At 36.3% G+C, this 144,179-nt stretch overlaps 4 protein-coding genes and 1 long non-coding RNA gene across 6 annotated transcripts; 2 read left to right on the plus strand and 3 right to left on the minus strand.

The window, feature by feature from the left end:
* Positions 1-34,141: 34,141 nt before the first annotated feature.
* On the minus strand, positions 34,142-34,465 carry LOC122587745. Its single transcript, XM_043759907.1, has one exon. It carries the CDS (start codon positions 34,463-34,465, stop codon positions 34,142-34,144), a length of 324 nt encoding a protein of 107 aa, XP_043615842.1.
* A 12,062-nt stretch (positions 34,466-46,527) lies between these two features.
* On the minus strand, positions 46,528-47,325 carry LOC122587746. The gene is made up of 2 exons (XM_043759908.1): positions 46,873-47,325; positions 46,528-46,758 (listed from the first exon to the last, which is right to left on the minus strand). The coding sequence occupies exons 1-2, from the start codon at positions 47,323-47,325 to the stop codon at positions 46,528-46,530; spliced, it is 684 nt and encodes a 227-aa protein (XP_043615843.1).
* Positions 47,326-55,825: 8,500 nt separating this feature from the next.
* LOC122589610 (outer envelope pore protein 37, chloroplastic) lies at positions 55,826-70,976 on the plus strand. The gene is made up of 6 exons (XM_043761921.1): positions 55,826-56,242; positions 56,578-56,667; positions 56,752-56,949; positions 57,034-57,128; positions 57,741-57,861; positions 70,667-70,976. The coding sequence occupies exons 1-6, from the start codon at positions 55,907-55,909 to the stop codon at positions 70,796-70,798; spliced, it is 972 nt and encodes a 323-aa protein (XP_043617856.1). The 5' UTR covers positions 55,826-55,906; the 3' UTR covers positions 70,799-70,976.
* A 376-nt stretch (positions 70,977-71,352) lies between these two features.
* Positions 71,353-87,641, minus strand: LOC122589611. Of its 2 annotated transcripts, none has more exons than XM_043761922.1 (3): positions 87,391-87,641; positions 86,875-87,135; positions 71,353-71,619 (listed from the first exon to the last, which is right to left on the minus strand). In XM_043761922.1, the coding sequence occupies exons 1-3, from the start codon at positions 87,409-87,411 to the stop codon at positions 71,572-71,574; spliced, it is 330 nt and encodes a 109-aa protein (XP_043617857.1). In that variant the 5' UTR covers positions 87,412-87,641; the 3' UTR covers positions 71,353-71,571. The 2 variants fall into 2 exon arrangements, with proteins under 2 accessions (XP_043617857.1, XP_043617858.1); XM_043761923.1 differs by lacking the exon at positions 71,353-71,619 and adding an exon at positions 84,325-84,522.
* LOC122589612 lies at positions 83,838-85,067 on the plus strand. The gene is made up of 2 exons (XR_006322291.1): positions 83,838-84,319; positions 84,819-85,067. It is a non-coding gene; the product is annotated as an uncharacterized LOC122589612 (long non-coding RNA).
* Positions 87,642-144,179: the final 56,538 nt, after the last annotated feature.

The raw sequence follows: 144,179 nt of genomic DNA on the forward strand, positions 1-144,179 counted from the left end.
AATCATTAACCTATTTTCTTAGATTAGGTCTTGTATTTATATTAGTTAAGTATTGGGTTGTGTGGGCTTCGGCCTTAATCGCGTAATTAGGCCGAATTAACAATAAGTCAATTCACCTCGTGCTGACGTCAGCACGAGGATAATCCTTCATGCTGATGACGTCAGCACGAGGGACGTGCCTTTGACTCTTTCTTTGACTTCGTTTGGCTCGTACATAACATCCAATCATCGTTTAAGTGTTCTACGACACTTATAAACCTTGATTCTATGTTCTTGTACCTGCAAAACAATATATAACACACAAACACAATACAAAACATAAACAGATATAATATTGAAGTTCAAACGTAATCATTAAATATCAACACAAGTTCTTATTTAAATGATTACAAACAAGTTTCTAAAAGATAAACGATAATCAAATCTATGTTGCGATTGTCACAACGAATCTGCATCTACAACTATTCACGCGAAGAACAAGTCGAAATTTGGGCATTATAACGGCTGAAATTCGATGATTTTTGAAGTTAAAACATCAATAATTTATCCCAGATCAAGTATATACCAACAAATCTAGAAAACTAACACAAAAAGATGATGAAATCGATCGAAAAAGAAATGGGATGAATAGTTCACGCGATGTGGCTGCTTCGTGTGGTTAACTTTAGGGTTTAATTTCGGATAAAAGTAATTAAGTAACAGTAAAACCCATATATATTCGAATTCTTGTGGGCCGAGCCGAATAAGCTTCCTCGTGGGCTTCACGTTTACGTCAGCAGGAGGCATACTGACGTCAGCACGGACGAGTCGAATATTAACACACTAACGAGCTACACACTTCAAATTTTGTCAATTTTTCCTAAAAATTATAGTAGAAAAATTACAAAAATTTCACAACACATAAACTTGTAGATACTCGTTACCTGAAACTTGTATCTGCTCGTAAATGTAATCTTACCATAAATCATTCGTACTAACATGTCATCAAAATAATGTATAAAAACAATCTTACATTATAATCTTGACATAGAAACGATCATTTTTTCATTGATGCTCAACTTAACAAATGATATGCAAACTTACATCGAAACACATCAAATTATCATATCAACAACCTATCACAAGAAGTCTTAGGTTGTGATCTTGATAATACAAATATAACCTATTACACTAAGTCTTAGGTTAAAATTTTACAAATCATGCATCCTTAAATGTAAACTGATTTGGTGTAATATACATATGACAATGATACACACTGATCAACAAATGATCTTCTCTGTAAAATGAAATTTGATACCTGTAATCTGCGCACTTAATAAACTTCATCAATGCATCAAAATCAACAAAACTAACACAAGCATGCTAAAACAATCAAAATCTTAACCTAGCAACTTAAAATCTAAGTCAAGTCCAATCTCTGTCAAGCATATCAATCAACCAAAAACAATTGAAATTTCAAATATATATTGAAACTTATTCAAACATATTTTAACTTTTCAAATTTTCAAATCCATATCATTTTCTAACCTTAAACAACTTATGTCTATATTAGAAAATCCATCTTTTAAACACATATACCATAAGCAATAAGACTCATACAATCCACTAAGAATCATAATTTTCTATGGAATCATCAGATGCTTTTCAAATCTTTTATGCAATAAGAACTAGTTTGACACACAAACTAAGACTTCTGACAAAAATAAAATAAAAATAAAACAAAATAAAAAAAAACTAAACTACTTTATTAATTTACAAGAAATCTTAAGTTTCTGCAGATTAGATCAGATTAGCAATTACAAAAGCCTGCGAGTGAAAAATAATTCTCTTATTATTAGTTATGAACAGTGAACCAACCACGATTACCGGTATATTAGTACTCTTAAACACTCGGTACTTCCAGTTTCTTTTGGATTCTGACACTTTCAACATACCCTGGCCAAGTTTAGTCACCATGTAACCCGAGTAGCCTAATATGTCACTGCATAGTTTGCGAACTTATGTGACCCACATTCAGATATACTTCCGTAATCGATACAAGCACTAAGATAACAAATATTCAATATATATTGAAAAACATCCTTAAACAAACCATGAGACACTTTTTAGATTACAACATTTAATATTTTGTGATTCAACATTATTTGCTTTTGCATTTCATTATTTATAAGGAACCCGTGATTTTCTGTGAGACCCATGTAACGAACTTTCTAACAACCTATCCCAAGTTGGAAGCTTTAGGTAGGCTAGGTATACAAAGACACCCCGAGTACATACTTGTCCGAATCTCAAAGACCACATTAGCCCCTTAATTTACATTAATTTCATTTGCATAACAATATCACATTTAACTTTCATGCTCATGATTTGTAGAGGTTTTTGCCTATACGTTGAACAAATCCTATAGTAATGCTAGATCTTTCACAGAATTTAAGGACTAGATCAATTCACTTATGAAAAGAAAGCATTCTTAGCCATATATCTGAATATGTTTCCCACAAGAACATTGTTAAAATTAAGTTCAGATTAACAAAACCTTGCTACTTTGTGCCTACCAATATATCCCAAATTTTAATCACTGAACTAAGCAGTTATATTACGATTAAGCAGGCTTAAAAGCTAAAGTATCCTCACATCTAATCATCTGACAACATCAACTTAAATCTCTATCATATTTCTTTTGATTTTCTGATTTTTCACATTTTTATGATTTTATATGACACTAAGAACTCTTTTTCTAGTTTTATGACTCTAGCAATTTACAGATACAAACTTACAAAATCAGTTCTTTGAGAGATTTAATATGAATCATCATTGTTCATCCCATTGAGAAGAATTAACTTCTCAAAACGAGTCTTATCAAACGCTTTAGTATACAGATCAGTTAAATTATCATTAGTTATAACCTTTTCCAAATAAATTAACTTCTTTTGGGCACAATCACACAAGAAATGATGTCTAATATCAATATGCTTGGTGACCTTATGCATAACGGGGTTATTAGTAATATCTATAGCTGACTTATTGTCTATTCTGATAGGAGTATCAAGAAAATCCATTCCGTAGTCACGACGTTGTTGCTGAATCCACAATACTTGGGAACAACAACTACTCGCAGCCATATACTCTGCCTCACATGAAGACTGAGCAATACATGTCTGCTTTTTGCATTGCCACGATACTAATCTTCCTCCTAAAATATGACAACCTCCAGTTGTAGATTTCCTATCCTTATTACAACCGCCAAAGTCCGAATCAATATATGCAACAAAGTCAAACGTTCCTCCCATAAGATACAAAAGACCAAGCCCTTGGTTTCCCTTCAAATAACGCAGGATACGTCTTGCTGCAGTCAAATGTGACTCTTTCGGACTAGCTTGAAATCTAGCACAGAGACAAACAACGAACATAATATCTAGACGCGAAGCAGTCAGATACATCATTGAGCCAATGATAGCACGATAATAAGTTGCATCCACAAGTTCATCTTTCGGATTGAGAACTCCTAAGCCATGATTCTGCTGAATAGGGGTACCATATGTCTTGGATTCTAACATTTGAAACCTCTTCAAGATGTCATCGACATACTTAGACTGGTGTATGAAAAACCCATCTTTCCTTTGATCAACTTCCAGTCCGAGGAAAAATTGAAGTTCCCCCATAACACTCATTTCAAATTCCTTTTCCATGCTAATTTCGAACTCTTTGCACATCTTTGTGTTAGATGAACCAAAAATGATATCATCCACATAAACTTGTACAATTAAATAATCTCGCTTCCTCCATTTGATAAACAATGTGTTGTCTATCAAACCTCTTGTAAAACCATTTGTCAATAAATGTATTGACAACTTTTCATACCACACTCTGGGTGCTTGATGCACTTCATAAAGAGCCTTAGCAAGTCGATATGCTCTTCTTGGATAGTTAGGATCTTCAAACCCCGGTGGTTGGTGAACATAAACTTTTTCTTTAACTTCACCATACAAGAAGGCGCTCTTAACGTCTAACTGATACACCTTTATACCCTTGAAACTAGCATAGTCTAAAAATAACCTTAGAGCTCCAATTCTAGCAACTGGTGCAAAAGTTTCGCTATAGTCATATCCTTCTCGTTGTGCAAACCCCAGAACAGCTAAACGTGCCTTATTCCTAGTAACTATCCCTTTGTCATCTCGTTTGCATTTAATACCCAATGAGTTCCAATCGGTTCTACCTTTCTAGGCACATCTACTAACTCCCACACTCCAAGTTTTTCAAATTGAGCTAATTCTTCTTGCATAGCTTCAACCCAATGAAGTGCTGCTTTTATATTCTTAAGTTCTTCTTATGAAATGAAACCAGAATATAAGCACTTAGTTATCAATCTAGTGTTCTTTACTTCACAAACAAACTAGTCAGTTCCTTATTCAGCTGATTTCTCGTTCGAACAGGTTCTAAAGCATCACCAAGAATATTTGTAACTGGATGATCCTTATTAACTCGATATTGAGGAACCGAATCAACATTCAGACTTTCTCCTAAATTCGTTTGAATCTGAAACTCATGAGAGATAAAATCATCTTCCGATTCTTTAGAAATAGGATCATCATCAGGCAGTGAAACCTTTGAAGGAGTAAGTGGTGTAGTATTCTCGGGTTTACAATAATCTAAAACTGTTGGCTTATTCTTGTCCTTACTACCTTCACCAACAACAGTAGGAGACTGAACTTTGGTTGGAGTAGTATCAACATTCTGAGCAGGAGTGGATGTAGGAATAGGAGTATAATCAACATGATCTCTTAAAATGATCACATCATCCACTGTTTCAGGATCTGAATAAGAAGCAGGACCGTGTAATGAACGAAACACACTGTCATAATCAAAATTCTTGCCAGTTCCAGAATGTACAACGGGTTTATGACTGGCAATCTTGACATTAGTACCCAAGTCAACTTTGCCTGTCAATTTGTTGTAAACCCGTCGAATTGGAGTACCCAGTTTATAACCCATGAAAAATCCCTCTTCAACCTTTGAATCAAACTTTGACTGAGGTAGATATTTCAAGAAAGTACATGGTACACCAAATGGTTCAACATTCTGTAAATTTGGTTTCCCTTTATGTATTAGTTCATAACATGTCTTATTATGACGTTTAACTACAGAAACCATATTCAAAATATAACAAGCTGTATTCACTTCCTCCCCCCAAAACATAGTAGGGAGCCCTAAATCAGCAAGTATAGTTCTGGCTGTCTCAATTAGAGTCCTATTCTTTCTTTCAGCAACCCCATTCTGTTGTGGTTCATATGGTGCACTGAATTGATGTTGAATTTCATTAAACAAACAAAAGACTTCCAACATTTTATTCTTGAATTCAGTTCCGTTATCACTCCTGATTCTCTAAACACGAACTCCATAAACATTTTCAGTTTCGATAAAGAAATTTATCAAATTCTACGGAGTTTCATCTTTCGATTGAAGAAAGAATACCCATGAAAATCGCGAGTAGTCATCGGTAACTGCTAAAAAGTAATACACCCCACCTATACTTCTTACATTCACTGGACCAAACAATTCCATGTGAAGTAGCTCAAATGGGTTGGCAATAGAATTTTTTTGCTTTGGTTTATGTGAAGACCTTTGCTGCTTCCCTTTCAGGCAAGGTACACATTTGTATTCCATTTCAAATCGTTTCATGGGAACACCTTCAACCAAACAATGTTTTACAATTTCATTCATCTTTCAGAAATGAATATGTCACATGCTTTTATGCCATAGCAACGATTCAGATTCGTTTGCTATAGTCAATAAGCAAATTGACTCCTTTGGATTATCAACACCTAACACAAGGCCATAGATGTCTCTCTTCCTAGGAGCTTTTAGCAGGATCCAGTCTTCAGGAATAACATATCCCGGTTTCAAAATAAGTGCTTCTTTTTAAGTAAAATGGTCATGATTACCCTTGTCACAAATCTAAGAAACACTCATAAGATTATTAGATAACTGTTCCACATAATTGACCTTTTTCAGCGTGATCTTCCCATTGACAACATCACCTTGGCCTGAGATATTGCCGCCCTTGGGACCTGCGAAACTAACATAAGAACCAAAAACATCTTCATAGTTGGACAACAATTTCTTGTCCCTTGTCATGTGCCGAGAGCATCCACTGCCAACATACCAAAGACTACTAATAGGCTTCCTTGGTTCTCCCTGCACATATGACAATAAAATGGTTAGTTTCTGAATGGAACCCAAACCTTCTGAGGTTTAGGTTTGCCGAATTCATTTCTAATAATCAATTCGGTCTAATATCCATCGCTCTCTGATGGAGCCTTGGATGAAGATGGTGCCTTAGACTATTTCTTAGGTGAAGTGAAACGAGCCTTAGGAGAACTCCTTGGTGAATGAGTACCATATCTAGGCTGACTCCCTAATCGATCATAGAATTTAGACGAACTTTCAATTCTAGGAGGGGATGAACGATTCTATTGAGTATTTTTATTCCTAGGTGAATTACTCTTTTGAGGTGTACGAACACGACTTGGACTTCCACTACTAGTAGTAGTATTCTGTGATGGTTCTTGTCGTTTGAAGGTTTTAGATCTATTGGGTTTATCCACTTGATCTAACACATTAGACTCACCATATGATAATGATTTAAGTAGTTTGCATTATCTGGATGCCTCTTTGCACAATCCTCATAATACTTTCTTCTATATGCACTCATAAACTGTGATGAAGTTACTTGTTCAACTAGTTTACCCTTCCCTTTAGTATTAAGAATATCATCAACATCCTTTGACATGACTTGACTGTCATTCTTAGGATTCTTGACCTTCCGATTTTGACATTCATTAGCTATATGACCTCTCTCAAGACAAGTATAACACTTCTTTGCTTGTTGTTTTCTAGAGTGACCATATTCTATTTTAGGGATTGGTATACTGTACTCCTTCATTTCATCTATGGTATCAAGCGTTTGTATTGCTTCTTCCATAGTCCTGGCAGGCTTAAAAGGAGCATAATGTTTATTCTTATATGGAAATTGTTCTGCTAACCAATCTTCTTTATTTTTAACACACCAAACTTTATCAATTCTAGATTTAGGTTGAATCCTAGTTATAGATACTTCTCTATCATAGAAAACTGTATCACAGACTTTAAGAGTGTAGTATACTACTTCATTAGGGTCAAACTCTAATTCAGTTTGTAAAAGTAAATCAGAATCTTTAGTCAATTTAATTTTGCTTCTTAAGAATAGCATTTTCAGTATTTAAACTAGATACATTTTCATTAAGCTTTAACACCTCAAATTTCAAATCAGACACCATTTTACAAACATCGATAATCGAATGTAAGGAACAAGATACCTTTTGATCTGCAGCTTTGCAATCTGCCATGTATGCAACAAAATCTTTAGTTGTCATACCTTCAGGTATCACAAATTCCTTCATCTGATCTTCTATGCTTTTCTTAGAAACGTCATCAACTGGTTTAGATGACTCCATCTTTTCTTCAGATGTTCTAACAGCAGTCGTAGACTCACTCTCAGATCTCACAGTCTCAGCAACCTTTCGAACATTTTTCTTCACAATCTAAGATGCATTCTCTTCACTTGAGTACACAACATAATCAATAGTCTCAGCTACTTCATCATAAACCTCAACCATGTAAGCATGATTTGAAGTATCTTCAGACTGTGTATCCCATTGATAAGTACCATCTGGATTTTGTACAACAATTGCCTTGGACTCCATGAATGGTGAAGAACTTGACGGTTGTGGAGTAGCAGGTAATGTAATCATTGCTTGAGTTTTATGATTATTTGGAGGGGTGATACCGCCTTGATTGTAGTTCTATCTACCCATTACGGTATTATCAGTCCTCTTAGGTCGTTGACACTCTCTTGCAAAATGACCAAATCCATCGCAATTATAACATTTCACCTTGGATTTGTCAAATCCTTTAGTGCCATTACCTATGGATCTTCTAGTTCTCTGAGTGAATCTTCTAAGCTTAATTGTTAACATAACAAGCTGCCATTGTAGATCCATTTCTTCTAGGTCATTAGGATCTATCAGATTGTAATCCTCATTGATCAATGCGGGATCAGTAATCTTTCCTCCAATATAAGCTTCATGAGCTGCACAAAAGGCTGAGTATAGATTCATTCTACCTTCTTCAGATCTCATACTCATTAGCATTGAATGAAAAGACTGTGCATTGCTCTTGAGATTTGTATTTGTATTGTCATAAGCAACATATCCTTCAAGTCCATCTGCATCTACTATTGGTGTAGCTTCAACACTACTTAAAAATGCATTATTTCCTGAGCTAGTACTTGCTAAATGAACAGAATGAGCATGATACAATGATGGATCTTGAGTAAAATCCGAGTGAGTATCCTTGATTCTTCTCTTCATATCTCTGTTCTTAAGTTTTGAGACTACCATTTCAAAATCCCATGAACTATAGTCCTTATCATCTTGTAAATGATGAACATATTCAGTACATATTTTTGGTAGTGAATCTAAAAACTTATCAACCAACTCAGTTTGAGGATATACAACTTCAAAATACGATAACTCAATAGTCAAGTGACAGAATTGAGTAATAATCTCATCAAGAGATTCTGCTTTCAGTCTATTAAAGGCTTCATACTATCGTTTTAGAAGTTTAATACGATTTCTCTTCAAAGTAGCATCACTCTCACAGTATTTTTCAAGGGCATCCCATAACTCCTTTGAAGAAGGATACTTCTTATACAAATGTACGCTTTCTTGAGGTAAGGCCATAGTAAGAGTTGAAAGAGCCTTTCCTTTCACAACATACCTCTTCTTTTCAGTTGCTGGCGTATCAGTTTTAGTGTAATTTCCGATTACACCATTTTTATCAAAAGTTGGCCAGTCAAAGCCTTGAGTTATCATAACCCACATATCAATATCAGTTAGACGAATGTAATCTTCAAATCGTTCTTTCCACATCCAATAGTTCTCCATATGGAAAAGCTTTGGAGGTGTGTTTCCACGACCAACTTTATGATCGTGCATGATCATCTGACTGATAAGTAGGGCATTTGGTGAATTTGCAGCAGCTGGTACGGTAGTCATTTCGAATCTTTTTAAATTTAAATCAAACGAAATAACAAAGTAGTTCATGTGACACGAATTCACACGAGGTCACACGAAGTTCACGTGACACGAGGTAAGTCACGAAGTCACACTAGTATCACGTGACACGAAGACAGACATGAAGTCAAGATGACGTAAGCACTAAGTGTAAACTACCTCGTGCTAACGTAAGCACGAAGTCACGCGAAGAAGAGCACGAACTTGAAGAAAAACACGAATTTCGAATCAAATTTGCAATCAATAGCGAATCAAACGATCTTAAACCTTCTGGTAATCAACCTTAGTGCTCTGATACCACTTGTAAGGTCCTATGGTTGCGTGGATCATTATAAGACGTGATTCGTTATGTCAAGAGTGCGGAATCCTCTCGAGATAACTAGATTGCTATTGCTTTTTGTCAATTAACAAGTAGTTAATCAACCTAAGGAGATACACAAAGTAGTGATTCGTGTATGAGTACTCACGAGCAACAAATCAATATGATGCGTAAATTCAAGATTGAGGCTCTCTAATTTTCATAAATTAGCTATGTATTTATACTAGTAGGGTTTTAGTTCGTGTGGGCTTAAGCCTTAGTTGAAGTCCATAAGCCTAGTTAACATAAAACCAATCGGCCCTTTGGTTCTTGTTTGACTTTGTTTGACCTGTACATAACATCTAACCATCGTTTAAGTATTCTACGACACTTATAAACCATGGTTCAATGTTCTTGTACTTGCAAAACAATATATAACAGACAAACACAATATAAAACATAAACAGATATAATATTGAAGTTTATACATAATCATTAAATACCAACATAAGTTCTTATTTAGATGGTTACAAACATAATTCCTAAAACATAAACGATAATCAAATCTATGTTGCTATTGTCACACAGACCTGCATCTATAACTGCCCTACCAAATCCTTACCCTTGTCAAATCGATCAATGTCAACATATTTTGTAAAGGGTTTGGTCAAAGGTGCATCAGACTCAACTACCATCATCAACTCTGAGATAACCAGTTCTTGAGTCTGTGGAGCTTCAGAAACTGCCTTGCCAGCAACACCAGCCTGACTACACTCACTTTGAGTCTCTGTTTTCAAAATAGAACCTTTCTCTAGCTCCTGAGTAGCTCTAGCAACATCTGGATCTTCATTCTGATCATCATCATGCCCTGTTTTAGCTAGCTCATTACCTTTACAGCCTAAGCTATTTCTCTCCGCTCTAACCTTGAGATAGTTATCGATGAGCTCATGTAGTTTTTCTTTGGAAATTTTGACTCCCTTCTTCAATTCATCTACCATCCTGATAACCTTCTCATCTCGAGCCAAAAACTTCTTGTACATACTAGACACCATAACCTCTGCCTTGTTCAGCCTATCAGTATCCTCTACATTCTTGGCAGCTTCATTCTTGAAGTTCTCAGACAAATCATGGATCAAGCCTCTCATCTCAGACATATCCCTAAATCAAACGTTGTCTATCACCACAAACTATAACCTTCCAGTACGAGCCCATGAGAATCTGATACCACTTGGAAGTCCCCTTGAATAGGATCGTTAATGGTTTACACCAGTTATTCATAGGTGCAGAATCCCTCTCTATAACTTGGTGATTCACAACGAAAGCCCCTACATCATCTGCTACCTCGCAGATCTTCTTCGGGCTAGCGGAACAACCTTTGACCTATTAACCTGCACAAATATGCTTGAAAATTCGACAAATGTTCAACCCTAATCTCTGTTAGGGTTCGGTATTTATAGGAAACACGATCTGGGCTTTCAGCGAGTCGATCTTGCATTTTCTGCCCTGCTCCACACCTTTACAAGGTCGTAATTGTGTCCCACCTCGTATTTGGCCCTGCAAATACAAGGTCTTATCCCTATGTCTTGCCTCGTAATTGACCCTGCAATTACGAGGTCCTATTTCGCATAGCAGAATATTATTACACATTCAATACTTAAACTTAATCTAGTATTCTATGCATAATACAAAGTTCATTAATGACAATCACATTTTACAATATAAGCCCAAACAATCTAGACTGCTATTGACATAGACGTGCACTTACAGACTCCCCCTTGGCAATAGCTTCTAGATGTTAAAATAAATGTCTTCGTCTTGTCTTTGTCCTCAATCTACTTCTTCTGCTTCTTCTTCTTGCTCTTACTTTGCTCCCCCTCAGTCTTAGTCTCATTCTCAAAATCGGAATCTGACTCTGACTCTAAAGGAGTATGAGTTAACCCTAACCTATCCGTCATTTGATCCCTCAGAGATCCTGGATCATAATAACCATCGTAATCCATAATTTCTGCTCTATCTCTCATATGAGCCTATGGATCATAACCCAATCTCTTCTTTAATCTATGCACAATCAACGGATGCAAATTTGACTCTGTAGAAGTATTGGTAGCACAATCGGTCTTGGTCGACTCACTATCCTGAGCACTAGCAATTTTTCTATTAAGATCAACAACTTTAGATTTCCCTACCAAACCCTTATCCAATCTATCAGCGTCAACATCTTCTGTAAGCAGTTTGGTTTGAGGGGCCTTAGACTCAACTAACATATTCCACTCTGTGACAACCAGTTCTTGGGTCTGTGGAGCTTCTGAGGTAGCCTTGCCAGTAACACCAGCCTGGCTAGACTATCCTTGAGTAGCTCTGGCAGCATCATGATCTTCATTCTCATCATCATCATGCCTTGCCTTAGCCAGCTCATCACCTCTGCAACCTAAGCTATCTCTCTCAGCTCTAACCTTGAGATAGTTGTCGATGAGCTCATGTAATTTTTCTTTGGAGATCTTGACTCCCTTCATTATTGCATCTACCATCCTGACAACCTTCTCATCTAAAGCCAAATACTTCTTATAGATATTGGACACCACCACCTCAGCCTTGCCCAACTTAATTTCAAGAATCGTGTTCTTATCACTAACAACCTTCAAATCACCAGCCAAATGAGTGATCAAACTTCTCATCTCATTCATCTGTCTCTGCAAATCACCAGAAGTAGTTTCTTCACTTGCTTGTGGTTGTGGTTGTGTAGTCTCGGGAACAATAACCCTTCGTACACTTAGCGAGACACAAGCAGCAATAGCAGAAGTCTCTTATTCCCTGACAAGTCTTGTTTTTTTTTGGTACAGGCTGCTCTGGCACCCAATCTTCATCATCAGTCTCTCTTCTTGTTCTTCCTTGAGTTGCCTTGGTAGGTCTAGGAACCATTCAAGGTCCAACTCTGATGAATGCATGAGATCTGTAAGGATCGTCATCACCATCACTGCTAGAATCATCATCAGAATGGACAGAAGGCTCATTATCTGCTTGAATATCAGCAATAGCCTTTCCTCTACCTACAACATCATCTCCTGATCCAGCCTGACCAATACCTGACCCACTAGCTTTAGCAGCACCTGACCCAGTAGCTCTAGCTGCTTCTGAACCAACAGCAGTTCCAGCAACATAATCATCTATGTCTTGGTCCAGGTTTACTTTCACTAGATCATCATCATTGGGATTGTACCTCTGTACTTGAGCAATATCACCCTCTGAATTAGCCATTTGCTCCAAAATATCATCTACTATCTCAAGATTGGCTCCAACTTGGTCAATCATCTCATTTGCAACCTGTACAACAACTTTAGGCTCTTCTGGCACATCACCTTATACTTTTACATCATGTAGCGGCTCTGGAAGCTCAACATTCCCTACAGCTTCACCATCCTCTGGTTGAGGCCCTTCACAAGCTGATTTAACCCCATCAGCTGGTGCAATGTAGTTTGCATTGATGATCGCACCAAACAATGCAACATCCTGTGCATTTGGATCATTTGGACAGCGAGACAAAAACCCATCATAACCACGGCGAATGATCAAACTCACTTGCTTCACTTCCCTTCCAGCAGGTAGATTCGGAAGTCGAGCATTGATAATCATCATCACAAGTCGAGGAAACAACAAAAACCTCCTCTTGCTCGCAGCTGTGATCTGTTTTCTCATCTCGTTGAAGAAGAACTTCGAGAAACTATATGGCCTGTTAAACACCAAGCCAACTATTTGTGCCTGGGCTTCCTGGTTCAAAGTATCGAAACCAGACTTCTTATTGCTCAGCCCAACATTAATCACATGAGCGAGATACCTTCACCTGCCATGGAAACCTTTCTTAAACAATGTTCTACTGGCCAGGTCACCTGCAAACCCCATCCTCTAGAAAGCACCTTGAATTAACTCATGACGGAATCTAGTGAGACCTGTAGCACTACCTTCCTGCTCATTTGTGCCTAATAGAAGTATGGCAATGAGATTAGCAGTGGTGAATTGTATCTGCTGCCGGGCAAAATAGTATGAAATATATGTTCGTCTCCAGCACGAACAACGTTAGCATTTGCCCAAAAATCTCTTAAATAGTCAAGATATCTAACGGGCGAATGTTTCAAAGCATGATGAACTCTTGATCTTCGGAAGAAAGGAAATATCTCGTGACAGTACTCTGTGCCTTCCGAATTATCATCGAAGTTCATCACGTAATTATGCGCACCTATGAAATTTCTTGCCATTTCTGTAATCAATAACACATAATTAATTACCTAAATCGACATAAAAATTCACACGCATAATTTAAACAACTAGCATTATCTCGGTAATCTAGTCAAACATATAAATTATCCCTGTAATTTATAACAAACACAATTAACATTAATTATCTCTGTAATTTAGTTAATGTCATTAACTTTAATTATCTCTGTAATTAAGTTAAACACACATAAATAACATAAATTATCCCAATAATTTAGTAATATAAACATAAACTTTTGAAAATCTGTTAACATTAACTTAAATTATCCCTGTATATAAGTTAAAATGATAATTAACCAATTTTCAAATATTTATAAAAATAAAACGGTCAAAATACTGTCAAAATACGGTCGTAACCTTGTACGAGGTCGTATTTCAAGGTCAAAATACGGTCAACCAAACTCTAAAATACGAGGTCGTATTTTCTAATTTGGGATCGTATTGGTCCAGGTCGTAAATTAAACTCATATTCTGGAAGTCAACATAAGTCAAAATTAATTGACAAATGCGAGGTCGTATTTCCGGGCTAGCAAACCCCTAAATACGAGGTCGTCGCACTGTTCATCTTCCTCAACATGAATTCGTGATTTACCTAACAAAAACTTGTAAAAATCGTTTCTATACATTCGTATTCAAACGATAAACATACCCCAACCCTTAGTTTTACCCAGAAAACATCAAAATCGAAGAAAATCTGGAATCCTAATTCAAAAATTTTGAAATCTTTTTATTGATTTTCTTGTTGCATGGTTAACTATTGGACGATTAAATAGTACGTGACAACTGTCATCTGAGCATACCGTCCGATTGTACTTATCCGTCTGTCATTTCTATGGCTAGTCACGTATGTGTCAGTATAGTTCGTCATTGGCCAATTTAGGGCATGTACATGTGCTTTTGTAAGCCATTAAGTATAAATGAAGCGAGTTTATGTTCATCTGGGTTCTAGTGCACTAATACTTAGAGATTTGGTGCGAGTGTTTGTGTTCGAAAGAATACTAGTTGTCTTGTAAAAATGCCAAATAATTGGAAAATACTTAAAAATGAACTAATGAAATTATAATAATTAATTATAGTCATATTTATAACCATTGGAAAGCTAGTCGAAAAATATGTTCATTTATGTCATTTAAAATATTAAATGGAACATCGGGTCATTTTAAGTTTACGGGTCAAATGTTTAAAAAGATAGTCAAAGTTAGTCATGCGATCTTCATTTGTCACTAGCTCTCCCCACCTCTCATTTCTCCTTATCATTTTAACTCATCCTCTCTCTCACTAAAAACTTTGCTACCCCATTCTTACTACCCCATTTTATCTCTCTAGAAATCTACTTACTTTGTTTATCAAAATCCAAGATCTAAGATTGTTCATCAAACTTGTTCATAGATCGGTTATAGCTACCCGATTCCATAACCAAATCGTGAGTTTTATGGCTTAAATCCCGTTTTTAGTGTAGATCAAAAAGTTCTTTTTTAATTATAAACTTTAATCTTAAAAGTCAAGAAAAAGAATGGATTTAGGTAAAGAAAGTGAATCAAACCTTTACTTTTATGTTTATATTTAAGATCTATGCATTTTATAACCTAAAAACTAGCTAAATCGTGATCTATAGTCAAAAATATGTGATTTTGCGCGAACAGCACGTCGGGGTCGTAAAACCTCTTCCAGATCTGAAATTTGCTAGCCCAGATGTAATTTGCGAGGTCGTAAATCGTTCAGGTCATTACGGAGTCGTATTTAAGTTTGCGAGGTCCTATTTGACCTTGGGGTCGTAATTGGTTCTTGTGAGGTCGTATTTAACTATGGGGTCGCATTTTTCAAATATGGGGTCGTATTCAAATATGGGGTCGTAATTGGATGTCCGGGTCGTAAATTGGCATTCTAATATCTTGTTTCCTGGAATCTGATTGGTTGGGGTCCCTGCTTGTCACGTGTAGTGTCTAAACAAAAGTAAAACGAAAAACAGTAACATCACACCGAAGCATGTTAAGATAACAATTTCAATTTGTATTTAAACGCATAAGACAAATGAACTTTTCTTAAGACACTAGTATAGGGCATAGACCTGTACATTGGAGTTCTAGTACTTACTGTGTGATTTGTGGCAGTGTGAGACATTTGGATTGTTCAAGTGCTTACTATAGACTGACATTGACTGTTCGTGTTCAAGATCATTGTGCTAGGTTATTTGTACTTGTTCATCTTGTCAGGTGAGTTTGGTAGCCCCACTTTTATGTGCTTTGGGGTGAAAAGTATACAAATGTTTTCTAACAGTTTGTCGATTACTGTTTTTAATATGTACAATGTATATTGTCTATTGAGCCATTCATTTAGAGTTATCTGTTCATGTTTATTACTTAGTACCAAGTCGGCCCGTGTTCATGGGATTCCTTCGTTAGTGCCATTGGGATGCGTTCCTGGTACTAGTCCCGGCCGTATGTGCATTAGGTCATTATTTGTCATTGTGTGCTTACTTGTGTGTTTCAAGACATTTGGTATGTAACTCTAAGCTCTTACATATATTGTACAAAATATTCATGTTCAAAAAGAATCGACAAGTTTTCACGTTCATCCCTAGTTCTTTCGTACAAAAACCTACGAACTCACCAACCTCATGTTGACATATTTTAGTATACTTTTCAGGTGATCAGGCTAGACATGGATGAAGTAGCTAGGAGCAGGAGCTTTGGATCGAGGAACTCGCGCATCTTTTGTTAGATTTTATTCAGGGATATGCGCTCTAGATAGCGTTCCTTGATTGACTTTTGAATTACAGGCTTAATGCCTTGTATGCACCCCATTTGAGGGTTGAATGTTGTAATGACATACTAGTACATTGATCATTTATGTATGTTGTGTTGACGTTCATGTGCGAATTGTTGTGCTTGTACCAATGCAAGTACTTGTTCATTTAGATTTTTCTATGTAATGCCATGTCATGCTGTGCTTTCGTGACAGAATGGTATCAGAGAATTAGGTGGATTGGTATTAGAGATATACATATAGTATACCACCTAATTACCCTATTTCCTTTATGGGGAATGGTATCAGAGGCATGGTTATAGAGAATTAGGTGGATTGGCCTAGACTATAACCTAAGTACCTCATGTAGCATATATAATAGGAATTTATATGTGCATCCTTCATGTGCTAATGTCACCTTTGTTATGTTCTTGTACATATGTGTTGGTAGTATATGTTCAAGTTCAAGTGCATACGTGAAGTGTCGGTCATGGGCATTTGTTGGTGTTCATGTTCATGAATTGGTGTTAATGGTCATTATTCATGTGCTTACGTGTTCAAGTGCATGTGTATTCTGATGTGGCTGGACTGATTGCTTATGTTATTATTAGAGCAAGATGAAATGATGGCACTAACTAGTATTATAGATAAGGTAGCAAGGAAACGCCTGATCAACGTTCTGTGATTATCTTCCTGTTTTGCGACAGTTTTTAACCTCATGGATTGCACTTGTAGTTAGAGTATGGTAGCAACTCTGGGCTGTTTAATGGGTGTTGGTGGGGTGGAGGGTTAGCCGCTGGTACACCCTGTATACATACTCTGGCAATACCTAGAGAACATACTAGTACCGTATACAAACATTAGATGTAGGTGTTAGATTCGGACCATATTTTAACTGCTGGTACTAGGGGAGTGGAGGGTTAGCTGCTGGTACACCCTGTATACAAACACCGCTAGTGCATCGGATGTAGGTGTTAGATTCGGACCATATTTTAACTGCGATGGTTTAGGGTTAAAATATTTATAGTGTATTTATATTAGTAGGATGTTGATATGAATGGCATCGCTCATAATAGGGTGCTTAGAGATAAGATTCAAGCGTGTCAATTGGGTGCAACGTGTGACATCAACATCATCAAATGTTTCTTCCTGACTAACTTTTTATCGTGGCTCACTTATATGTGTAGGACAATGGTGAGGACGAGAGGCAACACTACTGTTGCGAACAGAGGTGGCCATGGTGGTGGCCGTGGTGGTGGTCGAAGAGGTGGACGTGTTGGAGGTCGTGGAGGTGGTTGGGGTAATGCTGCTGAAGAGCTCGTAAATGATCAACCCCAGAATCAACCCAACCAAGAGATGATTAATATGATCACTCAAGTGGTCAACACATTTCTAGCACACTGAACCGCGAAAGCTGACGTTGTACTTGTAGTTGCTAATGGTGATCAAGCTAATGTTGAAGATGGACAAGGTGGTGGTGGGTATTATGAGAATGTTGAGGAGGGTATACAGGTTGGAAAGGTACCAAGGAGACCCAGAGATGGCGTAAAGAAGGGATGTACTTATAAGAACTTCAAAGACTGTGGTGTTCAAGATTATGACGGTAGGGGTGGAGCTGTCAAGTTTGTTCAGTGGTTGGAATAGATGAAAGCAGTGATTGGAATCAGTGGTGTACACCTGAATAGAGGGTCAGATACGTGGCAAACTCTTTTACTGTCGATGCCTTGTCATGGTGGAATACCCAACTCCGAATCAGAGGTAAAGAAACAGTTGAGGGAATTTCTTGGTATAATTTCAAGGAAATGATGCGAACGAAGTTTTGCTCAGAGATTGAGTTACAAAGATTTGAACGAGAATTTCTTGATCTCAAGATGGTAGGTGCTGACCATGATGGTTACACTACCCGTTTCACTGAATTGTCAAGATTGGTTCCACATTTGGTTTCACCAGAGTAAAAAAGTGTGGAGAAGTACCTTCGCAGATTGGTTCATCAAGTTAAAGCAACCATGGCTGCAGTTCGCCCACTTACTCTCAAAGAAGCTATGCTGAGGTCTGAAGCCATGACTGACGAGTTGGTGCAGTGTGGCGCCCTTACAATAGCTAGTAACAAGAGAAAGGATACTAGAGAGTCAAGTAGCGGAAAGAAGGTGTGGAGGCAGGATGGAAAGAAGCAGAACAGAAGTAGAGTGTTTGTGGTTGCTGATGCTGGTAGGAGGGATTATGTGGGTTCTCATTCGAAGTGTGAAAAGTATAATCTCCACCATGCAACAAACCAACAATGTATGACAAGCTACAACTGTAGAAGGGCGGGACATAAGTCCAATGATTGCAGGGAAGCAAGAGCTCCAGTTGCGCTGTTGAATGTGGTACAGTTGAATCAGAGAAGGACACAGGGAAATCATGGGGCATGTTATCAGTGTGGGGCCACAGATCATTATAGGAATACTTATCCTCAGTGGGTTGGGCAGCAGGTATAAGTGGCAATTCATCCTAACCAGTTGCAGATTGCTGGGCCAAATCAAATCAGAGGCAACCAGGCTCAAGCTGCTAGAGGTCGTGCATTTGTGGTTAATGCTGCTAAAGCTCGGAATGATCCTAATGTCGTTGCAGGTACTTTTCTTTTGAATGGTCATTATGCAACTGTACAATTTGATTCGGGAGCTGATTACAGTTTTGTTTCTACTAGCTTTGTTCCTTTATTGAGTGCTAAGCCGAGTCCCATGTACATGTACTTTGATGTCGAGATGGTTAATGGTGAGTTAGTCAGACTAGATCAGATCATTCGTTCGTGCACATTAGTTCTAAATGATCGTCCATTCCTTATTGATTTGGTACCTTTTGAAATGGGGAGTTTTGATGTCATTGTTGGGATGGATTGGATGTCTTTAGTCAATGCTTCGATATTGTGTAGTGTTAAAATAGTTAGGATCCTGTTGCCTAGCAGGGAAGTCCTAGAAGTTCATGGCGAAAAGTCTGAGTCATATGAGAAGCATGTCATGAGTGTTGTGAGTAAAGAGATTACTTTGGGGAGTGTTCCCGTTGTTTGTGACTTTCTCGACGTCTTTTCTGATGATCTTCCTCGTTTAGATTGCTATTGCCTTTTGCTGATTAATGAGCAATTAACCAACCTAAGCAGACACACAAGATGTTGGTTCGTGTAGAAGATCACACGAGCTACACTTCTACTCAATTCGTGATTTTATGATAATTTCGTTCACTATCAATAACTAATTTCGTAGATTAGGTTTGTATTTATACTAATAGGGTTTTGGTTCGTGTGGGCTTCGGCCTTAATTAAAGTATTAAGCCTGATCAACCAATCTGTAACACCCATGAGTCGACCATGAAAGATTTAGTCAAATTAAAATTTTAAACTTGAAAATACGACCTCGTAAATTTGTATCGACATCGTATTTGTAATATGATCACGTAAATTGTGTATCGACCTCGTATTTTAAATCCGACATCGTATTATGTCTTGGCCTTGTATTTCTGGTGTAGCCTCGTATTTGAGTCAGGATCATATTCTGTTGGCATCGTATTTATGTGTTAGCAAGGAAGCACCTCTATTTTACCCTACATATAAATACTCATATTGTTTCACAAACTCTCATTCCATCAACTTAGCCCCCAAGAAAACACACACAAACCCTTACTACCTACCTTTTGCTACCCCGAAATGCTACCTCACTTTACAAACCCACTTTTACTACCTCACCATTACTACCCCATTTTACATCAAGTTTTATGAAAATCAAACCTTATTTTGTTTAGATTTAGCTTTTACAAACTCATATTTTACATATTCAAGGTATAAAATCAAAACCCACTTAATGCTCTTCTTTTTGGTATTTTTGGTTTTTCTTATAATACACGCGCCACACACGCCAAGTATCAAACATTTTACTTCCAAAACGTTTAGAATCATATATTACAACTTTTGTCAAAGTTTTGTGTGATTTCGTTAACAAAATCTTGAGATATAGGAATTTTTATGCACTTTTTATAAACTTTCTTCAAATGGGTTTTTGTGCTTAAGTCCGTTTTTCGAGTTTCCAACTTTAGGATTGTTTTCCCATCATATTAGGGAGTTTCAAAGTACAATCTAATGTTAAAAACACCTTTCAGATCGAAATAAACGATTAGGGTTTTCTAGAATGAATTCTGGGGAAGAACAACCCCGTTTACGACCCCGTCAGTTTGTGACCTCGTATTTCAAATGCGACCTCGTATTTCAGTTGTGACCTCGTATTTCAAATACGATATCGTATTTCATTTGTGACCTCGTATTTCAAATACGACCTCGTATTTCATTTGTAACCTCGTATTTTTAAAATAAGTCCCAGATTTACTAGCCTCTCAAATTTAGCCTCTTAAATCTAGCCTCTTAATTTCAGTTTTGTCTTTTAGTGAAATAAGACCCCAAATTCAATTTAAGACCTCAAGATCAATTTAAGACCTCGAGTTTCAATCAAGACCCCGGACTTCGATTACTACCCCGATTTAGTCAACTTTGGTCGGTTTAGTCAACTTTGGTCAGCTTTAGTCGATTTGGTCAACTTAGTCAAACTCGTGATCTGGTCAACCTTGGTCAAACTCGTAAAATCTGGTCAAAGTCAAACTAGTACGCTTTTGGACAACTTGATCAGCACTTGGCGAAGTGTTATGAGCACGTTTAACTATATTGAATGAATACTTATTTGTGATAACTTGCAAGAGATTGATGCGTAATGGTTACTTGCTTTCTGATATCTTTTGTAGTTTCGTCTTGTTGTAAGCAGTCAGGTGAGTTTCATAGCCCCTCTTTTATATGTTTTGGGGTGGAAAGATACTTGTGCCTTTGTGTCTATCATCATTTATGGCTATTTGACTGTACTGTATGATGTGCACTGTGATACTTAATACTTGACACTTGATACTTAATACTTATGTTGGAGTTTGAGATGCTTGATACTTGATACTTATGGTGGAGTTGGAGGCACCAGATACTAGATACTTGACACTTGATACTATGTTGGAGTTTGAGATAGCTTGATACTTGATACTTATGGTGGAGTTGGAGGCACCAGATACTTGATACTTGACACTTGATACTTGATACTATGTTGGAGTTTGAGATTGCTTAATACTTGATTCTTATGGTGGAGTTGTAGGCACCAGATACTTGATACTTGATACTTGCACCTGAGGCCTGGTATACCGTAAGTGTTGGTGGCTTAGAGATACTTGATTCTTGCTATCATAAGTAAGTTGATAGCCATATTGCTGTGTGGATCTTGATGATATTTCGACCTGGCACCATACTTGATACTTGTTTACAAAACCTATGAACTCACCAACCATTGTATTGACGCTTTTGAGTATCCTTTCAGGTGAGCATGTGAACCGCATTAGAGGTGGCTAAGGAGCATAGCATGGTGACCTGTAGCAGACCAGACTAGGGTTTTGGAGCTGCATATCTTATGTTTTGTTATGTTTGCTATATGTTTACACTATGGCATTATGCCTAAGTGTTAATCCCCTGCGTGGGAGTTTATCTATGTTTTATTTTAATCTTGACTCTATGTTGGATATTTATGTTTGAATTCTATGAAATGTGTGTTATTTAAGTATTCATGTAGCTACTCTACGTAATATCCATGACTCGTGTACTATGCGTCGCATCCCGAGTTTTCCGCCTTAGTCGGGGTGTTACAGATTGGTATCAGAGCCGTGGTTATAGAGAATTAGGTGGTTTTGCCTAGACTATAACCTAAGAATCTCACGTAGCATGCATAATAGAAATTTTGTGTGCATCTTGTTCAAGTAAACCTTATGTGATTTCTTTATGTGACGTGTGATTTGATGATTCATATATATTGAGTTGTATGATCTTGTGCATTTAGTACCATGCTACTTAGCCACTTAGGAATCAAGGAATGTTTTGCTACATCTGGGAGTTTGTAGGTGTGCTTGTGCCGGTCGAAATTTTGACTTGAACTTGAGGAGGAGACATTGGAGATTGTTGGTTATTATTATTCTTATGTCCCCAGCGAAATGAAGCGTTGTTAGCGACAAAGTATGACGATATATCATCACAGAAAAGCATGATCAACTTTTCGCGTGTGGTATATGAGCCTATGGTGTTGTTAGCAACATTGATTGCGCTCCGATGGTTAGAGTGTGGTAGCAACCCTGGGCTGCTTAATGGGTGTTGGTTGGGTGGAGGGTTAGCCGCTGGTACACCCTGTATACATATCTTGCTAATACCTAGAGAGCATACCAGTACCGTGATCTCACCTTGCATTAGATGTACTAGGGGTGTGGAGGGTTAGCCGCTGGTACACCCTGTATACATACACCACTAGTGCAATGGATGTAGGTGTTAGATTCGGACCGCACTTTAGCTGTTGAAATTTGATCGATGCATCTAATTTACCGGACATGTGGAGGGTTAGCCACTGGTACACCTTGTATACATACATGAATGGTGGGTTGGATGTAGAGGTCAGATTCGACTTGCCCGTTTGTTGTGATTAATGAATGTTTAATTGTAACATTACCTTGTACTGTATGATTGGCATTGATGATATTGTTTAACATGAAATTGTGATACTTCAATTCTTGAGCTTGCGTGAAGTTATGAATGCATAAATTTCTGGAATTGTAAAAAGCTAACACGAGTTTGTTTGAGAGTGCGTAGATGATATCACGAACGACTATTTCCTTGATCTAACGCCGATAATGTCTTTTCCTAATATAGGAAAAATGGTGAGAACTAGAGCAAATGCTAACGCCGAAACCCAAGAAGGCTAAGGTGGCCGAGGTGGCGGCCGTGGTGGTAGAGGTGGTCGTGGCGGCCGTGGTGGCCGAGGTGGTCGTGGAGAACATGTGGAGGTTCAAGAGCCGAATGGAACCCTACCTGAGCAGCTTACGTACTATTGCCGACTCTTGCAGCTAAAGTGGCAGCCGTATTGGGAGTTAACATTGGAAATGGAGGACAACGAGCCAGAAATAAAGCTGAAGTGGAAAGACAAGTAGTGATGGTTCAAGAGGCAGAGAAAGTCAAAGATGAGGTCATTGTTGTTGCTAAGCGCGAAGCGATTGTTAGGGAGAATGGCAATACGAGATACCGCCAAGGATGTACCTAAGAAGATTTCCTCAACTGCAAGGCTATTGATTTTGATGGGAAGGGTGGAGCAACTACTTATCTCCAGTGGATGGAGAAGATGGAGGCTGTAATTGCTATGAGTTACTTCACTTATGATCAGAGAGTTACTTATGTTGCTGGATGTTTTGTGTCTGATGCTTTGTCATGGTTGAACAATGAGATACGCGTTAGAGGAGGAAGAGATGCAACTTTGGCTATGCCTTGGAAAGAGTTCAAGGATTTGATGCAAGAAGAGTTTTGCCCTGTCCATGAGGTGCAGAAATTGCAGACTGAGTTTCTTCAACTTACGATGGTTGGAGCAGACCATGCTGGCTACACTAGTAGATTCTATGAGCTATCTAGATTGATTCCCCACCTGGTGGATCCTGAGCCAAAATGGATTGATAAGTATATTGCTGGGTTAGAACCACATGTTCGTGTGCAATTGATAACTGTTGGACCTACCACCATTCGAGATGTTGTGAGCAAGGCAGGAAGTCTGACTGAAGAACTAGTAAGAAGTGGTATTTAAAGTAGGGGAGGAAGCAAGAGAAGGGAGTTGGTGGAGACTAGTAAGACGATGGAATTTAGGGGAGACAAAAGAGCAAGAGTGGGAAGAGTATATGCAACAACGGAGATGGGCCAGAAGGGTTACGTTTGCCAGCACCCTCTCTGTGGCAAGTGTAATATGCACCATCTGGCGAATTCACCATGTAAAACTTGTTTCAACTGTCAAAAGTTTGGCCATCTTGCAAGAGATCGTAGAGCACCACGAGTTCAAGCAGCACCACTGAATGTTGTACCATTGAATGTCATCCCACCTAATGCCAGAAACCCTCAAGGCAACCGAGGGGGTTGTTATAAGTGTGGGAGCACTGACCACTACCGTAACCTATGTCCTCAACTTAACCGTCAGCCAGCCCCAGCAGCAGCGAACCCTAACCAACTTCAGATTGCCGGTCCACCTCCACCAAGAGCAAATCAAGGACAACAAGCCAGAGGTCAGGTCTTTGCCTTAAATGTTGTGGAAGCTGCTAATGATCCTAACATTGTTACTGGTACATTTCTTCTAAACGATCATGATGCTACTGTGTTTTTTGATTATGGAGTCGATTATAGTTTCGTGTCTACTAACTTTTTGTGTAACTTCAATTTGCCAACATGTTACATGCATAATTATTATGAGATAGAGGTAGCCAGTGGTCAACTGGCTGGACTATATCGTGTAGTGCCTAAATGTATTCTTACTCTTGAGGGCTATTCAATTTACATTGACTTGATTCCGATTGGAATGGGTAGCTTTGACGTTATTGTTGGGATGGATTAGTTGTCCCGTGTTGATGTATCTATTGTTTATCGCGCAAAAATTCTTAGAATACCTATGAGTGATGGGCATGTACTAGAGATTCAAGGTGAGCGAACCGAAACCATCGACCGACATCTTAAGAGTGCTACCGAAAAAGTAGTCAAGCTAGCTGATATTCCTATCGTGCGTGATTTCTCCGATGTTTTTCCCGATGATGTGGTGGGATTACCCCCACCTAGACAAGTCGAGTTTCGCATTGATCTTGTACCTAACGCTATGCCAGTAGCTAAGTCACCGTACCATTTGGCTCCGTCAGAAATGCAAGAACTAGCGACACAATTGCAAGAATTACAAGATAAAGGATTCATCCAACCCAGTTCTTCGTGGGCGCACCTATATTATTTGTTAAAAGGAAGGACGGGTCCTTTTTCATGTGCATTGATTATCGCGAGTTGAACAAACTAACGATCAAGAATCGATATCCAAAGACAGTTGCAAGACGCTAAGTACTTCTCGAAGATTGATCTTCGTTCGGGTTACCATCAGCTGAGAGTACGTGAAGAGGACATTCCAAAGACAGCTTTTAGAACGAGATATGGGAACTTCGAATTTTTAGTGATGCCCTTTGGATTGACGAACGCGCGTGCTGTTTTCATGGATCTCATGAACCGTGTATGTAAGCCTTATTTAGATCAGTTTATTATTGTATTCATCGATGACATCCTCGTCTACTCAAAGACCAAGAAAGAGCACGAAGTACATTTGAGGCAAGCGTCAGAGCTTCTGAGAACTGAAAAGTTGAACAGAAAGTTTTCAAAATGTGAATTTTGGTTGGAAGAGGTGAAGTTTTGGGTCATGTAGTTAATAAGGATGGAATAAAGGTTGATCCCGGCAAGATAGAAGCAGTGGAGCATTGGAGAAGGCTGGAGACACCAACAGAGATCAGACGGTTCCTTGGATTAGCTGGCTACTACCCACGATTCAACGAAAACGTCTCAAAGATCGCACAACCCCTAACGTTGTTGACACACAAGGATAGAAGTTTTGATTAGGGCGAGAAACAAGAAGAAGCTTTCAGACTACTGAAGGAGAAGTTATGTAATGCGCTGATCTTAAGTCTTCCTGACGGATCTGATGATTTATTGTTTATTGTGACGCGTCGGAACAAGGATTAGGGAGTGTTTTAATGCAGAGAGGAAAGGTTATTGCATATGCTTCTTGACAGCTGAAGATCCATGAGAAGAATTACACGACTCACGATTTGGAGTTAGGAGCTATCGTTTTCGTGCTGAAGTGTTGGAGACATTACCTATATGGGACGAAGAGTGTGATATACACCGATCATAAGAGTCTTCAACATATTTTTAATCAGAAAGATCTTAATATGCGACAGAGATGATGGTAAGAATTTTTTAGTGATTATGACTGCGAGAGTAGGGTTGTGAGGTATGGCAGAACAATTCAATCAAAGAGAAGATGGAGGATGGTATTTTTGCGACCGATTATGGATACCTGTGTATGGTGGATTAAGTGGATGAAGCGCATCAAATGAGAAATTCTATTCACCCAGGGATAGATAAGATGTATCAAGACTTGCGAGATCTATTTTGGTGGCCAGGAATGAAAAACGATGTGGCGGTTTATGTTAGCAAGTGTTTAACATGTCTGAAGGTTAAATCAGAACACAAGAAACCAGGAGGATTGCTAAGACATCCAGAGATTCCCGAATGGAAGTGGGGAAGTATTACCATGGACTTCGTCACCAAGTTACCTAGAACCAGTAGTGGTAAGGATGCAATATGGGTTGTAGTAGATCGACTGACCAAGTCAGCTCATTTTATACCTATTCGAGAAGATTATAAGATGGAAGAGTATGCACGATTGTACCTGAAAGAGATTGTAGCCAAGCACGGCGTTCCAGTATCGATCATATGTGACAGAGATAGCCGATTTACGTCAGAGTTTTGGAAGTCAATGCAAAAAGCTATGGGAACGCGCAAAATATGAGCACTCCCTATCATCCGCAGACAGACGGACAGAGTGAAAGGTCAATACAGACTTTAGAGGATATGTTGAGAGCATCTGTTATCGACTTTGGGGGGAAGTTGGGATACTCACCTCCCACTAGTAGAGTTTTCGTATAACAATAGTAACCATTCGACTATTGGGTGTCCGCCTTTTGAGACTTTGTATGGAAGGAAGCGTTGATCTCCATTTTCATGGCACGAAGTGGGAGACATGCAACTAATAGGGCCAGAAATCATTGTGGAAACTACAGAAAGGATTGCACAAATCAAGGAAAACTTAATGAGGCTAGAGATAGACAAAAGAAGTATGCTGACAACCGAAGGAAACCTCTAGAGTTTCAGGTTGGTGATCGAGTGATGCTTAAATTGTCGCCTTGGAAAGGTGTAGTAAGATTTATTAAGAGAGGGAAACTAGCTCCAAGATATATTGGACCGTTCGAGATTCCCGAGAGAATTGGTGTTGTTGCTTACCGTTTGAAACTTCCCCTTGAACTTAGTAATGTTTACGAGGTATTCCATGTATCGAACCTTAATAAGTGTTTAGTTGATGAGACAACAAATGTTCCTTTAAACGAAATACGTGTAGATAGTAACTTAAGCTTCAAGGAAGAACCTGTTGAGATTATGGAACGGGAGGTCAAAAAGCTCAAAAGACATAAGTATACTATTGTGAAAGTTCGTTGGAACTCCCGTAGAGGCCCAAAGTTTAGTTGGGAACGAGAAGATCAAATGAAGCTTAAGTATCCACACTTGTTCGCCTAACTTGATACATGAAGCTTAGTAAGTAAACTTGAAACTTAGAGTGAAACTTGATGCTTGAAACTTAATATGCGATTTATGCTTAATGCGTAACTTGATGCTTGAAACTTAATATGTGATTTCATGCATATTGTGTGATTCGATGCTTGAAACTTAATGTGTGACTTGATACTTGAAACTTAGCGTGTAGCTTGACGCTTGGAAACTTGGTGTGTGGCTAGAACTTGAAACATAATGCATAATTTGAATTTCGGGACGAAATTCCTTTAAGTAGGGGAGACTGTAACACCCGTGAGTCGACCACGAAAGATTTTAGTCAAATTAAAAATTTAAACTTGAAAATACGACCTCGTAAATTTGTATCGACATCATATTCGTAATACGACTTCGTATTTGTGTAACGACCCCGTAAATGTGTATCGACCTCATAATTTAAATTCGGCATCGTATTATGTCTTGGCCTCGTATTTCTGGTGTAGCCTCGTATTTGAGTCTGGATCATATTCTGTTGGCAAGGAAGCACCTCTATTTTACCCTACATATAAATACTCATATTCTATCACAAACTCTCATTACATAAACTTAGCCTCCAAGAAAAACACACACAAACCCTTACTACCTCCCTTTTGCTACCCCAAATTGCTACCTCACTTTACAAACCCACTTTTACTACCTCACCAATACTAACCCATTTTACATCAAGTTTTATGAAAATCAATCCTTATTTTGTTTAGATTTAGCTTTAACAACAATATTTTTATGTCCTAAACACCTTTACAAACTCATATTTTACATATTCAAGGTATAAAATCAAAACCCACTTAATGATCTTCTTTTTGGTATTTTACACGCGCCACACACGCCAAGTATCAAACTTTTTACGTCCAAAACGCTTAGAATCATATATTACAAGTTTTGTCAAAGTTTCGTGTGATTTCGTTAACAAAATCTTGAGATATAGGAATTTTTATACACTTTTTATAAACTTTGTTCAAATGGGTTTTTGTGTTTAAGTCCGTTTTTCGAGTTCCCGACTTTAGGATTGTTTTCCCATCATACTAAGGAGTTTCAAAGTACAATCTGATGTTAAAAACACCTTTTAGATCGAAATAAACGATTAGATTTTTCTAGAATGAATTTTGGGGAAGAACAGCCCCGTTTACGACCCCGTCAGTTTGTGACCTCGTATTTCAAATGCGACCTCGTATTTCATTTGTGACCTCGTATTTTATTTGTGACCTCGTATTTCATTTGTGACCTCGTATTTTCAAAATATAACCCCAGATTTACTAGTCTCTCAAATTTAGCCTCTTAAATCTAACCTCTTAATTTCAGTTTTGTCTTTAAGTGAAATAAAACCCCAAATTCAATTTAAGACCTCAAGATCAATTTAAGACCTCGAATTTCAATCAAGACCTCGGACTTCGATTACTACCCCGATTTAGTCAACTTTGGTCAACTTTGGTTGGTTTAGTCAACTTTAGTCGATTTGGTCAACTTAGTCAAACTCGTGATTTGGTCAACTTTGGTCAAACTCGTAAAATCTAGTCAAAGTCAAACTAGTACGCTTTTGGACAACTTGGTCAACACTTGGCGACACGTTATGAGCACATTTACCTATATTGAATGAATACTTATTTGTGATAACTTGCAACAGATTGACTACGTACTTGTTACTTGCTTTCTGATATCTTTTGTAGCTCGGTTTTGTTGCTAGCAGTCAGGTGAGTTTCGTAGCACCTCTTTTTATATGTTTTGGGGTGAAAGGATACTCGTGCCTTTGTATCTATCATCATTTATGGCTATTTGAATGTACTGTATGATGTGCACTTGGATACTTAACACTTTACACTTGATACTTGATACTTATGTTAGAGTTTGAGATGCTTGATACTTGATACTTATGATGGAATTGGAGGCACCAGATACTGGATACTTGACACTTGATACTTGATACTATGTTTGAGTTTGAGATTGCTTGATACTTGATACTTATAGTGGAGTTGGAGGCACCAGATACTTGATACTTGCACCTTAGGCCTGGTATACCGTAAGTGCTGGTGGCTTAGAAATACTTGATTCTAGCTATCATAAGTAAGTTGATAGCCATATTGTTGTGTGGATCTTGACGATATTTGGACCTGGCACCATACTTGATACTTGTTTACAAAACCTACGAACTCACCAACCATTGTGTTGACGCTTTTGAGTATCCTTTCAGATGAACATGTGAACCGCATTAGAGTTGGCTAAGGAGAATAACATGATGACCTGTAACAGACCAGACTAGGGTTTTGGAGTTGCATATCTTATGTTTTGTTATGTTTGCTATATGTTTAGACTATGGCATTATGCCTAAGTGTTAATCCCCTGTGTGGGAGTTTATCTATGTCTTATTTGAATCTTGACTCTATGTTGGATGTTTATGTTTAAATTCTATGAAATGTGTGTTATTTAAATATTCATGTAGCTACTCTACGTAATATCCATGACGCGTGTACTATGTGTCAAATCCCGAGTTTTCCGCCGTAGTCGGGGTGTGACTCAATCGATCTGCCTCGTGCTGACAATACCTAAACTTAATCTAGTATTCTATGACAATCACATAACAAAGACATTTTACAATATAAGCCCGAACAATCTAGATTGCTATTGACATAAACGTGCATTTACAGTTATAGATAGATTAACATAAATTACCCCTATAATTTAGTTAAAAATAGATTAACTCATTTTTCAAATATTTATAAAAATAAACTTTTGAAAATCTGTTAAAATAACTTAAGTTATCTTTGTAATTTAGTTAAAGATAAATTAACACCTTTTCAAATATTTATAGAAATAAACTTTTAAAAATCTGTTAAGTCAAATACAGGTCGTATCTCTGTACGAGGTTGTATTTCTAGGTCAAAATACAGTCAACCAAACTTTATAATATGAGGTCGTATTTTCCAATTTGGCCACGTATTTGTCCAGGTCGTAAATCCAACTCGCAATCTAGAAGTCAACAAAGTCAAAATAAATTAACCAAAGCGAGGTCGCAAATCTGGGCTAGTAAAACCCCAAATGCGAGGTCATCGCACTGTTCATCTTCTTCATCGCAATTTTACGATTACCCAACCAAAACTGGTAAAAATTGTTTCTTTATACTCGTATTCAAACGGTAAAAATACCCCGACCCTTAGTTTTACCAAAAAAATTAAAATCAAGTGAAAATAAGAAAAACTAATTCAAAAATTTCGAAGTTTATTTTCTTGTTGCATGGTTAACTATAGGACGATTAGATAGTATACCTAGATTCAGTATTTCACGAGGACCACAGATATATCACTTAAAATACTCGATCTAATTGTATATATCAAATCTCAAACGGGGTAGCAAAGTAGTTTTTCGGGGTCGTAAATCTTAATTTTAATATAATAAAATGTGAGGTTGTAATAAGGGTTATCTGGGTATATATACCTACTTGACCTGAATGGGCTTAGATCGACCCGGACCAATTACGAGGTTGTATTTGCACTAGGCCCAATCGACCAATTACGAGGTCGTATTCTGCCTTCTGGAATTACAAGGTGGTATTACCTCCTGCACACTTTAAAATCAAAATTTCGTCAAAGTTTATGAATAATTGATCAACGATTATCACGAACAACCTGGAAATACAAAAAATGAAAAGATCAACCCTGTATATTTCAAATTTTCATCTTTTCTTCGATCTTCGTCTTAACCTGAAAAGTTAATAAACTTACAAACTCCTTAACTTTTCAACGATCAATCTTTCCAAAACAATCTCGAAACGAGCTTTCATGATCTGTGTCACTTGCAACAATCCTTAATTCTAACCAGTTATAAAATTGATTCTTCATTCTTATACCTCCCCCTCAATTTTATGACTAGGAAGTATAACTATGATTAATCATCATAACAAATATCATTTTTATGTACTCCCCCTCAACTTATGATAGGGATACATAACTATGATATCAAAAACTATTGATTAATTACTTCATATTCTTATGAAAACACAATTGAGTAGGTACTCCTCCTCAATTTATAACATGTTTTCATAACTATATGATCTAAGTAATCAATACTTTGCGATAAACACCTTTCACATTCATATATGTTTCTATAACTAAGGTACAAACCTTTCATATTCAAACAATATATCTATGTCTAAGGCATAATGTCACAACCCGACTAAGGCGGAAAACTCGGGATGCGACGCATAGTACACGCGTCATGGATATTGTGTAGAATAGCTACATGAATACTTTGATAACACACATTTCATAGAATTCAAACATAAATATCCAACATAGAGTCAAGATTCAAATAAAACGTAGATAAACTCCCACGCAGGGGATTAACACTTAGGCATAATGCCATAGTCTAAACATATAACAAACATAACAAAACATAAGATATGCAACTCCAAAACCCTAGTCTGGTCTGCTACACGTCACCATGCAATGCTCCTTAGCCACCTCTAATGCAGTTCACATGTTCACCTGAAAGGATACTCAAACGCGTCAACACAATGGTTGGTGAGTTCGTAGGTTTTGTAAATAAGTATCAAGTGTGGTGCCAGGTCGAAATATAATCAAGATCCATACAGCAATATGGCTATCAACTTACTTATGATAGCAAGAATCAAGTATCTCTATGCCACCAGCACTTACGGTATACCAGGCCTAAGGTGCAAGTATCAAGTATCAAGTATCTGGTGCCTCCAACTCCACCATAAGTATCAAGTATCAAGTATCTCAAACTTTAACATAAGTATCAAGTATCAAGTGTCAAGTATCAAGTATCACAGTGCACATCATACAGTATAGTCAAAATAGCCATAAATGATGATAGACACGAGTATCCTTCCACCCCAAAACATATAAAAAGAGGGGCTACAAAACTCACATGTGATCCTGCAATATAGCAAGCTACACGAGTATCTGGTTACAAACAATGGTTATGCCTAATCTGTTCACAAAACAAGTAATAAGTACTTATACTAGTGACAAGCGTTTTACGGTGCAACATTCGTCTAGTTAGAAAAATCCTTAAGCATCTCAACTTAATTTGTCCAAAAGTATGCAAGTTTTGTCTTAATAAAAGTTTACGAGTCTTGACCATTTTGAGAGTTTTGACCGTTTTGAGAGTTTTAACCATTTGTGTGTTTCTGCTGATTTGAGTGTTTCTGATTATTTGTGTGTTTCTGGTCATTTGTGTGTTTATGGTCATGTGTGTTTCCCTAAAGAACTCTCAAAACACTTTTCGTAAGAATCGTTGTTAGTTTTGATAATCTAGTTGTACTTTTATGTTTCATATTACTATATAAAAACAATATTAAACATACGGGTTCAAAAATGGACTATAAGTATGTGACCCATTTGATAACAAAGTTAATAAAAAGCTTTACAAAATCGCTTGAAATTCATACTTTTTGTTGATGAAAACGTGTGATACTTTAGGATTAGTAATAACATATGTTTTAGGAACTTTTGGACATAAAAAGTTGTAAGCTTGATGATAAAACTTGTGCCATATTTGCTAATAAAACCGAAATATTAAAAGAAGAAAGATGGGAGTTTTTGTTTGAAATACCTTAAATTTGAAAGAGATGATGTTACTTGAATGATAGATCTATGGATTACTAAAGGAAAATATGATTCTTGGATGGAGAAATATTTGTGTGTTATTATGAGATTTGTGTTCTTGAGAGGATATTTTAAGTTTTGAGTGTTTGTGTGTTTTGGGTTTTCTACCATTTGAGAGTTCTTTTGGGTTATATAGGGGTGGGGAGTTGGAAAGGCATGGGAAATTTTGAGTGTTCTTAATGAGTGTTTCCAAAATTCTAAGAATTTCACTATTAGCACTTCTATCAACAAGCATTTTATTCATTAATCTTTTTCAAACAAAATTTTAATTTATAATAATCTTTTTCTTAGCTTCTGACACCGTAGTTTTTCTCCATGTTATCCTTCATAAACAAGTTTCCCTCAATGAATTTAATTACTAATTATCACTAAGAAGGCTAGTCACATTGAATCCAACTCTTAAAAGTTAACAAATCTAGATCGTGGGTGTTATAGTCTTCCCAACTTTAGGGAATTTCGTCCCGAAATTCAGATTACGCAATACGTTTCATTTCCAGGTCACACACCGAGTTTCCAAGTATCGAGTTACACCCTAAGTCTCAAGTAACAAGTTTCCACATTAAGCTTAAGTCAGGCAGTCACACATTAAGTTCAAATCAGGCAGTCACATATAAAGTTCATGTCAGATAGTCACACATTAAGTTCAAGTCAGGTAGTCACACATTAAGTTCAAATCAGGCAGTCACATATTAAGTTCAAGTCAGATAGTCACACATTAAGTTCAAGTCAGTTTACTTACTAAGCCTCGTGTACCGAGTTAGGCGAACAAGTGTGGATACTTAATCTTCATTTGATCCTCTCATTCCCAAGTAAACTCCGGGCCTCTACGTGAGTTCCATCAAACTTTTACAATAGTATACTTATGTCTCTTGAGCTTTTTGACCTCTCGCTCCATGATTTCAATGGGTTCTTCTTTGAAACTTAGGTTGTCGTCTACTCCTATTTCGTTCAAAGGAACGTATGTCATCTCATCAGCTAAACACTTCTTAAGGTTTGACACGTGAAATACATCGTATACAGTACTAAGCTCTTGGGGAAGTCTTAAACGGTAAGCAACAACACCAATTCTCTCAGTAATCTCGAACGGTCCAATAAATCTAGGAGCTAATTTCCCTTTCTTGATGAATCTGACTACGCCCTTCCAAGGCGACACCTTAAGCATCACTCGGTCTCCAACCTGAAACTCTAAAGGTTTCCTCGATTGTTAGCATATTTCTTTTGTCTGTCTCTAGCCTTCATGAGGTTTTCCTTGATCTGTGCAACCTTTTCTGTAGTTTCCACAATGATTTCCGGTCCTATCAACTGCATGTCTCCCACTTCATGCCACGCAAGTGGAGATCAACACTTTCTTCCATATAAAACTTCAAAAGGTGGACATCCAATACTAGAATGGTAACTATTGTTATATGAGAACTCTACCAGCGGTAGGTAAGTGTCCCAACTACCACCAAAATCGATGACACAAGCTCTCAATATGTCCTCTAGAGTCTGAATCGTTCGCTCACTCTGTCCGTCTGTATGGGGATGATAGGCTGTTCTCATATCTATTCGCGTCCCTAAAGCTCCTTGCATTGATTTCCAAAACCGTGACGTGAATCGGCTATCTCTGTCACATATTATCGATACTGGAAAGCCATGCTTAGCTACAATCTCTTTCAGGTACAGTCGTGCATACTACTCCATTGTATAATATTCTCGGATGGGTATATTAATGAGCGGACTTATTCAGTCGATCTACTACAACACATATGGAATCCTTACCACTACTGGTTCTAGGTAACTTGGTGACGAAGTCCATGGTAAAACTTTCCCACTTCCATTCGGGAATCTCTGGTTGCCTCAACAGACCTCCTTGTTTCTTGTGTTCTGCTTTAACCTTGAGATATGTTAAACACTTGCTCACATAAACCACCACATCATTTTTCATTCCTGGCCAACAAAATAGATCTCGCATGTCTTGATACATCTTATCTATCCCTGGGTGAATAGAATATCTCGTTTGATGCGCTTCGTCCATTATTAGCTTTCTTAATCCACCATACACAGGTATCCACAATCGGTCGCAAAAATACCGTCCTCCATCTTCTCTTTGATCGGTTTTTTTTGTCATGCTTCCCAACCCTTCGCTATCGATATTTTCCTTCTTGTTTGCTTCTACTTGTGCCCCAATCACTCTATCTTTCAGACTGTTGTGTACGGTAATGCTCATAGCTCTAATTCGTCTTGGTCTGACTCTTTCCTTCCTACTCAAGGCATCAGCTACCAAGTTTGCCTTCCCTGGATGATAACGGATCTCGCAGTCATAATCACTAAACAATTCTAACCATCATCTCTGTCGAATATTAAGATCTTTCTGATTAAAAATATGTTGAAGGCTCTTATGATCGGTGTATATCACACTCTTCGTCCCATATAGGTAATGTCTCCAACACTTCAGCGCGAAAACGATAGCTCCTAACTCCAAATCGTGAGTCGTGTAATTCTTTTCATGGATCTTCAGCTGTCAAGAAGCATATGCAATAACCTTTCCTCTCTGCATCAACACACACCCTAATCCTTGTCCAGACGCGTCACAATAAACAATAAAGTCATCAGATCCGTCAGGAAGACTTAAGATCGGCGCATTACATAACTTCTCCTTTAGTAGTCTGAAAGCTTCTTCTTGTTTCTCGCCCCAATCAAAACTTCTATCCTTGTGTGTCAACAACATTAGGGGTTGTGCGATCTTTGAGATGTTTTCGATGAATCGTGGGTAGTAGCCAACTAATCCAAGGAACTTTCTGATCTCTGTTGGTGTCTTCACCCTTTTCCAATGCTCCACTGCTTCTATCTTGCTGGGATCAACCTTTATTCCATCCTTATTAACTACATGACCCAAAAACCTCACCTCTTCCAACCAAAATTCACATTTTGAAAACTTTCCGTACAACTTTTCAGTTCTCAGAAGCTCTAACGCTTGCCTCAAATGTACTTCGTGCTCTTTCTTGATCTTTGAGTAGATGAGGATGTCATCGATGATTACAATAATAAACTGATCTAAATAAGGCTTACATACACGGTTCATGAGATCCATGAAAACAACAGGCACGTTCGTTAGTCCAAAGGGCATCACTGAAAACTCGAAGTGCCCATATCTCGTTCTAAAAGTTGTCTTTGGAATGTCCTCTTCACGTACTCTCAGCTGATGCTAACCCGAACGAAGATCAATCTTCGAGAAGTACTTAGCGCCTTGCAACTGATCGAATAGCTCGTCTATGCGCGGCAATGGATATTGATTTTTGATCGTTAGCTTGTTCAACTCACGATAATCAATGCACATGCGAAAGGACCCGTCCTTCTTTTTAACAAATAATATCGGTGCGCCCCAAGGCGAAGAACTTGGTCGGATGAATCCTTTATCTTGTAATTCTTGCAATTGTGTCGCTAGTTCTTGCATATCGGAAGGAGCCAAACGGTACAGTGACTTAGCTACTGGCATAGCGTTAGGTACAAGATCAATGTGAAACTCGACTTGTCTAGGTGGGGGTTATCGCACCATATCATCGGGAAAAACATCAGAGAAATCACGCACGATAGGAATATCAGCTAGCTTCATTACTTTTTCGGTAGCACTCATAAGATGTCGGTCGATGGTTTCGGTTCGCTCACCATGAATCTCTAATACATGCCCATCACTCATAGGTATTCTAAGAATTTTTGCGCGACAAACAATAGATGCATCAACACGGGACAACAAATCCATCCCAACGATAACGTCAAAGCTACTCATTCCAAACGGAATTAAGTCAATGTAAAACGAATAGCCCTCTAGAGTAAGAATACATTTAGGCACTAGACGATCTAGTCTAGCTAGTTGACCACTAGCTACCCCTATCTCATAATAAGTATGCAAGTAACATGTTGGAACTTTTAAGTTACACAGAAAGTTAGTAGACACGAAACTATAATCGTCTCCAGAATCGAATAACACAGTAGCATCATGATCATATAGAAGAAAAGTACGAGTAACAACGTTAGGATCATTAGCAGCTTCCACAGCATTTAAGGCAAAGACCCGACCTCTGGCTTGTTGTCCTTGGTTTGCTCTTGGTGGAGGTGGACCGGCAATCTGAAGCTGGTTAAGGTTCGCTGCTGCTGGGGCTAGCTGATGGTTAAGTCGAGGACATAGCTTACGGTAGTGATCAGTGTTCCCACACTCATAACAAGCCCCTCGGTTGCCTTTAGGGTTTCTGGCATTAGGTGTAATGACATTCAATGGTACAACATTCAATGGTGCTGCTTGAACTCGTGGTACTCTACAATCTCTTGCAAGATGGCCAAACTTTTGACAGTTGAAACAAGTTTTACATGGTAAAGTCGCCAGATGGTGCAGATTACACTTGCCACATAAAGGGTGTTGGCCAACTTAACCTTTCTGGCCCATCTCAGTTGCTGCATACACTCTTCCCACTCTTGCTCATTTATCTCCCCTGAATTCCCTCCTCTTACTCGTTTCAACCAACTCCCATCTCTTGCTTCCTCCCCTACTTAGAATACCACTTCTTACTAGTTCTTCAGTCAGACTTCCTGCCTTGCTCACAACATCTCGAATAGTGGTCGATCCAGCAGTCACCACTTGCACACGAACATGTGGTTTTAACCCAGCAATATACTTCTCAATCCATTTTGCCTCAGGATCCACCTAGAGGGGAATCAATCTAGATAACTCATATAATCTACTAGTGTAGCCAGCATGGTCTGCTCCAACCATCGTAAGCTGAAGGAACACAGTCTGCAATTTATGTAACTCGTGGACAAGGCAAAACTCTGCTTGCATTAGATCCTTGAACTCTTTCCAAGGCATAGCCAAGGCTGCATCTCTTCCTCCTCTAACGCGTATCTCATTGTTCCACCATGACAAGGCATCAGACACAAAACATCCAGCAACATAAGTAACTCTCTGATCATAAGTGCAGTGACTCATAGCAATTACAGCCTCCATCTTCTCCATCCACTGGAGATAAGCAGTTGCTCCACCCTTCCCATCATAATCAATATCCTTGCAGTTGAGGAAATCTTTGTAGGTACATCCTTGGCGATATCTCGTATTGCCATTATCCCTAACAATCGCTTCGCGCTCAGCCACAACAACGACTTCATCTCTGACTTGCTCTGCTTCTTGAACCAGCGCTTCTTGTCTTTCCACTTCATCTTCATTTACGGCTCGTTGCCCTCCATTTCCAATGTTAACTCCCAGTACGGCTGCCACTTGAGCTGCAAGAGTCGACAATAGTGTCGTAAGCTGCTCAGCTAGGGTTCCATTTGGCTCTTGAACCTCCACATGTTCTCCACAACCACCTCGGCCACCATGGCCGCCACGACCACCTCTACCACCACGACCACCACGGCCGGCTTCTTGAGTTTCGGCGTTAGCATTTGCTCTAGTTCGCACCATTTTCCTATATTAGGAAAAGACGTTATCGGTGTTAGATCAAGGAAATAGTCGTTCGTGGCATCATTTACGCACTCTTAAACACACTCGTGTTAGCTTTCTACAATTCTAGACATTTATGCATTCATAACTTCACGCAAGCTCAAGAATTTAAGTATCACAATTTCATGTTAAACAATATCATCAATGCCAGTCATGCAGTACAAGGTAATATCACAATTAAACATTCATAAATCACAACAAACGGGCAATTCGAATCTGACCTCTACATCCAACCCACCATTCATGTATGTATATAGGGTGTACCAGCGGCTAACCCTCCACATGTCTGGTAAATTAGATGCATCGATCAAATTTCAACAGCTAAAGTGCGGTCTGAATCTAACACCTACATCCGTTGCACTAGTGGTGTATGTATACAGGGTGTACCAGCGGCTAACCCTCCATACCCCTAGTACATCTAATGCAAGGTCAGATCACGGTACTGGTATGCTCTCTAGGTATTGGCAAGGTATGTATACAGGGTGTACCAGCGGCTAACCCTCCACCCAACCAACACCCATTAAGCAGCCCAGGGTTGCTACCACTCTCTAACCATCGGGGCGCGATCAATGTTGCTAACAATTCCATAGGCACATATACCACACGCAAAAAGTTGATCAGGCTTTTCTGTGATGATATATTGCCATACTTCATTACCAACACCACTTCATCTCGCTGGGGACAATAGATAAGTAAGAGAATAAATTAACATCATATCAACCTTAAATGCATCGCAATCGTACCTACGAATTCCACTAGATAACAATATAATTCCTAGCTGGCTGAGTAGCATGGTTCTAAGAGATCATACATCTCGATTAATATATATCAACAACTTGCATACCACATAAGGAATCATATAAGGTTCTCTTAAACAAAATGCACACATAATTTCTATCATGCATGCTACGTGAGGTTCTTAGGTTATAGTCTAGGTAAAACCACCTAATTCACTATAACCACGGCTTTGATACCAATCTGTCACACCACGACTAAGGCGGAAAACTAGGGATGCGACGCATAGTACACGCGTCATGGATATTGCGTAGAGTAGCTATATGAATACTTAGATAACACACATTCCATAGAATTCAAACATAAATATCCAACATAGAGTCAAGATTCAAATAAAACATAGATAAACTCCCACGCAGGGGATTAACACTTAGGCATAATGCCATAGTCTAAACATATAACAAACATAACCAAACATAAGATATGCAACTCCAAAACCCCAGTCTGGTCTGCTACAGGTCACCATACTATGCTCCTTAGCCACCTCTAATGCGGTTCACATGTTCACCGGAAAGGATACTCAAAAGCATCAACACAATGGTTGGTGAGTTCGTAGGTTTTGTAAACAAGTATCAAGTGTGGTGCCAGGTCGAAATATCATCAAGATCCACACAGCAATATGGCTATCAACTTACTTATGATAGCAAGAATCAAGAATCTCTATGCCACCAGCACTTACGGTATACCAGGCCTAAGGTGCAAGTATCAAGTATCAAGTATCTGGTGCCTCCAACTCCACCATAAGTATCAAGTATCTGGTGCCTCCAAATCCACCATAAGTATCAAGTATCAAGCATCTCAAACTCCAACATAAGTATCAAGTATCACAGTGCATATTATACAGTACAGTCAAATAGCTATAAATGATGATAGACACAAAGGCACGAGTATCCTTCCACCCTAGAACATATAAAAAGAGGGGCTACGAAACTCATCTGTGATCCTGCAATATAGCAAGCTACACGAGTATCTGGTTACAAGCAATGGTAACGCCTAATCTGTTCATAAAACAAGTAATAAGTACTTAAACTAGTGACAAGCGTTTTACGGTGCAACATTCGTCTAGTTAGAAAAATCCTTAAGTATCTCAACTTAGTTTGTCCAAAAGTATGCAAGTTTTGTCTTTAGAAAAGTTTATGAGTCTAGACCATTTTGAGAGTTTTGACCGTTTTGAGAGTTTTGACCATTTGTGTGTTTCAGGTGATTTGCATGTTTCTGATGATTTGTGTGTTTCTGATTATTTGTGTGTTTCTGATGATTTGTGGATTTCTGGTCGTATGCGTGTTTCTGGTCATATGTGAGTTTCTGGTCATATGCGTGTTTCTGGTCATTTGTGTGTTTCTGGTCATATGTGTGTTTCTGGTCATATGTGTTTCTCCTAAGAACTCTCAAAACACTTTTCGTAAGAATCGTTGTTAGTTTTGATAATCCAGTTGTACTTTTATGTTTCTTATTACTATAAAAAAACAATATTAAACATACGGGTTCAATAATGGACTATAAGTATGTGACCCGTTTGATAACAAAGTTAATAAAAAGCTTTACAAAATCGCTTGAAATTCATACTTTTTGTTGATGAAAACGTGTGATACTTTAGGATTAGTAATAACATATGTTTTAGGAACTTTTGGACATAAAAAGTTGTAAGCTTAATGATAAAACTTGTGCCATATTTACTAATAAAACCGAAATATTAAAGGAAGAAAGATGGAAATTTTTGTTTGAAATACCTTAAATTTGAAAGAGATGATGTTAATTGAATGATAGACCTATGGATTACTAAAGGAAAATAAGATTCTTGGATGGAGAAATATTTGAGTGTTATTATGAGATTTGTGTTCTTGAGAGGATATTTTAAGCTTTGAGTGTTGTGTGTTTTGGGTTTTCTACTATTTGAGAGTTCTTATGGGTTTATATAGGGGGGAGGGGTGGAAAGGCATGAGAAATTTTGAGTGTTCTTAATGAGTGAATATTACTATTAGCATTTCTATCAACAAGCATTTTATTCATTAATTTTTTTCAAACAATAATTTAATTTATAATAATCTTTTTCTTAGCTTCCGACACCGTAGTTTTTCTCCATGTTACTTTTCATAAACAAGTTTCCCTCAATGAATTTAATTACTAATTATCACAAAGAAGGCTAGTCACATTGAATCCAACTCTCAAAAGTTAACAAATCTAGATCGCAGGTGTTACACGTAATACTGACTTCGTAACCTTTCACATTTAAATGCTACATTTCTATGTCTAAAGCTTTCCATAGTCAATAACCTTTTATATTCACTTGACGTCTATGACTATGATTTTCTTAATCTTCTTCATTCACATTGAGTCTATATCTAAGGATTTACTTAACCTTCTACATTCACATTATGTCTATGTCTAAGATTTTAAATAATCTTCTACATTCACAAAATGTCTATGTATAAGATATTACTTATCCTATGATATTCACATACATCTATGTCTAAGATTTTACTAACTCTTCTAGATTTACATATGTCTATGTCTAAGGTTTTATACCATAGTTGATAATCTTTCGTATTAAAATAAAAATATTTCTATATCTAAGATATTCAACTGATAAAACATTGCTATCATCATCTTGTAAATACTATACAAAAAATAAAAACCTGATGATCTTAGCCGTGTTTATAATGCTCCAGCCTTTGCTTAGAAATCTTTCGTTTAGATTGACTTTTCTGCAACAGCTTCCCAAAAGATACCTTGGAGACCACAACATTATTGATATGCTCGAACTTGGTCATTCAAACTGCTCAGCAAACTTCAAACTCTTTGTATCATCATGATAATCAACTAATGCACCGAAGCTCATTGTAGTTCTCCCCTCAACGATAAATCTCTCCGTATTAAGCATATGAAATCTTCTATCTTAGAATTATTGCTCGAATCCCTGCTCGCCATGCAACCTTCCATTATGGATTTATTACTCGCGACTCTACTCGTCTTGCATAACCAGCATATAATAGAGGTGTCCAGTTTCCAACGACCAATCCTGAACTAGTTGACTTCCATGAAAACCAGAAACCTTGAAACTTGAATCACAAATTTCAGGAGCATGGACCCTGTCCCTGCAATCAATAAAATTCCTGTCTCCATATCTTTATAATTTAATGTTTCTTCTGATTACTTTCTTCATTAACCATAATAGTATTTCAGATCAAACATGTATCTCACAACTTCTTTTACTAAACCTGCACATATAAGCTTAAAATACAAAAACAAGATAAAAATGATAAATGTTATTCTTCATTATTTCATCACTATTAAATCCGATAGTAATAACTTAATCTAGAACTACATTCTTCTTTTTCTTCTCTAAATTTGTTATTCTTCACTATCATAAGTCATAAAGACATTATCTTAGTCAAGAACCACAAATCTTCAGAAATCTGAACCTTAAAATCACTGTTTTATCGTTCAAAATCAAAACCTTAAGATCTCTGTCTTATTGTTCAAAAACTATACCTTAAGATCTCTGTCTTATTGTTTAACAACATTGACCTATAAACTCCTTGTTTATTCATCAACTTGTTTTAAGCAATATAAAGATAAACAAATAAGTAAATGGTGAGACACAATGTAATTTTCAAGTGTATTTTATTTATTGATGTTAAATAAAATACAAGGTTGTTGCGGAACAAGATATTACAAAGTAAGTATCTAAACAACCTATGAAATACAAGTGATCTATTCTTTGCTAAATAAACTCTTTGATCGAAATACTTAAAGTTGTGAAGTATGACTGTTTAGATCGAGAGTATTTGAGCAAAGGCACTAAATTGCAAAAGTATGTAATTTGGACGAGAAAGTGACTTGGTATTTATAGGCAAAAAGAATAAATATAATATTCTTTTTGCCGTACAAATATGGTTACATGCATTTAAGGAAATTACCTTAATTCCTTAAAAGCATTGATTAAAGTACAAGAATAAAGTCACACGACAGTGACTTGTCTTCTAATTAACCAACCACCTTTACATGTGTGTAAGGCTTTTAACAAAAGACAAATGGATTGTGCGGTTAAAGGCATGTAAAGGCATAAAGTCAATTCCTCGTAATCAGTGTTCAGACTTGTAAGGTCTAGAACACTGACAAGGACTCCAGTCAGGATATCTGGTAAGTCTTCCAGTGAGCTCCGCTATTTGTCAGACTTCTTTCTTCAGACTTCAGTCTTCGACTTCAGTGAGAATGTTCTTCAGTGGAGAGATCTTGACTGGAGTGAAGTCCAGTGAACAAATCTGGTGGAATCCAGATTTCTATACAAGTAAGTTGTTCACTAGTCTTCACATAATTTCTGGACAAATCTTCAGAGAGCTCCAGTAGTTACGTCTGGAGCAAGTCCAGTAAATCTGGACCTAACAAACCTATATCTTGTTAATTAACCAACTTTCTTTTAGCTTTTGATCCTTTCACTATCGCTTAACTACCCTGCTCGTTTATTCGTTGTTCCATAAGAACGTAGTTGAGTCATCTTGGAAACTAGATTCTATTCTGACTCTGTCTCTCGTGCAATAAGAACTTTTATTTAAACAATACAAATATAAATAAAAATTAAACACATTTTACGAGACATAACACATACACACACACACAAACATAAAACATAAACGAATAACATAGTTACAAGAGCTAAAGTACTGTATTGATTAGATCAGCTTAGCATGTTACATAAGCCCACATGAGAAATAAAACTCTTATTATTAGTTATGAACAGTGATCCAAGACGATTACCAATATATTTGTCCTCATAAATACTCGGTACTTCCAGTTTCCTTTTGGTTTGTGACACTTTTGACATACCCTGGTCAAGGACAGTCACCATGTAACCCGAGTAGCCTAATATGCCACTTAATCAAGTTTGCGAACTTAAGTGACCCACATTCAGTCATACTCTCACAATCGACACAAGCACTATGATTAAGACATTTGGTAACTAAAGGGAGACGGTCTTTAAGAATCAAGTCAACGGTGACAGGTTGGTGATTCCTCACACGCAGAGCGACATAACTTGACTCATCGTACGGAAATATACTCAACATTACATAATGCTAAGTACTTTTATATTTGTGACATTATTTTAAAGCACTTATGGAAACCCGTGACTTTCGATGAGACCCGTGTAGCGAACTTTCTGACAACCTATCCCAAGTTGGAAGCTTTAGATAGGCTAGGTATACAAAGACACCCCAAGGACTTACTTGGCCGAATCTCAAAGGCCACATTAGCTCCATAATTTTCAAAAGATTTATTAGATATTTGCATATCTTATCACAAGTATACATCCGAAAAAGCAATACATACACATGTATGTACCCGAGACCTTCTATATAACAACCAAATATACATAATTACAATGCTAGATCTTTCGTAAGATTTAAGGACCATACTCTAAATACAGAGCAGACATTCTCAGCCATAAATCTGAATATGTTTCCCATAAGAACATTGTATACATTTAAGTTCAGATTATAAGGAAACCTTGGTACTTTGTGCCTATCGATACATCATATAATGGAGTCACTGAGCACAACAATTTTAAACTACAATTAAGTAGGCTTAAAAGCTAAAGTATCGTCACGTCTAATCGTCTTCACATAGTGACCTTACTCCTTTTATTATTTTCTTTTTCTTTTCTGATTTTTCTGATTTTTATTTTGTTTTTATGACTCTGTATGACACACAATACGACACGACACATTTTACAAAGTTCCTGTTGAGAGACACTGTCACTATAGATTTCTCATTCCAATCAATTGGACTAGCAACTCGAAACGAGTTCAGTCGAAAGCCTTAGTGAACAGATCAGCTAAATTACCCCTTGGCACCTTTTCTAGGACTATTAATTTCTTTTCAGCACAATCACGAATAAAATGAAACCTTATGTCTATGTGCTTAGTCCTACTGTGCTTAACAGGATTATTGGTAATGGATATGGTGGATTTAGTGTCCTTCTTTACAAGAGCATAAAGGAATATCTAACCTTAAGCATCTGAGCCTGTGAACAAGTATTCACTTGCTGAAAAGTATTCTCATATCTCCTCAAAGATTGACATCCACGACTGTCTCCTTCCTTAAGAACACCAATTTCTTCATCCCTGTGATTAAACTAGTGCAATTCTAGAATAGACATTTAATATATCCAATAACGAACAAAGATAACAAGATAAAATATGTACTATAGATCATCATCTATAAATGATCTTCTATAGTAGATTATCTATCACAACTTTAGAGAACATAACAAATAATAAAACTAATTAGAGCATGTTTTCTTGAAGCAATGATCATCAGTTTCACGGAGTTTTCTCTTTCGTCCATCTAACCGATCTTCAAAGTCCTTCACAGTTTGTTCATGAGATCTGCATATCTCTTCTTGTTCAAGAGTTAACCCAAGAGGTACAATTCTAGGATGAGCATGACTACGATCCTCTTTGCTAACCTCAACACTCCACACTTTGTCAATCAAAAACCGAGGAAAACAGTCTCTTGAAAATTCTCTCTCAGTAAAAACCCGATCACCACCCTTTAGTGTATAATGCGTAAGATAAACTTTTTCGTTTTCTAAGTCCTTCTCTGACATCCGTACACCTGGTAAAGAGTCTTGATCTTGTTTTTCAACAAAATTAACACGGTCAATTAAGATACTTCCTTTAATAACTCTTCCAACCCCAAAAATATTTTCGCCTTTGGAAACTACAAAACAGACATATGATCCTTTGACAGGAATAAATTCTATCATTAAACCCTTGTCTTCCTTAATGTGCCTGGAGCTTCCGCTATTGACAAACCATAAACCTGCGGTCTTCCTTAGCAGCTCATGTACATTCACAAACATATTAGTTTCTTAAGGGACCCTTAGCCTTGTTGGCTTTCGGTATTTCATTTTCTTCATCAAAAACCATATCGGCCCAGTAACCACCCGTAGGAACCTATGCTTTAGTAGATTTAGAAGTTAAACTGTTGGAGGGTCCTTGTCTGGGTGAAGTCCTTGAACTTCTTCCTTCACTGTGTCGACGACTTGGGGAACCACTAGTCCTCCTATCTGTAGGCAGCCTCTGGTTATTATCCCTCAAATCCTTTTGAAATCTAGACATTCTCTCAGGAGACGATGCCGATAACCTCCTAGGACTATGTCTCTGAAAGCGATCAACAGGATTAGACTACACATTTGAGATAATCCTATCATAATAAGCATGGTCTGACTTTATTTTGTGTAGAGATTTAGATCTGTTACTTGATTGACTCGACCCACTAGAACCTTCTCTAAAAGAAACACTTCTAGGCTTATTATCCTTAGTTTCACAGTCCTTTTCAAATTTTGTAAATCTCTTATAATTCTGCACTGCTAAACTATCAGGATTTCTCTTTATATACTCTTCATAATATTTATCCTTATAATCTTTCATTGAAATGCCCTTTGATGAACTAGAGTTTCCACTGGACTCCATACTACCTCTAGACTTCTCAGGTGATATCCTAGTCTTATTCTTTTTATAAGGACAACAACTTGACACATGACCTATCTCACGACACTTAAAGCATGACCTTTTAGAAGTTTTCTTTGATATGTCACCATGAACTATCTCAGGTACAGGAACCCCATGACCCCTTAATTCATCAATATATTCAAGAGTAGCATATGCTTCTTCCCAAGTAGTAGGAGCTTTAATAGGATCAACATATCTTTTCACAGTCTGAATCTCAAGATCACGACCAACAGATAACATTTCTTTAAGTTTTCTTTCAGCAAATTGTTCTGGTGTTTCAGATTGTACACTTTGACCTTATGCATCCATTGTGGAAGTTTGAACAAAACCCTTTTTGAAAATTTTATCTTTAAGCTCCTTACATGGTTTTGGCAAGTTATCAGATTTTATTGGTTCTTTAAGACTCCAGATTTGTTCAATGTTTTTCGGATATTTACCTTTTAAATATGACTCCTTTGCTGAAAACACTTTGCCATTACCTTTTAAAGTGTAATAGACAATAGTTTCAAATTCAACTTCCTTTTTAACACCTTATATTTTGTTATCTGTTGTCGGTTTGGCTTCACTTGGGTCTGAGTGAGCCTTAGGAACATTAGTCTTGTTCTCAGATTCCTCTGACTTAGATGTCTCAGGAATAGGAACATCACTAGATTTAGTCTCAAAAGGGGTAGTCTTGGGTACATTTTCAGTTTTAGTTTTATTCGATTCTTCTAAGGTCAAACTCTGAAAACTGTCATAATTGTGACTAAATGGTGGAGGCACAACATTATATATCTGGACAAAACTAGGTTGTTCACCTTTAGACTTAGCGTCTCTAAGGTGTCCCATCATGGTTCCTATATCTCTCATTTGATTTAATTTCCCACTTAGTTCAACAATTTGCACCCTAGAATCTGCTAGTTCCTTGTCCTTATTAGCACTTTCTTTAACTACCATTTCGAATTCAGCATCCAGCACCTGTTTTCTGCCTAGTAACTGTGCACACTCAACTCTAAGGGATTCGAACCTATCTTCTTCAGATTTTATCCGATTAAGATATTCTTTAGCATGACCTTTACAAACCATTACATCCGTTGCTAGCTTAGATCATTCACTAGTAGCATCATTCAAACGGGTCTTAGCTAATTCAATCTCCCTTTTAAGATCAGTTACTTCGCTAGATAAGCCTATACTATGCTGACAAACATAAGCAAAAGCATGTAAGGAAAAACTTACCTGTTGTTCAGGAGCTTCAAGATTTGCAACAAAGTTCATTAGCTCTTCTATGCCTAGATCATCAGGTATCTCAATCTTTACACCTTTGTCTTTATTCTACAACTGTGAACTTGATTCAGCTTCCATGGAAACCTCTATGACTTGATTCAGTAGAAGCTCCTCTAACTTCATCTCTTACTGGTTGTGATGGTTCTGATTCCTCTTCTACCTTCTGATGAAAACTATCATGTTCATCCGTGCTAGCATACAATGTATAGTCGAATGAATTATCAACAAGATTGTTCATCCTTCCATCAAAGTCTTGAATTTCTGCCATGAATGCATGATTCTGATCATCGGCAGCCCCAATTATATGTACCATCAGACTGAACCACTAATGCTCTTGAGTTGTCGATCTCTCCTGAGCTATGGTTCCCAGTATTAGCATATGGACGCCCAGAATTCTGACTAGCAATGACACCACCTTGATTGAAGTTCTGACGACCTGTAGCTGAATTGTTATCCCGTCTTGGCCTCTGACACTCACGTGCAAAATGTCCAAAGCCATCACAGTTAAAACATTTCACCTTGGTTTTATCAAACCCTAATTTGCCATCAATCACCTTCCTTCTAGTTCTATCAGTGAAACGCTGAACTCTCAATGTCAACATAGCCAATTGCCAGTTCAGGTCCATTTCTTCTAGATCGTGTGGATCAACTTGCTTGTAATCCTCCCTAACCAGTTCAGGATCAGTTAAACCCGAGCTTGGAGAACCAATTAGCTTTTCATGAGCTGACACAAAAGAAGGGAGCACAAAAGAAGCGAGCATTATGCGAGCATGCCCAGATATCCCTCCAATTAGCTTTTCATGAGCTGACACAAAAGAAGCGAGCATGCCCAGATATCCCTCTGCAGATCTTTTGCTCATCGGCATACCTGTTAAACCGGAGCTTGGAGAACCATTGTTCTGATTACCATTATGCACAACAATCGTTGATTCCGGAGAGTTTACATACAACAAGCTGTTGTTAGAATCCATCGTCCTCTTCATTTTCTCATCATCTCCACTGTAGAAGGCAGTGATCCCTCCACTTGAAGATCTTGAGGAAGGAATGCTTGTCTTGCTATGATAGAGTTCAGGACGCTGAACAAAATCACTGCTGCCTGCTTCCTTCGATTTTCTTTTCATATTTTGGCTTCTCAGCTTTCGAATAATCTGTTCCAGTGTCCATTTGCTGAAATCGGGATTTTGTTGGATATAAGTGATAAATCCTTCCCATTTGATAGGAAGTGCCTCCAACAACTTCTCGATCACGTCTTCTGGATCTGGATTGTACCCAAAGTAGGAAAGCTCAACCAGCAGATGACTGTAACGAACCAGTGTCTCATCAAGAGTTTCATCTTTGAAGCTAGTGAACACATAATACTGCTTCTTCAACAAGTCTTTCCTACTCTTCTTGAGATCGTTGTCACCTTCACAATGCTCTTTGAGTGCATCCCATAAGCCTTTTGCTGTATCATACTTTTCAAACAGATGCAGAACTTCCCCTTGGAGAGCCATTCGAAGCGAGCCCAATGCCTTGCTTTCGGCTTCATAATCTTTCTTCTTATCGACGTCCGTTTGCTCATATGAAGCAAGCCTAGCAGTGCTCGAACCTGGAGTTTAACCTGGTACTGAACCTTTATGTGAAATGGGAAAGTAGGTATTTAAGGAGAATGTAGGTATTGTAACTATGAAAGATTAATTGGTCAAAAGGTTTAGTATTATTCCATGTGGGGGGTTTATATAGGCATATAAATTGCACTTAAACCCCCTCTCATAATTACAAATAAGTACATGGTGAATTACATGATAAACCCTTCATCTAAACAAGCTAAATAACAAGGACATTACTAATCTATATTTACAAAACACGTACTAACAAATATAAAAGCTAACAATCTCCCCCTTTAGTACTATTTAGTAAATGATCATTATTGAGCTCTTTTCTTCTTTCTTTGTCGTCTTTTTCGCTTCTTTGTTGATGATTCAGGTTTGTCATGAAGAAAGGTTTGGTCTTTAAAGGCTCTCTTTTTGTACTCGCTCTTCTTTCCCTTCCAATACTTCTTTGGGACAAAATGGTACTTTGGATCTGGTGGTTCAATTATGTTGAGAATCTTTGATGTGGAAAAGACTTTGATGATTTCTCTTTATTTTCATTGTCTTCATGCAACTTTGACTGTTGGGTTCTTAAACATTTTGTGAAGGCGGAGACTTAGGCTTCTTGTGAAATAAGGAAGCTTGGTATAAAGTGCGGAAGCTTGGCTTGTTGTAAATTTGGTGTGAAAAATGATTTGTCATTTTAGCTCCCCCTCAAATTGAGCAAATTCTTCGGTCATCTTCAAAGCTTTCATTGTGCTCCCCCTTAAATGGGCAATCTATTGTGCTCCCCCTTACAAAGACAATCAATATCAATCTTTAACACATTTCTCCCCCTCATGATGAACATGTTTAATATGTTCATCATGTAATAGTGATTGATTGCCCAAAAGGTGAATGAAAAGGTACAATTATGAAGTAGCGTCTCAACTAAACATGTTCTGAACGGGTTGTACACTGAAATGTGTACAAGCCAAATCACAACCACCTACTTGAATCCAGAAGTTGGGACCCATGTGAAGGTGGGTCCAACTGGATATTTGAAGAGAGAAGTAGGAGGTTGTGCATAGTCAAGCACTTTTTGCACACGAGGGTGAATGATTCGTGGTGCAAACTTAAATAACTCAGAGAGAGAGAGTACTTGATGGGAGTGCTTTTAGGTTTTGGGTTGGGTTTACTATGAAAAAACCAGCCATATCGATCTTTATAGCGAATGATTCCAGTGGTGGAATCCTTGTATCTCTGGCAATGGCTATTTATATGCTTGAGGGGAGATCCGGTCTTGCAAGGTGTGTAATATGGGTTCATTTGTTTGAAAGTAGAATGGGGTTTAGTTGGAATGGTTTTTGTTTTGATGAGATGAGGTTCTTTTGAGTAGTTGGGAGTTATATGAGCTGGTTTGGAAGATGGCTGTGGGTGTTTAGTGTTTTGGTGAGATGTTTTGGTATTATAAGAATTTGTTTTGGTTTTGGAGGAAGGGTTTTTCTTGGTATTGTTTGATAATTTTGGGTGTGTATGGTTTGATTGGGTATTTGAAGGAGTGGATTTTATTTTAGTTGGAGATGAAGTGGTTTGGTTTAGAAGTTGTGATTCTGGAGCACAAGTTGAAGTATGATTCATTGGATATGACTTTGTTGCAAGTTGAGTTTCCAATGATAAAGAATGAGCTTCAAGTTGTTGGATTAACTTCAAACTTGTTTGCTCGTTATTCCTCGAAGAAATGGATTTGTTTTTCAATTCACGATTGAGCTTCGAAAATTGTTGTTGCAAAACAAGTTCTTTAACTTGGGTTTCGAGTTTGGTTTCAATGAGCTCTTTGTGAGAAATATCCAACTCATTGGTTAAATTGAGAATCTTTGACTGCAAATGATTATTGTCTTTTCGAAGACTTTCCATGTTTGACAAAAAGAGATCATTAGCAGATTTGAGCTCTTTGTTCTCATATTTGATTCGGTCAACTTCAGATTGAAGACTTTTCATTGCAGATAAATGGAGATTATTAACAGATTTGAGCTCTTTGTTCTCAGATTTGAGTTGGTCACGTGTAGATTTACGACTTTTATCATATGTATGAAGAAGGTTTCTCATTTTCTTGGTCATCTCTAAGAGTTGTTCTCCCTGTTGAGAGTTTACAAGATCACAAATTGAACTATCTTTTTGAAAACATGAACACCTTTGATCTTTATGTAGTGAATATGACTCCATGTTTGGTTTAAACTCGAACTCTTCTGTTGACATTTTGAAAATGAAACTTGATGACAACTTAGTAAAAGAACAACCACACAGCAATACTCAATCAGAAACCGATTTTGAGGAATAGCTTAACTAATACCGGTATTCGATAATAGGAGATCAAATACCGGTTTTCAGCAACAAAAATGGGCAGAATATCGGCTTAGAGAATGAATGATAGAAGATCAAATACCGGTTTTAGAGTAAACCAGCTATTAATACATTCAAACAACAACCACACACAAAAATTCACACCAAATACCAGTTTTGGTAAAGGATGTACTAATACCGGTTTTCATGAAGATACGTGAACAGAATAACGGCTAAGAAAATGGGCGAAATAAAGAACTAATACCGGGTTTTGGTGTAAACCAGGTATTTCAACAACCACCACACAGTGAATCACAACAGAAATCGGTTTTAGTAATAGACTAACTAATACCGGTTTTCATTTTTGGAAGAACAAATACCGGTTTTGGGGGTAAACCAAGTATTAGTACATACAAAAACAAAAGGAAACCCGGTATTACAACTGTTATTCAAAACCGATGAATCCCGGTTTTGGTACATGCAAAAAAACAAAAAGAAACCCGGTATTACAACTACTATTCAAAACCGATGAATCCCGGTTTTAGTACATGCAAAAACAAGAGGAAACCAGGTATTACAACTGTTATTCAAAACCGATGAATCCCGGTTTTAGTACATGCAAAAAAAACAAAAGGAAACCCGGTATTACAACTACTATTCAAAACCAATGAATCCTGGTTTTAGTACATGCAAAAACAAGAGGAAACCAGGTATTACAACTATTATTCAAAACCGATGAATCCCGGTTTTAGTACATGCAAAAAAAAAAACAAAAGGAAACCCGGTATTACAACTACTATTCAAAACCGATGAATCCCGGTTTTAGTACATGAAAAAAACAAAAGGAAACCCGGTATTACAACTATTATTCAAAACCGATGAATCCCGGTTTTAGTACATGCAAAAAAAACAAAAGGAAACCCGGTATTACAACTACTATTCAAAACCGATGAATCCCGGTTTTAGTACATGCAAAAACAAGAGGAAACCAGGTATTACAACTATTATTCAAAACCGATGAATCCCGGTTTTAGTACATGCAAAAAAAAACAAAAGGAAACCCAGTATTACCACTACTATTCAAAACCGATGAATCCCGGTTTTAGTACATGCAAAAAAACAAAAGGAAACCCGGTATTACAACTATTATTTAAAACCGATGAATCCCGGTTTTAGTACATGCAAAAAAAAAAAAAAACAAAGGAAACCCGGTATTACAACTACTATTCAAAACCAAGATGAATCCCGGTATTCAGGTCAGAAGGTATAAAATTCAAATTTAAGGCTTTGTGATTTGAGTTAGGATTTGAAACTTTATGGGTGATGTTTTAGGATGGAAAGGAGTGGATTAAAGTAAGAAATTCGTTTACTTTAACAAGTATAGGGGATAAAGATCAAAGCTTTCGGTTTTGGTATAAAAACACAAAATAGCACACAAGAAGAACAAAATCAATCCATGGATCATTCACAAGTTGTGATTTTGCTCTGATACCAAATGTAAACTATGCTAATATGTGTAATGAACCTTTATGTGAAATGGGAAAGTAGGTATTTAAGGAGAATGTAGGTATTGTAACTATGAAAGATTAATTGGTCAAAAGGTTTAGTATTATTCCATGTGGGGGGTTTATATAGGCATATAAATTGCACTTAAACCCCCTCTCATAATTACAAATAAGTACATGGTGAATTACATGATAAACCCTTCATCTAAACAAGCTAAATAACAAGGACATTACTAATCTATATTTACAAAACACGTACTAACAAATATAAAAGCTAACACAATCACATGACAAAGACATATTACAATATAAGCCCAAACAATTTAGACTGTTATTGACATAGACGTGCACTTACATCTCTTAATCCCTCAAGTTTATCAACTAAAAGCTAATTGTACGTGATTCGGCACTTTGGCATGTGTGTATATATAATACACACACAACTCTAGGAATGGTTTAGCTCATATACGTTTTCCATAGCAACCGACCTTACTCTGCTAATTCTAATTAGATTCTTAAATATAATTACACATTAATTAGGTTAACACATTCACTCCTCTTAGATTATGTGATTGTAAAAATAGGCACTTAACTATATCAATATATAATTATAAATTCATAAATAAAAAAGTCTCATAAATAAAGTTTAATAAAACTAAATTTTGGGCCTCACATTATTGATTTGAATAAATGTTATGGTTGACTAAATAAACGCACTTACAGGTTTGGAGTTGTTCATGCGGAAAAGATTTTCCCAGGAGTGACTATTTAGTAATTGGATTAACACTATTGAATTATTAAAATTTTATTTTTATTTTGCTCCTCGTACCCAGGTAGTCATGGTTCATTAAATAAATAATAAATAATAAATATAAATATATAAGAATATTATATATATATATATATATAAATTGAGTGCGTGGAATTCCGTGCACCCATATTTTTTGGGCAATATTAATCCCTGTCATTCAATAGCCTTCATCGGTAATAAATAATACTCGTAAAAAAAAAACTTAGAACAAACTAACGACCGTTAACTTTTGTTTGGATTTGTAACTGGAGTAACAATAATGACAACAAATCAAGTCCATTACTCTGACAGGGAGTTAGGTCAATTTCTAAAACGGGGGTTAACGATCGTTAGATGCTATTTATTGTCTAACAAGAGTTACAAAAACTGCTGCAAAACATGTCCATTTTTCTAACGGGCGTTGAAGTATGTAATATTTGTGTCAAATTAGTATTTTCTATCGATCGTCTAACTTAACAAAAAATGAGTGACTATGTTTTTTTGTTTTACATTTTTATTTTAGCCTTATAACTATAACTAAAACTTGTCGTTCTTTAAGTTGTTTTCGGCTTTTTAAAATTTATTGTACAAAGTTAATTTGGTATTCGGGTTCATTTGTCTTTTATTATTTATAAAAATTTATATGTATGGTATTATTTTTTTTTATATTTCACATATAACAGTATAATTTAAGTGTGTTTTCATTCTTTTTATTCCCGTTTTGTCACATTTTTTTAATTATTAATCATATATAGTTGATAAATAATTAACGTTCATTTTTTTTCTTCAACTATTTATAGCATTCATCATGTAAATGATTTATAACATTCATCATGTAAATGATTACCATATTTTATATTTGTACACGAATAAAAATTTTTCAAAACATATTTAAATTACAAATAAACAAATGTATCTTTTGGCGTGTATAAGGTTTGTAAGAGGTGTTTGAGGCGACACATAAGGGTGGGCGGAGCGCCCTAGGGAGAGAATAGGTACCGGATGGAACACCGTACCGACCCTCCGATACTTATAGAGCGGGGAGCGAATTGGTGATCATGGAGCCGGTTTTGCTGTCTATCTTATTTTGTTTGTTTTGTTTTTGTTTTTGTTTTTTCTTCCTTATTTATTTCTTAATTAAATAAAAAGGATGGGGAGGGAAAATGAGGGATGATAAGACATTCCAAGCATTAGGCAGCGAACGAGGAGGAGCAAAAATGGATAAGGAGGGGTGGTAAGGCCCTCCGTCCACCCTAAATAGTTCAATACGGAGTATTAATTTGGAAAACAAACAAAGAAGGCCATCAAACGATAGATAACATATTCGTTTAGATTTGGTTGCAAACAAAGCAAGCGATAGATAATTAGATATGGTGCGGCCATCAAACCCTAATTCTGAAGTAGTAGTAACTCCCCGAGAAGAAGAACCTCAGTGGCTACGGCGACCCTCAATCAGAGTGACGAGCGAGTTCGATAGCGACTCCTCGCTTTTCTTCAATAAGTTATCCTGCAAAATATTTGACAGCCTTGCCAAGCTTAAACTCTCTTTTCAAAACAATAACAAGGGACATGTTTCTGATCCCCAAATATCCTTCATCTCTAAACACCTCACCTGCCATTACGACCTTCATCAACACAATGCTCTTCTTAACACCTCTTTCGAAATTGCCCCCGGTTTGCTCGTCTCTGCTGCTCATGATGTTAAGGTTTTTTCCCCCTCTGTTTTTCTTTCTTAATTCATCGCAGGAATTGTAGTACTAGACTTTACCTAAGCTTTGTTTTTGTTATTTTTTCCTCGTAGGGTGTTTGTGACGCAATTTTGGATTTTAATGCGTTATCTTTATGTGTTTTTAGTAGTTACAAAATACACTATGCAAGTTACATCATCATCACATGTTTACAAGTTAAATTATGTATCCAAATTACGTGCCTTGTTATCCTATTCTAGTTATTAATTAACCTTTCAAGACTCCCGTCCGTAAATATTTATTTGATGATGTTTTCTCATATCATTATTATCATCTTCGTGTGAATGTTTCAGGCGCAGGTAGGACAAGTAACGATGCGTGCTGATCTTGCTCCTGGTTGTAATCTCGAGTTGACATCTCCCGTTCCTTCTGCTGCTGCTTTCGTGAGTATCTTTCCATCTTTAGTTATTGCCATTATTTGTAATGGTACCTGCCTTCTATTTATTCCTACCTTTGTTTGTTTGAAGCCTAGAACAACTTTAAGATTTCCATACGGTGAAGTGTCTTTGGAGGAGAATGAGTATCACGTAGAAGAAGAAGAAGAAAATGAGAATGTAGCTGCTCCAAAGTTGTCAGTTAGTGCAATATTTAAAGGTCAACTTCTCAATGGCATTTTCAATGCTCAGTACATGGATGATGATTTGAATCTAAGATACTCCTACAAGGTACTTATCTCTAACCCTTTCCCCTCTTATTGTCCGAATGCCCAATCATTCCTTCTATATATTTAGTAAGTTATTTTGTTGTAGGATGAACAAACCACCTTCATCCCAAGCATTTCTATGCCTTCAAATGCGTTATCTTTCTCATTCAAGCGTCGTTTTGGCCCTTCTGACAAGCTGAGGTGAGCCCGGACATAAATTGATTTTTTGATATACTTTTCCTTATCAGACAGTAATTAAGATCTACACTCATTCAACAATAATGCCGAGCATATTAGGGCGTGCTTTTATAGTAAGTATCATATATAGTTTAGTTCATTTTGTTCTATTCTATTATCAACTGATGTGCTAGTCCATTAGTTTAATGATGATGCTAGTTATGCTTGGTGTTATTTTCGTTATGAAACCTATGCGTCATACTTCATTCTGCTAGTCCATTAGTTGATGATGCTTGTTATGATTGGTGTTGAGCCACAAAGCTAATTTTTTGGTGCTAGGTGAAGAGCCCAACTATGTTAAACCTATTTTTTTGTTCTAATACCTCTTTAGGGTTTTTAAAAAGTTTCAGGTCAGAATTACAGATTATTTGGATATTGGATGGTTTGTTTATTACTTAACAGGAAGGAATTATAATTTAGATTATTCATGCGCTGCTGCTTGCTCTTTTTTTTTTTTTAAAAAAAATTCTTATCACTTGTCTCTGCTCAATCTGGACACGAGCATAATTAGTGTTTTTATGTCATCCTAGATTTCTTTCTGTTAGCATATATTAACATTGACTGTATTTGTCTCAGCTATTTGTACAACTTTGATACAAATTACTGGTGTGCTGTGTATAAACACACAGTTGGAAAGGAATACAAATTCAAAGCTGGTTATGATTCAGAAGTTCGATTAGGTTGGGCATCTATCTGGGTAAGCTTCACCAGTTCATCTAATCTAACTGCTGTTCTACATTCTTGTTATTGTTATTATATGCGTATCTACTGTTTAGGTAGTACTGTTGGGGTAAAGGCATTGAGAAACTGACGTTTTTTTCCCCGCTATCATTCTGGCATCTGGCTAATATAACCCAGTTAAATAAATGATCCGTCAAGAGTTATGTATGTTCTTAAGTTACACCGTTAAATTGGTAAGTCAAGTTACGGATTGACTAGCCTGCTTGAAATGATATGATCCAAACGCAGTGTTTTAAATATCGGCCTATCGGCCTCTCAAGGAGATGAAATAGGTGGGATCGGGTCAGATATTGGCCAACACTAGTGAACCATGAAATATGGGTCAAATATTGGAATCTCGGTCAAATATTAGGAATATGGGTCAAATATCGGTTGGGATCGGTCAAACTCGGTCAAGGTCAAGAAAAGTCATTTTTATTTTATTTTCAGAGGTCTTTAAAATAAATCTTCGAATTACATAAACCTTCTATGTTTAAGTTTAAAGGATTATGTTAATGTTTTGAGACAATTACGTTTAAATTTGAAGTTTCCTAGATATTTTTAGATTCTATTACTTATAATTTTATAAATTATAATATTTGTATATAGATTACCGACTCCCATATCTCCCTGTTATCTCCCCGAGTTTTCATAAAAACCTGTCTCCCCACCTCGCCAATTTGATCCCGATTCACGAGTTTTACAATCTTGTCCAAACGACTCTGATTCAAAAGTGTAATAAACTGATTACAAATTCTGTTGCTTTAAGGTAGGTTGACTATCCTAAAAGACTCATAGAAACACTATTCATTTATTTAGATCCAATAATCTCAAAACAATGAGACCTAAGCTACATAAATAGTCTTTCTAAACAAGAAAAATAGCAAGTCCACCTTGTTTAAGGCTTAATAACTAAGGAAAATATGTAGTCTTATCATGAGTTTTTAATTTTTCTTGTCAGGGAGGATAAGAGTCGTTTGTATACGAAGTACATAATTTGTGAATAACTTGTAGAATAAAGAATTAGTGATATTAATTTATATATCAAAAGCGTCCTTTCTCTTGAAAGGATGAAAAGAGGGAAAAGGAGTTAATCGGTGCCTTTTGAATGACATCATATTAGAAGTAATTGCTGTCTGGTTGGTGTAATATTAAAATATAAAGGACGCTATGAATATTAATGCTTATAAAGAAAAGAGGACGACATAAGACAGCAAGAAAGACCAAAAGAACTAATTCACTTGCAAGCCTAGGAAGAATACCAAACATGGTTGTAAGAACGTGGAGGATATAAAGGAGCTCAAAGAGAGTAAGTGAGATAAACAATGACGAGAAAGCATTGCTTGCAAGTGGATTAGTGATAAGATTGTTACCCAAATGGATGGCAAATCCCCCCGTGGAGCTCACAATCATCGGGAAATCCAGCTCACCCAGCATCGAAGAAAGCTTCAAGTGAGGATATTGAACAAGGAGGACTAGTTTGCCAATGAGTATTAGTGAATATATTATCAAAGACAATTTGATGCTGCAAAATGTTTATATGTAAATTGAAGCAATAATACTGGAGGTGAGAGAAGCTACAAGACATGATGGTAGGTAAGTAAGGTTTTAGGCTTGATCAAATTTTGTGGATGCTTTTGGAGATCCTTTGTGAAAATATGATAGTATGTCTCACTAGGTACAGAAATGGTACCATGGCGTTGACAAATAGATTTTTGGCTATTCTAGTCGAGGAAGGGGAGTTGGGAGTGACATAAGAATTTTTTTTTATATTCCTCAAAGAATGAGTAGATGTACTTAAATATATTATCAAAGACAATTCACATGCAAAAATGATAACTAGCTATCTCATGCGACAGTATGATATGGATTGGCTATGATATGGATCGGCTGCTGAAAAGTACAATGGAGCATTTCGTTATTCAATAGTTAATATCTTAATTTCACCAAATACTTGTGCACCAAGAATAGGGTTAGTCTTGATTAAATAAGGCCTATGACTATCAAATTAGTTAGATTATTGCAAATCTTATGAACAATTCGAGTTGCTGGAACTCAAATCCAGTTTAGGAGTTGTTGGAGCTCTAATCCAGTTATTTATATATCATACAATTATTGTTTCTTTGTATTTACTTTTGTGTTTCTTTTGTTTCCTCTTCATAATCAATTTTGTACACATCAATTGGTATGAGAGCCGTAGCTTCTGCAACTTATGGTATTAAACAGGAGGATAAGAACACAAACAGTTTCTAGAGGTGGATGCTGATTTACAACAATACGAGTCCGCCACTAATGCTTGGCTGGATGCTGATTTACAACAATATGAGGCTGCCATGCTAGGCTGAATCACTTTCACTAGACCTTGATTAGTATCCGGGGGGGACTTGCGACAGACTAATGAGGAGCTGCAGCTTGCTGCGAAACTGCCCGAGAAGTGCCATGCTGAAACCATCGTACTGTTGCTGAATTAGTTTCAATTTATGCAAGAAGAGGACAAATCTGAAAATTACAACAGCTTAGCAAAGGGCCAAGGAAAGAAAATAAGGTGGTTGCCAGACTCGTGGTGGAAGAAAAGAATGTTGAAGATAAGCCCCATGGTAAGGAAAAGAAAACAAACATCATTGGACATTTGGTACTTAGTGGCCAAGGGATCAATGCATGCAAGATGGAGGATATAACTGAGAAGGTGTTGCAATTTGTGTCACCTCCAAACAAGAAGTTTGAAGATGGGTGTCTTAGAGGAACTCATGATTATCGTAATTCACTGCTTGATTAGAAAGAGAATAATGATCTGATATTGGGCAAATGGGTTTGTGTACTCGTGCATATTAGGGACCACGTTGGTCTTAATATATTCTACAAGTGTTGGCATGTGCTTAATGCGAAGTTTGGGACTCAATTTGTCAAATTCATTAACGGAAAAGATGCTTGAAAAACAGCAGGAGATTGTATTTCACATTGCGCAAAGAATGATATGGGATTATGTAATTAAGATCGTTCCAGTCAACACCTCGAGGACAAGGTGTGTTTTCGGGAGGTGAGTAATGATATGGATCGACTGCTGAAACGAGGGAGCAAAGTGTCGTTATATTGACTTCTTAATTGTAGCAATTACTTGTACACCTAGAATAAGGTTTAGTCTTGGTTCATATGGCCTAAGGCCTTCTTATGAACAATTAGGAGTTGTTGGAACTCAAATCTTGGTTTTAAAAAGCGCGCCTTAGAGCCTTTAAATACTAAAGGTGTAAGATGTACAAATAACGAGCATTCTTTTGGATTTTTTGCTTTTTTGTAGGGGTTTAAACGAGCCAAGCCGAGCCCGATCTTGGCAGAGCTTGAGATCGTTTTAGAAGCCTAGGCTTGAGCTCGAGCTCGTTCGAATATTAGTGTTTTAACTTGAGCTCGTGAAACAAATAGACTTGAGCTTAATTAAGGTTTAATGGTGGATTCTAGGGTTTAGTGTGTGTTTGAGTGTGTCAAGGTGATGGGAGGTTGAAGATGAAGTTAGAGAGAGAAAGTAACTTAAAGAGAAGTAAGTATGGATTAATGTGTAAAGGCTTATTACAAAATGATTAAGGAAGGGGTATTTATACTTATTCTCTAATTAACACTAATACCCCTTATACAACTAGAAATATTACAATTTAACACCATTTATATTTCTAACAATCTCCCCCTTGGTGTTGAATTGTAATGTTGCATCGTCTTCGGTCTTTAAATAAACATGATGAGCCCATTTGTTGAAAGTCTTCAATGTTGAGTAGACCTTGAAGCTTTCTCATTGTCTTCAACGTCTTGTATCAACTTTGAATCTTCTCAACAAACATAAAAATTTGACGATGACTCTCTAAGCTTGATCTTCTCTTGCAACTTTGATTACTTTAGAAGCATCTTTGAAATCTGTATAGCTTTTTAACTGACCACTTGAACTTTTGAATGTTGATTTCAACTTTATGTTGCTTGGAGAAGTAACTTGAAACTTTGAGTAGCATGCGGAAGCTTGGTTTTCATTTTGAATTCTTTGAGTTATTTTGGATTATAGAAGCTTGGTTATCTTGAATTCTTTTGGCATTGTGGAAGCTTGGTTTGGTTTGAAACTTCATTTCTTGTGCTAACTTGTCTCTGAATTAAGAATCATCTTGGAGCATTTGATCCTTTGATCAATTAACACTTGCTCCCTCTCAAACAATCAACTATCTTGGAGCAACTTATCAAATAAACGGATTATCTTCAAATTTCTTGCTCCCCCTGGAACACACAATCATTTCGGAACATATTTAACAATTCATTTACTCTTGCTCCCCCTCAAATGAACAATCTCTTCAAACTATGAATCTTATCAACACTTTAAACAAACTTGGCTATCACACAAGTATCAACAAACGAACAATCTTTATTTAATCTCAAGTTTTTCTTCTCTTCTCAAACATTATTCAATCTCAAACTCTTTTAATCATCAAACAATGGTCATTATTCCAACAAATCTTTCCATAAATGACCATATACTTTCAAACATAAAAATAATCTTGAATATTCTCAATCTCAACACAAACTTTCAAATTTTCACGATAACACGATAAAAATAATCTTGGTTTGTATATGCAATTCAATCTCAAGGTCAGAAATTCTTTTTGTCAAAAATGTTTCGTTTGACTGAAGTTGCAAACACTTGTCTTCAAGACACTTGATTTGAGCACAAAAATTTGTTCTATTTCAACCTTGCTCACATCAATTCGAAGTTGATCAAAAACTTTGAGAAAGTTTCGCTCTTTGTTCACAAAAATGGTGGACTTGTTTCGCAACTCATGGTTTAACTCAGAAATCTTTTGTTGCAAAACAAGTTCTTTGATTTTACTTTTCAAAATGGTTTTGTTGAGCTCTTTGCTCGATAAATGGGGTTTTCAGAAACAAATTTCTTCGAGTTTCACGCCTAAGATGGAAAAATGATAAAAATCAAGTAGAAAAAGATTTGAAAAATTTTTGGTCGATTTGTTCTATTTGTTGAGATGTGAGCTCGGCAAATGGTTGAATTGGGATGAAATGATGATTTGAATGGTTTGCAGAGGAGTGAGGTCGGCAAATGATTGTATTGAGTGTTAGAGTTGATTTGAAGGTTGGGGCTGAATTTGTGTGAGTTGCAGAGAACTGGGCTCGGCAAACAGTATGTTTGTTTTGTAAAAATTGTTAAGTGATTTTGTATGATTTGCCTAGCAATGAGCTCTGCAAATGGGTGAATTGAGATGGAATTTGGCTAATGTCTTTGTATGGTTTGCCGAGCAATGAGCTCTGCAAATGGAAGTTATCCATCGAAAAATTTCTAAGTCTCAAGTCGGCAAATACGAGAAATTTGACGACTTGGTCGAGTTGTATGATTTGCAGAGCAACGAGCTCGGCAAATGGTTGTTTTGGCTAGAGGTGGCAAAATGTACGGGTCGGATCGGGTTGGATGACGGGTAAAAATGGGTTCGGGTCAAAATGGGTAGCTTTGAAAACGGGTCAAAACGGTTCCGGGTCAAAACGGGTCATTTATAAATGGAGCTTAATTATATGTTTTTCTTAATCATCGTTATTGTTTATTAAAAGCAATGTTAATTCATTTTAATTATATGTTTTTTTTTTCTTTTTCGAATTCAATATATAGATGCTGGTTTGTAAGTTAATTAAATAGTAAAAAAATTTACATTCATAAAACGTTGTAAAAAGATACTTGTATATAAACATGAAAATAAAAATAACTAAAAAGAATATTAAAATATAAAAAAAGATGTATATATAAACTTCAAATGAAATCAGATGTAACTGAATCTAAATTAAATCAAACACCTAGTAGGTGGAGGGTCCCACACTAACCATTTGTACAAAACGGAAGAAAGTATTGCCGCTTAACCATTTGTACAAAACGCATATATGATAGTACAATGGCTTTGGTGTTTTCGGTTGGTAAAATGGGACTACATCCAGTCATCCATAATCATTCATTCCTAAGTCCGCCCAATTTAACCCGTAATCATTTCTAAGTCTACCCAATATAACCCGCTTACTAGGAGAGGGATTGTTTTTGTGGTCCATAACAACCCGTGTGAAACTTGCATGGAGTCCAATGAGATCCATTCTTTTCTAAAAACAACCCAGATCAATCCAAATTGATGTATCTGGGTTCAATTTGCCACCTCTAGGAAACTAATCGCGATTATATCCTAGCCAATAATTAACTCTCAACAACTTCGTCGGAATTAATGTCACCTCGCGGAAAACTCAACCGTCTCAAAACTTAACCAATCGAAAAATGACAAACATCAACATGATCAGTTTTCGATGGCATATAAATCCTGATTTCCAGATCAAATTGACGCAAAACAGAATTGAATTCAAAGAGAGAAGCTCTAGATCAATATATATATATATATTTTTTAATAAATGTAATTTCAAATCGATGAAAACGATGTAGTAGTTGTAATGTAACTGACAGCCATGTGAAAGTAACTATGTACAAAACTTTTGACCTTTTTCAATCTTTTGAATATATCAAATGCCGAGCTCAAACTTAAAATCACGAAATCAATGTGAATTTTAACTAAAAGTCGAAATTAAAATCAGTATCATGAAATTGATTAGTCAACCACACTTAATCTGTGACTAAACACACAATTCAACCTCGAAACAAGCAAAAATAGAAAATTTCATAATGAAATTATGCTCAAGTCTCGATATAAACCGCAAAATGAGTTAGATAATATGAATACGGATCACTCGGGTGAACCGATTTAGAGTGATCCGATTTTGCTTTGATACCAATTGAAACAAATAGAAATGAGCTTAATTAAAGTTTAATGGTGGATTCTAGGGTTTAGTGTGTTTGAGTGTGCGAAGGTGATGGGAGGTTGAATATCAAGTTAGAGACAAAGTAACTTACAGAGAAGTATGTATCAATTAATGTGTAAAGGCTTATTACAAAATGATTAAGGAAGGGATATTTATACTTATTTTCTAATTAACACTAATACCCCTTATACAACTAGAAATATTACAATTTAACACCATTTATATTTCTAACAGCTCGGCTCGTGATGTATTAAGAAAGCTCGAGTTCGACTCGAGATCGGCTCGATTGTCAAAGAAAACTAAACGAATTCGAGTTTGGCTCAAGCTCGTGCTTGGTAAGTCATAAGTGATCAAAATTAAGCTCAATTATTTGAAATTTGTGAAGAAAGCTCGTTATGCTCGACTCAATTAGTATTCAAAAGCTCAATTAATATGTATACATATAAATAATTATATTATTATATTATATATGAAAGCTCGTTTAGGCCCGTGAGCTTAATCTAGTTGTGTATTCGAAGCTCGAGCTTGGGCTCGAAAATTAAACAGGTCAATAACTAAGCTCGAATTCGACTCGAGCTCGTTTAGGCTTGGCTCGAAAGTAACTTTTTACAAATCGAATTCGAATAGTTCTGGAGGAGGCTCCTTTACATCCTTACTTTTTGTATTAAGCGCCATACGCTAAAAAGCGTGAGCTTTTGTACACAACAAGATTTTCTTCCTTAATAAGTAATTTTTTTCCTTACCTTTTCTTTCTCAACAAGATTGATCTCTTCTTTCTTCTTGCTCAACGAGACCAACAATCTTTTGGGGGTTTCTTTTTAAACACCAAATTTGATTCATAGTTGTCAAAAACGAAGGCGACCTCAAAGCGCAAAGACCCCAAAATCCTAAATAGGGCAAAGGCGAGAGGCGCAAAAAAAGCGCACGCCCGGATAAAAAAAAGCGCACTAAGTAAATAAATAATTGCAAAGTTGGTCCCTGTTGTTTACACACATTAGCAATAGGGGACCTTTTTTAAGTATCGTTGCAATTGGGGTCCCTATTTTCCCTTTTTAACAGGACCGTTAGTGGGTGTCGTCAAGTCTTAATAGAAGGGACCATCATTACTAGTAAACTCAACAAGGACCCTCATTGCTAAAATGGAAAAACTATAGGGACCAATCTTGCAATTAACAACTTGATAATTCTTTTGATTTAATTGAAGAGATTGCAACATACAATTGTCAGTGTGTCAGATCTCTAATTATACTTTTTAACTTATTTTTATAAAAGAATGAAAATTAATTAATACTTAATAAATATAACTATTAACATACTTTAGCTTTTCATCATTATTGATAATTAAACTATTAAATACATATTTCTACAAAAATATTCTAAAATTTGTAAATGCTTCAATTGTTGATGATAATCAAAGGGTAGAGATCCAGGGAGAAAGTTCTTAAGGAGAAAGGGAGAGAACGCCTATATTTTTAGCTTTTTTTAAAAAAAATTTTCATTCTTTTTTTAATTAACTCAATCCATAAAAAAAAAGTTTTAAAATAAAAAATAAAAAAATATCTAACCCGAGTTAGTGAGCTATACATGTAAGGGTACGGTACGGGCTTCGCGCTTAAGGATATTAATAAGGAGTAGCTGGTGGGAGTGATAGGTCATAGAGGGTGATAAGTCATAGGGGTGATGGGTGATTTACCTAACGGGCTTTGCCCTTAGTCATCAAGACTCCGCTGAACGGATTTGCCTATTGTTTACGGGCTACACCCTTTGTAAAATAAAAATTGTAAAATTTTAATTTTTATATGAAATTAGTTAATTAAATAAGAAATGAAAAAACTGAAAAAAAAAAAAAGAAAAATAAAAGAAGTTCAAAAAACAAGCTAAAAAAAATAAAAAATGAATCTTCTCTCCCTTCTCTCCTTACGGACCTTTCTCATTTGATCTCTATCCGATAATCAAATCCACATAATAATTTATATTCACGTCTTAAAATAACAAACTGTATTACTCGATATATAAAAAGCATATCAAAAAGTTTGTTATGATCTATATTAAAATAAACTATATATTTATTAATTAATATTTATTAATCCACCAACTACATAAAATGTTTAACATGTTACACAGGGAACTAAAAAACCATATATGGTAATTATATTTTTTGAACAGGTTTGCTTTTTGGTAATATCAAATTTCAAAGATACAACCTCTAATTTCGTAACTATAAATAATACGAGTAATAAAAGTTTATATATAAATTATTTTTCAAAATACTAAGATTATACAAGGTACATGTCCATTATTAAAATTTTTGAGTATACATAAGTTTACTAATTAGGGATCTGACACACTGGCAATTGCATGTTGCAATCTCTTGAGTTAAATCAAAAAATATATCAAGTTGTTAATTGCAAGATCGGTCCCTATGGTTTTTCCATTTAAGCAATGGGGGTCCTTTTTGAGTTTACTAACAATGATGGTCCCTTCTCTGAAGACTTAACGACATTCGCTAACGGTTCTTTTAGAAAGGGACCAATCTTGCAAAAAATTCTCAAAACAGGGATCTCATTGCAACGATACTTAAAAAGGGACCCCCATTGCTAAAGTGTGTAAACCACAGGGATCAATTTTGCAATTAACTCTATAAATTATTTATATATAGTGAAAAATAATAGTAAAAAAAAATTATAAAATCAAATATCATTCAAAAATATAAACTTTTCAACCAAATTATTAGACTATTATATACAAATATTAAAAAAACATAATTTTTTCTCCCCCCCCCCCCCCCCCAATTTGATATTTAACTCTTGTATCTTCTTAAACGACCCTCATTTTGGCCGGAAAACATTAGATATAGCCACGTTTTGGCTGGATCTTGAATGATTTGGTCGAAACTTGACCGTCGTTGACGGTCTTTTTCATGGTCGACTTGGGCCTAGGGTTTTAGGCGCTAGAGGTGCGGTAGCGCCTCGTCTTTGACAACACTGATTTGATCAAAGCCGGATTTAGATGAGGCTCTTAATGATGGTTTTGATATATTCTGTGTTATAGATACTACATTAATAGTTCATAATTTTTTTTTCATAAGTGTGCCTCTCGCGTATGAAAAGCTTGCCGCTTTTGTGCTTTGCGCTTCGTAAATGGACCCTGTCTTTTGTGCACCTTTCGCCTCTTAAAACCAAGACTCAAATCTAGTTTAGGAGTTGCTGGAGCTCGAATCCAGTTATTTATTTATCATACATTTATAGTTTCTTTGTTTTTATTGATGTGTTTCTTCTTGATAATCAGTTTAGTACACATCAAAGTACTACTTTTTGATAGTCTGGTTTTGAGAAGAATGAAACTGTTAACTGAGTCTGGGCTTCTAGTCACCATGCTGAAGTTGAACTCCAGTGTTGAACAGTGTGTCACAGCTTAGTTCTAAGGCATTTGATCTGCGGATATGCCAATGACCTATATGTAGTAAGCACTGCCAAAGTGCCAATGACCTATAGGTAGTAAGCTTATATTTACAAGGAGGCTCGTGTAAATCATGAAACTGCCAATGACCTATATGTAGTAAGCTTACTTTACTTAGTAATCTATGGGGCATGTCCCTAGATAAAAGTTTGACTTTCTGAAAAAACTTTTAGTTATAAAAACCCTGTTTTTGACTTTTGTTAGAAAAGATAAGGTTGGGTGTATTTGGATCTACAGTATATACTAAAGGATTAGCAATCATGGAAAGTGTTAGTGCAGGAAGTGTTAGTATATCTGTATTTCAAACAAGTAGCAATCTTAGGAAGTGATAGTATATAATATATGCTTATAAATTTCTGTATGTTGTAGTAGTTGTTTTTATATAAGATCTTGATCATAGGCAGAATATTTGGATCTACATTATATGATTAGCAATCGTAGGAAGTCTTAGTGTAGGAAGTGTTAGTATCCCTGTATTCCAAACAATCAGCAATTGTAGGAAGTGATAGTATATTCTGATATATGCTTATAAATTTCTGTATGCTGTAGTAGTTGTGTTGTGTATAAGATAATGAATTAATGATCATAGGCAGAATATTTTATGGCTAATTTTTCTTTCTTTTTTCTTAATGTGTATTTCATTGGACATACATGTGTACTTGTTTAATCAAATCAGTTTCAATTGATATTACATAGATTCATCATTCACTGTATTACACTTACTATCAATTAATTTTGTAAATAACTAATTTGATTTTGTAGGAGTGGACAATTTTTTCGAGACAATCATAAATAGTATGGGGGACATTTAAAATTGGACAGAGCGAGTACCAAACCTAAATGAATAGTGAACATCTTTGGTTCTTTCCTTAGACTATAGCCCTTGAACTTCACCCCTTTTTTTTTAATATAATTACCCTTACCATCTTTTTTTTTTTTTTTTTTTTTTTCCGGGTAAAGAGGATTTTAAACCCCGGTAAGCTTTTGTATCACCCAAAAAACAGTTAATACAAGTAGTATGGCAGAGTATCACACTAATTCATACATACGACAGCCCCGTATGTATGTGAAACAAGCTACAAAATTAGCAAAACCAGAAACCTATAACACATACTAGCTAATAATTCTATCAACTATTGTGCTTTAACATCACGCCCAACAAATCTATGAGTCTGGAAGCTTCCAAAGATCAAGTATACTCAGCCCTGTAGTATTCCTCTTGAATTTCATGGTAACCAGTTTGAGCCGCACCGTTGCAACAATAACATCCTATAATTGAGCAACAGATCTTTCATTAGAGGTGAATGACATGTTGTTCCTCTCTTGCCATACAAAATAAGCTAAGCAGACACAAGAAGTTTGCCAATTACTATCCTCACGACATTTTGGTGTCCGTTAGTGAGCAGACAATCAACAATGCCGTCCCATTTGCATGAAACGTGTTGCATCATAGCTAGAGGCTTAACCAATTTCCATACCTGCAACGCATAAACACATTCAAAGAATTATGTTCATGAGAATGAGGTCCACCTTTGCAAAGTGGACAGCAAATAAAATTCAAGTTGGTCGCGCCGCTAACATCCCATTGCCTGAGCTTATCTTGAGTCTTCAATTTCCTTTCATAATTAACCAAATTAAAAAAGAATGCGTAGGAATGCAATGAGTAAACCACACCATTTCAACCCAAGGAATTTTTTGTTGATGAGTTCTAACACAATCCCATGTAACAGCCGGAGTACACCACCTCCGCCCCCTTACTATCTTTCCAAAAAATAACGTCTTGAGAATTTGGATGGATGATAGGTGGTTTAATATTAATAATTACCCTTACCATCTATACTTCTATACTCCCTTATAATTTGTCCAAGGGTTGTTACATTACTTAAAGTTTAGATATGCGAAATTCTCAGTATACCACAACTTATATCTTAATTAATACCTATCTTATTTAGTCAAATTTTCCCTTTCTGTATTATAACATAAAATTTAAGCCAGATTAAATGTGAATGTTTTTTCCCGCCATAAAGCGCTGGTAATTAAAACCTACTTTTTCAAAAAAAATAAATTATAACCTACTTTTTGTCGAAGGCTATAGTACCCCTTCCACCAAGTACTATATTAGTTTACCCATGAAGAAGGTTTTGCTCGCATTCTTATTATAAAACTGATGATCAAAGTTGTCGGCTTCCTGCTCGAACTCTTAAGGTTTTGCTACATTAAAGTTCATTATACATGTCGGGTTAATGATGGATCTTTGGTTAAATCAACAATGTAGATGCTACATTTTATTCTGGCCTAGAATTCTTTTTCTTTTCGTTTTTTTTCTTTTTTAGTTTTCGTCAAGATTTATCTGTTAAAATTTGAAAATCTTCAGATGATCGATGCGCATACTATCTTAATTAAAAGATATTGATAATGAAGAAGTTTAAAGAATGATTTAGTTCAATTTTTATTCTTTATCCCGCATTTGGTTTATAAAACTGTGGGCGTATACACTGTAGATTGGCGATGAGACCGGTAAAGCAAAAACGGCACCAATGAAAATGAAGATGCAAGTGATGCTCCAACTGCCACAAGATGATATAAGATCGTCAGCCTTGATGGTTCGTGTGAAAAAGAGATGGGACATCTGAATCGGTTGTGCTGAACAGAAAATGGATTCTAAAATTTTGTTGTGCTTTTAATTTAGTGGATAGCTTCTTTCCTGTTTTGATAGAAATTTCAGAAAATAGTGAAGGTTACCAAGGCTGAAATAAGTTTCAGGTTGTTCTAATTTTATATATTCTCTTATTATTAAATATGTCATCCGTCTGTTGTTGGGGTTCGAGGCTGTAGAGAATTTCGGTAACTACTAACCACCAGTGTACCATCCGTAGCCTGTTTGCTCAAAATCTTTTTGATTTGGTGCATATATTCTTGAACTCACATATCATCTTTGGTAATTCAACTGCATCAATCATGTAGGCTGTAGGTATAGATGACGTATGTTGGGGTTTTACAAGCATTTTGAGAGCATCGGCCTTCAAAGCATTGTTGAGCTCATTTTTCAAAGTTGTGAAATTGGAGTTATCATTGAGTTACATAGGCAATTGAGATCTATGGTTGCATTTAATGAAGTGGCTATCAGAAGGATCTAGATATTGACATTTACTATCGCTATTTGGTGCTTAAAGTTGGAGTTGTCTGATAAAAAAGTTTGAACTGCATAAAGATACGACAGACCATCCAATAGAATAAAGAACAAAAGTACGAGTGAACGATATACAAACTAACACTGCATTATCAAGTTACATTGATCGAATCTTAAAGAAATACAAGATTTACAAATGAACAAACAATATATAACGGCGAGCCATGTGCTTACAAAAGCAAATAGAAGGGTTCTTTTTGTTCTCACCAGGTAACTTCATGCTTTCACACAACAGTTGAAGTAGCTTAAGATGCTTCTCCTAACCTGCACGAATACAGTAAATTTTAACCGTCTGTACTGTAATTATAAGTGTCTTTTCCAGATCAAATGCTTCAATTATTATATTAATTACCAAAAATGATTACAAGACTATTCATCAAAACCTTTAGTCATGTGCAATTGTGCACTGCTTGCTAGTAACCTCTTTCATATGTAAGTCATAGGATCACAAGTGACTGATACCAATTGATCGTAGATCTACGTACCACGTGTTAGACTTCAACATAATTATAAAAATATACATCATACAAAAAGGGCACAATCTCTACAACTTAATTAGCCTAACTCTATATTTTCCTTTCATTAACTCTTCTAAAATTATTCCAACTTTATAGATAAAAAAAAGTTAGAATAACTTTAATCCTTATATTAAATTAATGGTCAAGATTTAATGATTAAATTTAAATCTTAACCTTTGATTTTAATTTAAAGATTAAGTGTGATTAAATATTATCTTTAAAGTTGATCCTGATGTTTAACTCTACACATATACTTTGCAAATAGTTGAATATGTTTTTTTTTTTCAAAAAGATAGTTGAATATATTTGCTACGCTATTTAGTAGATATATACTCGTAATACCTTTGGTGAAAACAATTATCATTTTATAAATAGCCCGATGGATATAAATAAGACATAATGTGAAATGTTCATTTGAAAACTAAATTTTTTGTGAAAATTAGAAAAACTGTCAAAACACACTGTGATCTGAATTTAACACAATGTATTTTAATTATGTTTTTATAAAACACAATGTATTTTTATTGTGTAATATAAAATACGTCGTGTTAAGTTTTAAATCACGGTGTGTTTTTGATAGCATTGTAAATCAGAAAATTGTTCAAACACACTGTGATATGAATTTAACACAATGTGTTTTCGAAAAATATATTAAAAACACATTGTGTTAAACTCAGAACCCAATGTGTTTTGAAAGTTTTCTAGTTTTCACGGAAAATTTATTTTTCAAATGATCAAAACCCAGACATAATAATAATTTAATATATAAACAGATTATTTTCCATGTTTTAAGTTTTATTTATAACATAATTGATTATTATAGATGAGACATGTTAAAATATGATGATATAATTAAGCACAAAATGTTTATTATGGAAAATGATAATAAAATATGTATGTTATATCTTTGTCTAATGAAAGTGTAAAGTCAATATAATACTAACTACCAAAAAAATGATGATATGATTATTGAAAAATCGTTCTTAGTATATATGCTTCTCGTGATATGTTTGCTATATCTTTGTAGTGACGATGTAAAAGTGACGTATAAAGAAAACATGTTTATGTAGTGTAAAAAACATATTATCTCCTTATTATGACATTATTATATTACAATGACCATGATCATGATCATTACATATACTGTCTCATTTATTCCAAAGTGTTCATATTTCATTCAATGACACCACTTTACCACTTATACAAACACCTTTAAAATATAATTGTATGGAAAAAAATGTTAGGGGTGTCATAGTGTTAAGAAAATGATACGAGTATTACGATAGTATAATTAATTTAGCATGTTGTTTTTAAAAGCAATCATTATTAAAATAAAGTAAAACAAAAAAAAATTAAAACGTCAAAGTCAATTTTTTTAAAAAGAAAATTTTGTCACCATGCAAAACATGAAATTTTCTAGAAAAAATGATATGTTTCAAACTCAAACTTTGAAAAATAAACATAGGGATTTAAAACAAAAAAAAATCTTAAATAGCGTCAAATTAAATAAATAACATGTTGAAAATACATTACATATATACTTCCTTATAAAGCAAATTAGCTTTAAGTCATTAAGAACCTAATAAGTCTAAAATGCCCCTTACCTTAATGCATATTTCTATAGCCACCTTTACAGTTGGACTAAACTATCTATACTCCCTTATAAAGTAAATTAGCTTTTTAAGTCATTAAGAACCTGATAAGTCTAAAATGCCTCTTACCATAATACATCTTTCTATACCCACCTCTGCAGTTGGAATAAACTACCCCCGAATCTATCTCATTCTTAAAACAAAATTCCGCCGCAATGCGCGGGTATTATGCTCGTGTCGAATAATACAAATTAAGCATTATATACATGTCATACTAAATTTTGTACTATGAGATAACGGTTACCTAAATTAAAAACTTAAAATATATGAATGAAACCACTAATCATATGCCTAACAAAGTTATTGAAAGTAGCATTTGATTTATACTTTCCTTTATTTCCTATCTTCCCATTATTATATACGAGCAATATTGTCCGCGCGTTATGGTAGTAGGATGGTGGGGTGATAGGTCAAGTCTTAGAGTATGATATCCAAATGTCTTAGTCGTACGAGTTCCATCCTCGGATTTAAAAATTCGTCGAACGTATATCGAATGACATCTCTAATAAAAGAACATGAAATTTTAAGAACACTCGTACAGTTTTTATAACTTATCGATATACGGTTTTTAAGATAAAAGATTTTGATTGAATTAGAGAAATAAAATGATTTATGAAGGAGAGAAAAAAAAAAGTAATTGAGATTTGAGGAGAGAGAAGAAAATGAGTAATTGAGATTTAAGGCATTATAGGTATATCATGTAGAGATGTTTAAATTAGTGAATAAAAAAGAATGGTATATTAGGTATATCAAATCCTTAATTGAGATTTTAAAAAAAGGACAAAATACTTTATAAGATAGTATTAGATGAATAATAATCGTATTTAGAATATTAAAAATCGTATGGTTTCATGATTTCCCAAGAAATCTTATTATTATTATTATTATTATTATTATTATTATTATTATTATTATTATTATTATTATTATATAAAAATAGTTGATGTAAAGGGTTAATGGATATATTTTAAAAAATAAAGAACTGATGTTGTAATATAATTATTAAGAGTATTTTAGACATTTTACTCCATATAACTTTCAACACATGACTATTATTTTTATAAGTAGTATAGATGTATAGATAGATCTAAAGCATGTTAATAATGTAGTAATAATTATGATTTATTAGTTTTAACGCCAAATTCAACGATATTAAATAATCATATACCATTCTTTTGGAAACCACCTAATTTACGCAAGTAAAAAAAAAAAAATTGTCTACTGTCGTATTCTACGGGTTTTTGTTCCATCGATGGTATATGGAGAGGTTAAAATGTTGACAGACCTTATCCCTGCCTTGGTAGAAACGTTGCTTTTAGGTTCTAGCTAGTTTCCGCAAGGATTATACTTTTTTTTTGAATTTACAATCGTATACATGATGTGTTGTAAACATTAGTTTCCCGTTGCACAAAACATAAGCATTACCAAACGATAAGTTAGAAATAATTTGTGCGATCATTGGGTAGACAAAAAAGGCCATTCATCCACTCAATGATTGTCATTGGATGAGAACAACAATATTCATAAAAGTTGAAAAAAAACATTCCACGCCAACCAGATATTGAGGGTGATAACTGATAACATGGTTGCACTACTTGCACATGCCTTTAGGGTGTTTGGAATTATAATTTGAATAATTTATTTAATTATTTGTCTATAAAAATGATTATTTGCATTCAGAGAAAACACACTTTTAAAAAACTAAACAACGCAATTTAAAAATGCAAAATTTAATTTTAAAACGAAATCCCAAACAACCTTAATTATTATATTCTTTGTTACCTAGGGTACAATGCAGATAGTTAACAAGGCAGGAATATCACTTCTAAGAATTCATATATATATATATATATATATATCAAAATTATACTAGGCGATGTATGCGATAGGTACTTTATGAATTATGTCGTATTTCATAAAATGAAAGGAAGCGATGAAACTCACTTCTGGGCAATGTTGGCTAAGCTTTTTGAGGTCTTAAACTTTTTGAGAGTCTTAAACGACATCAATTTTAATGGCTTAATTCATTGAGTACAAATAAATGATTATTTATGCAACAAAATCTGGATTTTCTTATAGTGATTAAAGATATAATAACATTACCTAGCAACAATTACTGGATTGCATTTATTTTGTATACAGCCTTGCCATATTTCTTAAACAAATCATCCTACATGTTATCTGTATCTTGTCATACATTTTAATTTGCAAGTTTATTGCTCACTTTTAATAACATATCTGTAACACCCCAATATTTTAAGGTAAAAGAAATGAACCTCCTTTTATAGTTTTGGCATTAAATTAACTTCCTAGTATTTTATTTTTAGATATAAGGTTAATTTAGTTGGAACTTTAGCGGATAGCGGATATAATACCCACAAAAGGTGGGATGGGTCGTGGCATCTTCTGAAATTGCCAGCCATCCATATGACTTATGAATCATATTCCACTTCTCTTCTTCTCTACATCTTCATGCAATTCCATCTCTTCTCTTCAAAATCAAAAGCTTAATTCTTCCAATTCAAAATGTACTAAACATCACCATCTTATAATCTTCATTCAAGAATCAAAAGTTAGGGTTGTGGGTTTTGGTGGTGGTGGCCGAAAATTTCAAGGAAAAGGGGAAAGGAGGATTTCCAATTTACGTCTTGAACTAACCATTATTTGTGGAAGTAATGAATTCCCCTAACCTAGTTTTCTTCTTTTTTTTAAATTTAGGGTTCATGAATGAACTAAATTGGGGATTTTGCTAGAATTTGTATTATGGTTAATTTCTCCCCAATTCCTTAGTTAACCTAGTTGTCATTGAGTTATATAATGTGTTTGATTATGAAATTTATAAGTGCATGTGATAAATTTTTAATTGTGAGAAAGAATGGATTCTTGTTAGTCATTGAAATGATGATGAAAAAGAGTAGAATGAGCTACCTAATGTTCTTATAAGAATGAAAGTAACTCAATGACAAATGGGTTGGGTTTTGGGTTTAGAAAAGGCTAGTGATTGAGCATGATTAGGTTGAGCTAGTCAAGATGTGAATGTAAGCTTATGCATTTTTATGATATGATCATAGGTTGAGCTTGTTGAGCATCATCGTTTTTTTTTTATAGCATTATTGTCCTTGTTGCGGAGGAGGTGAGTAAATTTGCATACCTTTATGTATACGTTGGGTCAATTACCATAAGATGTGAATGTTCCAAGTATGGTAATTGATTTGGCGTTAAGCCCTTGTGGGGCATAGTATATGAGGCCTAAGAACCCCGATAGTTGATCAATTGAGGCCTAAGAACCTCCGGTGGCCTAAAAACCCTGATAGATGATCATGATTATGTTGTTTAGCTTATATAGATCCATATATGTATTGATAGTGTGCAAAGTGAGCATGTAAATGTGACATGACGGTGTCATAGGTTACATGTGAAAGTCTTTGCACTTGCCTTCCTTTGTATTCGGAAATGTATGCAAGTATATTCACTAAGTCTTTGCTTATATTTTAGTTGTTTATATTTTTAAAGGTAGTACCAGAAGAAAGAACTAGTGTTGAATTAGAGCTTGAAGTGATAGAAGTGAAGTTTGCAAGCTTTAAGGTATTTAGGTCATTCGTGGAAGAATGACGATCTTTTGGTTAGAGGCTTAGAAGTCCCCCTCCCCATGGCTCGTGGTACAGTTTGTTTTGTTGGTCATGCTTATGTTAAAATTGTATAGTTGATCAAGTGTCAAATTTTGGGTAAATTGTGAAGTTGTATTTTGGGCAAAATAGCGTCAAATGGGTAAATGACCCGTTTGATGGTGTTCATGGGTTTTAAAACAAGATAATGTCGTATGTATGTCATATTGTGTTCATGAAGTTGCTTCAAATCTCTGGAAAGTATTTTAAGATGTTCGTTTTGCAAATTTGAAGGTTTTATGTTGGATCAAATGTTAAAATTGGTGTTAGGGTTGCAGATCAGGTGGCCACTGCGGTGCAGTGGGGGTGACTTTGCCCACTGCGGCGCAGTGGATTCCCACGGAAACAATTTTGGTTCCTCTCACTGCAGCGCAGTGGGAGATGTGTCAAACCCATTGCGGCGCAGGGGGGGATGTTCAAGTTCTAGCCGAGGATTTCCACTGCGACGCAGTGGGGAGTCCTCGACCCACTGCGGCGTAGTGGGGTATAAAAAAAAATTATAATATTTTCGGTTTATCGAGTCGGGTCCTTTTAATTTCATTCTACACGTTATCTATAGCTTGGCATACATTTTAATTTGCAAGTTTATTTCTCACTTTTAATAACATATGCAGCCAAGAAACCAAGTATTTACTTGTAAATAACAATTACAAAAGTAAACCCATGTGAAAATCAAATATAACCAAAACATATTACAACGTTTACTGGTTATTCAAATGAGGGATAATCAACATACCTTTAAGTAATAAATTCAAATCGCATAATTATGATAGAGCTTTAGAGATTCTTTTGTATTTCTAAGAGAGTATTGGAACATATTTTTTTAAGAAACCTAATGATGGAAGCAACTTATAAAACATGAACGTTTAAAATGTGTAATCTTAATTTGGGGGCTTTGATAGTTAGTGGGCCTTCGTCTTGTGCCTAACCCACTAATACTACTAGGCCGGATCTGCTTATGGGAATCAACCTAGTCAGCGTTTTCTCGTCTAAACATTATGTGATTAAGCTTATATATTTGTGTTTCTGATACGGAAATGACCCCGAGCCATTTCCACATAAATACTTGGTTCGCGTATTTGTTAAAACAAGTTCAGCAAGCAACAGATTGCATTTGGATATCCTTTATTGGAATTAAGCTACTCATGTATGTTGATCTTAATGCAAATTCAAGCACTGAAGTTATCCAACCAAACCAAGTGTTGCTGGTCTTAAGGTTCATTAGTGACAATACAAGTTTTGATCAGCAGCAACTCTCGCTGAAACAACTTCAACTCGCTGAAACAACTTCAACTGATCACCGTCAGTAACTGAACAACACCAGATGTGATCAGCGAGTGTCTAGATCAGCAAGTAACACTTCAGTTAGAAGAATACATCAACAAGTCTTTTCTCAGCAGGTATCCATTAGTGACACTGGCCAGAGACGGGTGCCCAGCACATTACTTAAGTCATGCTTCAGTGAGCATTCACCAATGATGAAGTTTATCAGATCCATATTAGTTACACTTCAGTGGCCCGTTTAAGCAACTAGATATCAATCCACTAGTGAAGGTAGCAACTGGACCGTTCCAGTGAATAACTCCAGTGAGTTATTTTAGTCAACATGATACTCTAGTGAACCATTTGAGTGGACGACGTCAGTGACAAAATGCTCAAGATGGAATACTCCACTGAAGGTTCTCCAGATCACTTCTCCAGTGAGGCTTCTCCAGATGCATTCTCTAGATATGATCCTCCAGATGTACTCTCCAGTGAAGTTTCTCCAAATCACTTCTCCTGGAAAAAATCCTCCAGCTCCAGGTTCCAGTGACAATCCTCCAGATCCAGGTAACGTTACTCCAGAGCCATTAACCAGTCTCCAGTCAAGATCCTCCAGTAAAGCTTACCAGTGAACGACTCCAGTCAAGATGCTCCAGTAGCAATCCATCTGTTCAGTTTGTCGTCATCTAGTTACTTTCATCCGATAAGAGGCAGACACGTCATAATGTTCTAGAAGCTTATGGATAAGAATGGACATGTGGATGTGACAGCTTTCCTAACGGTTTGCATGTGCCAATTGTGGGGACCATTTCCAAGAGAATAATTCTAGAATCCGCACATGCCCTTTTTCTATTGGTGGAATAATTAGTGGTTGTCCCCCATAATAAAATGAGTGGATGTCCTTCACCCATGACAACTTTTATTTATTTTAATTTGTATTCCGATGATTCCTAGAAAATAACATGTGGCTATAAATAGGGGTTGTATTTTTCTCATTGTAAGTTAGATTATGTTGAATTGAGTGAAATTAATAGAGCAGCCTCTATTTCTTAATAATCTTCATTTACCTTTATAGATCTTTGATCTTGGTGGTTTGGAGTGACCCCTTTATTTATAATTGTGGTGGTTCGTCCTTTATCAATTATAGTGGTGAGGTCTTTAAATCTTCGATTCCTTTATCTGTGTTTTTATGGTGGCTAGACCTTTATCAAACATAGTGGTGGGTTGGAGTGTTTCCTTTATCCTTGATTTCGGTGGCTCAGCCTTTACGAGTCTTGGTGGTGGATTCTTTTATCTATTCTTTATTTTATTGTTTTCTTTTGTTGTTGTTTTCATATAAAACCAGGAAAATACCAAAAATAGTTTTCAAGTTGTTGTTTAATTCCGCTGTGCTTAAGTTTTAGCGTGATTTACGCATCAGTTTCCTAAGTGAAGTGTTATCTAGATTTGTTGATTTGTGTGTCCACATCATGAGCCAATTCCAATATTTGTCAAGTGCTCTATCCAAACAAATTATGACAAAAACATAACTTAAGAATAGTTGCTAAGCTTTATGGTTCGATACGACAGCCAAGCATTTTCCAATGTCCCGCCTCCAGATACTTTATTATCCAAGGCATGGTTGAACGTATTTTAGCTTATATTATCTTTATTCATGACAACTACGGAAAAAGATAAATTAGCACCATTAAGACTAAATCTCAATCATTCAACTTTTCCCACCACCATCATCTCTGACCAGCACCATCACCATCACCATCTCCGACCACCACCCTAATCCTCTGGCGATGGTGACCACCACCACCACCATGATCATTGCGATCTACTGTCTCTCTCTTCTCTTCTGGACACGGGTCGGCGCCGACAAGGGCGGAACCCGTACCATATCCGATCACCACCATCTCTTGGATCGCCTCCAATCAAATCCATACGATTCTCATTTGCGTCCGGTGACAACCCTTTTAGAACGGATAAGGAAAACGCCCGTATCGTATCCACCAGAAAATGAAATTGATTCTCGCCGAAAATGTCGCTGAAGATGTTGCCGCCGCCGTATTCTGGAAAACGGGATTTGAGATTTGAGCAAAGAGAAAAAAATAAATGGTTGAGATTTGGTTCTAATGGTCTTAATTTAAGAGATATTCCTAAATTAACCAACCCATGACAGCTACACTTCTAACTTTGATATTATCAATTTAAATATAATGTTTCAGTATAATCTCTATATATCTATTAAAAGAGTAAGAATCCTAGCTTCTAAAGTCCTCTTCAAACATAAAGCTAATTTTAAACATTGCCACATAGGATTTTATCCTATGTGGCATTAGTACAATCTTTTAACAATATTTATTCATTTAATATTAAATAAAAAAGATTTATATACAAACTTGAGAAACCAAATCCAATATATTTGAAGAAAAAAATCGTATAAGTAAATAAGATAATTGCATTCATTATATCTAAATTTATTTGGCAAATACATTTAACAAAAATAATATATTATCAAAATCCTTTCATTATAGAAATTTAGATATTTCTAACTAGATAAATGATATCACAATTCAGTTCATTGAGGTTACGGGTTATGTAGGTTCATTTTTTTTACGGGTAGTAATTATTTTAATAAATAACATGGGTTATGACTGCAATTATTCCTAATCGAATACTATGTTTAGAGCAAATACGCAGCCACAAGACACCGCCAATCTCGCTTAAACTAATCTTCATTATCCATGTAGGAAAACAACACCATTAAGTTTCTAAATATGTTTAATTAAGTTTATAACTTTTTTGGTATTTAAATGTTGATCATTATATATATTATGCTATATGAGTTGATAGAGGTTTCGATATGTTTTCATTGAGTATAACTTTTATCAAATATTATTTAATGCAATTATCAATGTAATATAAAAAAGTTAATTTGGGTAAAAACCCTAGTATATATATAAAAGACTATCAGAAAGCGTTTAAGTGGCTCTCTATGTGCCCGCCATGGCGGCTTTTTATTCGAATGATACGTCAGCAGCCGCCACATCTGGCGTTAACAACACGTCAGCGGCCACATCAGCATATTATGTGCTGACGTGTAAGGTCCACGTAAGCTATAAGTGTACCTTTATACTAAAAATAAATGGGAAGTCTGATTCGAACCTTCGACCTCCCATTTGATTGCAACGCCTCTCCACCAGTTGAACCAATGAAGGTATCGTTAAGAATTGACAAACTCACTATTAATAAACCGTCGTTCAGATCGAAGCTTACTTAGAAACAGATTTCCCGTTCCCAACTTCCCATCGGAGACAACCCCTTAATTTTTTTCCTATTTTTAATTTTTCCATCCCCCTTCCAATCTTTAATCCCCCAAGTCTCTTCCTATTTTCAATCCTTAAAGATAATCTCAATTCCTTAAACTTTAGGGATTTATGGTTTTAAACCAAATGGCTAAATCTACATATATATCAAACGCAGGGTTCTTTTTTTTTTACTCCCACTGTCAGCATCACGATATCAACACATATGTCAGGTTAGATTTTTCGATCCTTTCACTATATCTTATATTAATCAATCTTTGTTTGTATGTTTGTAAATAGAAATCATGAAAATTGTTATATATACAGGGATTTCGGAATTGGTTTTGAAGATATAAATCATATATGATTAAGATAGTGTTTTGATTTTTATAACTGAAAAGTTTTTTCTTACTTTATAAGGTTTAATTATTGTTTTATGTGACTTTTATAATTGATTTGTGTTGATGTGATCAATGGTGATGATAACAATGACAACGAAAATTTTTAATTTTAACTATTTGATTTAGGGATTTTGTATCTCGGTTAGAAAGCAGCATGGTGGAATCAGTGGTAAACACCCTTACTTCTGGAGACAGAGGTCATGGGTTCGATCCTCATCCCATTCAAAGGTTGGAGGGCCTTTTCTACCATTTAGGTAGAAGCCGGAAGCAGCCTCTCTACTTATGTAAAGGTAAGGTCTGCCTACATCTTAATCTCCCCCATACACCGTCAAGGTATTGGGGCTCAAAACCCGCGGAAGGTGGCACTGAGCAGTTACTTTACTTTGTATCTTGGTTAGAAAGTTGTCTAAATGAAAATTATTTAATTATGCGACTTAAAAACAAAACAAAAGTTTTTCAATGCCTTTATTTCATGTTTGTACATTTATGTGTGTATGATATTTGCATATTTCTGATAATGGATTGTTATCCAGCTTGAAGATGAGTTGGTTAAAGTGCAAGATATAACAACTAAATTTAGAACTCATGTGGGCACTATTGAATATTTGATTAACCTTGAATCTTATTTTTGATTTGGGCTTATTTCAATCGAAAACAATATTTATGTATTTATTATGGGAGTATTATTTGTTTTTAACTATTGATATCTTTCTAGCATAGGGTTTCTTTTGTTTTTTACAAATATACATTGGTACCCAAGGTATTTTATAACTATGCAATCGAAGAAGATATTTTATAACTAATTCATGTGAATCCTTTTCCAATTGGTCTCCTGACACTTATAATTTTTGCTAATAAGGTTGTACTAAATTTATTCTTGATATATGTTGTCTTTATGTTAACGAAATTACACATAGGTGTTATGAAACAATTTCTAAACCATGTTGCGTGTGTGTGTGGTTTTTTTTTTCTTTTTATTATTATTTTTTTTTTATTTTATCTTTTGCTGTTATTTTTGTGGATTTATGTACTTCGATCCATTTATATAAAGATTGATTACAAACAGATACCTGAAAACTAATTATTTAGAGAAATTAAGTTATTGAAAACTAAAAAATGTTTAGGTTAGCTGGTTTTGGCCTGTAAAGAGGATTAGCCATTAGCCATATTATTGTTAATAACACACTACTATCAGGTTTGTAAGTACTTAGACAGGTTGTACCATTTTCCGAAAATCATGATCTGCCACTTATTTTGCACTCAATGATGTTTGAATGTAGAATGCGATAATGCATTTCTAAGCACGGATATTAAACTAGGCTCACAAAATGTTTTGTATGGTAAGTGTGATACATAAGGAGGTTGGTGGGTTAGTCCTAATTTGGGTAGAAATTAGAATTAAATTGGTATTGTTCACAAGATGTGGTCTACCTATAAAGACCCCTCAACTCAAACGTGACTTCAAACCCTATATAGACATTTTGTAGAACCTAAACATGACACATGGTCGTCATGTTTCATAACTAGATGACATGTTTAATTATATGGGCATTGCGTAATTTTTCAACCCGGTTGGCCTGAAAACGTATTTAATTATGTGTTATTGGCAAATATTTGAACAGTGATTCCCTATGTTATTATGGGAGTTAGTCTCATATATGCATCCTCTATTAGGATTCAAGTAGTTGTTTTTAAGTATAATTTTTTCATGAAAATAACAGTTGAACTTTGACTTCTTTTAGGATTCAAGTAGTTATTTTTAACATGATTTATCTATGAAATAAGTGCTGCACTTGACTTTTGCTTTACTGGAGTCAATAAAGATATTTTTTGCTAGCCATTTTGATCTTTTACTTTACTTCACTCTTTTCTCTTTCGTATTACCAATGTCATTTGCAGCCCAACCCTCCTGACCTATTTGCTCCATTTTTTAACTTTTACCCATTTTGACTCTAACATGTTACCCAACCTCCCATTTTTCTAGGCCACGGTTAATAGTTTCACTTATAATTTCTTATGATTTGCCTTGATCTAATCCTTATGTACGACTAGAATGTTCCATTTCTTACATGCTTGTGGTAAAATTGTACGAAACACCTCAAAGATCAAAAAGAAGAAGTGCTCCATGGGGATTTACTGAGGAGTTGTCCACCTTTGATGCTTACTCATGAGGTTAGTGTTGTTGAGAGATTTTTCCTTTGTTGATAATTATCTAGGGCCTCCATTTTACAAGTCATAAAAAGAGGTGTCCATATTACAACTACATTTGGACAATGCTTTGACAGAAAACACAAGAAAATTTAGTGATCACATGATGCAAATACACAACAAAACTGCAGCCAACATCATTTTCCTTTTACAACCTGATATGAATCCTACAACACAAGTGACCATCCAACATCAGCATACTTGAACCATATTTGTTGTCTTTGATATCATAACATAGTAGCTTAATTAAGTCTTTTCTGGCATGTACACAAAGTTGGGTGACCATTGATTCATTGAACAACTTTCCTGACCCTTACTTGAAAGTTGATATTAATTTTATCTTATTAAAAGAAGTATTTTTGTTAGTATGCCATTATTTTATAAGTAATATGAAATTTGGATAGTTCATTTTTTTTTTATATTGATCTGTTTTTTTTTTTTTTTATTTTATTTATTTTTGTAGAATGGCGAGGGAGAAGAAAAGAAAACAAAGTCTAAGGCCTTTGACATATTTGGTTGCTTTATCTAAAACTAAGTAAATTATAATATACTTAATGGATTGATGTTCACTCTTATTGTTTATCCTCAACTATTTACAGTGGTAATTATATTGTTTTGGAAAATGATAAATCCTCTTTAAGATTAGGGTATAAGAAAATGACATTTGGTATCCACTAATTATTTTTCTTAATGTTGCTTCTTGATTTTGGCACATGTCTTCAACTAATTGTTCGCAAGATTTTTAGGCCATTTTTTTAGAAGGATTAATCATTTCTTTATTTTTTTAACGACTCAAACTTCATTAGTTTCAGGGTAATTCTTTTAAAATGTTATTTTAAGGTAGCTACTTTATTCCATATGATATATCTACTTTTGTTTTGATCTTGAGTTTTGACAACCGAATACAAGATTTGATTAGGCGTTCCATTAAAACATTCATTTACGTTATAGGATTGATTGTGTATATATAGGATGAGTGAATAAAATTTGTTAGGATAATAAGATACTATTGGTATTTGAGAATTTTATGTATGTATAAACTTGGGCCTGTCCAAGTCTTTTAATTCCGAATGGATTGTAATTTTTCAGTTGTTAATAAAATACAGTTAAAACCCTATAAATTAATACTCGATAAATTAATACCTCGATAAAATTAATAATTTATTCAGACCCAACCTTAAGAGATTAGTGGAAATCAACACTTGATAAATTAATAGCTCGTTAAATTAATAAAATATCTCTGTCCCGACACTATTAATTTATAGAGGTTTTACAAAGGCAATTATGCCTTTTTAGAAAGAAAAAAAACATTCATTTAAGTTGTTTGGGACTTTGGGGATTCTCTATACAAGATTAGATATAGCTATATTTCGCTTTGCCTAAATATGTATTCATATTAATTTACGTCAAGTAATTTCTCTAATTTGTATTTACATTTCTCGGTCATGCTTTTGATGGGGAGTGATATTTAATTATTTATACAACAAGTTTTAGCCCTCTAAAACAAAGGTATAACATTTATTATACAATGTATAATATCATGTAAAAATTATTGTAGATGATTTAAATCTATTGTAGAAATATCATTTCACCTTTTGATATGCTATCTATTATGGGATTTTTTAAGCGAATATATAATAACCAATCATCAAGCTAGGTATTAATTTTTTTTGATTTATTTCTCTTGAGGTATCAAAAGAAAAGTTTAATTAGTTGTTCATATGAATGGTGATTGTTTCAATTATATTTTTTCTATTCACAGCAGGTCTTTAATTTTACATAATTTCTTTTTTAGTTCTATTTGTCTTTAGATATAAACGGATGAAAATGCACATTGTTAAAGTTGTTAATACGTTAAAATTGTGTTTGGATTGTCTTTAATTTTACATAATGTCTTTTTTATTACTTAAGTATATGATAAAGTTCAATTAATATTAATTGAAAAGTATATGATAAAGTTTATGTCTCTAGACTTACATGTACATCTGTTATGGTTGATGTGGAATATGTGTACTTAAGAAGTTTCGTAGATACGAACATGAATCAAACAACAAAAATTTAGGATGATTCACGTAGAAAACAAAATAGCCCGGTGCAACACACGGGTTTCATCTAGTAAAAAATAAGCATCCAAAACTCAAATCTCTATCAGTTACCTGGGTGGCTGTACCTGTAGCCCATCTATCTTGGTAGAGCTTGCGATGATGATAAGATCGAGTCAAATGGTTTTTCAAACTTTTAAGTCATAGTTGAGGGTAAAAAAAGTTCACATGATAAAGAGAATTAAGGAAACCCACTAGCAGACTTGAGGTTTGAACAAACTAGACCAAGACAGAGCTTTTATGTTAGAAACTATGGTTTAAGTTATGATTAACTTTAAGGTAACTATCGGCCTAAAATGAGTAGAAAAAATAATTCTTGAATTAGGAGTATATAAGTAGCAATTTAGGAGAGATATATGTGGGCGTGATAGAAAGAAAAAAAGAAAGGAAAAAAAAAAAGTGAAAGTGGTTGCTTACCGTTGGAGAATCGGAGTCGTCCCCATGAAAAGTATGTGGATGAGGAGGAGCACTGTTGTTGGTTGTATTGAGCTTAGCAGTACTAGTGATAGTGTTGGAGGAGATGAGTTCGTCTTCGTTACCAATGCTAGCTCGCGATAGATCTCTCTTGTTCTGTTTCCTCATCTCTCTTATCTTTGAGAAATCCAAAGAGTAATCTGGAAGTGGCCCTTTTTGATCCCAGTCACCAAATTGAGGAACTGACATCCATGGAGCATTTTTCTACACCACACCATTCAAACAATAATTATTGAGTGAGTGTTTAATTACTAAATGCTACGCATAAAATCCGACACCAACTTACAGAATGTGACACGCTCAAAATCAAACTTTGTTTTCAAAGTATGTCTCATCTACACAATGTATATTGTATAATATATAATGTTACGCATAAAACCGAAAACAATAACCCAAGTAAGTTTGTCACCTCATTACAACATATAAGAAATGAAATGGGAAAAGTAAAACACTTCATACCTCATCCTTGTGATGATCCATATCAATCAATCAGATCTATAGCTTGTTGTAACCAACCAGAACAACCTATAATCCTATATATGACGAGAACGAGAACAACTTCTTCACCCAAAAACAATATTTTAAAATTGAGGGATAGACAGATATGAAAGAGCGTAGGTGTCTTTATGTTTGAGAGAGGGTAAGGGAAAGGAGGATACAGCAAGACGACAGCTTCAGTTAACAGATAGGTATGCGTTTGTGTATGACTTTACAACACTTAAAATTCTCCTTTCCAATTTCCATATATATATATATATATATATATGGAAAAAGGGAATATAAGGCTCTCTGACACCTAAGTTTTAGATACGAAATTCCTCACATATTAATATTTTACTATTTATTGTTTAATGAATAAATGCAAGGGCCCCCATGATTTTTATGGATTAAAAAAACAATATGTGAGTGTTCCACACCTAAGCTTAGATACCCGACAGCCTTATATTACCATCCCCCTATATATATATATGAAAAGGGAGTGTGTGGTTGTCATGTACCTAAGTTAGGTATAAAACCACTCACATACTAATTTTTTAATATTTTGAATAAATGATGGGCCCCATGTATTTTATGGATTAAAAAAACAAGATGTGAGGGGTTCTATTTCCAAGCTAGGTACATACCAACCACATACTCTCAACCCTCATATATATATATATATATGGGGTTAACATATGTACTGCAGCTGTACATAAGGGTGTTCACGGTCCAAGAACTGGACCGAACCGGACGTGTACGTGGACCGAACCAAGAACCGTTTTTAGAAAAACTTGGAACCGAGGACCGGACCGATATCTTCGGTTCGGTTCATGTTCGGTTTATAGTCGGTTTTTCGGTTTGAAGGTTTGGACCGAGACCATGTCAATTCAACATGAAAATCAATATTGGAATGAGAAACACAAATATATAAACTTAAACTATATATATATTTGCAGTAAAAAGACAAATACGCGAAACAGATTTTGCATATTTCCAGCAGTATTCTTATTAATGATGATTACAGCACTTCAATATACTCATGTTAAATCATAAGAAACGAATTATATATCTTGAGCATGGAGCAATTAATGTTAAATAAACTGAGCATGCAAATTTAATAGCAACAAAATGACTATTATATGAGAATAATAATAAAAAAAGGAATCCAACATAAACTGAGATATATATTGATATCCTATTTCTCGGTTCGGTTCAAACCGAGTGTTTTCTCGGGTTAAACATGGACCGGACCGAGAACCGAATAACATGAAAATAAAGAACCGTGGACCGGACCGATAACCTCGGTTCTATTCGGTTTCGGTCCAAATCCGGTTCGGTTTCTCAGTTTTTAGGTTTGGACCGCGATATGAACAGCCCTAGCTGTACGTATATTTGGGTATTGTCAAGTAGATTTTCAGGGGGCAATATGTTTACATATTTATAATTTAAATAAATGTACAAAAGAAATATAATCCGAAGGTTATTATATTAAAATTAGTTGCCGTGTAATAACATTTGGTTTATAAAAGATACATACAAAAAAATACATTAATAAGTTAATTTCTTTACTTTCTTAAGTTCGATTATATTAAGTTTTTCACAAGAATTGTTGAAAGTGATTTACTAACAATGGGTAAGTAATCTTAATTTCAATAGGTAAAATTTAGGCAAATAAGTTGTTAATTCGTTTGAAATCGGGGTCCGTAGTTGAATAAGTTGATATGATTATATCTTTCATAGTTGTGTGCTCACTTGCTTAACGGTTGAATTATTGAATATATATATTTAAATATATATATATATATATTAAACAGCGAGTTTAGCGTTCGAATAAAAATTCTAGCTAACGGAAAATAAGTACTTGTAAATTATCGTCATCATGCCATATCACACTTTGTAAACTCTCAACTGCATTGCGCGGGCAAAATGCTCGTATGTATATATATATAAAACGGTAGATTGATAGGAATTGTTTGATCTCATGTACCGAATTGGTACCCACATAACCCTCAGCAAGGATAGTGTCAAGGTAATTCAACCACTTAAATTCAGTTCTGTCTCTGGCAAAATTCGAACCTATAAGTCCCTCTGATCTTGCACTACAATCAAACCAGAGATCGACTTAAGGATATGTCGAGGTGCGGAAATTCCTCGAGATAACCCACGGTTTATATATCTACCTTTAGATGATATATATATATCACTATATATATATATATCTTTTACGTGATGATAAACACTCCGGGAACGGCTCTTCGGACGCACCTTACCAAACACGTGGTAACTTGCAATCTACGAACTGTTTGGGGGGTCGGGTGTGTGTTTGCGGTTCGTGCACGAGACGAGTATTACTCACGAGATCAATCGTGCGTGTTCTTAGTTTTCTCTCTCTAGGATTTGCTCGTTTCTCTCTCTACACTCTTGTTGGAACATGCATACACACACCCTCTATTTATTGGCAAAGACTTAGGAACACGCAAATGGCGCCATTTGCGTGTTCTTAAACACGCAGGCCCATGCATGTTTCTGAGCCCAAGCCCATTAGGGTTTTGGCCTGTTTGCGTGTTTCTGTGGGCGTAGCATACTTTTGCTTGTTTCCACAGAAACTCTCAAACCATTTGAGAGTTCTTGAGAACAAGCATATTTTTGCTTGTTTCTTAGAAACTCTCAAATGAATATTTGAGTGTTCTTACTTTGACCAAGCAAGACTTTTTGCTTGTTCCTAAGAACCCTCAAATAACACTTAGGATATGGTGAGTAAATGTCTTTATTGCTGTCAAGATGCAGAACCGACATTGTACTCTGAGTTAATGTCTTTACTGCTGTCAAGACGCAGAACCGACATTAACTCAACTAATGCTTTAACTGCTGTGAAGATATGCAGAACTAGCATTAGCCTTTGACACATTTCAACTGCTGTGAATACGCAGAAACAGTGTCGACAATATTACCTATCGGAAGTGTATATATAAGACTAATGTTCAAACTGCTGTAAATACGCAGCAACACAAATGTCTTAACTTCCCCTGGAAGTACATTAAGTTAATATCTCAACTACTGTAAATACGCAGAATCAATATTAACTTAATGACTCTTTACATGTAATGTCTAAAACCTGCAAAGTACGAATAATATACAATCATATAAACATAAGTTGGAGCCCAATTGGCTTACACAAAATATGCCAGGGTAATATTCAGACAAACGATAATTACAAGATAATTACATGACTTGAAATTATACACAAATATACAACACATATCTAGAATGCTCATGTCACCGAGAATCATGCACTAACAGTCTCCCCCTTGACATCAGCATCTAGATATGGCCTTCAAGTCTTCGTTTGTCATCCTAAGTGTGGCCAAAAACCCTGTCATTAGGAACGTCAGTCTTGGATACATGTGCTTCAGCATCTGGCTTCATGACAACACTGGAGATCACATCTCAATCATCCTTAGTTGGAGCCCTTGTTTATGATTCTGGCTCAAAGAACATCTGAAGAAGCTTCATTTGGTTTCTCTCCACTCGGTGCCGCTATTTCTACATTCGGCTCATTAACAATTGGAGGAACCACAGTTCGTTCCATTCTAATTGGTGCCCCTGCATCTATATACGGCTCATAATCAACTGGAGGACCCCTTCTTTGTCTTCTTTCAGATGGAGCCCTAGCTCGCACCTTTATAGTTACTTCTTTAAAGAGCCTTCGACTATCAGTATGGATATACTCAGCTAGATAGAACTTCACCATCCTTTAATATACACCTTTTATCTATGTGAAGAGCTGTGAACTTCTTAGCTGATGTCTGTGTAATCTCTTCAAGTCCTTTCTTGAGAGATTAACAAACTCGTGTGGATCGTAGACTCTCATCAACTCTTTGTGCCCGGTAGCTTGTGTTGACATAACAAAGGCAGCTGCACTGTAGTCATCTACTTTCCAGTGATCCATGTCACCAAGCATGTTTTGCGGCCACTTCTTCAAAGGAACCCGACGAACATTCTTGATCTTGTTAATGAACCTAACAACGATCTCTTCACCATCTGTTCCTTGGGTGACACGCTTCTTTCTCGGAGTTGGTTTGAATTTGAGCTTTCTTGGATCCGGATTACTACTCTTTCGAATGTAGAGATCATTCTTGATCCAACTCTCAAACAACTTCGCACGCTTGTGATTACCTATGAGCCTAAGTTCTGCTAGAGCGAAGAAATCTGCTCTTGGCATCGAATTAAATACTTCAATATTAGGCTCAAGGTACTGACAACCATCCAGTCTTTTTATCAAGTAAAGCTTCTTTTCCTCGTCAAAAGTCCATCAGAGGATAAGTTCTTTTAAATTTGAAGCTCGAGGATTGTAGATGCAGATTCGTTGTGACAATCGCAACATAGATTTGATTATCGTTTATGTTTTTAGGAACTATGTTTGTAATCATTTGAATAAGAACTTGTGTTGATATTTAATGATTATGTTTGAACTTCAATATTATATCTGTTTATGTTTTGTATTGTGTTTGTGTGTTATATATTGTTTTGCAGGTACAAGAACATAGAATCAAGGTTTATAAGTGTCATAGAATACTTAAACGATGATTGGATGTTATGTACGAGCCAAACGAAGTCAAACAAAGGACCAAAGGTACGTCCCTCGTGCTGACATCATCAGCACATGGGATTACCCTCGTGCTGACGTCGGCACGAGGTAGATTGGTTGTTGTTTATTTCGGGCTTAATCCTTGATTAAGGCCGAAGCCCACACGAACCCAATCCCTTCTAGTATAAATACTAACCTAATCTACGAAATTAGAGAGATCTTTTTAGGGAATTGTTCACGAATTTACGAATTCGTTTGACTTGTTGCTCGTGTGACCTCCTACACGAACCACAAGCTTCGTGCATCTCCTTAGGTTGATTAATTACTCATTAATCAGCAAAAGGCAATAGCAATCTAGTTATCTCAAGAGGATTCCGCACTTTTGACATAACGAATCACATCTTATTACGATCCACGCAACAATAGGGTACCTTTCAAGTGGTATAAGATTGTTTGATTGGCTATTGATTGCAAATTCATTTCAAAATTCGTGTTAATTAGCATTTTTGTGCTCTTCTTCGTGTAACCTCGTGCATACGTCAGCACGAGGTGTACTTCGTGTTCGTGCTTACATCACCCAGTTGACTTCGTGTTCAATTCATGCCACGTCAGCGCGAACTGCTCTTCGTGCTACAGATCGTGACAATTGTACTTCGTATCTACTTCGTGTCACGTGTACTTCGTGCGATCCTCGTGTGGCTTCGCGCCATGCATCCTTTTTGTGTTATTTCGTTTGATTTGATTTCAAAAGATTCGAAATGACTACCATACCAGCTGCCGCAAATTCACCAAATGTCCTACTCATCAGCCAGATGATCATGCACGATCATGAGGTTGGTCGGGGTAATACACCTCTAAAGCTTTTCCGTATGGAAAAGTATTGGATGTGGAAGAGACGATTTGAATACTACATTCGTCTCACTGATATGGACATGTGGCTTGTGATAACTCAAGGTTTTGATTGGCCTTCTTATGAGAAGAATAGAGTGATCGGTAGGTATACTTATGCTGATATGTCGATTGAAGGACGAAAAAGATATGCAATTGAGGGAAAGGCCTTGTCCACTCTTACTATGGCCTTACCTCAAGATAGTGTACACTTGTTCAAGAAATACACTACTTCAAAGGATTTATGGGACGCTCTTGAAAGATATTGTGAGGGCGATGTAACCTTGAAGAAAAATCGTATCAAACTTCTGAAGCGCCAATATGAAGCTTTCAATGGACTGAAAGGAGAATCTCTTGATGAGATTATTACTCGATTCAGTCATTTGACTACTGAGTTGTCTTATTTTGAGGTTGTTTATCCTCAAACTGAGCTAGTTGATAAGTTTTTGGACTCACTACCTAAGACATGGACTGATTATGTTCACCAACTTCAAGATGATCAAGAATATAGCTCATGGGATTTTGAAAAGGTGGTCTCCAAGCTTAAGAACAGAGATATGAAGAGAAGAATTAAAGATAGACACTCGGATTTCACTCAAGATCCATCATTGTATCATGCTAAGTCTGTTCATTTAGCAAGTTCTAGCTCGGGGAACAATGCATTTCTAAGTGGTGCTGAAGCTACACCAATAGTAGATGCTGAAGGTCTTGTTGGATATGTTGCTTATGACAATGCAAATACGAATGTCATGAGCAATGTACAATCTTTTCACTCTATGCCAATGAGTATGAGTTCTGCAGAAGGTAGAATGAGTGTTTACTCAGCCTTTGGTAATGCTCATGAAGCATTTATCGAAGGAAAGATTATTGATCCTGCAGTGATTGGTGAGGATTACAATCAAATAGATCATGATGATTTGGAAGAAATGGATCTACAATGGCAGCTAGCTATGCTCACTATTAAGGTCAGAAGATTCAATCAGAGAACTGGGAGACCTATAGGAAATGGCACTAAAGGCTTTGACAAATCGAAGGTGAAATGTTTTAATTGCGATGGATTTGGTCATTTTGCATGAGAGTGTCAACGACCTAAGAGGATTGATAATACCGTTGCTGGTCGTCAAACTTACAATCAAGGCGGTATTACTCCAAGTAATCAGAAAACTCAAGCAATGATTACATTTCCTGCTACTCCACAACAGCCAGTTTCCTGCTACTCAATCCGGATGGTACTTATCAATGGGATACACAATTTGATGATACCTCGAATCATGCCTACATGGTAGAATTATATGATGAGGTAGCTGCAACAATTGATTATGTTGTATACTCAAGTGAAGAAAGTGCATCTGAGATAGTTAAGCATAATGTACATAATGTTGCTGAGACTGTGAGATCTGAGAGTGAACCCATGATAGCTGTGAAAGCACCTGAAGAAATGGAAGAGTCATCTATACTTGTTGATGACATTTCCAAGAAGAGCATTGAAGATCAAATGAAGAACTTCGTGATACCTGAAGGTATGATAACTGAGGACTTTGTTGCATACATGGCAGATAGCAAGGCTGCAGATCAGAAGTTATCTTGTTCTTTGCTTTCTGTTGTTGATGTATGTAAAATGGTGTCAGATTTGAAACTTGAGGTGTTAAGACTTAAAGAAGAATTAATTAGTTTAACTACTAAAAATGTTATCCTTAAGAAGGAAAGTAATGTGTCTAAAGATTCCGATTTACTTCTACAAGGTCACCAACAAACTGAATTAGATTTTAATCCTGATGAAGTAATATACTATACTTTGAAAGACTGTGATACAGTTTTCTATGATAGAGAAGTATCTATAACTAGGATTGACCTAAGTCAATGATAAATAAAGTTTGGTGTGTGGAAAATAAAAAAGAATGGTTAGCTGAACAAATTCCATATAAGGATAGACATTATGCTCCTTTTAAACCAACAAGAACTATGGAAGAAGCAATACAGACGCTTGATACCATAAATGAAATGAAGGAGTATGGTATACCAATCCCTGAAATAGAATATGGTCAATCTAGAAAAAAACAAGCAAAGAAGTGTTATACTTGTCGTGAGAAAGGTCATATAGCTATTGAATGTCCAAATAGGAAGGTCAAGAATCCTAAGAATGACAGTCAAGTCAAGTCAAAGGATGGTGATATTCCTAATACTAAAGGGAAGGGTAAATTAGTTGAACAAGTAGCTTCACCACAGTTTATGAGTGCATATAGAAGAGACTATTATGAGGGGTATGCTAAAAGATATCCTGATAATAAAAATGCACAAAATTATGTTAAGTTACTTAAATCGTTATCATATGGTGAGTCTGATGTGATAGATCAAGGGATTAATTTCAATAGATCTAAGACACCAAAACGACAGGGACCTTCACAGAATACTACTTCTAGTAGTGGAAGTCCGAGTCATTCTCGTACACCTCAAAGGAGTAATTCACCTAGGAAGATGGCTCAACAAAATCGATCACCTCCTTCTAGAATTAATAGTTCGTCTAAATTCTATGATCGATTAGGGAGTCAACCTAGAATTGGTACTCACTCACCAAGGAATTCTCCTCCTAATACTCGTTTCACTTCACCTAAGAAACAGTCTTTGACACCATCTTCTTCCAAGGCTCCATTACAGAGCGATGGATATTGGACCGAATTAATCATTAGAGATTAATTCGGAAAACCTAAACCTCAAAAGGTTTGGGTTCCCTTCAGAAATTAACCATCTTATTGTCTGATGTGCAGGGAGAACCAAAGAAGCCTATCAGTATTTGGTATGTTGACAGTGGATGCTCTCGGCACATGACAGGGGACAAGAATGTGTTGTCCAATTATGAAGATGTAAATGGTTCTTATGTTAGTTTCGCAGGTCCCAAGGGCGGCAACAACTCGGGCCAGAGTGATGTTGTCAATGGGAAGATTACGCTGGAAAAAGTCAATTATGTGGAACAGTTAGCACATAATCTATTGAGTGTTTCTCAAATCTGTGACAAGGGTAACAATGTCCATTTTACTGAGAAAGAAGCACTTATATTGAAACCAGGATATGTTATTCCTGAAGACTGGATCCTGCTAAAAGCTCATAGGAAGAGAGACATGTATGGCCTTGTGTTAGGTGTTGATGATCCAAAGGAGTCTGTTTGCTTGTTATCGAAAGCAAACGAATATGAATCTTTACTATGGCATAGAAGAATGGGACATATCAATTTTTGAAAGATGAATGACATTGTCAAACATGGTTTGGTTAACGGCGTTCCCATGAAACGATTTGGAATGGAAGACAAATGTGTACCTTGTCTGAAAGGTAAACAGCAAAAGTCTGCACATAAACCGGACCAAGAAAATTCTATTGCCAATCCTTTCGAGTTACTTCACATGGATTTATTTGGTCCATTGAATGTAAGAAGTATCGGTGGGATGTATTACTGTTTGGTGGTTACTGATGACTACTCGAGATTCTCATGGGTATTCTTTCTTAAATCAAAAGATGAAGCTCCACAGATTTTGATAAATTTCTTTGTCGAAACTGAAAATATTTATGGAGTTCGCGTTAAGAGAATCAGGAGTGATAACGGAACTGAATTTAAGAATAATGTGATGGATGTCTTTTGTTTGTCAAAGGGAATCCAGCATCAATACAGTTCGCCGTATTTATTTGGACAGGCAGTGAATACAGCTTGTCATATTATCAATAGGGTTACTGTAGTCAAGCATCATAACAAGACATGCTATGAGCTTCTACATAAGAAGAAACCGAATTTACAGAATGTTGAACCATTTGGTGTACCGTGTACTTTCTTGAAATATCTACCTCAGTCAAAGTTTGATCCAAAGGTTGAAGAGGGATTTTTCATGGGTTATAAACCGGGAACATCAATTCGACGGGTTTATAACAAGTGGACAGGCAAAGTTGACTTGGGTACAAATGTCAAGAATGTCAGTCATAAGCCCCTATTCATTCTGGAACTGGCAAAAATTTCGATTACGATAGTGCGTTTAGTTCACTACACGGTCCTGCTTCTTATTCATATCTTGAGATAGTTGATGATGTGATTATTTTAAGAGATCACATGGATAATACTTCTACATCTCCGCCTACTCGATATGTCAATACTACTCCAACCAAAGTTCAGTCTACTACTGTTGTTGATGAAAGTGATAAGGACAAGAATAAGCCAACAGATTCAGATGATAGTGAACCCGAGAACACTACACCACTTACTCCGTCAAAGGTTTCACTGCCTGATGATGATCCTATTTCTGAAGAATCGGAAGATGATTTTAGCTCTCCTGAGTTTCAGATTAGAACAAGTTTAGGAGAAAGTCTGAATGTTGATTCGGTTCCTCAATATCGAGTTAATAAGGATCATCCAGTTGAAAATATTCTTGGTAATGCTACAGAACCTGTTCGAACTAGAAATCAGTTGAATAAGGAACTGACTAGTTTGTTTTGTGAAGTGAAAGACACTGGATTGATAACTGAGTGTTTATATTCTGGTTTCATTTCACAAGTAGAACCTAAGAATGTTAAGGCAGCACTTCAAGATCCATGTTGGGTTGAAGCTATGCAAGAAGAATTAGCTCAATTTGAAAAAGTTGGAGTAAGGGAGTTAGTAGATGTGCCTAGAAGTAAAGAACCGATTGGAACTCGTTGGGTATATAAATGCAAACGAGATGACAAAGGGGTTGTTACCAGAAATAAGGCACGTTTGGTTGTTCAGGGGTTTGCACAACGAGAAGGATATGACTATAACGAAACTTTTGCACCAGTTGCTAGGATTGAAGCTATAAGGTTATTTTTAGCCTATGCAAGTTCAAAGGTATAAAGGTGTATCAGTTAGACGTTAAGAGTGCCTTCTTATATGGTGAAGTTAAAGAAGAAGTATATGTTCACCAACCACCGGGGTTTGAAGATCCGAACTATCCAAGAAGAGCATATCGACTGGATAAGGCTCTTAATGGATTGCATCAAGCACCCAGAGTGTGGTATGAAAAGTTGTCGACACATTTGTTGACAAATGGTTTTACAAGAGGTTCGATAGACAGCACATTGTTTATCAAGTGGAAGAAGCGAGATTATCTAATTGTACAAGTTTACGTGGATGATATCATTTTTGGTTCATCTAATATAAAGATGTGCAAAGAGTTTGAAATGAGCATGAAAAATGAATTTGAAATGAGTGCTATGGGGGAACTTCAATTTTTCCTCGGACTGCAACTTGGTCAAAGGAAAGATGGATTCTTTATTCACCAGTCTAAGTATGTCGATGACATCTTGGAGAGGTTTCAAATGCTAGAATCCAAGACATATGGTACTCCTATTCAGCAAAATCATGGTTTAGGAGTTCTTGATCCGAAAGATGAACTTGTGGATGCAACTTATTATCGTGCTATTATTGTCTCATTGATGTATCTGACTGCTTCGCGTCCAGATATTATGTTCGCTGTTTGTCTTTGTGCTAGATTTCAAGCTAGTCTGAAAGAGTCACATTTGGTTAAAGCAAAACGTATTCTACGTTATCTTAAGGGAAACTAAGGGCTTGGTCTATGGTATCATATGTGAGGAACGTTTGATTTTGTTGCATATACTGATTCGGACTTTGGCGGTTGTAACAATGACAGAAAGTCTACGACTGGAGGTTGTCAGTTTTTAGGAGGAAGATTAGTATCGTGGCAGTGCAAGAAGCAGACATGTGTTGCTCAGTCTTCATGTGAAGTAGAGTATATGGCTGCTGGTAGCTGTTGTTCCCAGGTATTGTGGATTCAGCAACAACTTCGTGACTACGGTATGGATTTTATTGATACTCCTATTAGAATAGACAATACGTCAGCTATAGACATTACAAATAACCCTGTCATGCATAAGGTCACCAAACATATTGATATTATACATTATTTCTTGCGTGATTGTGCCCAAAAGAAGTTAATTCATTTGGAAAAAGTTATAACTGATGATAATTTAGCCGATTTGTATACCAAAGCATTTGATAAGACTCGAATTGAGAAGTTAATTCTTCTTAGTGGGATGAAGAATGCTGATTCATATTAAATCTTATAAAGAACTAATTTTGTAAGTTTGTGTCTGTAAATAGCTAGAGTCATAAAAATACAAAAGGAGTTCTTAGTGTCATAAAAAACCATAAAAATGTGAAAAATGAGAAAATGACAAAAATATGGGAGAGATTTAAGTTGATGCTGTAAGACGAATATAAGTGAGGATACTTAGCTTTTAAGTCTACTTAATCGTAATATAACTGCTTAGTTCAGTGATTACAATTTGGGATATATTGGTAGACACAAAGTAGCATGGTTTCCTTAATCTGAACTTAAATTATACAATGTTCTTGTAGAAAACATATTCAGATATATGGCTAAGAATGCTTGCTTTTCAGTAATGAATTGATCTAGTCCTTAAATTTTGTGAAAGATCTAGCATTACTATAGGATTTGTTCAAAATATAGGCAAAAACCTCTACAACTCATGAGCATGAAAGTTAAATGTGATATTGTTTATGCAAATGAAATGAATGTTAATTAAGGGGCTAATGTGGTCTTTGAGATTCGGACAAGTATGTCCTCGGGGTGTCTTTGTATACCTAGCCTACCTAAAGCTTCCAACTTGGGATATGTTGTCAGAAAGTTCACTACATGGGTCTCATAGAAAATCACTGGTTCCTTATAAATAATGAAATGCAAAAGCAAATAAGTTAAATTACAAAGTAATTAAATTTTGTTATCTAAAAAGTGTCTCATGATTTGTTTAAGGATGTTTTTGAATATATATTGAATACTTGTTATCCTAGTGCTTGTATCGATTACGGAAGTATATCTGAATGTGGGTCACATAAGTTCGCAAACTATTCAGTGGCATATTAGGCTACTCGGGTTACATGGTGACTGTCCTTGGCCAGGGTATGTCAAAAGTGTCATAACTCAAAGGAAACTGGAAGTACCGAGTGTTTAAGAGGACAAATATACCGGTAATCTTGGTTGAGTCACTGTTCATAACTAATAATATGAGAATTATTTCTCACTTGCAGACTTATGTAAATGCTAATCTGATCTAATCTGCAAAAACTTAGAATTTCTTGTAAATAAATAAAGTAGTTTAGTTTTATTTTAGCTATTTTTATTATTATTTTTGTACTAATAAGTGTCTGTTTGTGTGTCAAACTATTTCTTATTGCACGAGAGATTTGATAAGCATCTAATGATTCTGTAGGAAGTTATATGATTCTTAGTGAATTATATGAGTCTTGTTGCTTATGGTAAGTATGTTTAAAAGATGGATTTTCTAATTAATACATAAGTTGTTTAATTTATTAAATGAAATGGATTTGAAACTAAAAAGTCAAAATATTTTTGAATGTGTTTCAAGTAAAATTTTGAAATTTTAATTGTTTTTGGTTGATAAATATGCTTGACAAAGATTGGACTTGACTTAGATTTTTGATCGATCGGTTAAGATTTTGATTGTTTTGCATATTTATAATTTTTGTTGATCTTGATGCATTGATGAAGTTTGTTAAGTGTGCAGGTTGCAGATTTTATTTTATATGTATTGAGACGGATAACAATCTATGCACGAAACGTGCTCCAAAGATGGATTGCCTTGTATTTATTTACCTAAGACTTAGTGTGATAGGTTATAAGTGTATTATCAAGATCACAACCTAAGATCTAAATATGTAATGTGATAGGTTGTTGATATGATAGTTTGCTGTACTTGTAATGCATTATTCATTAAATATGTTTTGATGTAAGTTTGCATTTGTTGAGTTAAACATCAATGAAGAAATGATCGATTTTATGTCAAGATAATAATGTAAGATTTCTTTGATACATTATTTTGATGACAAGTTAGTACGGATGATTTACGAGTACATATTCGAGCAGATATAGGTATTTGGTAACGAGTATCTTCGGGTTTATGTTTCTGAAATTTTAGTAATTTTTGCTTGTTTAGATTTCTGGAAAACTTACGAAATTTGGTTTAGTGTGCAATTCGTGTGAATTGATATTCAAACTCGTCCGTGCTGACGTCAGCAAGCCTCGCGCTGACGTCATCACGAAGCCCATCAAGTTTGTCCTTCGGTGGAAAGATCTTGATTGGAGTGAAGTCCAGTGAACAAATCTGGTGGAATCCAGACTTCTATACAACTAAGTTGTTCACTGGTCTTCACATAATTTCTGGACAAATCTTCAGAGGGCTCCAGTAGTCACGTCTAGAGCGAGTCCAGTAAATCTGGACCTAACAGGTACGTCCAGCAACAGTAGTGCGAATCATAGTATGATCACCAACTTGCACCAATCTGGCTAAGTTCCAGAATTCAGTAATAAGACTTATAATCAGCGGAGGATTCTCGGTCAAAGCAAAATGAATACGAGAGCGTGCTGAATACCGAAGGACACCGTGAAACTCTGGTGTCCATCCCAACTGTGTAATGCTGAGATCATTTGCAGCACTATGTTCCTTGACAAACACGCGAGCACCTTGTCCTGCCATATCTGCACAAATCAAACAAAAACGACAAGGAAAAAAAAAGTTAGAAAATTCAAAAATTTCCAAGTTTGCTTCGTGGTGACGTCATCACGAGGTAAAACCTCTTCGTGATGACGTCAGCACGAGCTGACCTTCGTGTTCATGAAAACACCTCCATAAGATGCTCAAATCGATCGAAATCAGTTGAATAACATCAACTTGGACTTGTTTTTCCACGAATATCACTGTTTTAAAATGCCCAGAAATCAAACCAAATTCGATTTTGATGAACACGAAGTGGTATGTTCTTCGTGTTCTTCATATGCTTCGTGTGAATAGTGACCGAACCATTAATTCTTCAACTAATCTTGATTTTAAACATGTTAAAGTGAACTTGTATTAGATTTAAGGTATACAAACATCAATTAATCCAGTTTTAAGTCCAATTTTAGTCCAAATCACCAAAAATCAAAGATACAAACCTTAGTTCGTCCATGTTACTGTTCACGCAAAGGAAAATTCGAAAATCAAGCATTATAACGGCCTAAATCCGATGATTTTAGAGGGTAAAACATCAATAATCTATCATATATCGTGAATTTACCAACAAATCTGAGTGAAAAACACGAACTAAAGATGAAATTGATCGAAAAAAGGGGGCGGATGAATAGTGGCACGAAGGAGAGTAATTCGTGTGATTAATTAGGGTTAATTTTCGATTAGGGTAAACTAATGAAAGGTTAAAACCGGTATTTATATTTGAATCCTCGTGGGCCGGGCAAAAAATGACTCGTACTTCTTATTTAAAGCCATATTCCTGGTAACAATAGTATCATCACCACCTTCATACTGGTTCACTAGTTCATCCCACATGCTTTTGGCACTGGGATAAAGCACTAGTGTGGGAATAAGAGCTTCAAGAACGGCCCCGAGGATCATGACTTTTAAGGTAGTGTCAATATTGACCAGTCTCCTTTCCTCTTCAGACCAGTTTTCCTCTCTCTTTTCCCTCCCAGATCTTGCTCCAGTTGGATCAAGAAGTGGATTGAGAGGACTTCTGGGAATATAGAGTCCTTCATTTAAGCATATTCCTTTCAATACCTATAACATGTAATAACATCCTAGCTTTCCACGTGCCAAATTCATCACCATTCCCACTGAATTTGGGAACAGGAGTGTTTGAGTAGTGCACATGCACGTGTGGAGAAGCAGGAGTAGGAGGTGGTGGTGGTGGATTATTGTTAGCATGGTCATTGGTTTGTTCAAATTCATTTATGGGTGAAGGTCCAGTGTTTAAAGGGTTTCCTTGTGTATTCTCTGGGTTGGCCATCGAGAGAATACAGATCTAGGCAAGTATGTTAGCCTTCTGCTCTGATAGCAATTGTAAAGTCCCTCACTCGATGGTTTAACCTACAAGTGTAGAATAACAAGTCAAGTAATCACTAGATAGGACTAGTATTAAACGTCAAGTAAGCACTAGATTGGACTAGTATTACGATAAATATAGATGTAAGAATATATATAACGTAATACGTACTTAAGCAATATAAAGATAAGCAAGTAAGTAAATGATGAGACACAAGGTACTTTTCAAGTGTATTTTATTTATTGATGTTAAATAAAATAAAAGGTTGTTGCGGAACAAGATATTACAAAGTAAGTATCTAAACAACCTATGAATTACAAGTGATCTAATCTTTGCTAAATAAACTCTGTGATCGAAATACATAAAGTTGTGAAGTATGACTGTTTAGATCGAGAGTATTTGAGCAAAGGCACCAAATTGCAAAAGTATGTAATTTGGACGAGGAAGTGACTTGGTATTTATAGGCAAAAAGAATAAATATAATATTCTTTTTTGCCGTACAAATATGGTTACATGGATTTAAGGAAATTACTTTAATTCCTTAAAAGCATTGATTAAAGTACAAGAATAAAGTCACATGATAGTGACTTGTCTTCTAATTAACCAACCACCTTTACATGCGTGTAAGGCTTTTAGCAAAAGACAATTGGATTGTCCGGTTAAAGGCATGTAAAGGCATCAAGTCAATTCCTCGTAACCAGTGTTCAGACTTGTAAGGTCTAGAGCACCGACAAGGACTCCAGTCAGGAGATCTGGTAAGTCTTCCAGTGAGCTTCGCTATTTGTCAGACTTCTTTCTTCAGACTTCAGTCTTCGACTTCAGTGAGAATGTTCTTCAGTGGAAAGATCTTGACTGGAGTGAAGTCCAGTGAACAAATCTGGTGGAATCCAGACTTCTATACAACTAAGTTGTTCACTGGTCTTCACATAATTTCTGGACAAATCTTTAGAGGGCTCCAGTAGTCACGTCTGGAGCGAGTCCAGTAAATCACGTCTGGGCTCCAGTAGTCATTTTTTGCTGGACGTAACTGTTAGGTCCAGATTTACTGGACTCGCTCCAGACGTGACTACCGGAGCCCTCTGAAGATTTGTCCAGAAATTATGTGAAGACCAGTGAACAACTTATAGAAGTCTGGATTCCACCAGATTTGTTCACTGGACTTCACTCCAGTCAAGATCTTTTCACTGAAGAACATTCTCACTGAAGTTGAAGTCTGAAGAAAGAAGTCTGACAAATAGCGGAGCTCACTGGAAGACTTACCAGATCTCCTGATTGGAGTCGTTGTTAGTGCTCTAGACCTTACAAGTCTGAACACTGATTACGAGGAATTGACTTTATGCCTTTACTTGAAAAGTACATTGTGTCTCATCATTTACTTACTTGCTTATCTTTATATTGCTTAAGTACGTATTACGTTATATATATTCTTACATCTATATTTATCGTAATATTAGTCCAATCTAGTGCTTACTTGACATTTAATACTAGTCCTATCTAGTGATTACTTGACTTGTTATTCTACACTTGTAGGTTAAACCATCGAGTGAGGGACTTTACAATTGCTATCAGAGCAGAAGGCTAACATACTTGCCTAGATCTGCATTCTCTCGATGGCCAACCCAGAGAATACACAAGGAAACCCTTTAAACACTGGACCTTCACCCATAAATGAATTTGAACAAACCAATGACCATGCTAACAATAATCCACCACCACCACCTCCTACTCCTGCTTCTCCACACGTGCATGTGCACTACTCAAACACTCATGTTCCCAAATTCAGTGGGAATGGTGATGAATTTGGCACGTGGAAAGCTAGGATGTTATTACATGTTACTGGTATTGAGAGGAATATGCTTTAAAATTTTAAATGAAGGACCCTATATTCCTAGAAGTCCTCTCAATCCACTTCTTGATCCAACTGGAGTAAGATCTGGGAGGGAAAAGAGAGAGGAACACTGGTCTGAAGAGGAAAGGAGACTGGTCAATATTGACACTACCTTAAAAGTCATGATCCTCGGGGCCGTTCCTGAAGCTCTTATTCCCACACTTGTGCTTTATCCCAGTGCCAAAAGCATGTGGGATGAACTAGTGAACCAGTATGAAGGTGGTGATGATACTATTGTTACCAGGAATATGGCTTTAAATAAGAAGTACGAGTCATTTTTTGCCCGGCCCACGAGGATTCAAATATAAATACCGGTTTTAACCTTTCATTAGTTTACCCTAATCGAAAATTAACCCGAATTACTCTCCTTCGTGCCACTATTCATCCGCCCCCTTTTTTCGATCAATTTCATCTTTAGTTCGTGTTTTTCACTCAGATTTGTTGGTAAATTCACGATATATGATAGATTATTGATGTTTTACCCTCTAAAATCATCGGATTTAGGCCGTTATAATGCTTGATTTTCGAATTTTCCTTTGCGTGAACAGTAACATGGACGAACTAAGGTTTGTATCTTTGATTTTTGGTGATTTGGACTAAAATTGGACTTAAAACTGGATTAATTGATGTTTGTACACCTTAAATCTAATACAAGTTCACTTTAACATGTTTAAAATCAAGATTAGTTGAAGAATTAATGGTTCGGTCACTATTCACACGAAGCATATGAAGAACACGAAGAACATACCACTTCGTGTTCATCAAAATCGAATTTGGTTTGATTTCTGGGCATTTTAAAACAGTGATATTCGTGGAAAAACAAGTCCAAGTTGATGTTATTCAATTGATTTCGATCGATTTGAGCATCATATGGAGGTGTTTTCATGAACACGAAGGTCAGCTCGTGCTGATGTCATCACGAAGCAAACTTGGAAATTTTCAAATTTTCTAACTTTTTTTTTTCTTGTCTTTTTTGTTTGATTTGTGCAGATATGGCAGGACAAGGTGCTCGCGTGTTTGTGAAGGAACATAGTGCTGAAAATGATCTTAGCATTACACAGTTGGGATGGACACCAGAGTTTCACAGTGTCGTTCGGTATTTAGCACGCTCTCGTATTCATTTTGCTTTGACCGAGAATCCTCCGCTGATTATAAGTCTTATTACTGAATTCTGGAACTTAGCCAGATTGGTGCAAGTTGGTGATCATACTATGATTCGCACTACTGTTGCTGGACGTAACTGTTAGGTCCAGATTTACTGGACTCGCTCCAGACGTGACTACTGGAGCCCTCTGAAGATTTGTCCAGAAATTATGTGAAGACCAGTGAACAACTTAGTTGTATAGAAGTCTGGATTCCACCAGATTTGTTCACTGGACTTCACTCTAGTCAAGATCTTTCTACTGAAGTCGAAGACTGAAGTCTGAAGAAAGAAGTCTGACAAATAGCGGATTCAAATTTAAATACAGGTTTTAACCTTTCATTAGTTTACCCTAATCGAAAAATAACCCTAATTAATCACACGAATTACTCTCCTTCGTGCCACTATTCATCCGCCCCCTTTTTTCGATCAATTTCATCTTTAGTTTGTGTTTTTCACTTAGATTTGTTGGTAAATTCACGATATATGATAGATTATTGATGTTTTACCCTCGAAAATCATCGGATTTAAGCCGTTATAATGCTTGATTTTTGAATTTTCCTTTGCGTGAATAGTAACATGGACGAACCAAGGTTTGTATCTTTGATTTTTGGTGATTTGGACTAAAATTGGACTTAAGACTGGATTAATTGACGTTTGTACACCTTAAATCTAATACAAGTTCACTTTAACATGTTTAAAATCAAGATTAGTTGAAGAATTAATGGTTCGGTCACTATTCACAGGAAGCAGATGAAGAACACGAAGAACATACCACTTCGTGTTCATCAAAATCGAATTTGTTTTGATTTCTGGGCATTTCAAAACAGTGATATTCGTGGAAAAACAAGTACGAGTTTATGTTATTCAATTGATTTCGATCGATTTGAGCATCATATGGAGGTGTTTTCATGAGCACGAAGGTCAGCTCGTGCTGACGTCATCACGAAGAGGTTTTACCCGGCCCACGAGAATTCAAATAGCGGAGCATTACACAGTTGGGATGCACACCAGAGTTTCACGATGTCCTTCGGTATTTAGCACGCTCTCGTATTCATTTTGCTTTGACCGAGAATCCTCCGCTGATTATAAGTCTTATTAATGAATTCTGGAACTTAGCCAGATTGGTGCAAGTTGGTGATCATACTATGATTCACACTACTGTTGCTGGACGTAACATTTCGTTTACTGCTGGAGACTTACGGACTATTTTGGACTTAGGAATGGATGATATGGAGCAAGGTCCTGTTGAGTTTGAAGAAAGCTTTTGTGACGGTGCTCTCAGGCGTATGGGATATGTTGGTGATATTACTCATCCTTATCGCAAGAATCGTCTTCTAGGCAAATGGAGATTATTTGCCTACTACTTATTGAGGTCCCTTAGTCATCAGAGTGCAGGTCATTATCAGTTGAACATTTTTACTGCTTCTCAGATGGTTGCTCTTGTGCTGAACAAGCCCTACAGCTTTTCTTAGTACATATATGATAATTTCGTTAACCAGTTGAGAGCTTTTGGAAACGATAAGAAGTTCTTTTTGTTTCCAAGATTTGTGATGATAATCATTCGTCACAGAATAACAGATTTACCGTTTGATGGTCCTACTTTCAATTTGGGTCGTCTGACTCACAAGGTATTTGTTGAGAGTATGAAACGCTTTGCAGGTCATGGTGCTCCTGATAATGTTGCCAATCCACCATTGTTCGGACATCTTATCAGTCCTAACTATGTTGCACCTCGACAAGGTTGGGAAGATGACGTACCTGTTGCTGCTGCTGATGATGATCAGACTCAAGATAATCCTCAAGAAGAGCGAGCTGATCAGTTTGAGGGACTCAATGATGTTCCTCTGTATGATGGAGATCTGGAAAATGATCCAGCTATGGATGCTCTTATGCAGGATGTTGATGATCCCGCAAATCTAGTGCCACCGACTTCTGGAGTTTCTATTTCTACCTCTGGTCCAGTTGGTGATGATGTTGGTCCTTCTGAGCTACCAATTACTGTTAATGCTGGTGATGACTCAGAAGATGATGAAGAAGAGGTTGAAAGATTACCAAAGTGAAGAAGAAGACAAGGAAAAAGAGTTGATGCTGTGGAGAGACTTCCAACTTCTCAGCGATCTCAGGCTGAAGTTAATAGAGAGTTTGCCGCATATCAAGCTGCCATGGAAAGATCTCAAGCTACTCCATCAGTTGCTCCTTTAAGAGCTTCAGTTTCTGATGTTCCTGTTTCTGTGTCTACTACTTCTGCTGGTGTTGTTGTTGGGGGCGGAAGGTCGAGACCAAAGTTTATTATTAGAGGAATTGGTTCTCGCGCACAAGTTGTCACTGAGGCTACAACTGTTACGATTCCTACTGCTCCAGAGTCTACAGTTCGTCAAGAGCCAGAGCCGACAGTTGTTGCTCCTAGGCCTTCTTCTGCTCCTATTCAGGCTACTGTTCCTGTTTCTACTATCATGGGACGTCTGTTGGCTCCTTTGCAGCGACCTCAAATGCCTCCCACATGAACTTTTAGTGCTCGTATGCCTTCATTTGAAGCTACGATGCCACCTCATGCCTCTACATTTGATGTTGCTTCTACGTCACGTCCAGTTGCTCTTGTTCAAGTGCAGCTGAGTCGTTTGTTTTCAGAGAAGAAGATCTTAGAGACGAGGGTTACAGCTTTGGAGAATCAGCTTAAGCTCCAAGCTGTCAAGCATCAAGAAGAGATGGACTTGATGACAACACTTGTTCATTCTCTCGGTTCTAGACTTGACCAATTCTTGGCTCAAGGGGGAGATAAAGATGGTTGTAAGGATGATGAGCTTGCTAAGAAGACAAGAGATGATGATCATGAAGATCAAGATCCAACTCAAGGTCTAAAAGGACAACCAATAGATGGTGAGCCAGAGAATAGAGGTCAAGGTGAAGATGCTACTGATGCTGCTATGGATACAGAGACTGCAGATATTCAGGGGGAGTCGCCAAGACAGACTGAGTTGGAGATTGCTGGTACAGCTGGTGCTAGTACTTCTAGGACTCAAGATAAAGGTAAAGCTGTGATGGCTGCTCCAGATACAGATCCTGATGATCCTAACGATGATGATGAGGAAGATTCCAATTCAGGTAACTCCAATTCTAAGTCTAATAGAATAGAAAGGGAGATTCGAGAAAAGATAGTGAATGATCCTCATAATCATGGTGATAAAGAGAATCCTAGCAAAGGAAAATCTACTCAGGATAGTGAGTCAACTAAGACCGATTCTACTACTAATGCCTTTACAAAGTCAGATTTGCACCCATTAATTGTGCATAGACTAGAAAAGAGATTGGGTTATGATCCACAGGCTCATATGAGAGCTAGAGCAGAGATTATGGATTATGATGATTATTATGATCCAGGATCACTTAGGGATTAAATGAAAGAACGGTCAGGGTTAACTCATACATTGTCAGAGTCAGAGTCAGATTCGGATTATGAACCTTAGTGCTAATGATTTTTGTTTTTGTAATGATTATAAGATAAATATGAATGTATTTGTTACATTATTTTATGATATAATATTATTATTGTAAGTTAAAATAGATAAAGATTATAAGATAAATATTAATGTAATTGTTGCATTATATTTATGATATAGTATTATTTATTTTAATTTCTTTTATGTATTTATACTATTTTATTATGTCTTGACTTATGAATTTATGTTGTTTATCTTTGTTTATGTGAATTGTTTGAATTGCAGATAAGCTTCAAAAGATAGGTGCATTGGACGAACTTGATGCTGAAGATGATTTATACATTATCAATGGTGAAGATATGGAGGAAGGAGAGTTCATCACTTCAGAAGCTGATAGTAAAAGGTTGCTTGATATACCTTATGACTTTGATCGCGTCTATAATGAAGATGAAGTTATTCAAGTTGAACCAATAGCTGAAGTAGAACATCTTAATCTTAATCAAATCAGACATAGTCCAGATGAACCTAGGAATACAGCAAGTTTGAGATTTGCAGTATATGCAAACATAATCGATGAAGAACATGACAATATTTTTGAGTTATACTGGAATATTGATGCTACACGAGAGATTGATCTTAGAAGATTCAATATACCTTTGGTGCAGCAAGACCCTGAGTTCATTATTGATAGAAGGGTTCCAGTGGTTGTAACTCATGATGGTTTTCATGTGGGTACGATGCCACCTCATGCCTCTACATCTGATGTTGCTTCTATGTCACGTCCAGTTGCTCCTGTTCAAGTGCAGCTGAGTCGTTTGTTTTCTGAGAAGAAGATGTTAGAGATGAGAGTCACAGCTTTGGAGAAGCAGCTAAAGCTCCAAGCTGCCAAACATCAAGAAGAGATGGACTTAATGACAACACTTGTTCATTCTCTTGGTTCTAGACTTGACCAATTCTTGGCTTAAGGGGGAGATAAGAGTGGTTATAAGGATCATGAGCTAGCAAAGAAGACTAGAGATGATGATCATGAAGATCAAGATCCGGCTCAAGGTCCAAACCAAGAACAACCATCAGTTGGTGAGCCAAAGAATAGAGATCAAGGTCAAGGTCAAGATGCTACTGATGCTGTGATGGATACAGAGACTGTAGATATTTAGGGGGAGTCGCCAAGACAGACTAAGTCAGAGATTGATGGTACAGTTGGTGCTAGTACTTCTAGGACTCAAGATATAGGTAAAGCTGTGATGGCTGCTCTAGATGCAGATCCTGATGATCCAGATGATGATGATGATGAGGAAGATTCCAATTCAGGTAACTCCGATTCTAATTCTGATAGAATAGAAAGAGAGAATCGAGAAAAGCTAGTGAATGATCCTCATAATCATATTGAAAAAGAAAAACTTAGCACAGGAAAATCTACTCAGGATAGTGAGTCAACTAAGACCGATTCTACTACCAATGCCTCTACAGAGTCAGATTTGCACCCTTTAATTGTGCATAGACTAGAAAAGAGATTGGGTTATGATCCACAGGCTCATATGAGAGCTAGAGCAGAGATTATGGATTATGATGATTATTATGATCCAGGATAATTTAGGGATCAAATGAAAGAACAGTCAGGGTTAACTCTTACATCTTCAGAGTCAGAGTCAGATTCAGATTCAGATTCAAATTCGGATTATGAACCTTAGTGCTAATGATTTTTGTTTTTGTAATGATTATAAGATAAATATGAATGTATTGTTACATTATATTTATGATATAATATTATTGTTGTAAGTTAAAATAGATAAAGATTATAAGATAAATATTAATGTAATTGTTGCATTATATTTATGATATAGTATTATTTATTTTAATTTCTTTTATGTATTTATACTATTCTGTCTTGACTTATGATTTATGTTCTTTATCTTTGTATATGTGAATTGTTTGAATTGCAGATAAGCTTCAAAAGATAGGTGCATTGGATGATCTTGATGCTGAAGATGACTTAGAAAGTGTCAATGGTGAAGATATGAAAGAAGGAGAGTTCATTACTTCAGAAGCTGATAGAAAAAGGTTGCTTGATATACCTTATGACTTTGATCGTGTCTTTAATGAAGATGAAGTCATTCAAGTTGAACCAATAGCTGAAGTAGAACATCTCAATCTTAATCCAATCAGAGACAGTCCAGATGAACCTAGGAATGCAGCAAATTTGAGGTTTGCTGTATCTGCAAATATAGTTGATGAAGGACATAATAATATTTTTGAGTTATACTGGAATATTGATGCTACACGAGAGATTGATCTTAAAAGATTCAATATACCTCCGGTGCAGCAAGACCCTGAGTTTATAATTGATAGAAGGGTTCCAGTGGTTGTAACTCGTGCTGGTTTTCATGTGGCTGGAAATTTAAAACCGTCAATGTTTTGGGAATTTATCTCAGACAAGGATGCACCCAAGTACTTCTCAGTGATACAAAGTTGGTTCTATGATCACAGAATCAAATTGTTTATTATCAAGAGAAAGGAGGGATGCCAGTACATGTCAATGAGTCAAAGACACTTCCACTCTCCAGTGATTCTGATATGATAGATTTGGGAAGACGATGGTTTGTTAATCTTCAGAGCAATGGACTTGCAGATTTCTACTGGAATAGATTCAGAGATGAAAGAATTAAGAATTTTAGTGGTATAGGTCTAAAGCCAGAAGAGAGGTTGATTAAGTTGAAGAAGATTAAGAATCAAGATGGCACATTTCGTTTTGAACAACGAAAGATTAAATATGTTAAGAAGGTTCCTGCTATCAGATGGGATCAAGATATGCTGACGACGATGACATTTTGGCAGATAAATATCAAGTCAGGCGAAGCATAGATGTTTGTTGATGATTCAAAGAAACAAATGTTGCTACGCATGTATGATCCGATGCAGGTTGTCAACTTATCAAAAGGTGATCAAAGAAGACTTTTGTATACACCTTGTTCAGCAGTGGAATTTTGGAGAGTTGAAGAAAGGCGCTATCGCAACATTCTCGCACATTGCTTACAAGAGAGAATTCATGCGAATAGCACAAGGCTTTGGTTTAATGGATAGCTTTGAAGTTCAAAGACTTTAAAGAAATCTAGTTGCAACTGTCAAGGGGGAGTCTGTAGATGCAGATTCGTTGTGACAATCGCAACATAGATTTGATTATCGTTTATGTTTTTAGAAACTATGTTTGTAATCATTTGAATAAGAACTTTTGTTAATATTTAATGATTACGTTTGAACTTCAATATTATATCTGTTTATGTTTTGTATTATGTTTGTGTGTTATATATTGTTTTGCAGGTACAAGAACAAGAATCAAGGTTTATAAGTGTCATAGAATACTTAAACGATGATTGGATGTTATGTACGAGCCAAACGAAGTCAAACAAAGGACCAAAGGCACGTCCCTCGTGCTGACGTCAGCACGAGGTAGATTGGTTGTTGTTTATTTCGGGCTTAATCCGTGATTAGGGCCGAAGCCCACACGAACCCAATCCCTTCTAGTATAAATACAAACCTAATCTATGAAATTAGAGAGATCTTTTTAGGGAATTGTTCACGAATTTACGAATTCGTTTGACTTGTTGCTCGTGTGACCTCCTACACGAACCACAAGCTTCGTGCATCTCCTTAGGTTGATTAATTACTCATTAATCAGCAAAAGGCAATAGCAATCTAGTTATCTCAAGAGGATTCCGCACTCTTGACATAACGAATCACATCTTATTACGATCCAAGTAACAATAGGGTACCTTACAAGGATCCTTTACTGACTCAAAGTATCTATGAGGAGGGGTACATTTGCTGTATAGTATGGATGATTAGGATCTCCACGATAAAAATTTGGCAGGACATGATAATACTCATTTTCATCATCTGATGCAAAAGTATCATCAATTGTCTTGCCCGAATCATCAGTGAAGCTGCTAACAACCAACTTAGCATCCTTTCCTGTATCCCTCTTGTAGTAGACTGAGAAGTCCAAATTCTGAGCAGGAAGCTCATAATAGGACTTGATCCTACGTTCCTTCTAACCATCAGACTTGAAGAGATTCGGGTCTTCAATAAGAGCATTCTCATACTAAATCTATGCTCAGGCGAAACCATTACTCCCTTCCAATCAGAATGTGGTATCCATTCCCCCTCCTCTGAGCCTTCCGAATTTACTTCAGCAACATCATCCAAGTCTTTAAGAGCATCAATGGCAATACCCTTCCCTTTGTCTTGAGCTATGGGAGCCTGAGAGGTACCAACATCACCATGCTGGCTTTGCTCCCCCTAAAATGTAGCAACATGAGTGCCAATCCGTATGCCCTTTGATAAGCTTGACATCTCTTCTTCTTGTCTGCTAGGAATATGGATCTCACCCTCTCTCCTGTGCTTCATGAGATCACCATCCTTTCTCTTTGGATCATTCTCCCCCTCAGATCCAAGAATATCAACTATTTCAGCTAGCTTGACAAAATCTGCATCAAAGCTTGCTAGACCTTCAGTTTGACTCTCTATAGCTTCTTTATGCTTGTTTAGCTTCTTGACAACTCTTTTTAGACGTACAGTTATCTTAGCTTGTTCTTTCAGTAGAGCCTCATGACCAGTCAGAAGTCGAATACTTTTATTCTGCAACTCCTCAAGCATTTGATGGTGTGACTCTTCTTGCATGGAAAACTTTTCCGTCAAGCTTACAATCAAAACTCTCAAGTCTTCCATTTCTTTTTCTAACTTTGACATAGTGTCCTCATTAGATCTTGAAAATCTTGGTTGAGAAGCAGTCACAGATATGAAGTCCCTCACTCGATGGTTTAACCCACAAGTGTAGAATAACAAGTTAAGTAATCACTAGATAGGACTAGTATGAAACTTCAAGTAAGCACTATAAAGGACTAGTATTACGATAAATATAAATGCAAGAATATATATAGCGTAATATGTACTTAAGCAATATAAAGATAAGCAAGTAAGTAAATGGTGAGACACAATGTAATTTTCAAGTGTATTCTATTTATTGATGTTAAATAAAATACAAGGTTGTTGCGGAACAAGATATTACAAAGTAAGTATCTAAACAACCTATGAATTACAAGTGATCTAATCTTTGCTAAATAAACTCTTTGATCGAAATACTTAAAGTTGTGAAGTATGACTGTTTAGATCGAGAGTATTGAGCAAAGGCACCAAATTGCAAAAGTATGTCATTTGGATGAGGAAGTGACTTGGTATTTATAGGCAAAAAGAATAAATATAATATTCTTTTTGCCGTACAAATGTGGTTACATGCATTTAAGGAAATTACTTTAATTTCTTAAAAGCATTGATTAGAGTACAAGAATAAAGTCACATGATAGTGACTTGTCTTCTAATTAACCAATCACCTTTACATGCGTGTAAGGCTTTTAACAAAAGACAAATGGATTGTCCGGTTAAAGGCATGTGAAGGCATAAAGTCAATTCCTCGAAATCAGTGTTCAGACTTGTAAGGTCTAGAACACTGACAAGGACTCTAGTCAGGAGATCTGGTAAGTCTTCCAGTGAGCTCCGCTATTTGTCAGACTTCTTTCTTTTGACTTCAGTGAGAATGTTCTTCAGTGGAAAGATCTTGACTGGAGTGAAGTCGAGTGAACAAATCTGGTGGAATCCAGATTTCTATACAAGTAAGTTGTTCACTGGTCTTCACATAATTTCTAGACAAATCTTCAGAGAGCTCCAGTAGTCACGTCTAGAGCGAGTCCAGTAAATCTGAACCTAACAAATTCCCCCTATTTGTTTAGAAATTATGCAAGGATTTTCAAGCTTTTATCTATACAAGTTTGTGCTTGAAGAATCCGTGAAAAATTTGACTAAGTCTAATTTGAATTTCTGGAGAGCCACTTTATAGATCATTAGTGTTCCCAGTTTGTACATTTTAATTTCTAGACTTAATCTGGATAAGTACTTGTAAAAAAAATAGGAATTGCAACTTATATTTACAGACTTCAACTGGAGGAAAGTTACAATTTTATCAACATGAAATAAATACAAGTACAATATCAGAGTCAGGCCTTCTTCTTTTCAGCATGCCCAGATGGCTCTTCAGTGGCCTTCCTCTTTACAGCTGGAGATGAAGACGAAGTAAGAGAAGTCCTTAGGCCCAGCTCCATCTCCATCAATTCCTTCCTCATCCACTCCTTGCCAATCCTCTTCAAAAAGTATTTAACATCCTGGGAGACATCTTTACCCCTGAATGAAAGACCAATCTCTCTTAATTCTGACCACCCAAAAGCCCTGATTGAAGTGTCTTTTCTTTCATCAGTAAAGTTCCCTTCTCTGAAGAGTTTGACATGGAACTTAGAGAAGTTGTCATGATTTTCTGCCAGATGGATCTCAGCACCCAGTATTGATCGGACATCAGCTCTAAATTGTGACAAATGTTCATACTTTTCTTTGGTCTGAGCCCTTCTTACCATTTCATCCACTTCCCTGGACACTTTTCTCTGTTCAGCAACTTGTTGAAATTTATCTTTATTTATCCTTTCAGTTGTGTTCAAGGGAATGAAGGTGCTAAGATCTGCATCTATGGCAGCTTTGGATTTTCTGGCTGGTGCCTTGGGCAAGCCCTTAACCTTCTTCCTATATTCATGCTCCATAGCAGTTGCATTACTCCTTACTTGTTGCTGGAGATTTTTCAATTCTTCTCTTCTCTAGGCAATAAAATCCAGTATGCTCATACCATAAATTTCAGAATCATATACTTGTTCATCCTGATCATACATGGATCGAATATAGACGTCATCCAAGGCATCCAGACACTTCTTTATCCTGGGATCATCCTTCATCTTTTTGTAAACTTCAATTTGTACGCCCAACCTGCCAGCGTTGTCAAAATGCACTCTTGCTCCAGTCTCTTTGCCTTGGCCTCATCAGCAAACACATATTCCTCTTCTGCTTCATCTGTTTGTTCCCCAGACACCACTTTCTTTCTTTTGAGACTTTTCATTGTGGTTGGGATGTCTGGGAACTCTTCAAATACTGGCTCACTGGCATCAGTACCAGCAGCCTCTTCATCAACTTGTCCACTGGCTTCAGTACTAGTAACATCTTCTCCAATAACCTTCTTCCAGACTTCGATCTTCTTCTTAAGATCAACAACCTTCTCTTTACCAGAGCCAGAACCTTCCCCCTTGGAAGCATATCCAGATTGAAGATGATTCCACACCTGATCCAGTGTATGTCTGTCAGCAGAGTCAAATGTTCGGCCAAACACTGGAGCAATGTTGTTCACAGTTTACCTCAACTGCATCACTTCCTTTTTAATTATTTCAAGATCTTGAGGAAAGTGGCGAGGCAACTGGGCGTCAATCATCTTCATTACTTCAGGCAGCAACCCATTACGGAGATTTCTAAGGAGAGTTTCAGACACCTCCTCAGTGATTTCTTTCAACATATGTCCCTTGAACTTTCTAACAACTTCATCACTGAGGGTGCTGACCACTGAGTTTTTCTCCAGGGTTGGCCTGCTCTCTAAAGAACTTATTCTGGTGGTCAAATTCTGAACCTCACCAGTCAGACTTGCCAGAGGTTGAGCAACTATAGTTTGAATGGCAGTCTGAACACTTCTCACCACATCCTCCTTGATTCCCTGGACTGCAAGTTGTATTGATTCAGAATTTCTATTTGTTGCCACAACAAGTTCATCCAGCTTCTCAAAGACTATCTTCTCATTCCCAGCAAATATGTTCATTTCTGACTTAAGATTATTGGAAATTAGAGTTTTGAAGTCAGAAATGACCAGAGAAGAAGCCTGAAGTGATCTCTCCAGGTCCGCCACCTTATCAAAAAGGCCTTGGACCTCGGTTGAAGAAGAAGAGGAGAGACCACTGGAAGGATTGGTTATTCTGGTGATGGATGATACTGGCAACACCCTTGTGATATTTTCAGATGGTTGGGTGACTGCCAGTGGTTCAGAATATTGAATTTGTGGTGTAGAAGGTGATTCAATAGTTGTTGTTGTTTGTTCTGGAAGAGGTGTTTGTGTATTTTATGGGAGTGGAGGAGGCATATCAGATAGAATTGACTGGGAGACAGAATGGATGGTGCGATCAATTTCTTCTTCTCCCAGAAAACTCATATTCACATCAAAATCATTATCCTCAGACAGTGGAGAATCAACCATATCCCAATCTGGACCGGTTCCACCTGTCTGGTCCTCTACTTGTACATTCTCCACCCCAATATTCAAATCAATCTGAGCCACCTGTTCCAGATTATCTCCTTCAACCTGCCTAACTTGTTCCCCCTCAACCTCTTCAACAATTAGGGACCCATCATCAGCCATGATGTCCCCACTTTCAGCAGTTCCTACTGGAATGACAAGAGGTGATCCAGACCCTCTTTCTTCTTTACCACTTCCTTCTACTTGTACTAGGGAAGTGGTTGCTGGGGCAGTTTCCTGACCAATTTCTCCAGAATCTTGATGAGTTGATTCTGGAAGGGAGGATACCAGAACTCCGTCTCTCCTAAGACGACGAGTTCTATTCCTTGTCCTGGTGGGATTAGGTGGAATTTCAACAATATTCACACCAGGCTGCTGAAGATCTGGGGCGATCTGGGAAATAGGTTGCACCCTTTCAGCAGTAACATCAACAGCAATTTCCTCATTATAATGAGGCTCACCAACAACCTCCTCATCAGGTGATGATGCAATTGCATCTTCTTGAATTCTGAATTGATAAAGCATCACCGATGGAATGTCGAACTCAGTAGGTGATGAAGTCAACTGGTTGAGGTCCCTCAGATATTCACACATTGAAAAATGAGTTGTATTTACAGAATACTCATTCTTCAAGGCCCTTCTGAATATGATGGTCATAAATCGAATGTATGGAATGAAAGCAATCTGTCCACCAGATCATTAAAGAAGATCTGGGCAAAGTCTACCCTGTACCCATTCCATAAGCAGTAAGCAATCTGGAGTTGTGTCTGGTTTATCTGATCTAAACCTCCAGAACTGCCACCCAAACACTCAACAAGATAAGTGAAGAAATATCTCCATGAATCTGTCAGCCTGCTCATATATACAGTGCCCTTCCTGAGTAGCTGACCATTCTCATCCACTATTTCTGTGTGCCCCATCAACCTGCACACCTCCCTGGTATTGATTCCAGATGGAATCTCAATGGGCATTTCATTCTCATCGAAGTAATTCATCCTCAGGGCATCTCTGAGGGAATCAACAGTTATGGTGAAGTGTTTGGTGCCTTGTTTTAATGTGTAGTGGATGGATTCATCACTTTCCACGTACACAGCAGTATACCAGAATTCACAAAGATAGTCATGATACATTTTGCCCGAATTTAGGGTTAGGGCACCATAGAGTGGACTACTCAAGAAGTAGGTGTTCAACCTTCCAATGATTGAAGTTGCAGTGTGATTTGTTGAGAGTTTGGCCATCCAGTTATTCATGTTTATGCAGATGGCATCGGCAGAAAGAGATATATGATTTCCCTTCTTGACATTATCAGCAGGAGTATAATTTACGGCTAGAAGATTTTTAGGAGATGGTTTAGGAGCCATTTTAGATATATGAAAATGAAAGTGAAGGAGTTTAAGATTGAAAACAGAAATTTAATAAGAGAGATGATGATGATTGGAGAGTAAATGAAGAAGGAAATAAATGAAGGAATTTGAAGATATGGGAGTAAATGATTTTCTAGATGAACCTGAAAGTGAAGGTAAATGAGGGTATTTATAGAAGAAAGAGAAAATGGAATCCAAAACGGTAATTTTGAAAAAATTTCAAAACAATTTTGATCGGTTTTGACATCCGCATTTAATGTTTCCCATCACACATAAATGTATGACGGTTGACAGCCCACAAAAATTACCGACTTGCACTTTTTGTCTTCCCAAGGTAACAAAACCATCATTTAAGTTGAAAAAGTCATGCCACGTAAGGTGAACAGTAACTGTCCAAATGAAAAATTTGTAAGGTTGGCATGCACTATCCTTAAGTATTAAAAAGAAATGATTTGACACATAAAGACTCATTTTAATGCATCTGGAGTTTGACTGGACACTCCAGTTTCACTGGTGGATTAGGCCAGTAGAACCTGCATTAATGGTACACTGGAGGGACACTCCAGTAAGTACCCAGATTTGACCATTCTGGTAATCCTCAAACACGCACATCAACTAATATAAACAAATGAGAGGAACACATTTACAAAGCAACTGAAGTCACTTCAAACATGCACATCAACTTATCCAGTATTAATGAGAGGGAAACATTTACAGGGTACTAGAAACATTTTTCAAAAAAAAAAAAAAAAAAAACTTGTCCAGTGAGAAAATAAATTAATAAATTCCCTTTGAAACTTAGATATACAAAAAAAAATGTGGTCTGAGTCTTTCCCCTGGAATGGTGATCCATAAATCTATCAGTGCAAAGATAGTATCACAAGGGCGTTCGATAGCTTTACTGGTATAGATTTTTAAATCTGGAATCAAAGAACCCTGCCAGTGTCACAAACGCATTCATAACAAGGTTCTAGATTAAGGGTTCAACATTTCCCAGCTCACTGACAAGATTTTGAAAAGTTTTCTCATCCAAAGGTTTTGTAAATATGTCAGCAAGCTGTTTATCAGTGGGAATAAAGTGGATATCAACATGATCGCGAATAAAATGATACCTGACATCAATGTGTTTCGTCTTGGAATGCATGACTGGATTGTTTGAGATAGCAATGGCACTGGTATTGTCACAAAAGATAGGAGTCTTTGAATATTTAATACCATAATCAAGCAACTGGTGCTTCATCCAGAGTATCCGAGCACAACAACTGGCTACAGACACATATTCTGCTTCAGCAGTGGATAAAGAAACTGAAGTTTGCTTCTTACTGGTCAAGCTCACCAGTTTGCCACCAAGGAAATTACATCTACCAGTAGTGGATTTCCTGTCTATCTTACAACCTGCATGATCTGAATCTGAATAACCCATTAGATCTAAGCCTGAGCCTTTGGGATACCAAAGACCCAAACTGGGAGTACCCTTAAGGTACTTCAAAATGCGCTTTACAACCGCCAGATGAGATTCTTTTGGGTTAGACTGATATCTGGCACAAAGACATGTTGCAAACATTATATCTGGTCTACTGGCAGTTAAATACATTAGTGAACCAATCATGCCTCTATAGGCAGTGGTGTCCACTGGCTTCCCCTCAGGGTCTGAATCTATTGTTAAAGGTGCAGAAATTGGAGTTGATTTTGAAAGTGAAGAATTCATATCGAATTTTCTTAAAATATATCTAACATATTTTTCTTGATTAATAAAAATACCATCACTGGTTTGTTTAATCTGGAGTCCAAGAAAAAATGTTAATTCACCCATTAAAGTCATTTCAAATTTTGAAGACATAATTTTTGAAAAATTTTTACACAAAGATTCATCAGTAGAACCAAAAATAATATCATCAACATAAACTTGTACCAACATAAGATTACCTCTTTCACAAAGAATAAATAAGGTATTGTTAATTGAACCTCTTTTGAAACCGTTTTCTGATAAGTGTTTGGTCAGAGTCTCATACCAGGCTCGAGGGGCTTGTCTGAGGCCATACAGTGCCTTGTCCAAACGATATACCCAATGTTGATGCTTTTCATCAATGAAGCCTGGAGGTTGCTTGACAAAAACTTCTTCTTCTAATTCTCCATTCAAAAATGCACTTTTTATGTCCATCTGGTAGACCTTGAACTTATGATGAGCAGCAAAGGCTAAAAACATTCTGATGGCTTCTAACCTTGCTACTGGTGCAAATGATTCTTCAAAGTCAAGATTTGTCTGGACGTACCCTTGTGCCACCAATCTGGCCTTAATTCCTCACATGACCATCTTCATCAACCTTATTCCTGAAGACCCATCTGGTTCCAATTGGTTCTTTCTTGCCAACAGGAGGAGGAACCAGATTCCAAACTTTATTTCATTCGAACTGGTGAAGCTCTTCTTGCATAGCTATCACCCAGCTTGGGTAATTCATTGCCTCGTCAATCTTCTTCGGTTCAATCAGTGATAAGAAGCACCGATAATCTGGAGGCACTTCTGGTCTAAACCCCTCTACTGGAGTCACCGATAATCTAATTGATTGGGTAAGCTTTTGTCCACTTAGAGTATCGACCAGGATTGTTTCTTACAACAATATCAGTGCAAGAGTTCAATTGATTTTCTAGAGTAGGATCTTGCCAGACAACTTCAGCATCTTCATCAGAATCTGTAAGATTACGATTTGAATCATGAAATTCTTCATTTAAAGGAACTTCTTGGATGACTGGCTCAAAATCAATTGAATCTGATACTGGAGGAGTAGTACGAACATCTGATCCAATAACAAGTTCAGAGGGTAGTTTGAAACTTATTGAAGGATAGAATGAAGTATTACTTGAAGGTTTTTCAAATTGCACTGGTTCCAAGTCAGGACGACTGGAAACATCTTTAGATGAATCTTTATTGTAGATGATAGGATCAGATTCACCAAAGATAATTGGACTTTCTGGGGGAGAATTAAGGGTTGGCTTTTTATTGATTGCTTCATTTGACTCATCAAATGTGACATGAATTGACTCCTGGACCTTTTCCAGTCTTTTGTTGTAGACTCTGAAGGCTTTGCGAATGGCTGAATATCCTAAGAAATATCCTTCATCAGCTTTGGCATCAAATTTTCCTAACTCACTGGAGTCGTTCAGGATGTATACTGGACATCCAAAAACGTGAAAATAACCAATACTTGGTTTTCTATTTCTCAATATTTCATAGGATGTCTTCTTGTGTCTCTTCACATATACTGAGCGATTTTGAGTGTGACAAGCAGTTGCAATTGCTTCAGCCCAGTACATTTTAGGAAGACCAGATTCAACAAGCATACTCCTGACAGCTTCTATCAGCGTTCTATTCTTTCTTTCTACAACTCCATTCTGCTCTGGAGTGTGTGCCGATGAGAAATTCTGGGAGATGCCAGTGTCAGTGCAGAATTTCTCCAGAGTTGCATTCTGGAATTCTGTTCCATTATCACTTCTTAACTGACACACTTTTCGCTTGTATTTGAGTTCAATTTGCTTGATAAGAGCGATGATTTCAGCAGCAGTTTCATTCTTTGTCCTAAGAAATATTACCCAACAATATCTGGAGTATTCATCAACAACTACCAGGGTATATTTCTTACCAGTACAAGTCTGAACATTCACTGGACCAAAGAGGTCCATATGAAGCATTTGAAGAGGTTCAGATATGCTAAAATTCTATTTTGTCTTGAAACTGGTGCGTTTCTACTTCCCCATCTCAAATCCTGGACATGGCCTTTTCTTTTTGAAGGAGACAAAAGGTATCCCATCTGCAAGTTGTTTTCTGGACAACTTGTTGATATTTTTGAAATTTAAATGGGACAACCTTTTATGCCATAGCCAGTTTGTGTCTTCATCAGCCTTGATATAGAAACACTGCTCTGAGGGAGAGCTTTCCATATCCATCACGTACACATTCCCTTTTCTGGGAGCAATCAATACTACCTTCCAATCCTTATTAAATACGATGCCTTGAGAGATGTTAAATAATACCTGGTAGCCATCATCACACAACTGGCTCACACTTATGAGATTATATTTCAACCCATTTACATAAGCCACTCGTCTGAATTTGACTTGACCATTATTAAGAACACCATATCTCTCAGTCTTTCCAGAACCATCATTTCCAAAAGTAATGAAGGGTCCGTCTGAAACTTCAAACTCCTCCAGCAGGGTCTTACATCCAGTCATTGTCCTGCACATCCACCAGATTATTAGTTTAAAGGTTTGCGAACCCATCGACTGATGGGTTCTCTGGACCCACAAGGATGGATCCCAGCTGGTATCTGGTTGATTTCACTTTCAAAAATAGTGGGTTTCTCAGTAAACACCACTGGAATTGACAATTTTGTAACCTTTTTATTTTTCTTGTCGATAGGTGTGCTCGATTTTTCTTTCTTAGAAAAAGGTTTTGTATTTTGTTTAGGGCCAGATGAAGTACCCTCAAAATTGTTAATTCTTGCGTTACAACTTTGAACTTGACGAGCCAGTAGTTGAAACTAACTCTCCAGCTTTAACAAAATATTTTCTTCAGATGACACCATAGCCTTTCCAGTTGACTGTAGTTTTGGCTTAGGTGGAGGAACAACATTCTTCTTTTTCTGAACCTGGGGTTCTTTAGAAGATGATTGAGGCAAAGGTTTATTCTGCTTAACCTTCTTGACTGGAGTATTCATCTGGGGTGCTCCAGTCTTAACCTCAGACAATTGAACAGGAGGAATAATACAAGTTTTGGGTGTTGTTGGTTCATCATAGATAGTGCTAGGTTTTAACACTTCAGGCAGTCGGTCACCAACAGGTATTAATGCAGCAGCATTAACATCACCCCCCAGATATGCACGTTTTTGGGATGGGTACTGGTTACGTGTAACATCATATGGTTTCTTGGTCTCAAGCCATGACTGGATAACATGTTTTTCTTTTGATAAAATATTTTCCAGTTCTTCTTTTTCTTGGACCAGTTGTTCAGTAACCAAAACTTAGATTGTAAGTTTGTCATTTCAGAAAAATCTGTTTCAAAAGTATTTGACATTTCTAAACGAACAGTTTCCACAAACATTAAATCAGAGTTTAAAGCTTCAGCAAGGTCCAATTTCAATTCATGATCAGTTTCTTTGTCATAATCTATTACCTTTTTAATGACAATGTCCACCCATCTTCCAGATGTGACATCTTCTTTCACCAGATGCTCTTCATCAGCTAGAGCCATATAACAACAATCTCTTTCCTCTTCATCATCAACTAATGAGTCATCAGAGGGAACCCATTCTTCTTTTGCCACCATGCATTTATTATTATCTTTTTCAGCAGACATGAGAGCAATTTGAGCCTTAAGCATTTTGTATTTTAATCTGTAGCTATCATCAGGCTTTTTATACGAAGTTGATGGACCAGATTATGAGACAAACTGATTGGACTTGCACTCTTTCATCAAATGACCTTTTCTGCCACACTTAAAGCATGTCAGATTGGTCTTGTCAGTGGAAGAACTGGGTGCATTGTGTCCAGTGGGTCTGTTAGCTCTGGCTTTAAAACGGTTAAACGTTTTAGCCATCATAGCCATCAGATCATCTCTATCAGTTTTATCATAATCTGGAGAGATATTATTCATAACTCCAGAATCCATTAATTCAGACATCATCTTCTTCATCGAAAATACATTCTCGGAAGACATTAATGCTGTACATGGTGGTTCAGTGTGACTAACCACAGGGGAACTACTGGAAGCATGATTAATAGCATCTTTTACTACCTCAATTCTTTGGGCTTGATTCTCTTCAGTGAATCTGAAGGCTCCATAGAAAGATGACAGAGTATGGGAATGCAAGGTTTTACCTTGTCTCAAGACCACAATCATATGAGACCATTTTGAAGGAAGAATATCACAAAATTTTTAAGAAGTATGTCCTTGTCCTTTTCTACACCAAGCCCTCTCAACTGGTTTATGATGGACATAAATCTGGTGTAGGTACCATATAATGATTCATTGGGTAGGGCAAAAAATGACTCGTACTTCTTATTTAAAGCCATATTCCTGGTAACAATAGTATCATCACCACCTTCATACTGGTTCACTAGTTCTCCCCACATGCTTTTGGCACTGGGATAAAGCACAAGTGTGGGAATAAGAGCTTCAGGAACGGCCCCGAGGATCATGACTTTTAAGGTAGTGTCAATATTGACCAGTCTCCTTCCTCTTCAGACCAGTGTTCCTCTCTCTTTTCCCTCCCAGATCTTGCTCCAGTTGGATCAAGAAGTGGATTGAGAGGACTTCTAGGAATATAGGGTCCTTCATTTAAAATTTTAAAGCATATTCCTCTCAATACCAGTAACATGTAATAACATCCTAGCTTTCCACGTGCCAAATTCATCACCATTCCCACTGAATTTGGGAACATGAGTGTTTGAGTAGTGCACATGCACGTGTGGAGAAGCAGGAGTAGGAGGTGGTGGTGGTGGATTATTGTTAGCATGGTCATTGGTTTGTTCAAATTCATTTATGGGTGAAGGTCCAGTGTTTAAAGGGTTTCCTTGTGTATTCTCTGGGTTGGCCATCGAGAGAATGCAGATCTAGGCAAGTATGTTAGCCTTCTGCTCTGATAGCAATTGTAAAGTCCCTCACTCGATGGTTTAACCCACAAGTGTAGAATAACAAGTAATTACTAGATAGGACTAGTATGAAACTTCAAGTAAGCATTAGAAAGGACAAGTATTACGATAAATATAAATGCAAGAATATATATAGCGTAATACGTACTTAAGCAATATAAAGATAAGCAAGTAAGTAAATGGTGAGACACCATGTAATTTTCAAGTGTATTCTATTTATTGATGTTAAATAAAATACAAGGTTGTTGCGGAACAAGATATTACAAAGTAAGTATCTAAACAACCTATGAATTACAAGTGATCTAATCTTTGCTAAATAAACTCTTTGATCGAAATACTTAAAGTTGCAAAGTATGACTGTTTAGATCGAGAGTATTTGAGCAAAGGCACCAAATTGCAAAAGTATGTCATTTGGATGAGGACGTGACTTGGTATTTATTGGCAAAAAGAATAAATATAATATTCTTTTTGCCGTACAAATGTGGTTACATGCATTTAAGGAAATTACTTTAATTTCTTAAAAGCATTGATTAGAATACAAGAATAAAGTCACATGATAGTGACTTGTCTTCTAATTAACCAATCACCTTTACATGCGTGTTAGGCTTTTAACAAAAGACAAATGGATTGTCCGGTTAAAGGCATGTAAAGGCATAAAGTCAATTCCTCGAAATCAGTGTTCAGACTTGTAAGGTCTAGAACACTGACAAGGACTCCAGTCAGGAGATCTGGTAAGTCTTCCAGTGAGCTTCGCTATTTGTTAGACTTCTTTCTTCGGACTTCAGTCTTCGACTTCAGCTAGAATGTTCTTCAGTGGAAAGATCTTGATTGGAGTGAAGTCTAGTGAACAAATCTGGTGGAATCCAGATTTCTATACAAGTAAGTTGTTCACTGGTCTTCACATAATTTCTAGACAAATCTTCAGAGGGCTCCAGTAGTCACGTTTGGAGCAAGTCCAGTAAATCTGGACCTAACAACAGATGGTTCATCTCCTCCAGCAAATCTTCTCCTTTTATGTTGTGTAGATAAACTATCTTCATTAGCTCTGGAAGCTCCTGACATCTTAATGTGTTGAATATCTGTAATTCACAAGAAACATCAAGAATGTTACAAACTTTACCAAAGATAATATGAGTCAAACTTTAAAGCTTTTAAACATTTCCTAAGCCCCTAAAACACTATGTTTTATTGGCTCTAGAAATGTTACAAACTTTCAACATCAACAAACAATGTCAGACCTTAAGGTTCTTAAACATTTTCTAAGCCTATGAAACTCTTAGGTTTCATAGGCTCTGAAAATTATTATATACTTTAAACTGTGACAATGGTGTTGAATGATAAATTTATTTCATTTCCCGTGAAATAGAAACCATTTGTTTGCATATTCCACGAAATCATCATAAAAATTATCAAAACAACATGTAGAAATTAAAACTGTTAATAGTTTTTCCTAAGACGTGAGACCACTTTTCTCAAAATCTTTTAAAAACGATTAAGTTTTAATAACCAACAACATAAGGCATATGTCATTTTTAATTTAAATAAGTAAAAATTTTTCCCGTTTTGAAAATTTTATAAGTCCTAGAATCGACAAAATCCTTGTATACACACATATGGTGACAATACACACATTTGGTGTTGGGTTTGACTAGTCAATGCGAATCGTGTTTCATATTTTACTTATTTTTAAATTTTTAAACAAGTTAAAAATTTTACAAGTCATGAAACAAGCATATGGAGCCACAACACGCAAATGGTGACAAACGCGCATATGGGTGTGTTTGGCAATAAGAACTCGCAAAGGGTCTTGACTGGTCAATATGCGTGTTTCTTGTGATGACGTCATCACAAACACACAAAAACTGGATCCTTTTGAATTTTGAAGATCTGGGCTCAAAAGAACGCGCAAACGAAGAACACGCATATGGCTCAAGAACACGCATATAGCTGTTCATCTTCCTCAAAATTCAATCCAGTGTTTTGAACCTTAAAACTCATAAAAATGACACCAAAAGTTTCCTATATGCCCGATTTACAAGTTCTAATGTTCCATTTCCTTTTCCTTTTCGTGAATCTAGTCCTTTTTAGTGATTTTATGACCGAAAATAAAAACCCTAAATCTTGACATTTGAACTCGAAATCTGGACTTAGAACTTTTGTTAATCATATACCTTAGTTCAAGAAGAGTTAATGGAGGTGTTTTGAGTCACAAAAACACGTAACGATCAAGTGTTATGAATCAAAAGAAAAAGTGAATAATGACAGGGAACGCGCAAATGGAGAGAAAGGAAGAACACGCAAATTTTATTTCGGGTAAATAATAAATGTATGTTCATTTTCCTTTTATATCTAAACAAACAATCAAACCCTAGTCCACTTAGAGAATGCGCATATCCGACCCACTTGATTTAAAACATGCATATCGGCCCACTTAGCCAAAACACGCATATTAGTCCACTTAGTCAAACACGCATATAGGTCCAATTAGATAAAATGCGTATATGGAAGCCCACTTGACGTAAATACGCAAATCAAACTAATGTAGAATACACAAGGTTAATCCCACTTGACTGCAACATGCGTTAATAGCCCATTTTGCTAAAGACATACATATGAGTGCACTTGGTATGCATTGTGTATTAAACATGACCTATCTTTCTTCGATTCAAGGAACCTTGACTTGCAAAAAGTCAACTTTCGCAAACTTGATTAACACATTAAAAATTCACAAAGAATTTTATTAAAACTGATATGATTAACGAAAACACTTCTTTAGAGAACATGATGGAAGTAATATAAACCTGTTAGGTCCAGATTTACTGGACTCGCTCCAGACGTGACGAGCCCTCTGAAGATTTGTCCAGAAATTATGTGAAGACCAGTGAACAACTTACTTGTACAGGAATCTGGATTCCACCAGATTTGTTCACTGCCAGTCAAGATCTTTCCACTGAAGAACATTCTCACTGAAGTCAAAGACTGAAGTCTAAAGAAAGAAGTCTGACAAATAGCGGAGCTCACTGGAAGACTTACCAGATCTCCTGATTGGAGTCCTTGTTAGTGCTCTAGACCTTACAAGTCTGAACACTGATTACGAGGAATTGACTTTATGCCTTTACATTCCTTTAACCGGACAATCCATTTGTCTTTTGTTAAAAGCCTTACACGCATGTAAAGGTGGTTGGTTAATTAGAAGACAAGTCACTATCCTGTGACTTTATTCTTGTACTTTAATCAATGCTTTTAAGGAATTAAAGTAATTTCCTTAAATCCATGTAACCATATTTGTACGGCAAAAAGAATATTATATTTATTCTTTTTGCCTATAAATACCAAGTCACTTCCTCGTCCAAATTACATACTTTTGCAATTTGGTGCCTTTGCTGAAATACTCTCGATCTAAACAATTATACTTCACAACTTTAAGTATTTCGATCAAGGAGTTTATTTAGCAAAATTAGATCAAATGTAATTCATAGGTTGTTTAGATACTTACTTTGTAATATCTTGTTCCGCAACAACCTTATAAATAAAATACTCTTGAAGATTTGTCCAGAAATTATGTGAAGACCAGTGAACAACTTAGTTGTATAGAAGTCTGGATTCCACCAGATTTGTTCACTAGACTTCACTCCAGTAAAGATCTTTTCACTGAAAAACATTCTCACTGAAGTCGAAGTCTAAAGAAAGAAGTCTGACAAATAGCGAAGCTCACTGGAAGACTTACCAGATCTCCTGATTGGAGTCCTTGTTAGTGCTCTAGACCTTACAAGTCTGAACACTGATTACGAGGAATTGACTTTATGCCTTTACATGCCTTTAACCGGACAATCCATTTGTCTTTTGTTAAAAGCCTTACACGCATATAAAGGTGGTTGGTTAATTAGAAGACAAGTCACTATCATGTGACTTTATTCTTGTACTTTAATCAATGCTTTTAAGGAATTAAAGTAATTTCCTTAAATCCATGTAACCATATTTGTACGGCAAAAAGAATATTATATTTATTCTTTTTGCCTATAAATACCAAGTCACTTCCTCGTCCAAATTACATACTTTTGCAATTTGGTGCCTTTGCTCAAATACTCTCGATCTAAACGGTCATACTTCACAACTTTAAGTATTTCGATTACAGAGTTTATTTAGCAAAGATTACATAACTTGTAATTCATAGGTTGTTTAGGTACTTACTTTGTAATATCTTGTTCCGCAACAACCTTGTATTTTATTTAACATCAATAAATAAAATACACTTGAAAAGTACATTGTGTCTCATCATTTACTTACTTGCTTATCTTTATATTGCTTAAGTACGTATTACGTTATATATATTCTTACATCTATATTTATCGTAATACTAGTCCAATCTAGTGCTTACTTGACGTTTAATACTAGTCCTATCTAGTGATTACTTGACTTGTTATTCTACACTTGTAGGTTAAACCATCGAGTGAGGGACTTTACAATTGCTATCAGAGCAGAAGGCTAACATACTTGCCTAGATCTGCATTCTCTCGATGGCCAACCTAGAGAATACACAAGGAAACCCTTTAAACACTGGACCTTCACCCATAAATGAATTTGAACAAACCAATGACCATGCTAACAATAATCCACCACCACCACCTCCTACTCCTGCTTCTCCACACGTGCATGTGCACTACTCAAACACTCCTGTTCCTAAATTCAGTGGGAATGGTGATGAATTTGGCACGTGGAAAGCTAGGATGTTATTACATGTTACTGGTATTGAAAGGAATATGCTTAAAATTTTAAATGAAGGACCCTATATTCCCAGAAATCCTCTCAATCTACTTCTTGATCCAACTAGAGCAAGATCTGGGAGGGAAAAGAGAGAGGAACACTGGTCTGAAGAGGAAAGGAGACTGGTCAATATTGACACTACCTTAAAAGTCATGATCCTCGAGGCCGTTCCTGAAGCTCTTATTCCCACACTAGTGCTTTATCCCAGTGCCAAAAGCATGTGGGATGAACTAGTGAACCAGTATGAAGGTGGTGATGATAATATTGTTACCAGGAAAACGACTTTGAATAAGAAGTACGAGTCATTTTTTGCCCTACCCAATGAATCATTACTGGTACCTACACCAGATTTATTTCTATCATAAACCAGTTGAGAAGGCTTGGGGTAGAAAAAGACAGGGACATACTTTTTGAAAAGTTTTGTAACATTCTTCCATCTAAATGGTCCCATATGATCGTGGTTTTGAGACAAGGTAAAACCTTGCACTCTCATACTTTGTCAACATTGTATGGAGCCTTCAGATTCACTGAAGAGAATCAAGCCCAGAGAATTGAGGCTGAAAAAGATGCTATTAATCATGCTTCGAGTAGTTCCCCTGTGGTTAGTCATACTGAACCACCATGTGCTGCATTAATGTCTTCCGAGAATGTATTTTTGATGAATAAGATGATGTCTGAATTAATGGATTCTTGAGTCATGAATAATATCTCTCCAGATTATGATGAAACTGATAGTGATGATCTGATGGCTATGATGGCTAAAACGTTTAACCGTTTCAAAGCCAGAGCTAACAGATCCACTGGACACATTGCACCCAGTTCTTCCACTGACAAGACCAATCTGACATGCTTTAAGTGTGGCAGAAAAGGTCATTTGATGAAAGAGTGCAAGTCCAATCAGTTTGTCTCACAATCTGGTCCATCAACTTCTTACAACAAGCCTGATGATAGCTACAGATTAAAATACAAAAAGCTTAAGGCTCAAATTGCTCTCATGTCTGCAGAAAATAATAATAATAAATGCATGGTGGCTAAAGAAGAATGGGTTCCCTCTGATGACTTATCAGTTGATGATGAAGAGGAAAAAGATTGTTGTTATATGGCTCTAGCTGATAAAGAGCATTTGGTGAAAGAAGATGTCACATCTGGAAGATGGGTGGACATTGTCATTAAAAAGGTAATAGATTATGACAAAGAAACTGATCCTGAATTAAAATTGGACATTGCTGAAGCTTTAAACTCTGATTTAATGTTTGTGGAAACTGTTCGTTCAGAAATGTCAAATAATTTTGAAACAGATTTTTCTGAAATGGCAAACTTACAATCTAAGTTTTGGTTACTGAACAACTAGTCCAAGAAAAAGAAGAACTGGAAAATATTTTATCAAAAGAAAAACATGTTATCCAGTCATGGCTTGAGACCAAGAAACCATATGATGCTACACGCAATCAGTATCCCTCTAAAAAACGTGCATATCTGGGGGTGATGTCAATGCTGTTGCATTAATACCTGTTGTTGACCGATTGCCTGAAGTATTAAAACCTAGCACTATTTATGATGAATCAACAACACCCAAAACTTGTATTATTCCTGCTGTTAAGTTGTCTGAGGTTAAGACTGGAGCACCCAGATGAATGCTCCAGCCAAGAAGGTTAAGCAGAATAAACCTTTGCCTCAATCATCTTCTAAAGAACCCCGGGTTCAGAAAAAGAAGAATGTTGTTCCTCCACCTAAGCCAAAAGTACAGTCATCTGGAAAGGCTATGGTGTCATCTGAAGAAACTATTTTGTTAAGGCTGGAGAGTCAGTTTCAATTACTGGCTCGTCAAGTTCAAAGTTGTAATGCAAGAATTAACTTTTTTGAGGGTACTTAATCTGGCCCTAAACAAAATACAAAACCTTTTTCCAAGAAAGAAAAATCGAGCACACCTGTTGATAAGAAAAACAAAAAGGTTTCAAAACTGTCAGTTCCAGTGGTGTTTACTATGAAACCCACTATTTTTGAAAGTGAAATCAACCAGATACCAGCTGGGATCCATCCTTGTGGATCCAGAGAACCCATCAGTCGATGGGTTCGCAAACCTTTAAACTAATAATCTGGTGGATGTGCAGGGCGATCGAAAAAAATATATTTGGTATCTTGACAGCGCTGCTGGCAGGACAATGACCGGATGTAAGATCGTGCTGGTTGAGTTCGATGTTTTAGACGAACCCTCTATCACTTTTGGAAATGATGGTTCTGGAAAGACTGAGGGATGCGGTGTTCTGAATAATGGTCAAGTCAAATTCAGACGGGTGGCTTATGTAAATGGTTTGAAATATAACCTCATTAGTGTGAGCCAGTTGTGTGATGATGGCTACCAGGTGTTTTTTAGCACCTCTCAGGGCATTGTATTTAATAAGGATTGGAAGGTAGTACTGATTGCTCCCTGAAAAGGGAATGTGTACGTGATGGATATGGAAAGCTCTCCTTCAGAGCAGTGTTTCTATACCAAGGCTAATGAAGACACAAACTGGCTATGGCATAAAAGGTTGTCCCATTTAAATTTCAAATATATCAACAACTTGTCCAGAAAATAGCTTGCAGATAGGATACCTTCTGTCTCCTTCAAAAAGGAAAGGCCATGTCCAGGATGTGAGATGGGTAAGCAGAAACGCACAAGTTTCAAGATGAAACAGAATTTTAGCATATCTGAACCTCTTCATATGCTTCATATGGACCCTTTTGGTCCAGTGAATGTTCATACTCGTGCTGGTAAGAAATATACTCTGGTAGTTGTTGATGAATACTCTAGATATTGTTGGGTAATATTTCTTAGATCAAAGAATGAAACTGCTGCTGAAGTCATCGCTCTTATCAAGCAAATTGAACTCAAATATAAGCGAAAGGTGTGTCAGTTAAGAAGTGATAATGGAACAGAATTCCAGAATGCAACTCTGGAGAAATTTTGCACTGACACTGGCATCTCCTAGAATTTCTCATCAGCACACACTCCAGAGCAGAATGGAGTTGTAGAAAGAAAGAACAGAACGCTGATAGAAGCTGCCAGGATTATGCTTGCTGAATCTGGTCTCCCTAAAATGTAATGGGCTGAAGCAATTGCAACTGCTTGTCACACCCATAATTGCTCAGTATATGTGAAGAGACACAAGAAGACATCCTATGAAATATTGAGAAATAGAAAACCAAATATTGGTTATTTTCACGTTTTTGGATGTCCAGTATACATCCTGAACGACTCCAGTCAGTTAGGCAAATTTGATGCCAAAGCTGATGAAGGATATTTCTTAGGATATTCAGCCATTCGCAAAGCCTTCAGAGTCTACAACAAAAGACTGGAAGAGGTCCAGGAGTCAATTCATGTCACATTTGATGAGTCAAATGAAGCAATCAACAAAAAGCCAACCCTTAATTCTCCCCCAGAAAGTCCAATTATCTTTGTTGAATCTGATCCTATCAACTACAATAAAGATTCATCTAAAAATGTTTCCAATCATCCTGTCTTGGAACCAGTGCATATTGAAAAACCTCCCAGTAATACTTCATTTTATCCTTCAATAAGTTTCAAACTACCCTCTCAAACTTGTTATTGGATCAGGTGTTTTTACTACACCACCAGTATCAGATTCAATTGATTTTTAGCCAGTGATTCAAATGCCTTTAAATGAAGAATTTCATGATGCAAATTGTGATCTTACAGATTCTGATGAAGATGCTGAAGTTATCTGGCAAGATCCCATTCCAGAAAATCAATTGAGTTCTTACACTGATATTGTTGTCAGAAACAATCTTGGTCAATACTCTAAGTGGACAAAAGCTCACCCAATCAACCAGATTATCGGTGACTCTAGTAGAGGGGTTCAGAGCAGAAGTGCCTCCAGTGAACAATGTTTATATGTCAGCTTCTTATCACTGATTGAACCGAAGAAGATTGACGAGGCAAAGAATGACCCAAGTTGGGTAATAGCTATGCAAGAAGAGCTTCACCAGTTCGAACGAAATAAAGTTTGGAATCTGGTTCCTCCTCCAATTGGCAAGAAAGAACCAATTGGAACCAGATGGGTCTTCAGGAATAAGGTTGATGAAGATGGTCATGTGATCAGAAATAAGGCCAGATTGGTGGCACAAGGGCACGTTCAGACAGACCTTGACTTCAAAGAATCATTTGCACCAGTAGCAAGGTTAGAAGCCATCAGAATGTTTTTAGCCTTTGCTGCTCATCATAAGTTCAAAGTCTACCAGATCAACGTAAAAAGTGCCTTTTTGAATGGAGTATTAGAAGAAGAAGTTTATGTCAAGCAACCTCTAGGCTTCATTGATGAAAAGCATCCACATTGGGTATATCGTTTGGACAAGGCACTGTATGGCCTTAGACAAGCCCCTCGAGCCTGGTATGATACTCTAACCAAACATTAATCAGAAAACGGCTTCAAAAGAGGTGCAATTGACAATACCTTATTTATTCTTCATGAAAGAGGTAATCTTCTGTTGGTACAAGTTTATGTTGACGATATTATTTTTGGTTCTACTGATGAATCTTTGTGCAAGAAATTTTCAAAAATCATGTCTTCAAAATTTGAAATGAGTTTGATGGGTGAATTAACATTTTGTCTTGGACTCCAGATTAAACAAACCAGTGATGGTATTTTTATTAATCAAGAAAAATATGTTAGAGATATTTTAAGAAAGTTCTATATGAATTTTTCACCTTCAAAATCAACTCCAATGTCTGCACCTTTATCAATAGATTCAGACCCTGATGGGAAGCCAGTGAACACTACTGCCTATAGAGGCATGATTGGTTCACTAATGTATTTAACTGCCAGTAGACCAGATATTATGTTTGCAACATGTCTTTGTGCCAGATATCAGTCTAACCCAAAAGAATCTCATCTGGCGCCTGTAAAGCGCATTTTGAAGTACCTTAAGGGTACTCCCAGTTTGGGTCTTTGGTATTGTCATAACACGATTTCTCGCCTGAATTCGAGTTTAATAATGGTAGATTTGTGTAGTGTGTGTGTTCTTGGTGTAAGTGTGTGAGTTGAGAGAGAAAGTGTGTGTGTTGAAAGTCTGATTTGATTCAATGTGTAAATGGAATGGGAAAAGGTTATGATTATCTTAGGTATGAGGGTATTTATATCTAAATACACAAATATGCTAATTATCACAATTAGCCCCTCAACCTTAGTAATCATTCACCTACGACCTAACTACAAGTAAGTCCACTAATTTAAATTACAATTTATCACTATTTTTGAATTTTTAACATTCTCCCCCTTAGTGACATATTGTAATAAATGAAGTATGTGTTATGTTGTCTTGTAGGAATGAATTTAATGAGCCCGGTGGAGCAGACAATTGGTGTGATGAATCAAGTCTTCAAAGCTTTCTCATTGTCTTTGGAGAACTTGTTTCATTCTTGGTCTTGGACTTCTTGAAGTTAAATCATGTGTTGATTCTCAATGTTCCTTTTTGAACAGTGAATAAAATGTGTGTGTGTGTGTCTTGAATCTTTGAAGATTGTGGAATCATGATTCAGAGTTGTCTTTTGAGGTGCGGAGGGTATGAACTTTTCTTTGATTCTTCAATCTTCAATTCTTAAGTGAAATTTAACTTCTTGAAATGAAGTATCATGAACTTGTACTCTCCCCCTTGATATATGCATTGGAGCTTCTTGAACAAGTGTTATTGTATGACTTTGAAGATCTTCAATGAAGTATGTTGATGAAGACTCTTTTGAAGCATTACTTCCTTGTCTTGAATCTTCTAACCAATCTTACAACTTTTTGTAGTTTTGATCTATGTCACATTGATTTGAACACTTTGGAGAGTAAAGATCTGAATGAAGTTTGGATAAGTCTCTTATGGCTCGATTTTGTGTAAGTTTCATCCAATTTTTGAATTTTTATACACAAACAAACACCTTCTCACATACTAACTCCATAATTACACAAACCAAGCACAAACTCTTTTCCATAAAATTATTCTTATTTCTTTCAATAATCAATCATAATCTTTTTCTCCCCCTCATAATGACAAAGTTGGAAACCAATGTCATTATGCAAACATTGATTGATAAAATGCTAAAAGAAATATCACAATCCAAAACTAGATTCACATGGAGAAGTATCGACCATCAATGCATCAACCGAAAGAATCCTAAGCGTAACTAAAATGTAAGGTTGAAGTTGATGATACAAACGTTATAGTATAGTGTTGTTGGTTTTTGTGTTTGTGAGATGAGAAATGAAACCGGATAAGAATGATCCGTTAACATGTTCAAAAATCAAAAGGATTAATGAAATGACCGATAGAAATGTATAACATTTTTCGGATTTCCTATGTATCATTGAGACATGCACAAAACTATGTTCTAACATAGTTCGGTCTGCAGCTTTTCAACCACTAGATTGCACCAAAGAATATAAATCATGGTTAATACAGCCGAAGCGTTCGATAACCACAATCTATTATCCTTAAAGACTTTTAGGTAAAATCCAAGCTCACTGTTAGACTTCTCGTTCACTCAATAATCACATAAATGTAATTATGAGACCTACGTTCAACGTCGGAAAAGATGTTAGCATTGGTAGGATTTCCATTTGATCATCGTGGAATATCAATTAAGATATCACTACAAATGTTCCGGCTATATCACAAAGATAAGCAATAATATCACAAAGATATGACTCGAATGTGTCTTAAAGAAATGAATAATGATCAAATTAATGATCAATCAAGATAGCTCTAGACACAACGTGATCAAGCGAAGTCGGGGACTGGAGCAGAATGTCGTCCTTATTCAATATCAACATCTTCCAAATAAAGAGTCAATAGAAATGTGAAAATCTCCGTGAGAAATGAAACAAGTATTTGTTAAGAAACAGTTGAGTAGTTAGGTAAAGATGTGCATCGCTTCACGGGGTCCATGAAGTCTTTATCAAGATATCAACAAATGACATCCGATATAAATGTGTTTAACCCAGCGATTTGAGAATTTAGGGAAGGGTATCATTACTTTTAACCCTTTTCTCAGAACATATTACCTTAACTTCTCACTTTTCAACTTTACTCCCTCCAACTTATTTGCACGAAATCATCATCACTCAAAATACCCTTACAATCTATTGAGAGAATTGAATACTCCGGGGTTAGAACTCATCGGCGATGATGAAGTTCATGGAGTGAACGAATCGCTCATGTGCAAACTAATCACCGAACTTCAATTGATGAAAAGTTGTTTTTTGAAAGCAAAAAAAAAAAATCAAACGTGCGTATGAAAGATTTAAAAACACATTTGAAGTTTTGAAAGTTTGAAATCACAAACTCCCTCTTAATTTGTGCAAGAATAGATCAAATTGTTTTTCATAGAAAGGTAGAGCAAAAATTGGTTTATGTGAAATCAAAAAGAGTAAAATCTTTGTTGTGATATATACGGAAAAATTTGAGAGTCTAAAGTGAACAAAATTTTAAGAAACATAAAGTTTTGCTTCAACAACAATATTCATAGTAAGATTGCTAGGGAGTACACAAAGGCGTTCAATCCTTCGCATCTTACATCAACAAGTTGGATGCAATAAAACATTTAAGCAAACTTTTAACTCAATCAATTGTTCAAGATGAGACAACTTGGGAGTACACAAAGGCGTTCAATCCTTTACTTCTCATATCAACAATTGAGATTTTTCAAACTCTCGGAAGTAATCAACTGCTATTACACACATATATTTATATAAGACCACTCGGAAGTACACAAAGGCGTTCGATTCCTTGTTATCTTATATCAATCTATATGTATAACAACAAAGCATGTTTGAAATAAATAAAATCAGTTAAGACGGGTTATACATAGAGTATGTATAAGCCATTTGAAAATAAATAAGACAATACAAACGGGTTGCCTACAGAGTATATGCAAGCCACTTTGAAATAAATAAAACTATGAAGTACGGGTTACATACATGGTATTTGTAAACCATTATGAAAAAAAAATCTTTTTGTTTGTTTTCAAGATTTTCTATTTTTGTATTTATTTTTATCTTTTCAAATTTTTTATTTTGTTTTTCTAGAATGTATCAAGAACAAAATAATTTAAGGTTCAAGATTTAACATGCCAAGTTTGGAGATAAGAAAATTAAACCTCTTTTCATCCAATGGTTTGGTGAACAAATCTGCTGATAGTCAGTTCCCACAAAGTAGAGCTCGATGTCACCTTTCTCAATAGGATCTTTAAGAAAATGATATCTCACATCAATATGCTTTGATCGAGAGTGGTTTACTGAGTTGACAGCTATAGCAATGGCCCTCTGAGAATCACAATAGATAGGGATATGATCATATTTCAGACCATAATCAGTTAGTTGCGTCTTCATCCATAACACTTGAGCACAACAACTAGCCGCAGCCACATATTCAGCTTCAGCCGTTGATAGTGACACACAATTCTGTTTCTTGGAAGACCAACTCACAATTTTATCTCCTAAAAATTGTAAAGTACCAGAAGTGCTCTTACGATCAAGCTTACAACCTGCCTATACTGCATTTGAATAAGCAAATAGTTTGAATCTAGTATCCCTTGGATACCAGAGACCTAAATTGGGTGTACCCTTAACGAAATATTCGTTTCACAGCTTGAAAATGTAAATCAGTTGGAGCAGCTTGATACCTAGCACACATACATGTTGCAAACATTATATCTGGGCGAGATGTTGTGAGATACAACAATGAACCAATCATACTTCGATATCTCTTTTGGTCAAATGGTTTCCCAATTTTATCAGCATTGATGTTTGTTCGAGCAGCAAGTGGGGTAGAGATTGAAGAACATGAAGTCATATCAAACTTTTTCAACATATCAATTATGTATTTACCTTGTTATATAAAAATACCATTTGGTAATTGTTTGATTTGAAGACCCTAAAAGTAGTTCATTTCCCCAATCATAGTCATTTCAAAATGATTAACCATAAGAGATGAAAAGTTTCGACAAAAAGTTTGACTGGTTGACCCAAAGATAATGTCATCAACATATATTTGGACAAGTAGAACATGCTTACCTTGTTTGCGAATGAACAAGGTCAATTGTGCCTTTGGTAAAGCCACCTCTTAATAAGAAAGTAGTTAAGGAATCATACCATGCACGGGGTGCTTGCTTAAGACCGTAGAGAGCCTTGTCTAACCTGTAGACATGGTTTTGCATTTTAGGATCAACAAAACCTTCTGGTTGTCCAACGTAAACTTCTTCTTTGAGGTCATCATTCAAGAAAGCTGTCTTCACATCCATTTGAAACACAGTGAAGTTTCGGAATAAGGCATAAGCTAAGAAAATTCAAATGGCCTCCATTTTTGCAACTGGAGCAAAAGTTTCGTCGAAATCAACACTTGGTTGTTGGCAATAACCCTTTGCAACAAGTCGAGCTTTGTTCCTTACTACCACTCCATTCTCATCCTTTTTGTTCTTGAAAATCCACTTTGTTCCGATTGGCTCAGCCTTTCTCGGATTTGGAACTAATCTCCATACTTTCAGTCTTTCAAACTGTGCGAGTTCTTTTTGCATCGCCTTAACCCATTCTGGATCACGAAGAGCTTCAGAGACAGTTTTGGGTTCGATGTTGATAAGAGAAAGTGCAACAAGACACTCGTTTACTGAAGTACGAGTAGTTACACCAGCTTGTGGATCTCCAATAATTTGATCAGTAGGATGAACTTTCAGCATACGTAACCATTTGCGATCATGAGGAAGAGAATCTTCTTGATGAATATCAACATCATCATCATTAAAACCTGAGTTTATTTAAGAGATGGAATCATAGCTTGGTAGAACTGCTTCCTCACAGGATGGATGATTGAAGTCAAGTGGCACATACACATTTGGAGTGTTCATCGGATTTGTTGTTTGAGTAAATTGGGTAGGTTGTTCTTGAAAATTCACTTGAGAAAAATTATCAGGAGAGGGTGGTGAAGAAGAATCATTAGAAGAGGATGAAGAACTACTACTAAAAGATGTAGCACCTTGCTTAGAAGAACTTGATGACGATTCATGATTGTTGTCAAGAACTGAATTATTTGTCTGAATTGGTTCAACGGTGACTTGAGGTTCTTCATCATGAATCGGTTTGGAATTGTAGAATTCTTCAAAAAGAATATCTAATTCATCGCTTGTTGGAGTTGGAAACTTCTTGAATCTAGATGCTAAAGTAGAAGTCCTTGTAGAAGTACTTGAAGCACTTGCATCATTACTTGTTGGTAGCAAACTTTCTTGTTCAAAGATCATGCCTGACATCTCATCAAACCAAACGTTCATTGTTTCTTGAATTGTATTTGTTCGGCGATTGTAGATTCGATAGGCAATTGATGTCTTGGAATAACCAACAAAGTAACCTTCATCACCTTTCTTCTCGAACTTTCCAAGGTTCTCCCGATCATTCAAAGTATAACAAACACACCCAAAGATATGAAAATAGTTAATGTTGGGTTTGAGTTTGTTAACAACCTCATAAGGAGTCTTCTCGAAACGTTGATTGACAATGGACCAATTCTGAGTGTGACAAGCATTGTCAACAGCTTCAGCCTGCATATTTAATGGTAACTTGGAATAAGCAAGCATTGTCCTTGCTGCTTCCACTAGCGTTCGATTTCTCCTTTCAACGACACCGTTTTGTTGTGCGGTACGAACCGCAGAGAATTGGTGAGTAATACCGTTGGATTTACAAAACTCATCAAAAACGGCATTTTTAAACTCAGTACCGTTATCCGAACGGATGTAACGAACTGGTAGTTGAAGATTTACTTGAGTAGAAGTGATGAAATCAATCAAAATTTGAGTTGTTTCATCTTTGGATGCAAGAAACTTGACCCAAATATATCTTGAATAATCATCAACAATAACCAAGATGTATTTCTTCCCATTTTGGCTTTTGTACTTTCATCGGCCCACAAAGATCCATGTGAAGCAAATGAAGAGGTGCTAATGAGTTTGGAGATTTCTTTGGTTTATCAGAAGCTCTTTTAATCTTCCCAACAGCACAAGAAGGACAGACATGCTCACTTTCATACTTATAGTTTGGTAAGCCTTCAAAAAGATGCTTGTTGACTAAAGTATTGATTGTTGGAAAATTTAGATGAGAAATCCTTCTATGCCATAACCAAGAATTCTTTGACGTAGCCTTTGAAATGAGACAAATATTATCGGTTGGTTGGTTATCATCGAGATTGACGGTAAAAAGATTATCATCGCGGTCGCCACAAAGAATGTCAACTCCTTCTAGAGTTTGAACTTTGCAAAGAGATTGTCGAAAAAGAACTTGAAGATTGTTATCACAGAATTGTCCAACACTGAACAAGTTATGACTTAATCCTTCAACATAATGAACTTTCTTGATGACAATTCCATTGCATTCAATGTCTCCATAACCTAAGATAGGAGCGAAATTGTTGTTCCTAAATCGAACAGTTCCCGATGAATTGTTCGATAAAATTCTTGAGCAATGCTTTATTGCCAGTCATGTGTTTTGAACACCCGAAATCGAGTATCCAAACACATATGGTTATTTCCTGGAATCAAATAAATTTAACCGACTTTAGGTACCCACTTGAAGACGGGTCCTTTGTGGTTAGTTAACACAGGCAGGGTATACAACTTAGGAAGTGCATACAAACATGCTTTAGAATCAACATAAGCATTAACAAGCACATTATCAACAAGCACATTTGGATAAAAAGTACGAACATTCACACGGGGATTAAAGGTAACATGTCTACAAGCATTCACACCAACCACACGAGAACATGAATTAACATTGTTTACAAGCTCACAAGGCCTTGCCTTGCCACCATTAACATTGTCTAACAAAGATGACTTAAAAGATGAATTGTTTGAATCAATAGAAACATTCTTCTTGTTACTACCAGTTTTTCTCCTTCGCCTTTTCTTCTTTTTCTCAACATTAGTGAACTTAGGTACTAATGACCTAGCTACCCATTTAGTATTACTAATTATGCTCTTTCCACCTGTTGAATTGAAACTAAGAAGATTAGAACGATGGGAATTAAGCACTTTCATCTTGTTAGGAGCTTTTGGAGGTGGGGAAACTTCTTGCTTCTTTGGTTTAATGAAGAACCAACCATATCTATCTCTATATCTAGTTGTACTATTTGACGTATCTTTAGATAGCAAAACTGAGCGAGACTTAGACACCCAGGTAAAGAACTAGATTGAGAGTTAGATGGAGAAGCCTTAGGATAGTCTTTCGGAAGTTTCACTTTGGTGTACTTAGGTCTAGATGTGGTCTCAGCTTGTTCCTTTTTGACATGTTTAACTGGGGTAGGAACTTTTGGTTCTAACTTAATGGTCTTTGGTTCAGTCTTGACGAGTTTGGTCTTAATTCGTTCCTTTGAGTAGTATGAAGTTGGAGCTTTAAAAAATGGATTCTGAGGTTTAGATTTCCCTTTTGTTTCAACTTTGATTTTGGTAGATTCAATCTTTTTCTCTGTTTCTGAATCAAAAACATGTTCTCCCTCCATGAATTTATCAAAATCATCTTTAGTGAAATCATTTGGAAAATTAAATTGCACCGGAGAGTGATTTGTTTTAGATTTTTTCAAAGGTTTTGAACAATTAGAAATCTTGGTGTCCAACTTCACATCAAGGGTAGTCTCGGAAATTAGGTCAACTTGAACTGACACATCTTCGATCTCACAAGAAAATTGAGTAGAAGTATCAACACCTATACTAGTACTAAGCTTAGGATGAACAACTAACTCATCAAGGGTGTAATTAACACGATTTGAGCCTCGAATTCACAGATTCAATGGTGGATTTGTGTGTGTGTGTTCTTGGTGTTTTAGTGTGTGTTTCTAGAGAGAGAGAGAGAAAAGATTGGGATCAAGTGTGTGTAAAATTTACAGGAATGAAATGGAATGGGGAAAAGGCTTATGAGTTCTAAGGTGTTGAGGCGTATTTATAGTCTAACTATACAATTATCCTAATTATTACATCTACTCACTCAACCTTAGAAATCATTTCACTATGACTTAACAACAAATAAGTCCACTAACTTAAATTACAATTTATCACTATTTTTGGATTTTTAACATTCTCCCCCTTAGTGATATATTGTAATGAATGAAGTACGTGTTAATCTTGTCTTATAGGAATAGATTTGATGAGCCCGTTGGTGAAGACAATTGGTATGTTGAAACAAGTATTTGGAGAACTTGATTCAATCTTGGTCTTGGACTTCTTGAGGTTAAATCATGAAGAGATTCTCAATGATCTTTTTGAACAGAGAATAAGTGTGTGTTCTTTCTTGATTCTTTGAAGATTGTTGAGCCATGAATCAGAGTTATCTTTTGAGATGCGGAAGGTATACACTTGGCTTTGATTCTTCAATCTTTGATTCTTGAGTGAAATTCATCTTCTTGGAATGAAATATCATGAACTTGTACTCTCCCCCTTGATGTATGCATTGGAGCTTCTTGAACAAGTGTTATTGTATGACTTTGAAAATCTTGAATGAAATATGTTGATGAAGACTCTTTTTGTAGCTTTGATCTTTGTCACTTTAACTTGAACACTTTGGAGAGTAAACATAATGAAGTTTGGATAAATTTCTTATGAAGTAATCATGCTCCCCCTCAATTCATGAGAATAAACCTAGTTGGAGCATCTTTGAACATTTGTTCCATCTTGAGAGAATATCCTTTCATCTTTGGTCTCATTCTTATCTTTGTAATCAATGTAGATTTCCTCCATTTTCAAAATCAAGAACTCAAACAACTACAATCTAGTAAAAATCTGAGCTTAATGGACTGAAATATTTTGAAAATCTTTGACAAGTTAATCTGAAGAAACTAGATAAGAAACTAGATTTAAAAATAATCATTCCAATTCACTCTAATTATTTTCTCTCAACTCCATCTTCAGCCTCCATACACCCAATCAATACAACCTTTTCTTCTTGCTATCTTATTTCTTA

Source organism: Erigeron canadensis, chromosome 2 (genome assembly GCF_010389155.1).
Source record: "Erigeron canadensis isolate Cc75 chromosome 2, C_canadensis_v1, whole genome shotgun sequence".
NCBI lineage: Eukaryota > Viridiplantae > Streptophyta > Magnoliopsida > Asterales > Asteraceae > Erigeron > Erigeron canadensis.

Bases quoted from the DNA above. Each gene is read 5' to 3' on its own strand.
- LOC122587745 (XM_043759907.1), bottom strand. From the start codon at position 34,465: ATGCTTAAGGTGTCGCCTTGGAAGGGCGTAGTCAGATTCATCAAGAAA.
- LOC122587746 (XM_043759908.1), bottom strand. From the start codon at position 47,325: ATGTTATCTGTTGGTCGTGATCTTGAGATTCAGACTGTGAAAAGATAT. The intron at 46,759-46,872 runs GTTTCTTTTAGA...TCAAATGTGTAG, and splicing joins AGGATAATAAGCCTAGAAGT to TCTAATCCTGTTGATCGCTT.
- LOC122589610 (XM_043761921.1), top strand. From the start codon at position 55,907: ATGGTGCGGCCATCAAACCCTAATTCTGAAGTAGTAGTAACTCCCCGA. The intron at 56,668-56,751 runs GTGAGTATCTTT...GTTTGTTTGAAG, and splicing joins TTCCTTCTGCTGCTGCTTTC to CCTAGAACAACTTTAAGATT. The intron at 57,862-70,666 runs GTAAGCTTCACC...TATACACTGTAG, and splicing joins TAGGTTGGGCATCTATCTGG to ATTGGCGATGAGACCGGTAA.
- LOC122589611 (XM_043761922.1), bottom strand. From the start codon at position 87,411: ATGGATCATCACAAGGATGAG. The intron at 87,136-87,390 runs GTATGAAGTGTT...GGTGTGGTGTAG, and splicing joins TGGATCATCACAAGGATGAG to AAAAATGCTCCATGGATGTC. The intron at 71,620-86,874 runs GTAAGCAACCAC...GTATTCGTGCAG, and splicing joins ACGACTCCGATTCTCCAACG to GTTAGGAGAAGCATCTTAAG.